Below are 144179 nucleotides of genomic sequence, written 5' to 3' on the forward strand. Positions count from 1 at the left end.
TATGCACAGTTTTGCCTTATTGTGTCTGGTTCTGTTCGAGGTTTCTGCCTGTTGAAAGAGTGTTGTGCTCATGGTGGACAAAGGTGGGACTCTCAATAGTCTAAAATAGCTATTTTTCATATAACCAATAAGAGTTGCAGTGTGTTCAAATAGGAATATATGGGGATATCTACCAATATGAGATTCTAGATTGAAACCATAGACTGTACACATAGGATCCGTGACATCACCCATCTGTTTCTGAAGTGCTGTTTTGAGGCCAATCTGCAGCAGCAGCCATATTGCTGCTGTCGAGCCAGTGTGACGTAAAGAGGCTGGCTTTAAAAAAAATTCACCCCACCGCATAGTGTGTGCCAATCGAGAAATGAGCTATTCAGATGACACTCGTCTTTTGTACCAGGCTGTAAACATGTTTATTTCTGCTGCTAAGATCTCTTTTGTTGAATGGGTGTGTATGTGGTTTCCGGTGTTTCTGCAGCCAGCCTCAAGTGGATCCTTGATGAACTGCAGTTTTTAGCACTTCCGCATTGGACTCATATTTTTAGACTGGAAGTAACCGCTTGAGTGAAACGCTCCCTTGCGGACTCCTTTCATCAGAGGCTATGGTGGCCTTCAAGGACAAAATGCGCCTGTGATGCATGATGTGTGATCCTCCGTTTATCAAGACTTAACCATCAAAAACATTTATCAATACAAATGATTTTACACAAAACAACAACAACCCTCTCTTTTCTTCTATGTTACTAGTTTGTCCATTCTGTGCTACTGCAGAAACATGGCAGTGCAAGATTGCAGCCTCCATCTAAGGGGACCCTTTCTATGTAGATATAAAAAGGCTCATTAAAGCTGCTGTTGGTAGGAATGGTGTAAAAAAACGTTACTTTTTTTCTGCTGGGTTTGGAGTAAAGGTCATAATACCAATTGGTACTCATCTGTAAGTGAAGTAATTTGAGATTATAGCGAAATCTCTGTGTTTTCCAATGCCTTTATATCAAGCAATGTTATTATTCCCCTCGTTCTCGTTATCACGGACCAATCAGAGTGGCGGCCCCACTACGTTGCCCTGATTGGCTGGGAAGCTATTACTTTCTCAGAGAACACGCACAAAGATATTTTGTGGGCGGGGTTATGACAGCAGAGAGGGGAGGGGTAGTGTTGACATTTGAAATCTCTCTCAGAACTGATGTTTATATCACGACTACCAACAGCAGCTTCAAGAAGTTAAAACATTTTTTTTATTGATTTTTATATTCAGGTGATTAAACCCTAATTTAAACAATCATGAATATTATAATCCACTTCCACCAAGTCTGTTCTGACAAATGCTGCTGACTACTACATATTGCACCTTTAAATGTGCTATATTTACACCCCTGTAATGTCTCACCTTCAGTATGAATGTCAAAGAGGTGTGGAATGGTGGGACCAAGTCGTCCCAACATTGTGTCTCGAAGGAAGTAACATAACAGAGGTGTTACAGAGGCAAGACAGGATCAGTGTGAGCCAGTGGAGCAGACAGTGCTCTGTGTGTGTGTGCTTGCCTGAGTGTGTGTGTATATCAAGCTCCTGCTATTTGCTTAGCTCTTGTGCTTCCATAACACCAAAATGCAACATGAAACTGCACAATGACACCAAAATGACAGTGCTACAGGATCAGTGTGAAAATACAAAGGTGTGATGACGGCAGAGCTTAAGAGTACCTGCTCTTTTTGTAGAATCTTTTAGGTATCTTATAATGAATTGGTGCGGTGTAAATAAAAACTGATTGATCATTTGATTTTGCGTTAAAATCCCCAGCATCCACACCAATGATGACCCAAATGCATGGGACAATTACAGAGTTATCTATGAGGGCTTATTAAATATGATGGATGTAACAGGATGAGACTTTATCACAGAGAGGAGGAGTCCTGTGAGAGTGATGTCTGTGACTGACGAATGAAAGTGAACCAGCAAACAAAATGAACTAAATCAAGGCAGATACAGAGCAGCTAGAAAATCCTAATCTAACCGTTTGACACAACGGAGTAAAGTTAATGTTCATTATTTTCAGTAAACAGCCAATAAAAAGGTCCCACAGGGTGGAGGCTATGTTTTACTGCTACTTCTTCGTGAGTGAAGACAGAGTGTATTTTTGCCACCTATGTGCAACATTAACAAGGATGAGTACTTCACTCACTATGCTTCAGCCTGGAGGACTCAGTATGCCAGGTCAAACCACTGAATATGTCATCTATGTGTTAATACTTTTCCATAATGCCTGACAGAGTAGCAGGTTTGTCTATGTTGCATTATTGTGCCAGACCAGATGACACACTTGAATCTGCAAACTGGCAGCAGAGCGGCAAAGCAGTTAAGACATAGCCAAATATAAAAACAGCTGACACGGTGTGATCAGGAGTGCGCGCACAAGTCGATACACTCTGCAGACAAACATTATGACCGCAATCTGTGTGACTTAAAAACCTGAAAGTGACTAAAACACACAGCCTGGAAGTAAACACCTCACAAAGCAAAACACGTTCTCTCTCTCTTTCTCTCCTTTTGACTTCATTAGTATCCAGAAAGATTGCAGCTCATTAATGAATGTCATTAAGGCGGGCAGTGGAGCGCTGGGCGGCTGCCAACAGGACGACTGCTGGGTGGCATGCAGGGAGGGGGGACGAGTCACGGTCGGTGCGAGCGGAGATGCAGCTGCTCTTCTTCAGGTGATTCTCCGGAGAGATGGAGTGACTTGGAGGAAAGGAGTTTAAGAATGTCGGGTCTGAACTTATAAAATGAGAGTCCACGGTTTTGTTGGAGGACTCGGGTGGGTGTCGCAGGCGTGTGCCAGCTGAATACTGCAGAGGGTGGGGCACGGCAGACACCATTTTAAGGAGCGATGCAGGGAGTCGCCATTTTGAAGGGTTTGGCATTGGGGGAAGTAGGGGTAATTAAAAGTCCAGATATCCTGAGAATAGATAAATAATGAGACCTGACAGGGTAGCTGACATGTCAAGTCCATAGACTGTATAAAATATCGATGTAGTATCCGTGACGTCACGCATCTGTTTCTGAAGAGCTTTTTTGAGGCCAATCGCCGGCAGGAGCCGTACTGCTGCTGTCGAGCGATTGTGACGTAAGGAGGCAGGCTTTGAGCCTCCTAGCCAACAGCTACAGTGCTCCCACCTGTCAATCAAGTCAGCTGTGCCTCTCATTGGAAGACTCGTAATCTCAATATCTTCGAAATTGCTGCATAAGACAAAAAATTCCCCCCCCCCCGTACAGTGTGTGCCGATCGAGAAATGAGCTATCCAGACTACACTCGTCTTTTGTACCAGGCTGTAAACATGTTTATTTCTGCTGTAAAGATTGGCTTTTTTGAATTGGTGTGCATGTGGTTTCCAGTACTACTTCCGAAGCCAGCCTCAAGTGGATCCTTGAGGAACTGCAGTTTTTAGCACTTCCGCATCGGACTCATATTTTTAGACCTGAGATTGCTGCTTGGTCAAGTCACATGACCTCTCAGCTGCAACGTTTCCACAAAGTTTCTGTTATTCGCAGACAAAGAGCATCAAAATTCATCTCTATATTCAGCTTATACAAGAATCATGATGGATCCCAATTTTTATCATGTGTAAAATTCAATTTATCTCCATTTTAAGTCCATATTGACATCCTGAGGACGTCTGTCACCAGAGGAGACCAGAGCCTTCCACAGTGTTGACAGGGCTATAGTCAGTTGCCATCTATTTAGCACCATGGATTTCACTTCTTTGATTTAGTTTCATCAACAGGTCTGTGGTGATGAGACTATTTACATCACACTGAAGGTAAAACCTTTTTTGTGACGTCACCCATATGTTTCTGAAGCACTGTTTTGAAGCCGATTGTCAGCAGGAGCGATATTGGAAATGCTGAAGTCAACCTAAGTGCGGTCGAGCTAGTGTGAGGTAAAGAGGCGGGCTTTGAGCCTTTCTCTAATTGGTGTTTATGTGGTTTCTGGTACTTCCGGAGCCAGCCTCAAGTAGACACTCGAGGAACTGCAGTTTGTATCACTTCTGCATTGTCTTTAACTATCGCAGCCGGAGGTTGCCGCTTTTAAGTGACACATCCAGCTGTAGGACAGTAGGACGAGATTTTTGATCCCCAATAAAAGCAAACCTCACATAGAATAAAAAGTCCTCACTTGAGCTTTAAAACATAAAAAGTCAGCAGCGTTAGTCTTCTTAGTGATCATCAGTGTTAGTACCTCACGAAGTTGACATCTGCACATCCTTTTACAGATCCAGGCCTCGTCTGCAGCTCGTCCTCTCCCATCTTTCTTGCTAAAGAAAGAAAACACTCACTTATGCATTCAAGTAATTAGTGCTAATCAGCCATGCACTGACCTAGCAGGCGGCCATATTGATTTCAGAGACTAATCAAGGAAAAGCTTAACGACATGACAATTAAAGTGCTCCAGTGTGTAAATTACACCTGCTATGAGGATCCAGTGTGGTAGGAAATTATCTTAAGCTTGATTCCTCTGCAGTAAGAGCAGTCTCAGTATGGGAGGTGATGATGTCATGCAGCCTGGTTGTTTTGTAGCTAGGTGCAGACTGGATCTGTGAAATCATTATGAGGGAGAACACAGCGCAAACAGAAATCTGTTGCGGAAAGAAAATTGAAGAAAGTATATTTACAACTTTAATCTTTATTTCTTTAAAATAATATAAAGAAAATCTTGTTATCAATAATACAAGTACAAAAATTTGGCAGAACACAGACGCATATACAGGACAGAGCATGACAGTGACAGTCAAGGAAATGATATATGATTGAAACAGATAAAGATCCTCGGTATATGATGGGAAGTTGAAGGAAAAGAGGGTCAGTTGATAAAAAAGGGAGGAAGATTTTAAAATGTCTAAATGTTGCCTACTTGGCTCTAACAAACCTGCTCTCTTTCCAGTTTCAGCCAACACGCTTGAACATTCTCCAATAAATAAGGCACTGTGACGGGCCAATAGGCAGGAACAACGTGTGCGTGTAAGAGTGAGAGTGTGTGTGTGGATAACGTGAATAAGTGGACCATTACAGATGACAGACGTTCACATTTTAAACGTGCATAAATACTTACTCATCTTTAAATCACTCTTTAGATATTCCTATCAATAAAAAAAAAGACATTTACTACGGAGACTTTAAAAAATCCGTAGTCAACATGAACATGGAGAGCAAAACATGGAGGAAAAATAAGATAACCTAAAACATGTGAAGTGGTATATGATAATCTTTTTTGGCGTCCCTCTGGGGAAAGCTGGAATCCTAAAAACAGACTGCTGAGGCTGTTTGTGTGTCACGTGTTGGCAAAGCGCTGCCCGGCCTCTTTCCGACATGTTTCCAAAGACACACATTTGTAGAGATCAAGTGCAACACTGAATATCATCACTTTCATGTTGATGAAAAGAGGAACATGTGTTGTTATTGCATAGCTTCTCAAAGGCACTGCTAAAAACATCAAGCTTGAAAGAAGTTAAAGTGGACGAGGTTAACTTGTATCTGATTAAGGCTGCTTTGACTCTTGAAGATATAACGTCTCAGTCCGTTGTGTTCGGCAGATGCTTCACGTTTGACACCACTTGATAAAAAAAACCAACACAAAGCTAAGATGTGGAAGGCTGTAAAATGGAGCTGCAGCACGTAGATTCAAACTTCTCTTCGCTCTCTTTGTGAGCGATAATGAGAGGATCTTGTTCGTTTGTGACCCAACAAACGGACATGGGGGGTCCCATGTGGCCGCTGAAAGTCATCAAAAAACATAAAGTCCCTCTGGCAGGCGAAGTTTCTGTTCCCACCTGTGTGATGGAGATGGATGGAGTGGAGGGCTGGAGAGGTGGGAAGACTGTCAGAGTCTCATAGGAAATGATTGACACCTAGGTGAGGTGGACTGCGGGCCAGGCAGGTGGTGTTTACATCTCGTGGGCAGAGAGATGGTGTTCTGGGATACCGTTTGCGTGAGCCACCACTGTGTTGTTCTCATTGAGGCGCCTCACACGATACATTTCATAGTGGATGCTGCTGGTGATGTCCTTAATGTTCTGCATATGGGTCCTGAAGAAGAGAATCATACACATGCATTAAAAACAAACACTCTCTCCATATTCAGCTGCAAGATTGAAACTTTTCTCTGAGATTTACAAATCTTGCAGGTTCTATGAGTTTTAAAGAAGTGTATATTTTCAGGTCTTATATTGTCCCTCTGGTACCGCTGTAGAAGCTTCATGTGTTTTACAGCTCAAGTAACTCTTTATTTATCTCAGGCTGGTGTCTTTAGTAACCCTCATTTTAGCTTCTGTCTAAAGCAATTCACTTTAGCTACCATCTCTTAAAAAAAAAAACCCAGAAGTGCCCGTCTTTTTCTGATTGGCCAGCTCTCAGAAGCCTCCTCCGTTGCTGCCATTCTACAAAGCTGTTGTCATTTATTTAACTAATGTATCTCTATTTAAAATGACAAATTAAGAAATATGGCTACATGTTTTGGATTATTTAGTTTCTGTTTGTTAAGTTTTACTTTGCTCTGTTTAGGAGATTCGCCAATTCGTGACTTCACAAATTGAGAAATGCTAGTATCCCTCAAAAAACATGGAATGTAAGTTGCTGCGATATGCAGGACGTGGTCTGTTTTGGGAACTCCAAGCTGGAAACAGATTTGAACTTAAAGCTGCTGCTGGTAGTCGGGATATAAACATCAGTTCTGAGAGAGATTTCGATTGTCAACACTACCCCTCCCTTCTCTGCTGTTGTAACCCTGCCCACAAAAGATCATTGTGCGTGTCCTATCATAGACATAGAAAGGGTAGACGCCGCATTGGCTGCTGGGGCGCAAGAAATACGGCCGCCATCTTGGTCCAGTCTTCCTACCCATGATCCTACCTGTAAACTTAAACTGAAGCAGCAGAGACTTCAAGATGCCAGAGCACTGTGCAGCAAAATACCTATCATACATCACATATATCACATATCAGAATATTCTATTACTGTTAAGCCCACTATGAATATTAAAATACGCCAAACCATGTGTCCTGTATCATACCTACATGTATGACGTTTGCAGAAAAAAAAACTGCATTAAAACCAGTTTAGTATTCAGCAAGTTATGATTGATTAAATGCGCTGACACTTAATTGCGCCTGCCAAACAGATTACACTGAGTGGAGCGGGTGACCGGACCAAGATAGCGGCCCCACGGCTCGTCAGAGCCAATAGGTAGTAGCTGTCGATGCGTGTTCGATGTGTTCTATGAGGAGGTAGTGGCTTCCCAGCCAGGGCACCGTAGTGGGCCACCACTCGACCAATCAGGGCAGAGGATTGGGGAGTAGCTCTGATTGGTCCAAGACATTGGAAAACAGAGGTTTCGCCATAATCTCAAATTACTTCACTTACAGATGGGTTCTGATGGGTATTATGACCTTTTCTGAAAACCCAGCAGAAAAAAAGTACAGTTTTTTACACCATTCCTACCAACAGCAGCTTCAAGACTAACATTGTGTTCAGCAATGTGCAGCTTTTAGACAGATGTGTAGCTCTTTCTGGTACCATTTGTTATCATCACCCTGCTAGCGACCTGTACAGTAGTAGAGCACAGCCTACAGCAACGTTGATAGTTGTGAATAAGAATAAAGCATATCAGCATAATTAATAAGACAGTTGATTCTTTTAATTTGGATGAGAGAATGCTTGTCATTTTTAGGAGTTTCTAATAAGCAACGTTTGTTTGATTAATTAAATAAGATGCAGAATATTGAATGATAATACAGGTCTGGATAGGATCTTTCAACACAAACCATCACAGCACTGTAAGGCTGCTTAGACAGACAGACTTAAAGATACAGTGACACTGATGATGAGTTCAAACAATCTCACCTGATGAGGAGATCCCGTAAATAGGCAAACTCACAGTGGGCTATGTTCTCAACTAAAGGAGAGAGAGAGAGAGAGAGAGAGAGAGAGAGAGAGAGAGAGAGAGAGAGAGAGAGAGAGAGAGAGAGAGAGAGAGAGAGAGAGAGAGAGAGAGAGTTTAGAAGTTGTCAGCAAAAACACAATGCAGCAGTGGTTGAAACTGTTAAACTAAGTACCAAAAGACAAACAGTACTGAAGCTGGGAGCTGTTGTTCCTCCTTAATCCACTAGATGGAGTCAGTGAGCTCAGTGTGATGTCACTGCAGACACAGATACTGTATGTCCTCTTAACAATGCACAATGTAGATCTCTGTTACTAACAAATCTAAATCAAGTCCTACTGAGGAGATAAGACTATCTGTTCAGATACAATCCTGCAAGGCATACAAGCGTTTGTGTGTGTGTGTGTGTGTGTGTGTGTGTGTGTGTGTGTGTGTGTGTGTGTATCTCTACACAGCACAATGCAGGAAATGAGACTTCCTTAATGAGACACTTGATAGAGAGGTGGGGCCTCCTGTCTGGAATGGATAACATAATTAAATATTGAAAGACGAACGCTGTGCTAAGAATGGATGTTGAAAAATTCAGCACTTTGCTGGTGGTGCACTATGGACATAGATGAATAATTGCTGTATTGATCTTCTTCTTCTTCTTCTTCAGTGTTTATTGGCAGTTTTCCTTTAACAAAAGATTAAGGAAATAAAAAGATGAAAAGGTGCATGTGGTTGATGTATCTCTTCTCTCCTTGACATATTTCTCTCTATGTGACCGTCCACAGTCTATCTTGGAGGATACTAAAAGGATGTGTGTGTTGAGTAAACAAACAAGGCCTCTTCAGACAGACTGGGTCTGCTGCCAGTCTGAACCAGCTGCATGGCACACGACAGTAGTCTGAAAAACTGAATGGAGCTTTGTTTCATTGACTGACTGACTCTGCGAGGCTTTCACTCATCTTCTGTTAGCCTTTTCTTTTTTTTCTCCTCAAAAAAACAAACACAAAATCATTGAGGATTGTTATTGACATTTACTATCAGCCTGCACATGTTTCAAAACCTGTGATTACAGAGCTTTCCAGGCCATAGCTCCTACTATACACAACTATTATATCCTTGCACTCTGCAGTACCTGTGGTTTTACCTAAAAACACACCTGTCTGGACAAGCATGTTGTTAGTTATCTGTGCATATATTTAATGCACTGTGTTTTCAGTGTTCATTGCTCCAAGGAATCATTGTTCTGATACATTACATGCATATATCAGCCCTTTCTAGTCTGTCCTAATGTTGTTGTTTCGTCTTGTTTTTATATTCTGTCTTTGTTGTCAGTGTATTGTTTGTCTGTCGTTTATTTGCACTTGCACTGCTTTGTACATGCCATGTGAGAAACAAAATTTCGTTCAGCTGTATACAAGCTATCCAGATGAATGACAATAAAGTTTTGAGTTGAGCTGAACCGAGAAAATAATTTTTACCTTCAATGGTTCCCCACTTGGTTTTCCTCCCCAGCAGCCTCCTGCCGTTCACCTGGTACTCCTGATCGCTGCCCACCACAGCGAATGGGATCATCTCCTGCTCAGAGGTTAAAGGTCAACAAATAGAGATTAATCAATTTCTAAGTTCATTAAATTGACTTTACATGGATCTGTTAGGGTCAGTGTTTCCAAATAATCCCCTCACCCTGATCTTCTCATTGATCATTCTGTCCTCTGCATCCTCATCAAACTCCTTCTGGGGGTACACGTCGATCCCGTTGGCTCGCAGCTCTTCCCTGATCTGATGAAAGAAGTCAGGGAGAAATTGAAACACAACAAACCACGTCAGTTTTAAAAGGATGCAAACTAAACCCTGTAATTCCTGGAGTAATTAGGCAGACGTGTTTTCTGCTGTCATTAGAGACATCAAACAAGTGAGGCTAAATCTGTGAAGTGGACAGATTAAGGTGGGATTAATACTAGTCTGCCTGTTAATCACTTGACAAATTTGGGCTTAGTCATTAATCGGTGTCTGTGTACAAACAAAACGCAGAAACCTAGCATGATGGATCCTGAAAACACACACATGAGCACGCATTCATAAACCAGAGGGGAGTTTAGCCTCCTCATCGCTAATGAGAGGGGGGAAATCCTGTGATCCTTGAAGACACGGCCAATAAAAAACACACAAATGAACGGCTGCAGCCTTATAAACTGTGAAGAGGAAGTGTAGAAAGTAGAGGGTGACGAGTGGGAATGAAAGAGAGAGATGATCCAGAGCTTTTTCTGGAATGAAGCCACGTTTCGCGACTTTTTCAGAGAGAGAGTGGAGAGAGAGAGAGAGAGAGAGAGAGAGAGAGAGAGAGAGGAAACAACTAACAGAGAAAACCACAGGAACTTCTCCTCTCTCCGGTTACACCACAAACATGAAGAAAATGCAGGCATGGAGAGAGGGTGAGAAAAGAGAAGACGTTTCTGGGTCATACATGTTATTAGAATAGGGAGAGACTGTAAATCTAAGGAAAGAAGTTACCTTCTTTTTGAAGAAGTCCCTCTCCTCCAGGGTGAGAGTGTCCGCTTTGGCAATGACAGGGACGATGTTCACCACTTTACTGAGACGTCTCATGAATTCTACATCAAGAGGCCGCAGACTAAAGGAAGAGAAAGACAGAATGTACAAGAAAAAGGGAGAGAAAAAAGAGGGAATTAGACACAGGAGTATAAGCATAATATGTAATACAAAATAAATCCACAAGAGGGCGTATGTTCCTTACTGTCACAAGAGGAGGAACTCCCACGGCTGCTAACACACAGTATTTACAGTTCCAGCTGTTGCATCCGTGACCTAATCCTGCTTTACAATGTGCATGAACAGCTGCATGACAAGGCTGAAAGGAGCTGTGGTCAGTTTGAGGGGCTCAGGCTACTTCCCGTACTCTGACTAAAGCATGTGCATTTGGTTACAGCAGAGCATTCTGCCTCTGCTAACAACACTTCGACAAGGACTGGCCATTGTCAACAAGCAAGAGCCCTCTCAAGAAGATTGATCGCATGCTCCCTGACATTCATGCAGACTCTCTGTCTCGCTCGTTCTTCCTGCCTCTCTCTCCCGTTAGACTTTTTAAGGCGATCCCTGAGCAGCTGCCGCACAGCCCATGTGACATCTGCAGCGCTGGATCAACATAAAACGTCAGGGCGAAGAGACAGGGGGCCATTTCACACCAGCCCCTTGCCTGAGAAAAGACAGGCCAGGACACAAAGTGCTGCTCTTGAAGGGGCTCTGCTTTAAACTGTGTGTTTTTTTGTGTGTGTGTGTGTGTGTGTGTGTGTGTGTGTGTGTGTGTGTGTGTGTGTGAGATTGAACAAGGCAGACAATCCACAGCTGGTTGACATTTTCCCAAGACTGCCTTCTCTACACTCAAGTCCGGTTACACAAATGCAAAAGCTATAAAACGCACAATGAATCTATCATTTGATGGACACATGAGACTGCATGCACCCTTGCCCTACTTCTCTCCGCTCGTACACCCCGACCCTGTGAACACCAAACTGTGCCGAGCGGAGTGCAGAGAGAGAGAGACGGCAGTTTATGCGGTTCGATCAGAGCCAGATGTGTGATTCTGTACCAGATCCAGAGAAAGAAATTTGGGACATTGTGCTGCTGCAGGGCCTGGCGAGAGCACACCATCTTGTGTGTGTTAGTGTGTTAGTGTGTATGTGTGTGTGTGTGTGTGCGTGTTTGTGTCCTGGGATATGTTGCATTGTGCTGAGCGGAAATGTGAAATGATGTGTGTTAATTCAATATAAGAATCTAAGGGAGCAGGGAGACGTCTCACAAAGCTTGGACTGAAAAGCTTGTATCAATATCTGATCATTCTGAAAACACTTACTGCTGTTAACAAAGGCAGATGTTGAAGCTCCTGTTGTACTTTTGTCTTATTTTCAGCTTGGGGAAGTCAAGTGCATTAACTACACATTTTAAAATACAGAAATGCAATAAAATATCAGTATTCCTATTACTGTAGGCCATCAGGAGCAGGTTCTTATCGGTAAGGACTCAAAAAAATGATATTATGCATCCCCAATATTTAGAAATATGCAAAAATCCACACAGGGTTAATTAAGGTTTGTTAGCTGGCTGCTGCTGGAAGCTTTATCTTGACTGTACAAACATGGGAGCGGCTTCTCATCTTCCTACTTGCAAGAATGCAAATCAATGTAGTGCAGCATGTGTGTGACTGGAACAAGATGGCGGCCATATTTCTTGCGCCCCAGCAGCCAATGCAGCGTCTCCTCTTTATATGTCTATGTGTCCACCTGTCAGTCAAGTCAGTCATGTCCTTAAATAGGCAAAACTTCACGTAGTGTGTGCTGATAGAGAAATTAGTTACTTGATCTAAACCGTTTTTGAACCAGGGTGTAAACAAAAAAAACCCACAGTGGCAGTAGACACTTCACCTTATGCGGCAAAGATCGTCTTTTTTGAATTGGTGTGTATGAGGTTTCCTGTGTTTTTGCAGCCAGCCTCAAGCGGACGTTTGATGAATTGCAGTTTATAACACTTCCGCATGGGCTTCATATTTTGAGACTGGAGGTTGCTGCTTGTGCGGGCCCAATAAACAGAGGTTTTAGTCCTTGTCACAGCAGTCGCAAGTTCAACTCCTAGCTTTGACATTTGCTGCATGTCTTCCCCTGCTCTCTACTCCCCACATTTCCTGTCTCTCTTCAGCTGTCCTGTCCATTAAAAGGCAAAAATGCCCAAAAATCTAACTCCAAAAAGAAACAAAGATGAATAATTAGCCTCTCTCAGCTCTTGTTGTGTGTGTTTAGTCGTCTGTCTCCCTCACCAGTGTCCGGTGGGGGGGATGAAGTAAATGCAGCAGTGGACTCTGGAGTCTGGAATCCTTTTCTTCCTGTTGATGTTGATCTCCTCCTGCAGGTACGCCTCATACTGGTCATTGATGAACTTCATGATCGGCTGCCAGCTGGACAGATGGAGGGAAGTAATGAGGGAAGAGAGGTCAGGAGAAGTAAAGGCAAGCCAAGGGATGGACAGATGTAAGAGGGAAGGAGGGGGTTGGTGAGGTGAAAGCAGGACATGGGAGTTGTCACAGAGATAAGAGGGAGATACAAAGAAAGAGAACAGGAAAGAGAGGAGAGAGGGAGGGGCATGTGGTTAGAGACAATGCTAATGTTGCTCCTTTAAAGTCAAACAAGTTAAAGGTACAATTATAACATACCAGTTCTCATTGTTGATCTGGTCTCCAAATCCTGGTGTGTCAATGACTGTGAGCTTCATTCTCACTCCCTTCTCCTCGATGTCTGCACACAAAGAAACACAAACAGCTTCACTACAGTGGGAAATTATGCATATTATATAAAGACTATTGCATTGTGGGTGAAAACTGAGCTGGATTCTGAAATTCTTCATGGCTATTTTTCACCTGAAACGTATTCACAAACATGTGTGGGGATAATCAGGGATAAATTGTGGAAACAGCTGCAAAAATGGAAACTTGGCTTGTTTCGTGAGGCCTATAATAAATACAGACACTGCTTCAGCTGTGATTACAGTGAATTAAAGGGGGATTAAAACCTTTAAAAAGGGATTTAAGAGCAGAGAAATAAAGTGCTGTAAATGTTAAAAGTGACTTGACAAGCAGCATGTAGGCTTGTGTGAAAGTGGAAATGAAGAGGAGAAAAGTTGCAGTATGAGTATGAGGTGGTTGTGTTTTGGCAAAAAACAGAAGTGGCAGAGAGAAGAGGTGGAAGAGGGCCGTACCGTGACTGATGGACTTTATTTCAATTGTTTTGGGGATCTTCTCCTGGGCCATGGCCAGCACTGACTTACGGCTGACTTTAGACTTGAACAGGGTGTTCATCAGAGTGGACTTTCCCAGGCCGCTCTGCCCTGTGAGCAAAAAGCAAGAGAGGCAGTGAGAGAGCAGAACACACACACACCTTACAGACATTTTTTTTCACTGCAGTTTAAAAACTCAGGACGGCTGCAGGCTATCACAGAGACGAGCTGCAGGTGTCTGAATGCAAAAACACAGCCTGGAGATCCATCAGTGTGTGACAACAACCTAAACACCACATCAGTAAGACAGATTACATCCTGAAGTGTCCTGTTTCTTAACCTTAAACAGTCAAAAGGTATGGATACACCATATGAAGAGGATTCCATATATCTTTATCTTAACATCATAATTCATCAAAACTTAAGAATCCTGTTTGTACTGAGACCTTCTAATCCTTTGCTGCGCCAGAAATGGGATCCCAGCAGTCGACAGAACAGTGTAAAACCTTTATGGTTCTATCATGTGTACACACTTTGAAAATGCATGATTACATACAAACAGTTGATGTTTTCTTGTAAGAACAACTAGTAAACACAGGGTTTCTCACACATAACTCATACCTGAGCAGGCTGCCCAAGTATATTGCCAACCATTTAGAGCTAAACGATATTGAAAATGATGTTATCATGATAAAATATTTCATATCAGTTGATATCGATAATTATCACGATAAATATCAAATCATTATTTCATTTAAATTCAAAGGCAGATTTTTGGTACTGAGTGAAAGTTGAAGAAACCAGTCAGCTTGTATCTGGATTTAGTTTTCTGATAAGCTTCTTGAATCCATTATTTCTGACGCTGCTAAGTAAGTAAGATGTGTTAGTTTTCTTTTGTCGCTGTCGCTTCTTTCAGCTGATTACATTCTGTTCCAAACGTCTTTAAGCCCCGCCTACCTCTCAACTTGCGACATGATTGGCTGTTCAAAGCAGTCTTCTGTCTAATGTTGGGTGTCAGGTAGCTTTTAAGGCTCATTAACGCCCTTCCCTTTCCAGTGGTTGGGGGTGTAATTACAGGTTTAAATATATCAAATTTTTATTGAACATTTGTTATATTCATATTGAGAAAAATTATATTACGATTATTATCGTTATCAAATTATCTCCCAGCCCTAACACCATTGATTCACTATTTTAAATCTGTATGTCTTTACCGCCTGACACATGCTCTTCAGGTGATCAGTGAAAAGAGAGAGAGGGTTCTTTAGTACATCCCTCCTGTTGATGTAGCAACATCCCAAGTTAAGTATGAACCTTCTCATATCGCTGATTTCAAAGTTACGTGCAGCTGATTGCCGAGGTCATCCTGCACCAACATAGTGCATTGGTGCAAAACGCTACATCATTGTTCGGATGCCGTGCAACTGTTGATTCTATTAAATAACACAAGAGTTCATTTCAAAGTTGCCCCTGGCAGGATGATGAAGCTCAGCGTAAGTTCCAGCTGGAAGACTTCCATATTTAGTCATCACTCTTTCATATCACTCTGTATCTCTCCAACCAGGCTTTGCCACACCCCCGATCAATGAACCATCCTGCTGCTGCCGCCAAACTTTAATTCTGTTCTCCTCTCTGCTCCTTCAGTTATCTGTTTCAGCATGGATTGTTGCAACCCCCCTCCTTCCCGCCACCTCTGCCTCTCAGTGTCTTGGTTTAGTTATTCAGATGTCTACCCTTCATCACATCCTGCATCCTGCCCCACATCCACGACCACTACCAGTGTCTAGGCTGCATCTGGGGGGTTATTCTATCTTGCAGTCTGCCTCATCACCCCTTTAAAGATATGATGACTACTCGATGTGGTCAAATCATCACTATCATCGCTCTCTCCCTCTCTTATTCTTCTCTATCCCGCTTTCCGAAACTCAACTCGGTCCAGGAAGATGGCTGTCTAACATGAGTCTGGTTCTGCTTGAGGTTTCTGCCTGTTAAAAGGAAGTTCTTCCTCGCCGCTGTCACTTGCTAAATACTACGAGGTGACCCAACGTCAAGGTGTCTTGGTGTTGGGTTCCTGTTAATAATGTAATACATTTGTTGTGATTTGGCACTGTACAAATAAAGATTGATTGATTGATTGAAATCACTAAGACATTAAGCGTTTAACATTCTGTCCTTAATCTTGTGAAATAAATGATTGTTCACTTTTAATTAAGAAGTCTGTTGGTTCAAGAAGATGCAGCAACATTATTTTAAACCGTCTGTGACCCCCCTGAACCCTGTAATAAAGGAGAGTTTGGAGGGCTCTACTGTACTTCACTGACTGATAGGCAGACAAGACAAACGGCTCAACTTCAGGTTAAGACAACATGAAGACCTCTCCTAAGTGAAGATGAAGACAGAAAGAGAAGACCCATGCACTTCAGTCACTGTCAGTCACTAGCACAAGTTGCATGCAAAAATAGATCGATTCCATAAAAAATTGAAGCTGTATCTGCACTCAGTCATCTACATCAAACCTCATCAGCTACCAGCAACCCAATCATTAAAATTTAAGAGCCTCATCCCTTCAGGCACTGATCTTTTCATTTTAAAAGGTATGAAATATAATTTTACCTGAATGTAAAATTACCCACAGGGAACAGGTTTGTTTCGTTTTGTTTGCTACAGCTTTGACGACTTTCTGTTGCTCAGCATGAACCCTGAGGCTGCGTCTCCACGCTTCTTTATTTGAGGATGAAACGCAGACCGACTGGAGACATGCAGCACAGAGGAGGTGTGGGTTTTTATAGTAGACTGTCTACTGTGGAGCTGTGTGTTTATGTGTGTGTTGTAATTAGCTCCTGTTTTAAAGGTGTCTGATCACAGTGATGAGGACTCGCTGAGAGAGAGCGTTTTCTGTGGCTGCTAATTTAAACTTCAGAAGCCTCTATTTAGACTTCAACCTTTGATTAGAGATCAAGTCTGAATGATGGGACACATGTCAGAGCAGCTGACTGGAGATGATTTTAGATTAACATATTGAAGTGTAATCATAATGGGCTGACACTTTAAGTTAAACTGACCTGAGAGTCTGTACTTGATTACAAGGCGGAGAAAGGGAAACACTTGCTTTGTAATTAAAGATATACATCATAAGTATGCAGGATGGTGCTGGGGATGCAACTATGTGAGAGCAGTTTTTGAATAAACAAACATGTTCATACGCCTCGCTGTTCATACATTTGCAGGAATTTCCTGCAGTTTAGATTCATTAGTCCTCATGCTGACCCTTCTGTTAATCATGAGCTCTTGCTGTTTTTGTACTAATGGACTCAAACCCTGCTGTGATGCACCTGTGCAGCATGACACCTTCACTGAATGAAACCTAATCTGGACAATAGAAATTAAACTCAAAGCTCTTGTGAGGATTGTTGTTTTGTGTTGATTTTGGTGACCCCTGTGGACAGAGTATGTATACATCAGTCACTCCTAATCGCTTATGGCCAAATACAACAGGTCCATATCTGGTCCGTCTCCAACTGTCACGGCACCAGATCTGGTTTCTGTTCTAGTCAATGTTTTAACTTCCACTGGATCCACTCAGTTGCGTTCTGGCTCCGTCTCTCAGATCAGATCAGATCAGATAATCAAGACTTCTATTTTTGCTGAGCAGATCGGGCGTAACAGGAAGTCAGGCACCATAACAAAATGAAAACATCCGGTTCAGTTTCAGAATAATACCTTGGTATTATCGCCAGATCGTTTTTTCACAGGTTTTCAGAGGACGATAAAGACACTATGGATGAGGAAAGGAGTCTGATTCAGTAATTACCGCAGGAAAACCTTAATCACATGACTCCAGCTGTCTGGCAGTCCTGCTCCGTGCTACGTACTGAAAACGCAACTGGTGAGTGTTGACGGATGAGAGAGCATGGAGCTGGACCGCAGCGGATCAGAGACAGACTGAACAGAAATCTGGTGAAAGTCTGATGTTAGTCTGACTACTACCCAGCTGACATGTCTTCCTCACTCACCATTATACTTAATTTCTATATAAGTTATTTGGACCATTTTATGTACGCAATGGCTGCATCGCTATATCTTAATGCATAAAATCCTTCAGGGCAAAATTCCAGACTACATTCCTCTCTTTAAATCTCGAAGGATTGAATTCATCACCTTTGTTCGCTGGTCATTGTACAAACTGTCGCTCCCAGACAGTCTAGACCAAGTTGGGAAAGAAAGCTTACAGATACTCTGAACTAATAACCTACTGACTGAGTTTAAATCGCAAAATGTAATTAGAGTGAATGTTTTTAATCCTTGGGAAGGAGTGATGAGGTCAGAGTCTAGAAGTTGAACACAATCAATGTTCTGCTGCTGCATCAAACATTTGTCTGCTAAAACTGATAGAGTGCATGAAACAGAGGATTCAAACAAAGCCTAGAAAGGAGTCAGTAGAAGAAAGAATGTGTTTAAATGCTTGTGATTAAAACCTCCACAGGCTTTGTGTTTGTCTTTTTTGGAGTAATTAGTCAACACTTGGATAAAGCTATTAAACCTCACGAAGGGTTTTTCAGTTTCAGATTGCCCCTTACAAAATCAGAGAAAATCTCTAAATACCAGCTTATTCCACTGCAAATATATTGCCCTGGAAACAAGGTGAATATCTCAAAAGGAGACAGATTCTCTGAAGAACCGCTGCTTCAACTATCCTGTATCTGATCCGTGCTACCTACCCACAACCATGATGTTGAGCTCAAATCCCTGCTTCATGGCCTTCCTCCTCATCTGCTCCAGAATGGCGTCAATGCCCACGTAACTGAAGTCCACCACTGGACCCCCGGCCTTCTCCCCGTAGAGAGCAACCACTGGAGGGGACACCATCGCTTCTGGCACCACCGCCTCAGACATGGCTCTGCTGTTGTAGCTGGGAATCACCTCTGGCCCTGATCGGAGGGAGGGAGAAGGAAAAAGGAAGGTTAGAGGAGAATGAAAGGGATTAAGAGTATGAACATGGGATGAGGAGGTGATGGTTAATAGCTTCTGAAGAGTGGTCTACTGTAGTGACTACTAACTAAGAAAGGGGCGAAAACCTCAGTGTAGACATTGAAAGTGGGAGGCTTTTGGAGTGGGGGCTGTTCCCTTGCTGCCTCTCAAACAATGATTTTGTGTTGTGCTTTATTAATTTAGCTCTCAGATTTTTCCTTAGTTTTACAATCTGAATCATGGATGCTCATTTGTTTCATCCCTTCAAAAACCAAAGTATGAAAAAGGCTACTTCCAAAATGTAACATGTTCATATTAATGTAATATTTGAGTGATAATTGCTGATGCTTGCATGCTGATTCCGTTTGCTAAAAACAAGGTGTTTCTCCATGTTTCTGGTCTGTATACCAAGGTCTCTATGTTAAGCTAAGGTTGCCTGCTAACAATAGACTGTATAAAATATTGATGTAGTATCCGTGAAGTCACCCATCTGTTCTTGAGCGCTGTTTTGAAGCCAATCGTCTGCAGAAGCCATATTGGTTATTTGGAACTCAACCAAGCTTTGGTGTGACGTAAAGAGGCGGGCTTTGAGCCTCCTAGCCAACAGCTATGTCTTCCCGCTTGTCAGTCAAATCAGTCATGTCCTTATTTGGGCATAACTCGTTACGATCTTCTGAACTGGTGCGTTAGAAAAAAATTCAGCCCCTGTACAGTGTGTGCCGATAGAGAAATTAGCTACTTGGAATAAAGCCATTTTTTGCACCAGGCTGTAAACATGTTTATTTCAGCTGTTAAATTGTCTCTTTGAATTGGTGTGTATGTGGTTTCCGGTCATAGATTGTATAAATAATGGACGTAGTATCAGTGACGTCAGCCATCTGTTCCTGAGTCCTGTTTCGAAGCCAATTGACTATGGCAGCCATATTGGAAATGCGGAACTCAACCTCAAGTGTGACGTAAAGAGGTGGAGTTTGAGCCTCCTAGCCAACAGCTATGTCATCCTGTCCGGGAGTCAAGTCAGTCATGTACTTAAAAACTTGTAATCTTAATATCTTCTGAACTACTCGCGTTAGAAAAAAAATCAACCCCCGTACAGTGTGTGTAGATAGAGAAATCAGCTACGTAGACCTAAGCAGTTTGTTGCTGTTTCAGTTTATAACACTTCCGCATGGGCTTCATATTATTGGACCGGAGGTTGCCGCTTGCTGCTAACCTTATAATCAACAGACGCAATGCAAAGAATTTTTCTGTTTCACACTCGGCCCCAAAGCAAAAAAAAAAAAAAAGGCGGCCTCTCAGCAGCTTCTTCACCCATGAAAGTCACAACAAACAGCTGCATGCTCATCAGCACTTTGCATGAACCTGCTGGAGGGTAGAAACCAAAGCTCCAGTTCATGGATCATAAACCTGTTAAGCTGTTACAACCTGCTTTCAATCACACACACACCGAATAAAAAAACTCCTGTTTTTCAACACGGCTGGTCTCCCCCTAATACAGATTTTTGACTCATTATAAAACGATCATCTCTGTTGTGTTAAAGCAGTTTGAACTTGGCAGAGGGTTACCCCTGCAGTTTGTTTTGATAATGATTAGCTTAATGTCTTTCCTCGGAATGCCTGCAAATGTGTGTCTAATCACAAGATAAATATTCAGCATTTATACCCTCTTTAAGGACACTGACGCGCCTGCAGAAAGAGGCCTCCGCTCTGTTTAACAATGTGTAAAGTCAGAGTAGGTGGAGAATTTACGGTGTGTGTGTTTGTGTCTGAATGTACAGTGAATCATGTAGCTTTTGCCCCCTCACAGGGCCTCTCTTTCCTCCTCGCTGTACACGGTGCAGAGTTACTGTCCTGTTAATGTGAGAGTGGAAAAGACGGAGAGGATGGAGGCTGAAACCTGATACAGTCACCCACATACCCCGGGTCAAACACACACAAACATACAGAGCTGGAGAGCATGCTCGAGTTTTTTAAACACTGAGTTGATTTGAAGGCTTACATACGATTGACTGTATGTGATGGTGGACAATGTGTCTCTGTCACCTCCAGCTGCAAAAATGAAGCTAGAACACGACTGACTTTCAGAGCCTTGGAGCTGATGTCTCACCCATTCAGTTTACCACACTTACATTACTGACAAATAAGCTTTTGTTGTGCATCTCGTGCAAACATTTATGGAAAGCTAAAGGTGCATTTCGACCAAGAGTTCCAGGGTCTTTTAGCCCCCAGAACTAACTTACCCTGAACTAAAAGGTTCCTGTGCCCCCATTGTTGTCAGCGTTTCGACCGCGGGCTGAAGTCCCCAGTAGATTGTGCAAATCAGGCCAGTGACGCATGGAGAAAAAAATAATAATTAAATAATATTTTGAAATCTTAATAAATAACTAAATTAGTCTCCAGAGTGAATCTGGTAATTGTTTTTCGACCGTCCGCGGTGGTCTCTTCAAACTCCTCGTTCAGCTTAAATGTTATCACGCCAGAATCTTCCACGCTGATCACCAGGTTCGGCTTTGCCATGTTGCCTATTTGTCGAGTAGCCAAGCCCACACCAATTGCCTTCATGTATTCATCAAAGTTCTCGCTGAAGGCCAGAGTCCAGTTTCCTACAAACTGTTCAATCATGATGAAGAAGAAGAAACTACCCTCTGTGTTTCAACAACAACTTTGTAAACTCCACAAACACTGTTACGTTCAGCCGAAAGTCCCAGGACCTTTGAAAAGTACTACCCCCAAGCAGGGGCTTTTCAGGGGGGAGATTATCTACCCCTGAACTAAATTTAGACCCTGGGTCCACCGGTCGAAACTCATGTAGTTCAGGGGTAAAGTCGAAAAACGTCTTAAGTGACTGGCTGTTTTCGAACTTGCCTACTATACTAGCAGTATGTTCTGACAATGCACTGCACTAACGTTAAGCTTTTTCTGTTTCTTGTTTTTTGACGGAGGGGCACTCAGATTTTACGTGTTGTAAAAATTATTAACATCCATATAAACCACCTTTTAACTTCTAAAATCATAAGTGAATGCTAAAGCAGCAGTTTCTCTCTCAGCTTGGCCGTTGTTTACTTCCGCTTTCCGAAACCGGAAATCCAGCGGTGCCTGGCCCAGCATACTGCAGAACAGAACCGTCATATTACATACTGCCTTAAAACGCAGTATGTAGTATGCTGTGCAGATTGCATACTACATTTCTAGATAGTATGTAGCAGGCCGTTTCAAAAACAGCCACTGTGACTTGTTTCTTTTTGCTGTTCCTCCTCCGCCAATCGGGTGCACAAAGCCCCACAGGAGCCTAATGTGTCAACGGAGCTGTCATCATAAGATTATACCCACTTTTATATAATCAAATAACGTATTAAAATGGAACTAAACAGAGAAATAAATGCTAATACGCACAATAAGAGCTAAGGGTAACAAGAGAAACCATGGTCATCAAAAATGTGTTGTGTGTTTCTATAATGTAGTTTGACCCATGTCCTCTATGTTATAATGGATTTTATGACTTATTCTGCAGCCAGCCTGTAGGAGTAGCATTTTGGCTTCACTTCAGGGGTGCTGTCATGTCATCCATCATTTTGCACAGCCTGTGGCACAAAAAACATGAAAACACATGGACCATAAGTCCAACGTTGCTGCCAAGAATTAAACAACTTTTCCTTTACAGCTCAAAAAAACTCGGCCTGCCAGGAGGAGAAGCAGTCCAGACAACAAACTGGCTCGCTCTGGGAATTAAATGGACAGGGAGTGAGAGTGCTGCTGGCAGAAAAGTCCTTACGCTTCACCTGGCACGGCAATGATTAATCAAAGAAATACAGGGGGGAATAACGCTGCAGTGGGAACTTCACACGTTCATATTCAACCTGGGTTTGTCTTTAGTGTGCCCTTTGTGTGTGTATGTGTCACTGAGACCCACCTATGGAAGCAGCTACTCCTGGCCTCCTTCACCACTTCCTCATCCTGTTCCAGCAGTCAGTCAGCAACTTACTCTCTGCCCTCCACCTCTCCTCTGCTCCGTCCACATTCCTCTACCTCTACTCGTCTCCCAACCTCCCCCTCTCCTCTCTCCACAGCCTCTATTTATCTTATCTCCTCTGTCATCGGCTTCCCTCTCCTCTCCATCTCTTTCTGTTCTATTGTCTCTCCTCTGAGACTCCCCCGTCTTTATTTGGATCTTTTGTTCTTTTTCTAAACTCTCCTCAATTCTTTGATTTCCTTGATCTCCACCCTGACAGCTTTTGTGTCGTTTTATCTCCCCCTGACCACTCCTCGTGTCAGTCCTCCTCCCTCTCTCTCTCTCTCTCTCTCTGCTCCACCCGTGCCTCTGTGTCAGAGTGTGCTGTAAACAGAGATGCTGGCCTGAGGCTAGCACACCTTTGCAGGAGAGGCTGTGACAAGGAAACCTCACCTGAGGCAGGATACCAGGACACATCAAAGGGAAGGGACATTAAAACAGTAACAGGGACACTTAAGGTTTCAGCTTCTGCATTTTCTATGATCCTATTGCAGGTACCACTGCAAAAATCACCTCTTTTTTTATAGAGGTAAAACAATGACTCAGCAGAAAATCTAATGCAAATGGTTGAAAACTAATATGCAAATGTTTAAAAATCAACTTTATTTTATGAAACAAAATTTTAGTGATTAGGGTTTTGTCTCAGTTAAATGGCAAATTTCATAATTTACCAACGTTTATGTCAGAATGTCACGCTGTAAACCAAATTATAACATGATAATAATCCAATTATCATGTATGCATCCCTTTATGTTCCTTGTTGTGTTTGAGACTTTCATGATCACTATTAAAATAAGGTTATAGCCTGGTTCTAGTTCCAGGCTGGAGCTCGCGCTCGTTTAGAGCTTGTTCGACTTGCCAACCAACTTGGCACTGGTTTATTTCATTCGCTCAAGCCCTTGGAAGAGCCACGTCATGACGTCACTTCTACGTGACCACTTTAACCAGAACCTCTAGCGCTAACTTTCCCTCACAATAAAAACGATGGTGGACAACGTAGCCTGCTTGCTGGTGTTGCTCCTGGCTTTTGGTAATCACATGAGGTCCCGGAGAGAACTTATCCAGCTTCGTCTTTGTTCTTTTTTCACTGCAAGGAAAATGGTGGCCCCTGACGTAAGGTTCCCGGTTCTAGACCAGCAGACCAGCAAAGTGTTGGTCGTGCTCTGGAACCTGTTTTCCTGCCCAGGGGCTGGTTCTCTCGCAGTCGAAACACACAAAAATTGGTTCTCAATTGAGAACCGGCTCTGAACCGGCCCTGAAACTGCCTCGGTGGAAAGGGGTATAACTGTATCTGATATGAGATCTCATCCTCAAGTTTCCATGCTTGGTTACTCAAAGTACACATAAACTCTAGTGAGGCGGGAAAATACTACAGCCACCAACAAACAGTGAACCACAGAGACACAAAAGAGAGGGAGTATTGATGTTTGCACCCTGCGTCTTAACCAACTGGCTTCCCAGCAAGACTCTTCACAGTATCCTTTAACTGTCCTTCATGAATACACAACGCCCCTTTTGCCCACGTTCAAGAGGAGTCAAACACTGTAAATGACTTGGCAAACATGCAACACACGGAGGGAACACAAGGTCCTGGAGCATGACTGTGGGAACCCCAGCTCTACACCAAACAATGGAAATAAATCTGTCACTCCAAGTGGTAAACTGTTTCAATTCAGTGCCATGAATTACAGTAAAACTACAAATCCCACAATGCAGTGACGTTGATATAAGAATGTCAAACTGTAGGGGAGCCAATAAAACCAGACTGGTGAAGGACTCGGGAGTAGCCGCTCGTAAAACATCTGGATGAAGTGACCGTTAATCAGACGGAGGTATTCAGACTTTCAGCCCCTCCATGATGTCCTGCCAGAGTGCTGCAGACGTTCAACTGTTCTCAGCCAGTAAACACAGGTGTCGGGAGTCAGCCTGGTGGATCACGACCCCATAAATGTTAGCAGACATTTGACCTCCACAGGTTCAATGTTTGGCCTTGGTGGATTACTAGCTGATCCCTGCCTCCTTCTACCAGACTCAGAATATACAGGTTGGTTTCAGGTCACATTAGGAGAGAAACTGGAATAATCTTGTTTGTGAATATGTTTGATGGGGTTCTAATATGGAGGATGTTATTTTACTGTAAACAGAGATGGTTTAATTGGTGTTTAATAAATCAAATGATCTTGCTCCACCTTTTCAAAACAGTTATGTTGAGCAGTTTAAATTAAAATTAGCTGTGCTAATATTCCTGCAGTGTTTGAGATGTCTGTCATGTGACTCCGTTTGAGTGGTGACATTTATGAGTATCTGATAACTTTGACATATTTGTGAACAAACATACAAACTAGGGATGGGACATGATTTTTGAATGTTCGAATATTCGTTCACTTAGTAAAAATTAAAGAGTTAATGCAAATATTTTCTTATTTTAAAAGTACAACTTTTCTTCATTTTTACCAGTATCTGGTTGTAATACGGTGTTCCCGCCTGAGGGTGGCAATAGAGCGTCTTAAAGCTGTTTGCTAGCCACATTAAGTAACAGGAAACGAAGAATGCTAACTGCATTAAATTGCAAAAGAAGAAGAAAACATTAGCGACTACGGATGCCAATTTCAAGTATTTTCCGGGATTGATCTTAGGAAATGTTAATAATCAATCATCGATGAATCATTTTCCATGTCAAAAACAATGCAAAATGCGTTTTTTCCCCCGAAGCAAATTTTCCTTCACGACACAATGTATATAACTGACAGTATTGAATAACTACGGATCGTATTGGTTGTACAAAATGTTAAACACGCTGAAAATATGCATGTGAACGTGGTCAGGTGTCAGCAGAGAGCGGGACCGGGTCATAATCAGTCCGCCGGCGGAGAAAAAAAGTGCTCGTGGAGACCTGCACCGGCCCCAGCTAATCGTCTCCGTTGTGCGCGACACCTTTAGTCAGCTGATTCACATTAAACATGCTTTAAACTTAAAACACCTCCCTGATAACTGAATGAACTATGAGGCCACATGTTTGTTCCACGTGATAGAAAATCGAAACAAAAAAATGTGTTTGAGTATATTCTTAATAATCAAATAATCGATACTCAATTAATTGTTAACAGTGACAGTCGCTGAAATTTAAATCTCACGCCACTACAGATGTATTCCCAGGGACTGAGCATGGCTGTAAAATGTAAACATACACGCCACGCTGCGTGGGGAACAGCGGCGTGGGGATCGAGACTGACACTGTCAGAGCCACCTACTAGCAGTACCTCGTCCTGCTGCTGGTTAACGCAACTGCCACACAAAAGGACCATTACCCGACAGGTCTGGGTGTCTGTGTGTAAGCGGGGGGGAATTATTCGAATGATCGACGATTAGATGCCAGTGATTATCGAATAGTATTTTGGCCTGTAATGCCCATCCCAAACCATGCGAACCAGAGCTCTGAAACCTCCTTACAATGTCTTGTGCATCATCAAAGTCCACCATACTCGACTGATTTAGGAGTTAATGTGCCCTCAGCTCTACTTTCTGAAGATCTTCCTCTGAATCAAGGCGAGCTGAGGGATGGCGTGGATAATGCATTTCCTCTGGGTCTCTGAGAGAGCAAAATTAATTTTAGAATTTGGAAAGCAGAGAATGACTCATGAGCTTGCTGTGATCCTGTTTTCAATTACAGGCACCAAAGAATTTTCTTTTCTTGCTTGCAGCAGCATCAGGTTACTTTGCTTTCAGTAAATATGGCCAGAAGTCTCTGATACCGCAGAGCGTTTTACAGAAGAGACAAGGAGAGCAACAATGGCAAGGAAGACAAAAGAAGTAAAGTCTATACAGCAGGAAAAGGTTTTTATCAAGAAGAGGTGGAAAGCAGCAGAAGAGTTGTGAAAAGGAAAAAGGGAGACAGCTATCGAGTAGAGGGACTTGAAAAGATAAAGTCAGGAAAAGACGAGGGAAAGAGGGATTGGAGGAGGGGAGGAAATAGTAAAAAAAATGCCTCTGGAGAAGAAAAAAAAATCTTGATTTATTCCTAACAAACTCCACTTAAGCCTCCAAACAGAGATGTAGATCCAGCAGAAACCAGATTAAACCATCCCTCTTTTTTCGTCTCACAATAAAACTAAGAGTGACTCTGAAGAGCTCTGTGACTGTGTTGTCTATGTTTAGTGAGATGTGGTTTCAAACCGCCGAGCCATGCCTCAGCTGTCCGGGGTGTTGATCTTGACAGCGTGGCGAGCAGGTCAGAGGTCACGTTCCCAGTTTAGGTTTGTAAAGAGGAGTGCTGGGGTTTGTCTTGGTGATTTGATCTTTGGTTGAAGGATTGGAAACTTGGACCAAGAGAGAACTCTGATTCTGGGAGAGTGATGAACTCTCTGTTTACTTCAAACTCTTACAGACACGTGATGAGTCTTCAAGATCAAACTATTGTACATGAGACCTTTAAGGGAATACTCTTCATTTCACTTCTGTTCTTAAGTTCTTTTATTAATATTAGACATCAGGAGAAACAAGGGTGTGGTTGATTTTTTGTTGAAATATCACCATTTAACATCCATGTAAGCTTTGAAGAGAGAGAATAGATAAGACTTGTAGTAAAAGGGAACCTCAGTGTAGTTTTTTAACTTAAAGTTTTACATATTTAGTTAGAACATGTTATATATTCATGTTTAAGGGGGTTATAATTGTTTTATTAAACTTATAAATGTACTGTATGGAGGATGCAAATGATTGGAGTAAATTTGGGTACTTAGGAGTGTGAATTTCTAGGTGACTCACAATATGATACAAGACTCTTGGCTCATGAGAGCGATAATATTCGATGAACGCAATATAGCAACTATCAATATAGTGTAAGACAGGGGTTCCCAAACTTTTCAGCCCCGCGAACCCCAAAATATAGATGCCAAAGACTTGGAACCCCCACTTTCCCTCAAATTGATTTATTGTGGCTTCATTTAGCTGATCTAGAGAAAATTAGCCTATCTATATGAGCATGTGGTTGTGTTTCCTGTGATGTAATATGAATTAACATACTGCTACTGATGCTTTTGATAATTAACTGCTCACTAACCCTAAACTTAGGAGTCATCTGGCAACAAAGATAGGCAGAAAACTCATTCCTTTATCTATTTTCAAGGTTTTATTTCAAGGTTAGCTACTATTTTTGTAGATATTTTTCACTATAATGGATTAAAATGTACTATTTTAGATAATTAAAAACATTCAGGGGTCGCAAAACACTTTGAGAACCCCTGGTGTAAGACAATCATTCAATGATTATCACTATATCTGATAAACAGAAGAAAACAAAATGAAAGTTAAAGTGCAGAATGAACATAAGCTACAGTTAGTCATATTCACGCAGCCAGGTTTTTTGTTCAGCTTCCATTCCTCCCGACCCTCCAGTGAAACTTCTGACTTCAGAGCACTGCTGTAAGTCTTGTGTGATTCACTAGTTTGTAGCACATAGGAACGTATTTCCCACTTTCTATCAAAAAAGAAGAAGTGATTGTGATGTAGGACCCATCAGATTGTGAAGTCCAACAACCACAGGTGATGGGTGGAGCAGTCGGAGCAGGAACAGCTTTTTCCTTTCCTTCTTTTAGTCACAGAGTGGTGGCATGGTGAGTGGGGAAATATTGAGGGGGAAATATTGATGTAAATATATTTAAAGTAATTTTGTCCCATCTCTAGTCCCTAGTCACATACTGTAGTAACTGTTAGCTCTGCAGTCTAACCACAATACAAACATACTCATCGTGCAGAATATCCCATCCTACAGCAGGACTTAATCTCATTCACAGCACAGTCTCTTTAAAGGGATGTTTCTGTGGCTTCATGTAATCCAGTCCACTGCTCTGCACGACGTGGCATGCATTTTATAACATCCCTCTCTGTCTGGTGCTCCATGTCAAACACACATTAGAGTACTAATCCACTAAATGGGTCGTTTGCATATTTGCTCTGGTCTAAAATCTTTTTATGGGCCTCTTTAAAAACATCTGCTCCTCTTCTCCTTATTTACATTCCCAGACGGGACAAGGAGGTTTGTCGTCCTGTCTCATCTTCAAATGGCTACTTCTGCTCTTCTCGTGGTGACCCAGATGCTTCTACAGAAGTGTGTGGGCAGCTGCAAATGTTTTCAATGTGACAGAACCAAACAGGTTTCTGTGTATCCGTTCAGTGATTCTCCAGGTTGTTGTTTTTTTTTCACAGTTAAAATTTCTCCCAGATGAGGAGATCATGTATGAGCACAGCTAAATTACATGAGAAGAAATGCTAAAAAGTCTACGAGGACTTTTTGATTGCACTGACTGAATCGGGTTTCCAAGCAGCCCTCCAGCACAGAATCAATTAGATATCCCAGACCACATGGGTCTGGGATGGACCCAAGGGAGGGACATAAACACGCATGTACACACCCAAACACTACTTTCCCACCCTCTGACAGTGAATCCTTTAATAAAAAAAGAGGAAATTAGAGTGGTGGCAGAGCAAACATGGTCTGTTGTGTTATTAAAGAGTGTGTGTGCAATGTGAGGCTAAGTTCCCAGGATCCTCATCGTTCAGCTGTCTGCAGTAACGTGGCCTTTTGACCCTGCAGGGTGCAAGTCGCTCATCCTATCAACTAGAATCTGTGTCTGTGCTCATCTGCCTGTATGTCAGATAAGTGTATGCTACTCTATTCTATTCATGACATTTGATGTTTGTCTCGGGGAAAGGAAAAGTATTTTGGATGCATGTTTGTAAAAGGCATGTGTGATTTTACCAAGGTGGTGTATTGACAGCACAGTCGTACTCTGTGAATAGCTGAAGACAGATTATAATTCAGCCAGAGAGTAGAGTAGAGTGGAGTAGATTGGAGTAAAGTACAGTAGAGTAGAGTGGAGTAGATTTGACTATAGTAGAGTATAGTGGAATACAGTAGAGTGGATTAGAGTAGAGGGGAGTAGAGTCGAGTAGAGTACAGTGGAGTACAGTAGAGTGGAGTAGAGTAGAATAGAGCAGAGGAGAGTAGAGCAGAGGAGAGTACAGTAGAATGGAGTAAAGTAGAGTGGAGTACAGTAGAGTAGAGGGGAGTAGAGTGGAGTAGAGTACAGTGGAATACAATACAGTAGAGTAGAATGGAGTAGAGGGGAGTTAAGTAGAGTACAGTAGAGTAGATTGGAGTACAGTAAAGTAGAGTTGAGTAACCAAGGTGTTAAGTAGAGTACAGTGGAGTACATTAGAGTAGATTGGAGTACAGTAAAGTAGAGTACAGTGGAGTAAAGTACAGTAGAGTGGAGTACAGTGGAGTGGAGTACAGTAGAGTCGAGTTGAGTAGAGTAGAGTACAGTGGAGTACAGTAGAGTAGAGTACAGTGAAGTAGAGTAGAGTGGAGTAGAGTAGAACAGAGGAGAGTAGAGCAGAGGAGAGTACAGTGGAGTAGAGTACAGTGGATTACAATACAGTAGAGTAGAATGGAGTAGAGGGGAGTTAAGTAGAGTACAGTAAAGTAGAGTTGAGTACAGTAGAGTATAGTGGAATACAGTGGAGTATAGTGGAAAACAGTAGAGTAGATTAGAGTAGAGGGGAGTAGAGTCGAGTAGAGCACAGTGGAGTGGAGTAGAATAGACCAGAGGAGAGTAGAGCAGAATTGAGTACAGTATAGTGGAGTAAAGTAGAGTGGAGTACAGTAGAATAGATTACAGTAGAGGAGAGTAGAGTTGAGAAGAGTACAGTGGAGTACAGTAGAGTAGATTGGAGTACAGTAAAGTAGAGTACAGTGGAGTAAAGTACAGAAGAGTGGAGTACAGTAGAGTCGAGTAGAGTACAGTGGAGTACAGTAGAGTAGAGTAGACTGAAGTGGAGTAGAGTACAGTGGAGTAGAGTAGAACAGAGGAGAGCAGAGGAGAGTACAGTAGAGTGGAGTAGAACAGAGGAGAGCAGAGGAGAGTACAGTAGAGTGGAGTAAAGTAGAGTGGAGTACAGTAGAATATATTACAGTAGAGGGGAGTAGAGTGGAGTAGAGTACAGTGGAGTACAGTATAGTAGAGTGGAGTAGAGTGGAGTACAGTAGAGTAAAGTAAAGTAGATTGGAGTACAGTAAAGTAGAGTACAGTGGAGTAGATTAGAGTAGAGTGGAGTACAGTGGAGTGGAGTACAGTAGAGTGGAGTAGAGTAGAGTAGATTTGAATACAGAAGAAGTAGATTAGAGTAGAGTCGAGGAGATTAGAGTGGAGTACAGTACAGTGGAGTAGAGTAGAGTAGAGTGGAGAAGCCTTGCTTACATTCTAAATACAGTCCTGGTACTTTGAGTCTTGAGCCTGGTGTTGTGTCCATGTCAGTGCGAGCAGCTTCTGCATCTCGAGTTACTTTGCAGACATTTGAGAAATGTTTCTAAATTGCAGTAAATGACAGTAGAAGCCCACAGGTTTGTCTAGACTGCCAGAGGAATGTGTTCAGTCTCCACATGCAGTGGTGCACAACAGATCTGTTGTCTTTCGAGGCTCTTCAGCTGCCGGTCATCAACCAACACAAGAAAAGAACCTTCAACAGCAACAGAGCGTTTATAAAGTTTATCCATATTTCATGTAGAGAACACACACTTAACCTCACTGGCCTGCTCATCAATCTAAGGCTCAATTATTTACTTTCTTATTGAACACATTCATTCCAGAGAAGCAGTTCTTCTCTACTACATTCCTCGTTACAACAGAATTAATTTTTAAGCCTTAAAATAATATTCAAGCCCAAAGCCCCTAAACATTAACCCCAAAGTGTGTTTACACAAAAGCCAAATGAATCAAGAAGCTGCCAATTTTCTGAGGCGATGTTCTCCTCAGAGAGGCTGAGATATTTGTTATCCCGCTATTATGTGATGGTTACTCACTGACAGGAGTTGTTAAAAGTCATTAGCCAGGCTGTGCTAGCTAGCCAGTATGGATGTGCATCTCTCTATCTCATCTCATCTGGAGGTTAAAGTGTATCAGGGAAAAGGTCAGCTGACGGTAAGTGTGGGTCTAGAGCGACCATCGTCTCAGGAATCTGACCTTTGTTCGCAAACATACCTCACATTAGTCGGAAAAGACAAGCTTGTATAAAATAAGAATTACACATATCATATCTGTATGCAGCAGTGCATGAAATAAACTTCTGGGGCATCTTTTTCAAGAATCACTGAAACACCCTTCCTTCATACCTAATACTCAAAGATTAGTTTCGAGGAACACTTATTGGGCATGTTTGAATAAAAGAAAGCTTTTAAGACAAATATTTGTGTTTTAAAAAGGTCTGCTATTGCAAAGTGGGATCATAGACTGTGTAAAACATGGACAAAGTGATGTCACCCACTTGTTTCTGAAGAGGTGCCATGAAGCCCAAAGATGGCAGTCGCCACATAGGAAATGCTGACTCACTGAATCTAGAAATTGGCGGAGGTGGTGCTGAGGCGAGCCTCTAGCCTCCTGGAAATCCACTACATTACGCTCACCTGTCAGTCAATTTACCACAGGGATAGTTATGCTGATGTACTCTAACCCAATGTAGTCAAAACACTAGCTTGATATTTTTTTTTACAGTTGTTGTGAATACAGAAATTAAGTACACCGACCAGATCTGTTTTTTCTACCAGGCTGTGAACGTGTTCAGTTCTGCTGTAAAAATTGGCTTTTTACTATGGGACCTAATGGTGTTTCTTTGGCTTTTGGACACAGCCTCAAGGGGACACTTGAGGTACTGCAGTTTTAGCACTTCCAGACAGCATTTGTGGTTCTATGTTCTTTTACAGAAAAATGGTACTTTCTAAAATTGAAGTCACCCAGTGGAAGTCCTTATGTCACTTGTGTCAGTAGATTAAAGCTAGGGTTGGTAGTCACGAAAAACTAGCATGAATTTGAATGTAGCGACGCCTCAGCTCACAAGCACGAATGCCAGTGCTTTGGACAATATGATCATGACTGATTCAAAACCGGTCCTCTTCACATCATTTGTGTTTTGTACTACGTCAACTCATGTCTCACTCAGCTGTAAGAAAACACCAAAACATTATCATAGTGAAAGTTAAAAACACAAACAAACATGTAATGTACGCGCAGGAGGCGGGCAGGACGGGATTTGATTGGTTTCATAATTTGGCCCCTGATGGCAGGGATTGGTTGGTGTTTTCCCAGGTTTACTCCGGCTGTAGATGGTGGCTTTTTTTCCCACTCTTTTTTAAGCACACATTATGCATTGATTGCCATTGGGACATAAAGATCATTTTAAACAGTATAACAAAAAGTGTATCTAAATCTGACTACCAACCCCAGCTTTAATTGAGTAATGGCTATCACAGGTCAAAATTACAAGTTGAGGATGCAATGTCCTGCTTTCTACCATGTGTACGGTTTTGGCTTTGAGCCATGTGAAAAATTTAAAGGTGAGTAGAGAACAAGACAAGCCACTTTGCAAATATTAAGAGACTGATGAGCTATTGATATTATTATGATGCAGTATGGCTGCACAGCTGTGAAAGCTTATAACAGCCTGAGCCAAGCAAGGCAGTGAATGTTGACAAGCAGATTTGTAACCCTGTCGCCCAAATAAGTACAAGGGCCAGAGATTAGGAGGCACATTTAGGTTTTTACAGCAAAAAAAATAAGGAGGTTCAGTTTTTGGTCACCTCATTACTGAATTCCAAACAAAGGAGCACAGAGTGAGCCTTGTTGTATTTAGAGATTAGGGCTAGGGTCAATGCGGGTATTTAAATTTGTAATATGAATCCTTTATTTTCTGTTTTAGTCAGAATTTGTTTTAAAAAAAATAATGTTTGCCATTTAACAACTGCAATGAAAAACCAGCATCATGAGCTGTATTGAATTGTGAGCTTAGTGTATTGTTACATCTTCATGTTTCCAAAATCAGAGTGATTATTCTATCAGGTTTGCTTTTACACAAACTGCATAAGAAAAAAGAGTTGTAGTATTCCAACACTTTCACTAAAAAGGTCCCATCAGTTTATTTAAGAGCATCCACATATCTCTAAGATCACGTATTGCTCTTTGTGTGACTGCATGCAGCTGTCCATCAGTCTATCACAATCATCAGGAGTCCGTTGGCTCTCTCCAAATCTTAGTGCGTGCGTGCGTGCATGTGTGTGTGTGTGTGTGTGTGTGTGTGTGTGTGTGTGTGTGTGTGTGTGTGTGTGTGTGTGTGTGTGTGTGTGTGTGTGTGTGTGTGTGTGTGTGTGTGTGTGATACAAGGCCTGTCACTCTGGCCCTCTCCAGGCTTTAGGAGCAGTATTTATGGACTGTGACTGACCCACATACAAAGCTCAAGAGTACAATACACCCAGGAGACCAAACTTCTGGCTGGGATTATTCCCTAAGTCCCTGAATGCAGCAGGGTTTCTGGCATTGCATTGAGTTGTTGTTTTGTGACATTTAAAGGACGAAATCGAGGGATAAATATGAGTCGATGATTTTAATACCTTAGTATTCATTTCAGTGCAAAGAAAGACATCTTTAGGGATGTAACAATACACTCAACTCACAGATTTTAAACTGTCTCATGAGGTATCCTAACATTCCTATCTTTTATGTTTACATGTCACACCTTCGCTTTTGATACTTTGGGAACACTGTCTTCTTCAGAAAATATTTCAGTCCTTGTGCTCTTAAAGAAGACATGGTCTTATTTTCCCTCATTTTGACTACTACTACTTTTGCCTTACCCTCTTTACTTTCACTCCAAGTTTCAGTTCTGGTATTGTTGAAAGCAGGTCCATGCACAAGATGAGAAACTGTAAGGTTTGGATTTTTCACTTCCACCCAATAGAGAACTCTGAGCTGCCACTGACAAAGCACAGCATGTCAGGCTACAGAGATGAAACTCTATTAATTTGACATTACAGAGCTCCGGTTACATTCATGGAATATTCTGCATTTCAAAGCCATGATGCAGAATTCCACGATAGATGCATAATCTCACTACACAGAACTTGAGGTGGAAAGACGAGATGCAGAAGGTAACGGTGACCTTTTCAGTGACCCGTCAGACACTGGTGAAAGGCCACTGTCTGTTCTCGCCTGGCAATGCAGCGAGGCACAACAGAGCTCCTTTCAACAGCTCTGTGTGTATCAAAGTGTGTGTGTGTGTGTTTGTGAGGCGAAGCAGAGGAGGCTGACTCAACAAAAAGGTGAAGGATGGTTACTTGTTTCCTTCAGTTGAATGCTGTCAGAGGGCAACACTTTGTCACCCTCATGAACAGAACAGCTTGGATGATACAATACTGAGGCTCTTATTTGCTCCAATTGGTGCACTTTTCTTGTTTAAAAACAGACATTAAGATTAGGGATGTCCCGATCAGCTTTTTTGGCCCAGATCCAATTTTTTCATATTGAATATTTACCGATACCGAGTCCGGATCCGATACTTGCGTTCACCTAGTTAACAGTTGCACAAGAGATAAGAGAGTTTTTCCTCTAACAAAAATAAGTAATCAAAAAAAAAAACTAAAATATGTTTTATGTTTATTCTATTTAACTTAACCAGCTAGCATTGTTGTGAAACTCCTAATCTGTTTTACAAGCTCTGCTGTATGAGACCAAGAAACTAGTGTGCATGCATTAGAGCTCGTTTAAACCCGAGGCTGCTCTGAACGCAACCCTCAAAAGACGATGCATGATTCACAATGGTAGAATCTGGCTGCAAGATTGAGACCTAAATAAATATAGGGAGTGACGGCAAGATCGAAACACGGTTGTATGCCACTAGCTATGGAGTGGCTTGCCGGTATAGAGAACGGCAACTGCTTCTAGTTTAGGAGCGACCATAGTCTGTATAAAATGAAGTATCCGTGTAGTCACCCATCGGTTTCTGAAGCGTTGTTTTGAGGCCAATCGTCGGCGGGAGCCATAGTGCTACTGTCGTAAAGAGGCGGGCTTTGAGCCTCCTACCCAACAGCTACAGTGTTCCCAATCAAGTCGGCGTACAGTGTGTGCTAATCGAGACATGAGCAATCCCAACTACACTTGTCTTTTGTACCAGGCTGTAAACATGTTTATTTCTGCTGTAAAGATCATCTTTTTTGAATCAGTGTGTATGTGGTTTCCGGTACTTCTAGAGCCAGCCTCAAACGGATCCTTGATGAACTGCAGTTTTTAACACTTCCACATTGGACTCATATTTTTAGACCGGAGGTTGCCGCTTGGGAGCAACATGCTGGTATAAAGGTTGCTAATGCTAATGTAACAGACTGTCCTGTGTTTGGTTTATGTATTCGCCTTTTTGAGCCTTATGTCCCTGGAGAGTTACCGTAGGGTGCGTAGCGCATGTTTTTTCTGTAATGTGTCTGGCGGTGCACATGTGAGTTCAACAATAAAATTTAAATCATGGCTTGAGTTCTACATCAATGTCCCATTTATTATTTTCTCACACCGTTAGCGAACCTAGAACGCTCAATTACACTTGCACCTTCAGCTGCAAAGTGTGTTCAGAGACAGCGGACTTAAATGATCGGATGGGATGTCCGGCTCAAATGCAGATCAACAATTAATTAAAAAACGTCCAGATCCTATAGCTGAGATCCGGGTCGGGAGAACCCTAATTAAGACTAATTTTGTTCAACAATTGTCATGTAGTCTCAACCACTGGAAGGAAAAGGGTCCATTTTCAACGGATTACAATTTGCTGCTGAGGACTCTTTCACTGGACTTTCCAAAGCAGAAACTTCCCTTCATGATTCACTTCAGCCTACTGACCACATGTGTGGAACTAACCTTTAACTTTTCTGCACACCAACACACACACACACATGCACGCACACACACAATCCACCAAAGTGTTTGTATGGGTTCATTGTCAGAAAGAGCAGAGCACATCCAGTGTGGACAATGTCACTAACAAAAAAAACATGGAAATACAGAGTCGTGTCTCTAAACAGAAGCTGGGACGTGATAGAACATCTTTCTGTTAACACAAATATGTGTTTGTGTTCTGTGGCAGGCTTTGTAATCAACACACACACACACACAGACACACACACACAGACACACACACACACACACACACACATATGCACACACTCAACAAACACAAATTAGTGGATGAAAGGAAGAGGGAATGAAAACCATGAACAATAGCAATTAGACTCACGAGCTCACACAATGGAAAGCATGCTTAACTTGAGAGCAAAAACTGAAAAAGCAAGAGTCAAAAAGCTTTTTTTGTTGTTGTTGCAAAAAGCCACACAGCACGTAAAACAACTGGACTCTTCAGTCAAATATCGGAAGGTATGCAGAGATATCTATCAACTGAAGTATGAAAAACAACAGATGATTAAATCTCTGTGGAGGACAAACATACAAAATGCAAAACAAAACAATACAATAAAAGACGACGCGTCACTGCTCCCTCTTCTTCCAACGGCTTTCTCACAAACACACGCGCGACACACATTCTCTCCTGCTATTTAAAACACTCACCGTGTGAAGTGTGTGAATGAGTGTGCGAGTCGTCTCCTCTGCCAAAGTGCAGTGCTCCAGTTAGAGGCCAAACTCTGCTGTGGCTCTGGAAGCTCCCTGCCTGCCTGCCTGCCTGCCCCTCCCACCCATCCATGTCACATGACTCAGCAGAGAAGGGGAACAGGACACGCCCACTTCCTTTCCAACAACCCACTCTCTCCGACAAAGCAGAAAATAATTCAAAAAAATTGGACCCGCACGCTTCCGACTTTAGGACAGATCACATTGGATTGTGAAGGGTCAGTGTGTGAGCGTTGTGAGGGGACTTTTAGAGACACAAGGCAGAAGCTGCGTGTGCATGTTTCTACACTGAAGTTGCCTCCAGCCTTTAAGCCAACTGACCGTCCTTCTTTTTACCCTCAGGGATAATTTACAACCCTAATTACCTGGCCTGACCCTCTCATCTGCTCCTTGGACTCTGCATTCATCACATCCCTCTCATTCCTCTCACGGAGACCTGAAACAACTCATCCCTAAAAAAAGACAAGGATTTCCTTTGACTTCACAACTGTTGGGTCTTTTTTTTGAGTATTCAAAATACTTACAAGGTGTGGGTTGTTTTTGGTGAAGGTGGTCACATGTTCTGCAAAATAATCAGAGGATATAAAGACATTTATTCTGTCTCTAAAAGGAGATAATAATGACCGTGAGGGGTTGAGGTGTTGTGGGATCCCACTGATATGTTTTTGCTGAGGCTTCAAATGATCAAAACTCTCATTGTTTGGGGCGCAATTGGCCTAGCAGTCACCCCATGCACCCCATGTACAGACGCCATAGCCCTCACCGCAGAGGTCGCAGGTTCAATTCCAGCCTTCCTGCCTGTCCTTCCCCACTCTCTGCTCCCCCCACATTATATGTCTCTCTTCAGATGTCCTATCCATTAAATGGTATAAATGTGTAAAAATATAACTTAAAAAAAAAAAAACCTCTCTGGTTCAGATTTGATCACGGATTGGAAAGGAAGCAATACAAATACAGCAGCATCACTTCAAAAGCAGCAACGATAATCCAAAACTAAGTGCATCAATATCACAAACACATTCCGGATAAATCATGACTACCTTGATGTGCAAAAAAACCTTTCTCATCTCCTTTTTTTTTTTTTTTTTTTTTCTTAAAGTTATATTTTTTTGGCATTTTTGCCTTTAATGAACAGGCAAGCTGAAGAGAGACAGGAAATGTGGGGAAAGACATGCAGTACATGGTCCAGGCTGGAATCGAACCTGAGGCCTCTGTGACGAGGGCTATAGCCTCTGTATACAGGGCATGCACTTAGACTGCTAGGCCAATGGCACCCCAATTTTATCATCTTCTTGAAATGCATGACAAGAATTGGGTAGACTGGCAGACAGTAGCTTTTTGGGGGGGTGTTTTCTCCTTATAATGTTACCGAAGACTTATGACAAGACCTAATGACACATTAGGACTTGTCAATGTTCTTCTACGCTTCCGGTCTAGGAGCAAGGCACTCCTGCTAATTTACTTTTAATTACTTTTTAATTGCAAATCATTTTTAATAATTACTTTTTAATATGCTCTTTGTTGTTTGCACTATCTACTGCTGCTGTAATGCTGTACATTTCCCCATTGTGGGGCGAATAAAGGAATATCTCATCTTATCTTATCATTGGTGTTTTTCTTGTGACTTTTTGGTGAAGTTTCAAACATTGTTTTTGAAATCTTTAAGTCTAGCAACATCCAGTGATGAATCTGTTTTGTTGTCAGTGTCTTTTTAAATTGTATTTAATTTACTGTTTGTTATTCAAACTCTGTTTTAATGTTGAAAGGTGACCTTGAATGTCAAAAAAAGGTGCCTAGAAACAAAATACATTATTATTATTATTATTAATAGTGTTGACGTCAGACGGCGAACTGAAAGAAATGTGTGGGATCACCGTTTGCAAACATTGGACTTGTATGGCTTATTAAAAGATATAACTTTAGGAAATAACTTTTTTACAAGGATGTTTTATTTTTGTTGTTCTGTTTTTTTTTTATTTGACTTCAGCTCAGTGTAATGAGCCTGAAACGCCACATATTTAGTATCAAAACAAAGAAACATTTAAAAAAAAGAAAACTACTGATGATAGCCAATTTCTTCATGCTTTTAAAATAGAAGTGTTCCTTCATGCTGAGTTATTCAAGTGAGATTTCTCAGTTATACTGAGGTCCTCAATGTTCACTCATTTTAAAAACCCGAGAGCAAACAGATGACTTGGTCTGATGACTGTTCTCATGGGGTTGGTATATTTATGTGATTAAAGAGGAGAGGAACAGCTGTCTCCAGCCTCACACTAAGTGTAATTACACACCAGTGCAGAGGCTCCAGAACAACCTTACAGCCACATGAGCAGAAACACACACAATGCAGCACCTGCAATCCTCCCTAGAGGATGATGAGGAGTCATTTTTCTGAAACAAAACAATAAATACAGGCAGGATATTTATGGAGGAAAGATGGATTGGATTTAACTCATTACACCAACTAACTGTCAAGTTAAACTTTTCACACATCAGTGTTGAATCTCTGCTACACCCAGTGCAGAGAAGAAACCACGACCATCTGACCAAACTGACTCATCATTATGGGCCTGACACGTTTCCACTACACCAACATACACTGCGCGCACACACACACACACACACACACACACACACGCACACACGCACACACGCACACACGCACACACACACACACACACACACACACACACACACACACACGGTAAAACACACACACTCTCAGAGATGTCCTTGTAAGTGTGATTAAAACCAGGTTTTACCAAATAAGGAGTTCAAATGAAGCCTTGTTATATTAAGTTTTACAATCTGGGTAATGGTACATTTTCCCGAACTGAGGGCCCCTCGTCTTTAAAGCCATACAGTCTCTCTTTTCATCTCACTCTCTCTGAAACTCCTCTTTATCGCCCCATAAAAAACCTGACTGACAGGAGTTTCCAGGGGTTTAAAAGATACGGCAGATTTTTCTATTTCAATAAGCACTCTTCAAGCTTAGTGTCATCATGATACCAGAATTTAAACTTCTAAATCAAACTAGTGAAAAGAAATGATATCTTTAACTGTTTATTCTCACAGCAGCAAAAACTAAACTCCCGGGCACCGTACATTGGGTTCTTTTCTTTTTTATTATCCCATAGCAAACACTCCTGGTACAGAAGAAGTCACTGAACACAGACGGATATTAAACATACTGCTAATAGCTAAAGGCATGTTAAAAAAGAATAGGATGATTCCCTCTGAGGTGTCTCTCACATTTTCTAGTTTTCCTTTTTGGACATGGATCAAGCTGAGGATTTCAGTGTGCAGTAGTAAATTTTTTGTTTTCTCATGTTATATTCTAGCTATACCACCCAACATGAGACAGAAGAAGACAGCATTGAACAGCCAATCATGTCGCAGGTTGAGATGTAGGCGGGGCTTAAAGACATTTGGAGCGGAAAGTAAACAGCTTTAATGAGCGACAGCGGCATGGAAAAAAAACTCAAAACCTACCAGCTCAAAGTAGAGTCGTTAGTCTAACACTGTGTGGACTCAGCGTTAACTATTACCTTAATACACTTAGTTAAATATACTTTCAGGATGTGGATAAAGCAGAAGCATGGAGACAACTTCTGCTGTGCATTTCTAACACATTAAATATCCATAGGGACCATATTATAACATTGAAAACACAACATTGAACACTGAATAACCGTGATGCATTCACTGCACTTCGAGAAACGTCACTTCATCCGTAATCATTAGTAATCTTAAAGGGGAGTGCACTACTAAAACACTACTCTACTAAACTGATACACAGAATACAATTTGATATATCTTTGTCGTAAATCAAAATCAAATTATGCACATAACCTCACCCTGAGAAAAATAAGAATCTACAAACTAAAACTTCACAAAAATCTCATCTTACATTAAATACCTGCTTCCTGTCCAAATCTGCCTCTTAATTTAAAAGAAATACTGATTTGATATTTATCATGATAATTATCGATATAGACTGATAAGAAAACATTTTTCGTGATAACTTCTTTTTCAATATAGCCTAGCTCTAATTTGAAATATTGCTTTTTTTTATAAAAGGCATATTGCAGAGAGCTTTCCTGCAAATAATGGATAGATTAATGCAAAAAGTTCCCCTCAAACAGCAGCTATGTCCTGCTAGAAGTGCAGAGAATCCACCCTCTGATTTTGTTTTCTGTTTTTCTCACCATTCTGTTGTTTTTGGGACACTTTTTTTAATGTGGATCAATAAGTAGGTCTGGAGCTCCCGTCCAACAGTCTGCCAGTCAGAATCAAAAGAAGACATTACACCCAGGTGACATCACTATCTGCCCCTCTGCATTTTCAATATCACCCCGCTACTCTGAAGAAACCAGTAGGTGAGCCCTTCAGTGTTTGGTGAGCAGCCAGAACAACCTTTCCCTACATTTTCCACAGCAGAATTTCACAGTGAGTGCGTTAACTGCTGAAACAAGGTAAGAAGAGATTTTCTTGAGATAACACTGCACATGCATGTTCAGGACAGGATCAGCAGAATCAACAGAAAGACGAATATACTCCTTCCTACACACTAACGGCCAAATTTAACACAAAATGAAAGTTCCTGGCAGTCTCCTTCCACTCAGACCTTGAACAAAGATGTCTATTCTTGCTACTTTCCCTACTTTCTTTTCTCTTCAAACTGTTTTTCACAACCATCTTCAAAGTGCACCGAACACTCAGGCTTGCCCCTCTCTCTTAAGATCGACTTGTGAGTAAACACCACTGCAGAGACGTTATTTTCAACAATGTTGTCACCACTGACATCAACTAACCAGGAATCACAGTAGATCAACCTGCAACTCAGCCTGTGTTTACTTCACAGGTGTTATAAATGGGTTAAAAATGCCTTTTTAAGATTAAAAATGTCTTCTTTTTGACTCCTAAGTGAACCCTGCACATAAGCACATTGAGCCAAACCATTTGTTTGATTCAACATCAGTTGGCATGTTCCTCTTTTATAGAGTTGCTGCCCTTTTCACATTAAAAAAAGTACTGGAATTTTGAAGAGACGGGCTGGATCAACAGAGAGTCCATGGCAGAGGCTGATGTTTCTGGGCCGCGCTGAGCCAAGATGGTGTCATGTATTGGCAGGCGGAGTACAGGGCTGCCTGGCTGACCCTGACAGAGTTCCACACAGCTGTCCAAGGTCTTTCATAACACAGAAACATGAGGAATAGAAGCAGCATGACTCACTGGGATCACTACATTGAATGCTTCACTCGCTGGAGAGAGAGCAGAGTTTTAACATTACTAATTGTAAAATAATTGATGCAAAGGGAGTCACAGGGAGTCACCAACATCTGTTAGGTTGCCTTTAATTCTGTAATGCAACATGAAATGAATGAGCAATCTTGAAAAAGTATGAGTTTGGATTCCACTCAAATATTCGTATCTTCAGTTGCAGAGAGCATGGTGACGTTTCTCATGAATACCAAAAATGAGGGGGGAAAAACAGAGAAGCATGGTTTGAGTGTTGGTCTTGTGCTTCCCATGAGAAAGATGTGGGTGGAGACCACAGAGAAACTAAATGTTTTCTTTGTGTGTGTTTTGACAAAGAGAATAGCTAAAGCTTCATACAGGATATCAACAGATCATACGGTGAGTGGACCCGTTTGTGTGTTTGTGTGTGTCGGTGGGTGATTCTACTCCCATGAGAAAAGCAAAAGTATTTTCCTGGTTAAGATGAACAATAAACAAGCACTGAAAGCGTTTTCTACTATCAACTGTGCCATGCACTGAGTATGTATGTATAAAAACACAGCAGGTAACATCTGTTCTGCTGTTAACCGTCATCCTCAATGTAAACTGTAGAATTTAAAAGCAGGTGATTGAAATCAGCTACCTGTGTGACAGCATCTCCTGCTGGTTGCTGGTAGAGTTGCAGCAGAGCAGGCTGCTGAACAGGATTAAAAAAAGCAGTTACACCATTTTAACTCCCCCTTAGTCTATGTTCACACTGCAGGCAAAAGTGACCCAAATCAGATTTTTTTGGGGCCAAGTGACCAGGTCAGATTTTTTAGAGGCAATGTGAACACTGAAAGCTGGCCCAAATCTGTTTTGTTTTTTTCAAATCTGCTTAGACCAATTCCATATGTGGTCCTGAATCAGATACAGATCTGATTTTTTTCAATGTGACCTCAGTGTAAACGGCCAAGGTGGATCTGAAACTTTCACGTCACTTGAGACTGACGCACGTCAAAATTCTGCAGGGCGGTAGCCTTGCAAAAATGGAGCATAGCAATGATGGAGTAAGTCAACGGAGGGACAGTGAGGTCTTGGACTTTATAAATAAATGGGATGACACTTCCATACAAGCAAAGCTTTAGGGTTCATACTGTAACCGGTGTGTGTCTTGGGGAGAGCCGCTGACAGATGTAATTGAAAGTTGCCCTCGACATCCGGAAGTTTTGAACTCTGTTTCTGTGAAACTAGTAACGTCGCAGACCCACCACTCCTGACTTCTTGACCCTCCTTGAAAGACAAAACTGGAGCTGATCCAGTGGAAGTTACCACGTTGACTAGAATAGAAACCTATCAGATCTAGAGCCGTGAAGGATCAGAGACAGACCAGACATGGATCTGGTGGAATTTGGCCGTTAGGAATATATTTTAGCAGAGCAAGAGGTTTGTTGCTGTCTTTTATCCCTCTTATTGCACACACATGTATTGATTAAGAATGTAGACATGAATAACCCTTGCTGAAACCTTTGAATGTTTTTACAGGATGGTGAAGATGACAGGAAGAGTCTCATGGTGCTGTGTAGCTCTGCTGTTCGCCCTGACTTCTGTGTCTGCTGGGAAAAGGCTGGATTCAATTGATGATCTGAAGGAAGTCAACTTTGGCCAGTCTGTGCCTGCACATAGGCTGTTTCCGAAATCGCCTACTATACTAGCAGTACGTACTGATATGTCCAAAATTCAGTATGTAGTATGTAGTATGTGAACAAGAGCAAAATCTGCAGTAAGCCAAAACTCCCCGGATGTCTACTGATTCGGGAAAATATCTCAGTGTGCATCGGACCAGTCTGCCTCGCGTACTGTTTCCCATAATGCACAGCGCTCGTTCTGCTTTTTCTTTTTCCTCATTTTTTGACGGGAGGAAATCTGTTGTTGGGTGCTGTGAAAGTTATCAAATTACATATAAACCACTTCCTAACTTTTTAAATCATAAATGGATGCTAAATAAGCATTTTATTTATCGGCTTCGCCGTTGTTTACTTCCGCTTTCCGAAACCGGAAATCCAGCGAAGTCTGGCTCAGCATGCTGCATGACAGATCGGACAGAACAGTCATACTACATACTAAATTCAAACGCAGTATGTAGTAGGCAATACCTACTGCCTACTACATTAGTAAGTAGTATGTAGCAGGCCGTTTCGGAAACAGCCACAGTCTGGTGCTGCTCTACTGGTTCGCCCGCACAGTTGAGATTGACAATAGGAATGTCATAAGGTTGACCTTTGACCCTGACAATGATTATGGCTCACATTATTACAGCAACTTTGAGGGACCATTGGACCCACCACCTCGAGGACATCGGTACTACACTGTTGGAAATCTCAATCAAGAATCGTTTGTTCCACTTCCGACTTATGTTGTCAATACCACGTCCCCGTACACGGGGGAAACATGGACAGGATCATAATTAGAGTCAGGAACTTTTAAGACAGATCAGAGAGTTTTCAGAGTGAGGGAATGATCAGACTCTGGTGTATCTCAGGAACTGCTTTGGAAACGACGCTAATATTTCTGACATCAGAAACACGTGGGGAGACCTCGCCTGCCTTAGACTGTTTGCGTTAATTGTCATGAAGGAAAAGCAGATTTCAAACAGACACAATCTTGCTTTTATCTTGGTCATTGCTCTTGTATTTGTTATGTTTTTTCATGCTTTGAGTCATTTACAACAAAAGTAAACTAGATGAGAGACCTTTTCTTCTCAGGGATAAAGAACTGAGAAAGCACAACACATACATTTTTTGTCTGGATTTTTAAAAGTTTTAACACAAGATTGAAGACTTATAAGTCCGGTTAAGAATAGGCTGTATAAAATATGGACGTAGTATCCGTGACTAGGGGTGCAACGGATCAAAAAACTCACAGTTCGGATCGGATCACGGTTTTGAGTTACAGATCGGATCATTTTTCGGATCAGCAAAAAAAAAGAAAAAAAAAAGAAAAGAAGACAAGACAAATATATCTTTGTCCACCATTTTTTTTTAAAAACACTTTTAAACTTTTGCCTATTAAATAAAAACAAGATTCAACTCAAAATTTACTGCATGTGCAAAGCACCCCATCTGTGGGCCCAGTCCTGCCTCATTCACTGCATTTCATGGCATGGCAAGTGAAAGAGCAGAGGAACTTCAGAAGTTTCACTCCATTCTTCTTTCAATCGCTGATTTTCACTGTCCACTTTCTTTGAGCTGCAAACTTGGAACACACCGTTTTTGTGCATTCTAGGGTCCTACAGCTGGCAAAGTGCCAATATGCGATCTGCTCCATAAACTAAAGTGAAAGTTAAAAATTGCACTCGCAGCATTGGACTCTAAGTGACCCAGTAACAGCCTGTCTGCGTATCGTTGACATGGAGACAAATCCGGGTAAACAAAAGGTGACCCGACCAAAACACAGAGTGAAGGAATAACAGTTCGGGGACCACAAAGAGGCGGCCGGATGCGGCCCGCAGCCCGCGTATTGGCCCCTGGTCTAGTGGGTGCGCAACGTAATTTCATAACGTGGCTCAAGCACATTCAGCATTCACTGTATTTCACAGGGAAACCAAAATGCTCCCATACATGTGACATAAGAGATGCAGGAGGTTTTTCAAGTTCCTCTGCTCCTTCACCTGCCATGAATACCGCTGCACTTCACGAGTGAGTGTGGATTGAACATGCAGTCATCACATGAACACGCGCAACTTTTTTTATCAACCGATCCGCAGACCACGTCCGTGCCGAACCGTGGAGAGGCATCCGTACGGATCACGGATCAACGATGATCCGTTGCACCACTATCCATGACATCACCCATCTGTTTCTGAAGCGCAAAATATGAGCATACAGTTTGATTCAGGGATGTTTTATTGAGAAGAGTGAAAAGTGAATTGCAGTAATCTAACCGGGAGGAAATAAATGCATGCATGATCATTTCCATCTGAGCTGTGGATACAATGGGCCCAAGCTTAACAATGTTTCTCAGCTGGTGAATTGGAAGTGAACTAGATTTCTCACCTTAGTCTTGGCATTAACACTGACCACTTGAAACCCCTAGGTTGTCAAGTGTTAGTTTAACAGAAGCAGAAAAACACACAATATACATAATAAACATCACAGTTAAGTTTGTACAACTCCTACACTAATCTATATGTGAACATCATGAATGTAGAGTGATTTGTAGTTGATCAATGATAGTAATACTAGCTAATCTCAGGCAAGCAACATCAGTATCTTCTTTAAAATCACAGCTGAAAACATTTTTATCGAAAGGCCATCTTGTAATATTGTTTTAGCACTTTTTAATGTCTTTGATAAGTGCTATATTAATAAACTTTGTTATTATAATATAACCGGCACAACTTTGATACTAGTTTGCCACCCTGCAGTCCAAAGCACACACCCTGTGTCAAACCCTCAGGCTATTGTCTGTTACTAACATGCAAATAAAAGAACCTTATGACTCACAGAGTCACTTCACTTTATATAATCATTCTAATGACAACAACAAATACAAATCAGCTCTAAGCACTTTTACAAGCACATATCTGGATAATTTCAACACACACTTAAAAGGAGAACTACTTTTCTTTAACAGGACAAAGGTAATCAAACTTTCCGGTACAACCGGTAACTCTTGTTTGTTTTTATTTTTTCATTTCCACAGTAACAATAACGAAAAGAGTTTTGTCTGATCACACAAACACAGAGACCAGAAGTCTCTCAGCAGCAGACCAGTGCAGGTGAGCTCTCACATTTTGATACCGGCGACTATTCAGCATGATTGTTGTTCATTCTTTGACTAAAACTACTTTATGAGTGTTCTTCAATCTTTTTGGTTGCAGCCTCTTTCTCTGTCTGTGTAAAACACAAAGCGTAAATGTTGTTCCTAAATAGATTGTTACTTTTGAGGATACTGTTTAAAATGACTTGCTCAGAATGCTACAGCTTTATATGAACATCAGATAAACTTCATAACACTCTGTGTTCATTGTGTTCCATTTCTTAGAGGTAAACTATATGAACCTGTAACTCATAAACGTAATACTTCATTTTTTCTTCTCTAGTGGATAAAGTATTTTCTTTTTATTTATAGGTAAGTCATAGATGTATTAACCAGTCAATGAACATTACATTCAGTATTTTAACAATAACAAGTTAACAGCTATAATAGAGATTAAAAATAGCTGAAATAACTTTTAAATGTTTTACAGGATGATGAAAATGACCAGAAGAGTTGCATGGTGCTGTGTAGCTCTGCTCTTTGCCCTATCCTCTGTGTCAGCTGTGAAAAAGCTTGATTCAATTGATGACTTGAAGAAAATCGACTTTGGCCGGTCTGTGCCTGCACACAGTCTGGTGCTGCTCTACTGGTTCGCCCAAACAGTCAACATTGATCATAACCAGATATTATGGCTGACGTTTAATCCAGGTAATGGAGATTATGGCTCACATTATTACGGCAACTATGATGGACTGCTTGCCCCATCTCCTAATGGACAACAGTACTACATTGTTGGAAATCTTAATCAAGAATCGTCAGTTCCACTTCCGACTTATGTTCTCAATACTAGGTCCCCGTACACAGGGGAAAACATGGACAGGATCATAATTAGAGCCAGGGGGCATAGGATAGACCAAGTCTATATCACACATCACCAGGGGAGACTATACGATCCAGATCATACCTACCAGATCACTACAAACCTCTTACGACAGATCAGAGAGTTTACTGAGGGAGGGAATGATCAGACTCTGCAGTATCTCAGGAACCGCTTCCTGAGTAACGCTAATATGTCCACAATCAGAAACACGTGGGGACACCTCGCCTGCATTGGACTGTTCTTGTTTATTGCGAAGGAGAAAAGGCACCACTATCCCTTTCAGGAACAAAGCGGACAGCTACAAAGTGGGCGGCTACAAAGCGGGCATCTACAAAGTGGACAGCTACAAAGTGGGCAGCTACAAAGCGGGCATCTACAAAGTGGACAGCTACAAAGTGGACGGCTACAAAGCGGGAGGCTACAAAGCGGGCAGAATCACGAGTGGAATTGGAACACAGGATCGGCTGCATACTACACCCCAGCACCCCAAGATGACAATCTGTGCATGAAAATTCTGTTGGTTTTCATTGTTGCTGTTGTTTTCCTATTATTCAGTGCAGCCAAATGATCTCATGTTTTAGTAATGTTCAGTTCAGATTCTGAAATAATCTTGATATATATGCCTGCTCTGGAGGGCTGAGAATCTTCAAAGTTAAAGTACCTTTGATTCATTCATTAAACGTTATTGAGAATTGATTCAGTGATCAGCACACCTCATTACCATGTGAGGAGGTGACCAGTTATTTTATTAAGTTTCATGTTTGCTTGGTATAAAATCAGCAGTCTTTGATCTCAAGGCACTTATTCAGACTTCTGCTGTAAATATCTAATTCAAGTATCTTCATAGACTTAACCTGCCAAGGCGGCAATGTAGTACATTGTAATGCTTCTGATCAGCTAATTATTTACTCACATTTCTACACTGCAGGCTATGACTTCAATAACACATTTGGGGTTAGTTTCTTGCAAAAGGAACAAGGGTACTTTTACATGTAGAAGTATCAAAGTTTAGCTTTTTATTACATTAGAAAAGGAGGTCTCAGGGTTTTCGTTTCTCCTTAGAAAAAAACTACAGCTATAGCTCCTTTATACTCCATTGTCTCCACAAAGGGCTTAGGGTGTCATTTAGGGTGTTTTTCCACAGCAGGAACTTTCCCCGAAACTAGGGACTTTATACCTGAACTATATGGTCTTCGACTGGAGGAACCAAGGTCTAAATTTAATTCTGGGGTAGAAAATCTCCCCTTTAAGAGCCCCTGCTTGGGGGGTAGTACTTTTAAAAGGTCCAAGGACTTTAGGGGGGTGGGCCAGCATTGCTGAACGTCCACATTAACATCACACACACCTTTGTTTTAACTTTTTTGTGTACATGTACTTTTAAGTTGTTATATTTACAAAACCAGTTTTATGTACTCATCTGTTTATAAACCCATCTTTATAGTCAGAAATCAACAGATATATTGTCAAAAAAAGAGGATTTATTTTTTTGTTTTTTGTTTGAATGCACTGCTCTGCAATCATCAATGCTCCAGTATGTCTAAATAACAGTAATAACTGAATGCTGAGATGAAGACAGTCTTACCTGATAAGTTAATTTTCTTATGGTTGTGTTTTTTCTGTGATGTGATAATTGTGATTATTAAATGTTTTGGTTTGTCAGCCAGACCTCTTTCAGTTTTTTTAAGACAACTTTAGCAGCAGAAGTCAGATGTGCCAAAACCATGAAAAAGGTACGTCCATTTCTGCAGCCACTACGAGAGACATGGATGTATCAGGAAGATTCTGAATCACTGAAAACTAGCTAAGCGCCTCTTAAAACGATTTAGTTTTTGTTTTTAAAGAAAAAGGCTACATGGTGATCAAAGTGAACATGACGCAGCTGCAAGTGAACCACAGCAATGGGCATCTAAAACCTGCTGATACGAGCCATAGACGTAAAGTGTGGCTTCACCACAGCAAATATGATTGGCTCACGATAATGGTGTGATCTGCCAGCATGTGTTCTCAGATAATTTAGAAAAAAAGACTGTTTAGAAAAAAGGAATTGAATGAAATGAATGAGAAGATAATTTTTGTTTAAAATCATTAAAAAGTTGTAATGTTTGATATATGTCATTGGAATATACATTGACTTAAAACCTGCAAGCGGCTATGAACGGGCCGTCACACAACCGCCGGATTTGCACCACCGCCTGATATGCAGCAGGTGTTGTTGTGCTGCACTTTATGAGGCCTGAGCTGAAACTGTGAGCATACTCATGCAGTTATCAGCATAGTGTACATTGCAGTAGTGCCTGTCACCAGTACGTGGTGCTGTGAATTTAATTATGTTCTAAAGGATTGTTCATCACAGATCATTATAGAAAGAGTTGTGATCACAAGCATGTTAAAAAAAGGTTCTGAGAGTAAATACCGATTGTGTCCATTAGGTGGCGTTATTCATATGGGCATAATGTTTATGCAGCTGAGGTAAGGCTAGGACCATGATGACATTTGCAAAAATTTGGAAGAGATTGGGTATTGTATGTAAATGTCAGTACCGTGTATTTCCTGTGGGTGGTGCTATGACTGTTGGAGAGAAATGAGCCCATAGATGTGTTGAGGGATGGACCCTGATCATGTGTATGCAATTTGAAACAGATTGATCACTGTATAAAGGAGCTATATATTTCCTGTTTCATGGCAAGAGATCAATGTTAGAGGCGTCGCCAAAGACACACCCTTCAACGACAGATCACAGTCTGACCTGTGATGCTTCATGAAGGTGTGAAGGCCGTTTCTATGGACATTTGAAATATACACACTCAAAAGAGGAGGAGCTATACACCACAAAGTAAGATGTGATTTCCTGTGGCCAGTAGGGGGCAGGGCTATAACATATAGGTGAATATTTGCATATAGAGACGTTCAGGCTGGGGCGCTTATCATGCATGACTGCCCTGGTCCTGATCCAACATTGTATGTGCGAGATATTAAGGTTTCAATATCCTAAAACATTTGGCACAGTGCCAAAAACAGTGAAAACCCTTATACCTCAAATTTCTGCTCTTCTTGTTGGGATTTCACCGAAACGCTAGGAACTTTTTTGTAGGTCTTGGGATGGTAGATATGCAAAAAAAATGTCATGCATATAGGTGAAAGTAGCATGAGGGGCTGGCCTTTTAAGTCATTACAGGGCGCTATGGAGCAGATATGGGCACGAAAGCAATGAATTCATACATTTTACGCCATGACTGAATTGCGGACAAAGTTTGGTGAGTTTTGGGCCACGTTGAGGCATGCCAATTTGGCTTTTACGCAGCAGAAAAATCATAGCGATCCTTAGGGATACAATAGGGCCTCGCCGCCACTGCGTGTCAGTGCTCAGGCCCTAATTAAATACACTTGCCAAGAAGGGGGTCCGAGTCACAGGCTAATGCTATATGGGGGTTCTTGGCATGTCAAGGTTAGAAAGCCCTGACCTAGAGACCAAAACCAACACCACAGGTTAAGATCCAGCTGTAATCTTTAACTGCTGGTAATCATTTCTTGCACAGCAGAGATTTTTGAGATTGATGTTAAAAAATTGAGAACAAAACATAGATAGACCTCATCATATTTCCCTCCACTTCCATGCTTCTACAAAGAGTTTTGGCACAGATATATGTTGCAGTAAAAATAAAATTGAAGTAGGTAACTAATATGTTGTACTATGAAGGACAGCAGATTTGGTGTACATTGTAAACATCACAGTTAAGTTTGAACAGATATCTTCAAATAAATTTAAAAACATTCAATTAGGACCCCAAAATTACAAAAACATACTTAAACTGAGCTATATGTGAACATCATGAATGTAGAGTGATTTGTAGTTGATCTTTGATAGTAATTCTGGCTAATGATATACCAGGCACAACTTTGGTAGTAGTTTACCAACATGCAGTCCAAAGCACACACCCAGTGTTAAACCCACAGGCTGCTTTCCATCACTAACATGATAGTAAAAAAACCTTAAGACTCTGAGTCACTCCACTTTTTATAATCATTCAAAGGATAACTACAAATGAAAAAGAACCGACGTGAAGCACTTCTACAAGCACAAATCTGGATCATTTAACACACACTTTAAAAGGAGGACTACTTTTTTCTAAGAAGACAGAAGATTATGACACTTTCCTGTAACAACAGAAACTCTTGTTTATTTTCAGTTTCATTTCCACAGAAAAGGTAACTGAAGGAGTTTTGTCTGATCTCACACAAACACATATGCCAGAAGTCTCTCAGCAGCAGACCAGTGCAGGTGAGCTCTCACATTCTTTTACAGGCCACTATTCAGCATGATTGTTGTTCATTCTTTGATTAAAACAACTTTATGAGTGTTTTTTAATCTTTTTGGTTGCAGCCTCTTTCTCTGTCGGTGTAAACACAAAGCGTAAATGTTGTTCCAAAATAGATTGTTACTTTTGAGGATACTGTTTAAAATGACTTGCTCAGAATGCTACAGCTTTATATGAACATCAGATAAACTTCATAACACTCTGTGTTCATTGTGTTCCATTTCTTAGAGGTGAACTATATGAACCTGTAACTCAAAAATGTAACTCTTCATTTTTTCTTCTCTTGTGGATAATGAATTTTCTTTTTACTCATTAGGTAAGAAATAGATGTATTAACGAGTAAAAATAATTGCAATAACCTTTTTAATGTTTTACAGGATGATGAAAATGACCAGAAGAGTTGCATGGTGCTGTGTAGCTCTGCTCTTTGCCCTATCCTCTGTGTCAGCTGTGAAAAAGCTTGATTCAATTGATGACTTGAAGAAAATCGACTTTGGCCGGTCTGTGCCTGCACACAGTCTGGTGCTGCTCTACTGGTTCGCCCACACAGTGGACATTGATCATAACCAGATTTTATGTCTGACCTTTAATCCAGGAAATAGAGATTATGGCTCACATTACTACGGCAACTTCGAGGAACTGCTTGACACGCCTCCTAATGGACAAAACTACTACACTGTTGGAAATCTTAATCAGGAAACGTCAGTTCCACTTCCATCTTATGTTGTCAATACCAGGTCCCCGTACATGGGGGAAAACATGGACAGGATCATAATTAGAGCCAGGGGGCATAGGATAGACCAAGTCTATATCACACAGCACCAGGGGAGAACCTATAATCCAGATCATACCTACCAGATCACTACAAACCTCTTACGACAGATCAGAGAGTTTACTGAGGGAGGGAATGATCAGACTCTGCAGTATCTCAGGAACCGCCTCGGGAGTAACGCTAATATGTCCACAATCAGAAACACGTGGGGACACCTTGCCTGCCTTGGACTGTTCTTGTGTATTGTGATGGAGAAAAGGCACCACTATCACTTTCAGGAACAAAGTGGACGGCCACACGAGTGGAATTGGAGCGCGGGATCGGCTGCTAACTACACCCCAGCACCCCAAAATGACGATATGTGCATGAAAATTCTGTTGGTTTTCATCGTTGCTGTTGTTTTGATATTATTGAGTGCAGCCAATTATCACAAGGATAAGTAATGTTCAGTACAGATTCTGAAATAATCTTGATATATTTGCTTGCTCTGGAGGGCTACATCAGAAGAGGAGGTCTCAGGGTTTCAGTTTCTCCATAGAAAAAAACACAAATATAAAACACAAATACAGCCCCTTTATTCTCCACTGTCTCCACAAAGGGCTCTATGTGTCATTTAGGGTGTTTTTCCACAGCAGGAACTTTACCCTTTGCTTTTCGACCGGAGGAGGAACCAAGGTCTAAATTTATTTCTGCGTTAGAAAATCTCCCCCTTAAAAGCCCCTGCTTTGGGGTGATACTTTTCAAAGGTACCAGGACTTTGGGGGGCGGGGCCAGCATTGTTGAACATCTCTGATTGGTAGATTACCTGCAGTGTTTTTATTCCACCTACTGTCCACTTCAACATCACACACACCTTTGTTTAATCTTTTTTCTGTGTACTTTTAAGTTGTTATATTTACTAAATAATTTCTATGTACTCATCTGTTTATAACCTTATAGTTAAAAATCAACAGATATGTTGTCAAAAAAAGGATTTTGTTTGTTTGTTTGTTTTAATGCACTGCTCTGCCATCATCAATGCTCCAGTATGTCTAAATAACAGTAATGACTCAATGCTGATTCCTTCTGCAACTGATAGAGATGAAGACAGTCTTACCTGATAAGTTAAAGTTTTAAAGTGTGTCCTTTCTCTGATAATATCCAGATTTTATAAACAGGGTTGTAATTTTCTTATGGTTGTTTTTTTTATGTGATGTGAGAATTGTGATAATAAATATTTTGTTTTGTCAGCCAGACCTCTTTCAGTTTTTTTAAGTCAACTTTAGCAGCAGAAGTCAGATGTGCCTATCTGTGCCTCATGCAAAACACAGCCCAACAAATATATTCAAGACTTATCTGTATGACTGTTTCCATCCCTTGTGACTTTCACAAGTCCTTTGTTGGAGCCTAGTCATAGGCAAATCAAATCAAACATGCAAATCAGTATCAGAAATACTTGATTTATCCTGGGGGGGGGAATTCAGTTGTTACAGAATGCTCTTTTACTTAGTATGAAAAAAGTCAAAATATTAATAGAAAGAAGGAATAACATAGGATATTAATATGAATAAAATATTAATTTGGATTAATAATAACTATATACAGAAACACAGAATAGTTAGAGTTAGCTATGTACAAAATCACTAGGAATTAATTATTTACAGGATGTTGAAGTGGCAGGGATATTGCGCAATGTATTGCACAGGGTATAAGATAAAGTTCATTCAGAGGGAGGAGTTGAATAAAAAACCTTCTGACCCACAGAGTCACTTCACTTTATATAATCATTTGGCTTTAATCACATTTAAAAGCACATATCTGGATCATTTTAATGCACACTTTAAAAGAGGACTACTTTTCTTTTAGAGGACAGAAGATTATGAAACTTTTTGGTAACAACAGTAACTCATTTCTTTTTAGTTTCATTTCCACAGAAACGGGAACTGAATGAGTTTAGCATGTTCTAACACAAACACAGAGACCAGAAGTCTCTCAGCAGCAGACCAGTGCAGGTGAGCTCTCACATTCTTTTACAGGCGACTATTTAGCATGATTGTTGTTCATTCTTTGACTAAAACTACTGAGTGTTCTTTAATCTTTTTGTGCAGCCCCTTTCTCTGTCTGTGTAAACACAAAGCGTAAATGTTGTTCCAAAATATATTGTTACTTGTGAAGTGACTTGCTCACAATGCTACAGCTTTATAGGACCATCAGATAAACTTCATAACACTCTGTGTTCATTGTGTTCCATTTCTTAGAGGTAAACTATATGAACCTGTAACTCATAAATTTAATACTTCATTTTTTCTTCTCTAGTGGATAATGTATTTTCTATGGAAGAGGATACATATCATTCAGTATTTTAACAATAACAAGTAAACAGCTGCTACAATATAGAGATTTGAAATAGCTGAAATACCTTTTAAATGTTTTACAGGATGATGAAAATGACCAGAAGAGTTGCATGGTGCTGTGTAGCTCTGCTCTTTGCCCTATCCTCTGTGTCTGCTGTGAAAAAGCTGAAATCCATCAACGATCTGAAGAAAATTAACTTTGGCCAGTCTGTGCCCACACACAGTCTGGTGCTGCTTCACTGGTTTGCCAACCAAGTTATCATTAATGACAACAATGGAATACGACTGACCTTTGACCCCAGCACTGGAGATTATTGCTCACATCATTACGGCAACTTTGAGGGACTGTTGGACCCACCACCCCGAGGACATCAGTACTACACTGTTGGAAATCTCAATCAAGACACGTCAGTTCCGCTTCCACCCCATGTTGTCAATCCCCCAACTTTGTTTAATGAAGGAAACAGGGACAGGATCATAATCAGAGTCAGGGACCAGTGGATAGACCAAGTGTATATCACACAGCATTATGACAACTCAGACAACCTAGGGACACCTTATGATCCACATCATACCTATCGGATCACTTTGAGCCTCTTAAGAGAGATCGCAAAGTTTTCTCTGAGTGCAAACCACCAGACTCGGACGTATCTTAGAAATCAAATTCGAGGTAATGTCAATGTTTCCGACATCCAAAATGTTTGGGGGCACCTTGCCATCCTTGGACTGTTCTTGTGTGTTGTGATGAACAGCACAGTCCACTATAAGGAACCAAGCAGGCCAGAAAGCAGGCACAATCAGGAACCGAGCAGGCCAGAAAGCAGGCACAATCAGGAACCACGCAGGCCAGAAAGCAGGCACAATCAGGAACCACGCAGGCCAGAAAGCAGGCACAATCAGAAACCGAGCAGGCCAGAAAGCAGGCAAAATCAGAAACCACGTAGCTCAGAAAGCAGGCACAATCAGAAACCACGCAGGCCAGAAAGCAGGCACAATCAGGAACCACGCAGGTCAGAAAGCAGGAACTATCAGGAACCACACTGGCCAGAAAGCTGGCATATTAATGAGTTGAATCGAAACAGAGAGTCAGTCAGCAACCACAACTTAAGATCCTGGATTTGCCCATGCCTGGGCTTTGTCTTTGTATTTATCGTCATTATCATCATTATTGTTATGTTTTTGTTAGTCAGATTTACTTAAGTATAAGTGTTGTTTCGATAAAATTGAGAGATGGGCTGCTCTTCTCTGTATGCTGCAGAGGGCTGAGAGTCTGCAGGCTTTCATCACATCTTACTATCATTGTTAGGGGATGATTGACAAATCAACTGAGTTTCAATTTTTCATTCTACAACTCTTCCTCTCACCTGCGGTGTCCCTCAAGGGTCTGTACTTGGTCCAATGCTCTTCACCACGTACATGCTCCCCCTTGGTCATCGGCATGTATGCAATTTAAATCCACTGTTACGCCGATGACACCCAGCTGTACATCAAAACTGATTCAACTGCTCCGTCACCACTCTCAACACTCACCACCTGCCTGGGGGAGATAAAGGCATGGATGAGTCAGAACTACCTTCAACTCAACTGCTCTAAATCCGAAGCCATACTTAATGGCACCCCCCACCAGGTCCAATCATCCTCTATAACCACCATCACCTTTTCTGGACAATCCATCCCCATTTCATCCACTGTCACCAACCTCGGTGTGAGACTGGACCCTCACCGAACTTTTGACAACCACATTAAACATCTGTGCAAATCCTGCTTCTTCCACTTAGAGAACATTGCCAGACTCCGCCCCTCCCACACTGTATCTGATGCTGAAAAGCTTGTCCACGCCTTCATCTCCTCCAGACTCGACTACTGCAATGCCCTCCTCATTGGGACCCCCAGCAAAAGTCTCCTACAAAGTCACTCTCATCACCCATCAGTGCATCTATGGAAACGCCCCACTATACCACAAAGAACTCCTCACCCAGCAAACCCCAACCCGGAATTCATGCTCTGCACATCAAAACCTCCTCCACCCTCCCAGTACCAAGCTCCGGACCATGATAGACCGGGCACTTCTGTGCTGCTGCACCACGTCTGTGGAACTCTCTGCCCAGCCACCTCAGGACCCCACAGACCGTGGATGCTTTTAAAAAACACTTAAAGACCTTCCTCTTTAAAGAGGCTTTTAACTCCTTTCAGTTCACTGTGTGCCTGTAGCACTTTGAGATTTCTTGAAATGAAAAGCGCGTTATAAATAAAAATGTGTTACTATTATTATCATCATAATACTTTGACAGACTTTGCCTGGATGGAAAAAATATTTGCTATAAATCACTTTCCCTTATATTTTTTCTTCTTTGAAAATGATAAAAGATAGACTGCATTTATGTGGAGCTTTACCGGTCATCTGGCTCTTAAGGGGCTTTTATGATACATGCCACATGCACCCTTTTACACATCTTCACATGATTGTATAGTGTCATGCAATGCTACTAATCAGCTAATCATTTGTGAATATTTCTAGACTGCAGGCAGTTTGTTAATATCATAGAAAGTTTTTGTTTATTGCAAAATTATTTGATCTGAGGATTGTTTGTTTGTTTTAATGCACTGCTCTGCCATCATCAATGCTCCAGTATGTCTAAATAACAGTAATGACTCAATGCTGATTCCTCCTGCAACTGATAGAGGTGGAGACAGTCTTACCTGATAAGTTAAAGTTTTATAGTGTGTCCTTTCTCTGATAATATCTAGATTTTATAAACAGGATTGTAATCTTGTTATGGTTGTTTTTTTCTGTGATGTGAAAATTGTGATTATTAAATGTTTTGGTTTGTCAGCCAGACCTCTCTCAGTTCCTTTAAGTCAACTTTAGCAGCAGAAGTCAGATATGCCAAAACCATGAAAAAGGTGAATCCATTTCTAACACTATCTCTGCCTCATGCAAAACACAGCACAACAAACAGATTCAAGACGTATCTGTATGAGTGTTTCCATCCCTTGTGACTTTCACAAGTCCTTGTTTAGAGCCAAATCCCATGCAGTCCTATCAGAAGCCTTTATACTCGTGTGAAAGAGATCTGTTTAATGCAAGGAACATTTTGATTGACAATAAGTCCTTATACATGTCATTCTAAATTGCATATTGAAATCTGAGATGTTTCTTTTTCAGTCCTCATCTTTTAGTTAAAAAAAATATAATAATCACACACCACTCCAGCCAATCAAATTTGAGGAGCTACTACGAGAGACATGGATGTATCAGGAAGTTCCTGCATCACTGAAAGCTAGCTAAGCGCCTCTTAAAAGGGAAATTTTTTTGTTGGTTTTTAAAGAGAAAGGCTACTAGGTGACCAAAGTGAACATGACTCAGCTGCAAGTGAACCACAGCAATGGGCATCTAAAACCTGCTGGTATAAGTCATAGACGTAAAGTATGGTTTCACTACAGCAACTATGAACTCTCTGTAAATATACATGTAGATACACAATGCAACAATTCTTTAAGCAGAATTCCATATTTCTATTTTTTGTACTATTTAACTACTATTTTATAATGTAAAACTACCTCTGCATCTCTCCACTGCACTTTATCATATTATTTTAGCCTGTACATATTAGTCAAGCCTATTTTTTGTTTCTTGTATTTATAGCTAAGGTTATTGTTATAATATTTTTATTTTATTTTTTATTGTAGTTCTTATTCTTATTTCTATTCTTATGCCTTGTACAAAGAGAGCACAGTTTACTAAAGTCAAATTCCTTGTGTGTTCAAGCACACTTGGCGAATAAAGCTGATTCTGATTCTGATTCTGAATGACGCACGATAATGATGTGATCTGCCCGAATGTGTTCTCAGAAAATTTAGAAAAAAAGACTGTTTAGAAAAAAGGAATTGATTGAAATGGATAACAAGATAATTTCCAAAAATTAAGAAAGGAAATCATTAAAGAGTTGTAATGTTTCATATATGTTATTGGAATATACAATGAATGAAATACATTCATCCCTGAGTGTGCGCAGGCAAACACATTGGCTTCATATAATTTACAAATGTCTACTTGGCTTGATCCCAATGTATTTATGTGTTTATCTTCAGAGATCAGGAAGTCACTATGCCTTGCGCTCCTGCGACACCTTGCGGATGTGTGTTCCCCGTGTTCGGACAGAGTTCGGTAAGAGAGCGTTCAGTTTTGCTGCTCCTACTGCTTGGAATAAACTCCAGAAGGACTTGAATCTGTCGGATCTCATCTCTCTGGACACCTTTAAGTCTATCTTAAATGAAAGAAAGACCCCAGAACAGTGCCTGTGTTTTTAAAATGCTGTTTTATATTCACAAACTGCACTTTACTTGAAAATAAGTTGCACTTTTTAAATTATTATTGTTTGCTTCTACATACTGTCTGCATATATGTTCCATGTTGTTGAGTTGTGCCATTTATTCTGACGTGTGCTGCTGACCTCTTGGCCAGGTCACCCTTGAAAATGAGGTCTTGATCTCAATGGGACTTATCTGGTTAAATAAAGGTTAAAAATTCACAAGAAGGGGGTCCCACTTAGAGGCTAATGCTATATGGGGGTTCTTGGCATGTCAAGGTTAGAAAGCCCTGACCTAGAGACCAGAACCAACACCACGGGTCAAGATCCAGCTGTAATCTGTAACTGCTGATAATCATTTCTGGCAGAGCAGAGATTTTTTAAATGGATGTTAAAAAATTGAGAACAAAACATAGATAGACCTCATCATATTTCACTCCACTTCAAGGCTTCTATGAAGAGTTTTGGCTCTTTTGTTAAGTAGGTAAATAATATACTTTACAATGTACACCAAATCTGCTGTCCTACATGGTAAACATCACAGTTAAGTTTGAAATCTTCAAAAGAAAATTAAAACATTCATTGGGACCCAAAAAATTACAAAAACATACTTTAACTGAGCTATTTGTGAACATCATGAATGTAGAGTGATTTGTAGTTTGATCTATGATAGTAATTCTGACTAATGATGTACCAGGCACAACTTTGGTAGTAGTTTACCACCATGCAGTCCAAAGCACACACCCAGTGTTAAACCCCCAGGCTACTTTCCATCACTAACATGATAATAAAACAACTTTAAGACTTAGAGTAACTTTACTTTATATAATCATTCCAACGATAACTACAAATGAAAAAGAATCAGCTTTAAGCAATTTTACATGCATATATCTGGTTCATTTTAACACACACTTTAAAGGAGAACTAATTTTCTTTAAGAGGACAAAAGATAATCAAACTTTCTGGTACAACCAGTAACTCTTGTTTTCTTTGTTTCATTTACACAGAAACGGTAACTGAAGGAGTTTTGTCTGTTATCACACAAACACAGAGACCAGAAGACTCTCAGCAGCAGACCAGTGCAGGTGAGCTCTGATTGTTTTTCATTCTTTGACTAAAACTACTTTATGAGTGTTCTTTAATCTTCTTTTGTTGCAGGGCCTTTCTCTGTCTGTGTAAACACAAAGCGTTAATGTTGTTCAAAAATAGATTGTTACTTTTGAAGATACTGTTTAAAGTGACTTTGAATGCTACAGCTTATATGACCATCAGATAAACTTCACAACACTCTTTGTTAATTGTGTTTCATTTCTTAGAGGAAAACTATATGAACCTGAGAGAAGAAAGAAAACTCAAATTTTTTTTGAGTAATCAAATTCGAAATTTTCGAGTTTATAAAGTCCTACATTTTTGAGAAAAAACTCGAAATTTCCGAGATTATTAAGACAAGAGTTTCGGGAAAAAAATAAATAAATTGAGTTTTTAATCAGATACTGCTGATTTTAGCCTAGAATCATCACATTATTATAAGCATCCCGACTTTGAAATGACTGCTGTATATTGGGGCTGTTCATAAGAAAGCAGCACACTGATCTGGAGGAGGTGATTGGACTTATCCAAAAAGAAATCCACCTCAGTGGGCAGATGCAAGGATATAGATTCTATATTCTTGTTTCCATGTTTATGTTGTTCATGTGATGTTTACATGTTTATGTTGTTCACATGATGTTACAAGGTGCAAGGATATAGAATAATGTGATGATTCTGTGCTAAAATCAGTAGTATATTTTTATTGCTGAGTCCAAGTAGGAAGTACAATTTGATATAAGGCAGAGAAGTGGGTCCATGATGCAGTGAAATGGGCAAAGGGCAGTTTGTTAAAAATCTACAAATTCAAAGTTTTCTTGTAAATGTATGACTTTATAAACTCAAAAATTTCGAGTTTGATTTCTCGCAGATTTGCGTCTTTAAAAACTCGAACTTTTTATGTTTTTTCTCGAAAATCTACAACTTTATAATATCGGAAATTTTTAGTTTTGTGTCAAAAATGTACAACTTTTTGAACTCAAAAATTTTGAGTTTGATTTGTTATAGATTTACGACTTTATAAAATCGCAAAGTTTTCTTTCTCAAAAGTTTCGAGTTTTCTTTCTCGAAATTTTAATTTTTTTATTTCTTTAAGTGGCCCTAATCCTCTTCCGTAATTTTCTTTTTACTTACAGGTAAAAAATAGATGTATTTACCAGTCGATGAACATTACATTCAGTATTTTAACAATAACAAGTAAACAGCTGCTACACTATAGAGATTTAAAATAGCTGAAACAATTTTTAAATGTTTTACAGGATGATGAAAATGACCAGAAGAGTTGCATGGTGCTGTGTAGCTCTACTCTTTGCCCTATCCTCTGTCTCTGCTGTGAAAAAGCTTGATTCAATTAATGACTTGAAGAAAATCGACTTTGGCCAGTCTGTCCCCGCACACAGTCTGGTGCTGCTTCACTGGTTTGCCAACCGAGTTATCATTACTGACAACAATGGAATACAACTGACCTTTGACCCAAGAAATGGAGATTATTGCTCCCATCATTACGGCAACTATGAGGAACTGTTGGACCCACCACCCCGAGGACATCAGTACTACACTGTTGGAAATCTCAATCAAGGCACGTCAGTTCCGCTTCCACCCCATGTTGTCAATCCCCCAACTTTGTCTAATGAAGGAAACAGGGACAGGATCATAATCAGAGTCAGGGACCAGTGTATAGACCAAGTGTATATCACACAGCATTATGACAACTCAGACAACCTGGGGACATCTTATGATCCACATCATACCTATCAGATCACTTTGAGTCTCTTAAGAGAGATCGCAAAGTTTTCTCTGAGTGCAAACCACCAGACTCTTAGAAACCAAATTCGAGGTAATGTCGATGTTTCCGACATCCAAAATGTTTGGGGGCACCTTGCCATCCTTGGACTGTTCTTGTGTATTGTGATGGACAGCAAAGTCCACTATAAGGAACCAAGTAGGCCAGAAAACAGGCACAATCAGAAACCACGCAGGCCAGAAAGCAGATACAATCAGGAACCATTCAGGCCAGAAAGCAGGCAAAACAATGAGTTGAATTGGAACAGAGAGTCAGCCAGAAACTGCAACTCAAGATCCTGGATTTGCCCATGCCTGTGCTGCTTCTTTATATTTATCGTCATTATTGTTTTTTGTTTTTTTGTCATATTGCCAAAAATATAAGTGTTGCTTCGATAAAATTGAGAGATGGGCTGTTATCTCTGTATGCTGCAGAGGGCTGAGAGTCTGCAGGCTGTCATCACATCTTACTATCATTGTTAGGGGATGAATGACAAATCAACTGAGTTTCAATTTTTCATTCTACAACTCTTCCTCTCACCTGCGGTGTCCCTCAAGGGTCTGTACTTGGTCCAATGCTCTTCACCATGTACATGCTCCCCCTTGGTCATCGGCCTGTATGCAATTTAAATCCACTGTTACGCCGATGACACCCAGCTGTACATCAAAACTGATTCAACTGCTCAGTCACCACTCTCAACACTCGCCACCTGCCTGGGGGAGATAAAGGCGTGGATGAGTCAGAACTACCTTCAATTCAACTTCTCCAAATCCGAAGCCATACTTATTGGCACTCCCCACCAGATCCAATCATCCTCCATAACCACCATCACCTTTTCTGGACAATCCATCCCCATTTCATCCACTGTCACCAACCTCGGTGTGAGACTGGACCCTCACCGAACTTTTGACAACCACATTAAACATCTGTGCAAATCCTGCTTCTCCCACTTAGAGAACACTGCCAGACTCTGCCCCTCCCTCACTGTATCTGATGCTGAAAAGCTTGTCCACGCCTTCATCTCCTCCAGACTCGACTACTGCAATGCCCTCCTCATTGGGACCCCCAGCAAAAGTCTCCTACAAAGTCACTCTCATCACCCATCAGTGCATCTATGGAAACGCCCCACTATACCACAAAGAACTCCTCACCCAGCAAACCCCAACCCGGAATTCACGCTCTGCACATCAAAACCTCCTCCACCCTCCCAGTACCAAGCTCCGGACCATGATAGACTGGGCACTTCTGTGCTGCTACACCATGTCTGTGGAACTCTCTGCCCAGCCACCTCAGGACCCCACAGACCGTGGATGCTTTTAAAAAACACTTAAAGACCTTCCTCTTTAAAGAGGCTTTTAACTCCTTTCAGTTCACTGTGTGCCTGTAGCACTTTGAGATTTCTTGAAATGAAAAGTGCGTTATAAATAAAAATGTGTTACTATTATTATCATCATAATACTTTGACAGACTTAGCCTGGATGGAAAAAACATTTGCTATAAATCACTTTCCCTTATTTTTTTTTCTTCTTTGAAAATGATAAAAGATAGACTGCATTTATGTAGAGCTTTACCGGTCATCTGGTTTTTAAGGGGCTTTTATGATACATGCCACATTCACACTTCCTCAATGGCTTCAATTCTTCAATTCTCTGCTGTGCCTCCTCAGCCACAGCTCTAATGGCTCTTATTGCAAAACTGCAGTTTGTTAATATCAGAGAAATTCTTCTTTATTGCAAAAGTATTTGATCTGAGGATTTTTTTTCTTTAATGCACTGCTCTGCCATCATCAATGCTCCAGTATGTCTAAATAACAGTAATGACTCAATACTGAGATGAAGACAGTCTTACCTGATAAGTTAAAGTTTTATAGTGTGTCATTTCTCTGATAATATCCAGACTTTATGAACAGGATTGTAATCTTCTTATGGTTGTTTTTTTTCTGTGATGTGAAAATTGTGATTATTAAATGTTTTGGTTTGTCAGCCAGACCTCTTTCAGTTTTTTTAAGTCAACTTTAGCAGCAGAAGTCAGATGTGCCAAAACCATTAAAAAAAAAGGTGCGTCAATCTCTAACACTATCTGTGCCTCATGCAAAACAGCCCAACAAACAGATTCAAGACTTATCTGTATGAGTGTTTTCATCCCTTGTGACTTTCACAAGTCCTTGTCTGGAGCCAAGTCCCAGGCAGTCCTATCAGAAGCCTTTATACTCGTGTGAAAGAGATCTGTTTAATGCAAGGAACATTTTGATTGACGATAAGTCATACAGCGTTACATGTGTGATCATGTGCTTTTTGTTTTCGCCTAACTGAATATACTTGGTAGGAAAATAATTGACGGAATATAAACGTATGACTTCTCCGGCCACGGCTTCAGCTTTAGTACACACCGAGCCAGATTTCAGCAAAAACAACTGTTTTACGGCAGCTACGGCAACTCTCTAAGAACATATTATTACACCAAAAGCAAAAGCACAACAAATACAGAACCGAAAGAAAATCATACTTAAACTGAGCTATATGTTAACATCATGGATGTAGAGGGATTTGTAGTTGATCTATGATAGTAATTCTGGCTAAGGATATACCAGGCACAACTTTGGTAGTAGTTTACCAACATGCAGTCCAAAGCACACACCCAGTGTTAAACCCCCAGGCTGCTTTCCATTCACTCCACTCACAGAGTCATTTCACTTTATATAATCATTCAAATGATAACTACAAATGAAAATAATCAGCTTGAAGATCTTTTACAAGCACATATCTGGATCATTTTAACACACACTTTAAAGGAGGACTACTTTTCTCTAAGAAAACAGTTTCAGTTTCATTTCCACAGAAACGGTAACTGAAGGAGTTTTGTCTGATCTCACACAAACACAGAGACCATAAGTCTCTCAGCAGCAGACCAGTGCAGGTGAGCGCTCACATTTTCTTACAGGTGACTATTCAGCATGATTGTTGTTCATTCTTTGACTAAAACTACTTCATGAGTGTTCTTTTATTTTTTTGATGCAGCCCCTTTCTCTGTCTGTGTAAATACAAAGCATAAATGTTGTTCCAAAATAGATTGTTACTTGTGAAGATACTGTTTAAAATGACTTGCTCAGAATGCACACTGTGTTCATTGTGTTCCATTTCTTACAGGTAAACTATATGAACCTGTAACTCATACATGCAATACTTCATTTTTTTTTCTTCAGTGAATAATATATGTTCTTTTTATTTATAGGTAAGAAATAGATGTATTTACCGGTCGATGAACATATCATTCAGTATTTTAACAATAACAAGTTAACAGCTGCTACAATATAGAGATTTAAAATAGCTGAAATACCTTTTAAATGTTTTACAGGATGATGAAAATGACCAGAAGAGTTGCATGGTGCTGTGTAGCTCTACTCTTTGCCCTATCCTCTGTGTCAGCTGTGAAAAAGCTGAAATCCATCAACCATCTGAAGAAAATTAACTTTGGCCAGTCTGTGCCTGCACACAGTCTGGTGCTGCTTCACTGGTTTGCCAACCAAGTTATCATTAATCATAACAATGGAATACGACTGACCTTTGACCCCAGCACTGGAGATTATTGCTCCCATCATTACGGCAACTTTGAGGGACTGTTGGACCCACTACCCCGAGGACATCAGTACTACACTGTTGGAAATCTCAATCAAGACACGTCAGTTCTGCTTCCACCCCATGTTGTCAATCCCCCAACTATGTTTAATGAAGGAAACAGGGACAGGATCATAATCAGAGTCAGGGACCAGTGGATAGACCAAGTGTATATCACACAGCATTATGACAACTCAGACCACCAGGGGACACCTTATGATCCACATCATACCTATCGGATCACTTTGAGCCTCTTAAGAGAGATCGCAAAGTTTTCTCTGAGTGCAAACCATCAGACTCTGGCATATCTTAGGAACCAGTTTGGAGGTAATGTTGATGTTTCCACCATCCAAAATGTTTGGGGGCACCTTGCTAGCCTTGGACTGTTCTTGTGTATTGTGATGAACAGCACAGTCCACTATAAGGAACCAAGCAGGCCAGAAAGCAGGCATAGCAATGAGTTGAATCGGAACAGAGAGTCAGCCAGCAACAACTTAGGATCCTGTATTGACTCAAGCCTGCAATGTTTAATTGTAGTTACCGTCATTATTGTTGTTTTTTTTCTTTTGAGTCATATCACCTGAAGTGTAAGTTTTGTTTCGATAAAATTGAGAGATGGGCTGTTACCTCCGTATGCTACAGAGGGCTGAGAGTCTGCAGGCTTTCATCACATCTCACTATCATTGTTGGTGGATGAGTTTTTACTTTACAATTTTACTTTGACCGAAAACCTCCGGCCTTTGACCTGGAAGCACTGTTTCAGACATCTGCTGTAAATATCATAATACTTTGTTTGACTTTGCCTGCATGGAAAAAACATTTGCTATAAATCACTTTCCCTTATTTTCTTTCTTCCTTGAAAATGATAAAAGAGAGACTGCATTTATGTAGAGCTTTACACGTCATCTACACTGCGTTCCAAATTAATATACAAGTTGTATTTTTGTGAATATTTTAAAAACTATGTTCACAGTCGTTTTCAAATTTGTCAAGAAGTCAGATGGTGAATATATTTTTTCAATGTGTGGTTAAAATGATGCTTTTGAGCTGTATTTTCAAATAAATGCAGAATCTGCAGAAATTAGTGTTCCAAATTATTATGCAAGTTGGTGATAAGAGCGTATAACTTGTGAAAATCAAAAACAAGGCACAATTGTTCATGTTCTATTGATTAAAAATAATATTTACTACAACTGTATTCAAATTTCAACAAAAACAACAGTTTTCTTTAGAGTGCTGCTCTTAAGGGGCTTTTATGATACATGCACCCTTTCACACACATTCACATGATTGTATAGGGTCATGCAATGCTACGAATCAGCTAATCATTTGTGAATATTTCTAGACTGCAGGCAGTTTGTTAATATCATAAAAAGTCTTCTTTCTTGCAAAATTATTTGATCTGAGGATTGTTTGTTTGTTTGTTTGTTTTAATGCACTGCTCCGTCATCATCAATGCTCCAGTATGTCTAAATAACAGTAATGACTCAATGCTGATTCCTCCTGCAACTGATAGAGATGGAGACAGTCTTACCTGATAAGTTAAAGTTTTATAGTGTGTCCTTCCTCTGATATTTTTTTTTATGATAAGCTTTTATAAACAGGATTGTAATTTTCTCACGGTTGTTCTTTTCTGTGATGTGAAAATTGTGATAATAAATGTTTTGGTTTGTCAGCCAAAACCACGGAAAAAGGTGCGTCCATTTTTAAAACTATCTGTGCCTCATGCAAAACAGCCCAACAAACAGATTCAAGACTTATCTGTATGAGTGTTTCCATCCCTTGTGACTTTCACAAGTCCTTGTTTGGAGCCAAGTCCCAGGCCATCCTATCAAAAGGCCTTTATACTCGTGTGAAAGAGATGAATTCTGTTTTAATGCAGGGAAACAAGGTTAGCACTCAGTAGGCGCGCACAAGACCCACCAGATCATAAGATAATGAGTCACCATTCAAAACTGTTGCCGACTCAGCTTCGAGGAAAATGCTAATCAAAGCTTCCTCTCAAGACAGGTCGAGCCAGCTCTTACTGACAAACAGGCACTGCAGTATGTCTGGGCTGTTAAAAAACAAGACTAAAAGCTGACACATTCAATTATTCTTTTAAACCATTTCCCCAACAGCTGGAGTTTAAGGAAGAAGAGTTGTGCAAAAAATAACGTTGCTTTGTCCCTTAAAATCTGAAATCACTAAAGTGAAACTCCTCACTTATTCTTTGTTATCTAATGTACTCCATTTGTTATTACGGGGTTATTAATTAAACTTAATTCAGATTAGGTGACAGGGTTAATCTCTGTAAAGACCATTTCTGATTTGATCATTTATTGTTTAAATGTGTAAAAAAACAAAATGATCACCATCACAAGTTTGTAAAAAGTGACTTTTTTAAACTTGTTGAGTCTCACTCACATACAGCAAACCTCATTATGCGTATCATAAGTCATTAATATGCCACAACTTCCCAGAGCCCAAAATGAAATCTTCAAAGCAGTTTTTTTTGTCAAATTGACATTTAAAAAATTGATTCTTATTTTTCTATCATGATTGACAAAGATCGAAAAAGCAAAAAATGTTTTTTAAAACATTTTTACTGAAAAACACTGAAACAAAACATGACTTGGGAATAAACTTTCTTTCACTAGACTAAGGTAATGGGTCCACTGACGGCATTTTTTTTTTACATTCTGAGAGCCCACTATCTCAATTTCAGAGCGCTTCTCACCAGCATTTACTGTTGCGTGGTAACAAAAACTCTCCGGCACTTCTGCTTCCCTACGTAGTGGTCGTTGGGTCGGTTTTAAAATGCTCTGAATGCTTCATGCTTACTTTCATTCAATCGCATTTTAACAAGAAACTGTAAAATATTGATAGAAATCGTGTCGGAGCATCAGCAGGAGCTCTCACCTCGGAAATTGTACTTCATAAAAACGAGTGTGATAACTTTTCCTCTCCGTACGGACCACCGCCGTTGTGCTGACAAAGTTGATATTAGGAGTCCTGTCCCCTCTTAATTCTGATTGGTCGGTGATCAAGAAGTGAGAATGATGAGCGCGGCGATGTTCGCGCGCTGCAACCAAAATCTGCTGAGGGGGCTGAAAACGCTGAATCACACAGAGTTTGAATAGAAAACAGGCGCTGCCAGCGCAAAAAAAAGGCAGCAGTGGACACGCCAACTAAATGGTTCATCTTTTAACAGATGCGGGCTACACGTAGAAGAGAGCTGCAGATCCCAGGTTCCTCCCTACGTCACCATGTCAGGGCTTTTACTTAAATAAGAATTATTTTCATGAAACATAATGTGGTCAAACATTTAGACATGTCATTCTTCTTTTCCTGTCAGAGTTGCTTAAAGGCATGTCCTCAACTGATGTTCAGCACTAATGGCCGTTTGCAAAGGTACCTACACCTCACTTGTCTTCAGTTCTGCGCTTTGACCAGAGGAGTCATTAAGCTGCTGTTAAATTTATGCATTGGACAAAGAGTATCTTACCTCTTGAATTTGACACTCTACAACATCAAGAGGTAACGTACTACTCTGGCTACTGTGTGCACAAAAAGACAGCAGAAGTGCTTGAGCATCATACAGAGAAAGTAGACAGAGGACAGAGAGAAGCGCTGGGTATAACAAAGCAGTGGATTGTTTTCACAGTAGTAGTATTTTTGAAAAAGAAACACTTCCAAACCTCCACACACACCCTGCAGGAATGTCCCGGATCGTGTTTGTATGCAGCCAAAGCCACGCTTCATCCTGCCTGCGGTGTGGGTCCATTCAGCTCTGCTCTCCATCACCACCCCTGCAGCTCTTACACAGCCACGACGGAGCAGACTGCACTCATTACCAGGTAAACAAATACTGATGTTATGGCACAAATATTCGGCACCTCATAAAGAAGCACGATGCACCCATGAAGTATCTGATACAATTAGACAGAGAGCAGAGGGACAGATAGTGATGTCACCTGGGTGCTATGTCTTATTTGAATTCGGACTTGCAGACTGTTGGAGGGAAACTCCACACCTGCTTATTGATCAACACTGAAAAATGTCCCGAAACAACATAATGGTGAGAAAAATAGAAAACAAAATCAGAGGGTGGATTCTCTGCAGATACAAGCACCACTTATCTACACACTTCTAGCAGGACATAACTGCTTACCTTTTTTTTTTTTGCATGAGTCTATCCATTATTTGCATGAAAACTCTATGCAATATGACTTTTATTAAAAAGCAATATTTCAAATTACACAGTGTTCCAAATTATTATGCAAGATGCATTTTTGTGAATATTTTAAAAACTGTGTCAAGGTCAGATGGGGAATATATTTATTCAACTATGTGGTTAAAAATTATGTTAGTCAGAAATTAGTGTGCCAATTATCATGCAACTTGGTGATAAGAGCATATTACTTTTAAAAACTAGGCACCATTTTAAACGTTCCATTGATTGAAAATAATATTTACTACAACTGTTTTCAAACTTCAACAAAACAACAGTTTTCTTCACATTTGTATACAAAATAAAACTTTTAAAGTCTTTCAAACATTTCAAATCTAAAGTGTTTCTCAAATGTCCAATATAACCTCATTTTCTTTCAGTGAGGGTCAGAGGTCACTGGTAAACTGATTTAGTGAGGTTTCTGATGACTGCTCTGCTGACACTGTGAGCTGTACCTTGTATTGCGTTCCAAAGATGCTCTTTTGGGCTGTATTTCTTGCCATTACTGTAAATTATCTCCTTTATTATTGACCACAAGTTCTCAGTCGGGTTGAGATCAGGTGAGCAGGCAGGCCAGTTCATGAGGCGGTCCTCTTAAGAGCCCCAAGATGCCATCCTGTCTAATGGAAAACACTTGAAATTTACATCCCTAGTTTACATTCCTATCAAAACATCTTTTACCCCCACTACCTCTAACCCTGCGACATGATTGGCTGTTCAATTCTGTCTTCTTCTTCTGTCTAATGTTGGGTGACATAAGTTATGTTTATACTGAGAAAATTATATCGTGATAATTATCGTTATCAAATTATCGCCAAGTCCTATTTCTTGTTTTGTCATTCAACTTTTTATTGCATTTTTTCCAGTATTTCCTTTTCACCACAAGTTTAACATATCGTATTTCATGTCACAATATTACATTTCATAATGACGTTCACCAGACATAGAAGACAAATTAATTGCACAAATCGGATACCATAGTCACCTTCACCAATCATTTCCAGATAAGGACCCCATATTGATCTGAATACTTTGGTGCTATTATTGATTCTGTAGATAAGCTGTTCAAAGGAAGCTATTCTGGCCAATTAATTTCTCCATTCCCTAAAATGGATCTTCTGTTTTGATTTCCAATGTCTCAGCACGATCCTGCATCTTGTTATAAAAGCTGATTTCACCCAAATATACATTCTTGAGGGCAGATTAGTCTCCTCTGGTAAAATACTTAGAACACATAACGCTGGGCTCTTGGGGAACTCCGTTTTTAACATATCATTTATACATTTGACTATAGCTGACCAGAAGTCTTTTACAATTTCACATTCATACAGCATGTGGATCAATGTGCCCCAGCTTTTATTACATCAACAACTGTGGCCCTGTCTAAGCCCCAGCCTTGACATTTTTGAGGGTGTCCAATAACTCCTTTTTATTATTTTGAATATGATTAGGCGGGTCTGCATGTCTCAGGCTATGTAGGCCCAGTCCTATTTCAATGTGTTGGTATGTTGTAAGATCATGTTTTTCAACAGCACTCTGTGAAGGTGGGTAATTAAAAACAGGAAAACTGTCTTATTTTGGGTGCATTCACACCATGGCGTCTTAGAGAGGTATCCAGTTAAATGGGTTTTTCCTGATAGTATTGTATGAAAGTTTAAAATCCCAGTATAGTCAGTCACACCCCTACATCGAGGTCAATGTATGGGACAGGAAACAAAGATGAGAAGTTTACAGAATAGCGTGTGTGTGCGTCTGTAGACATGAGATCACATCCTGTCAAATCATCACAGGGTCGGATACAGCTGCTCGTCATTATCGCCGCTAAATCGACCAAAGCGAAACATGTCATTACAGCACCTTGTGCTTTACAACATCCGCTACAAAAACAACCTGCTTATCAGCTTGTTCATCAACAGTAACTCTTCCTCCAGGCCAGACACTCTAAACCTTGTCATCTGTGTGAGGAAGGATGACTCTGGATGACTCAGCCCAGAGGCAGGTAGATCCAGGACAGTATCAGCAAAGTCAGGAAGTCATTATATAACAGACAGAATAAAACAACAGAAACAAAGTGAAAATACTGCCAGGTTTCCATTCAGAAATCAACTTAAATATTTATCCTGAAATTAAAACATGAAAAAGAGAATGCTTGAATCAGTGCTGTGTTTACTTGTTGAGGAAATGGAAAGTAAACTGTAGTTTCGGGCATGTTGTCAAAGTCGTGAGGTCTGTCGGTTGAGTTTTATTTCCTCCTGCAAACAGACTTTTTAAAGGAAATCACACTCTTTCTTGCAAGCTTTGTGTCTCTCTCAATTTGTCCCTTTCCCCTCCTCCTCCTCTTATCTGCTCTTCTCTTCTTCGCAAACTTCTCTCTAGCAGCGCGTCCCTCCCACCACATGCACAACTGAGCAGGGAGGTTGTAATCTGAGCCGAATGTGGCAGAAGCAGAGACCTAATCCTCTCACTTTTTCTTGCTTTTTCCCCCCTTTACTAACAAAATAAAACATCAGCATGCATCATTTCTGACTGATTTACAAATGTTTTGTCACCTAAAAGACTACAGTGCAAAAATATCTTCAGGAAGATGCAGATATGGTCAAATCAGAGTGTGTGTAGAAGAAGAGAGACAGAGATAGACACTGTGCAGCGTAAAAAGTGGAAATTGGAGGCTTTCTATTTTTATGCAGAATGTTTTATGACCTCCAGATTTGGAATGTATCACCTCCCAGCCGCCTACGCCTCAGTACGTCTCAGCCAGAGAGAAAGAGAGAGAGGACCCGTGAGCGTAGCTGTCTCCAGATAACAGTGCTACACACACACACATATGAACACATGTTCAGACACATAACAGCATAAAGATGAGCCAGTCTAGTAAAAATAACCAGCAAGTAAAGTCAAGTTCAAAACAAGCACAAAAAAACACAAGTACTGTATTTTTCCATCATAACAAGAAACAGCTGAGCTTGAACTCTGTAGAAACTTTCATTCAAGTGTCATAATAAATCATGAAGCATGCCTCTGAAGCTGGAACTAGCCCATATTCCACAACTCACAGCCATTAACATCTACCCACCGTCAGGAAAAGGGATACAGAATTTCTCCAAAAGGTACAGTCCTCACTTATTGATCCTCTGGGACTCATTTTCTGCCCTTGAGGTCCCTTTCTTTATTTTATTAGAAAGGCATGTATGTGTCCTTGCGGTGAAAGCTACAGTTACAGGATGTTTTTGTCTGAATGTTAATGCACAACAGTAGGAGAAAAAAAATGGTAAAGAAATGTCAGCCACATTTTTGGAAAGAGTGTTGTGAAACATAAACATTACTCCTAAAGCCTGGTATATACGCGGACGTCAGCTCTATACTTCTGCGTCGATGAGACGGTGTCGCACAGCAATACTCCTCCGAAACGCTTGAGGGCAGTGTGGTCTCTCTGACAGTCGGTTGCCTGTTTCTGGCCTTGCTACGTTTTCTATTTACTTTTTCACAGCAAATCAGAATGTATTTGGCTAATGTACAGCTGACACATATTGCTGTTGATCATACAGCAATGATTACAGGGAAAAATAGAGAGGAGACATCAGAGGAGATGAAATACACGGCCGATGTCCGGGATCCCGGAAGTGCTGTAAATGCAGGTAATGCAATGCCGAGTGGACCAATCACAGGGCTTGCAGTCTGCAAAAATTTGATGCATTGTAGGGATGGGAATTTACCGTAATCCTTGTAATCGATTACTCAAATTTCCTAATGAACGATTACTCGAGTACTCGCAATTATTGTTTTTTTTAACCATAAACAAAAATAGATAAATAAAAGTCCGTCGGACACGGACCTACCGGACCAGAATTGTAGTAAGTTCTGCTGCCTTTTCTTCAGACATCTTTTCCACTCTCATAGTTGTTGTTCTCCGTGATGAGCTTGTACTCCGGCTCGACTAACGCGATCAGCTCTTTGAAGCCTTCCCCTTCCACAAAACTTAATGGGAGCATATCTCCAGTAACTGTTTTGGTTATTATCAGGCTAATCTTGTGCGCTCTGGTTTCATCACAACGACGTGTGCTAACAGGGCTAGCAAAAGACGTGATGCGAGACTGCCTGTTATCCGTCTCTGCTGTTTTCTCCTTGTGCTTTAAACGTATGTGGTTAAGCATCAAACTAGTATTTCTATGGTATGCAAGTTTAACGCCACATATCTTGCACTGCTCATTAACTTCATAGTTTTTCGAAGCACTTCCAGACATTCGTTTTTATAATTGACATGTCGCAGTTGTCACAGACGGTTCTGTGTTTGCTGTGCTTTCGCTTTCGGTTGAATAACATGTCCCTAGAGAGTTGCCGTAGCTGCCGTAAAACAGTTGTTTTTGCTGAAATCTGGCTCGGTGTGTACTAAAGCTGAAGCCGTGGCCGGAGAAGTCAAACGTTTATATCCCGTTAATTATTTTCCTACCTAGTATATTCAGTTAGGCGAAAACAAAAAGCACATGGTCACACATGTAACGCTGTATGATTATCTTGCCAGGTGCGCGAATAACAAAATGCTATTTGAATAATGGGGCCAACGCAAGTACTCGAGTACTCGTACCCATCCCTAATGCATAGTTACATTTTGGAGGAGGTGCGCGTCTGCTACGTGTGTATGCCTCTGCGTAGATACATAGGCTACTCCGTCGATTCGATGCAGAAGTAAAAATCAGGCATTAGATTCAAGGGTTTCTGTTTCCTCATCAGTTTGGAGCTCTTTTGTTGGAACTTGTTGGATATTTACTCAATGGTTTGTATTTTGTTTTATAGTGTACACCAGCTTCACTTTTGGGAAATTGTACCAATTGTACCGAATATTTTACAATCAATTTTAACAGTCGTTTATAAATTTGTTAGGAGGTCAGATAGTGAATATATTTCTTCAACTGTGTGATTAAAATGATGCTTTTCGGCTGAATTTTTAAATAATTGCAGACTCTGCAGAAATGAGTGTGCCAAATTATTATGCAAGTTGGTGATAAGAGCATATAATTTGTGAAAATTAAAAACTGCGCACCATTTTTAATGTTCTATTAATTGAAAATAATATTTACTACATCTGTATTCCAACTTCAACAAAAACAACAATTTTCTTTACATTTGTATACAAAATAAAAGTGTCAAAGTCTTTAAAACATTTCAAATCTAAAGTGTTTCTCAAATGTCCAATATAACCTCCTTTTCTTTCAGTGAGGGTCAGAGGTCACTGGTAAACAGATTTAGTGAGGTTTCCGATGACTTCTCTGCTGACACTGTGAGCTGTACCCAAGGGAGAGGTTCCGGTGGCTGGTGGTGAGGTTTTCAGCAGTGTGACTGCCCCCTGGTGGCTGGCTGCAGTATAGGTTAAAAAAATCCGTCTCCCCCATTCATTTGAATGGGGGAGCAGTCAAACTTTAAAAAATAAATACACGTCGTACGAATGTTTCTCACATCCGTATGCTGTGGTGATATGTAGTTAGTATTTGAGTGTTTTGCGTTCAAGGCCTCTTTTTCCTGAAAAGGAGCGGGATTTTTTGGCTTCAGAACCGTACAATGGGAAGAGGCGGAGCAACGCTGTCCATTTTTATTTACAGTCTATGGCTGTACCTTGTATGGCATTTCAAAGATGCTCTTTTGGGCTGCAGACTGCTGTGTCAATCCGTGTTGTAGCAATTTTAACAGTGGCTGATTCAAGTTCAAGTGAGTGGGGCCATCCAGCTGCTCGCCTGTGTGAGTTATTTTTTTAACTGCTGTCCTGGGATCAGCCCTGGGATTCTCATCACCACCCTCACTGACCTACATTCACAGTTTTTTTGTCTGGTTGGACAAACTCTCACGGACTCATGCTTAGATCTTTGAGGTTGTCATTTTTACCTCTCAACTTCCTCCTAATTCAAATCAACAGAAAATCCTAGAGTAATTCCTGAAAACAAATTAAATAAGTCAATGATGAAATTTGTGTCAATCAGAATCAGACAACTCATAATGAATCTGAGTGCATTCACTTTTAGACTGTAATTTTAGAGAAGAGGCATAAACTGTTTCTGAATCAGGGTAGAAATATATTTACATGAGATTTAGGAATCTGAGTGTAGGGCTGGGCAATAATTTGATTACGATAATTATCACGATGTAATTTTTCTCAATATAAACACAACAAACTTTCGATAGAAATTCAATATATCTAAACCTTTGATTACACCTCTCAACCACTGGAAAGTGGGGCACTAATGTGCCTTAAACGCTGGTTGTCACTAGGGCTGAACGATTTTGAAAATAATCTAATTACTATTATTTTCCTTAATATTGCGATTGCAACTTAATATGCGATTACTTTTTCAAGGTCCTCTTCATGTATTTTTCAACAAACATAAGCACTAAATCAATCTGTATTATAATAAACGATATCAGATTTATTATAATACAAATTGTTCTTTCTCATAGGCTAGCTTATATTAAGATAAAGGCAAATGAAGCATGAATTAATATAAAAGACGGTTTATTTATCTAATTAAATTACAGTTGTAAACTTACTAAATACTTTGACTTGCAGTCTTTTTCGTGTTCACCACAACTACTAAACAAAATTCTGCCACAGAAGTGTTTTAAGTTTAAAGCATGTTTCGATGTGAATCAGCTGACTGAAGGTGTTGCGCACAGTGGAGACGCTCAGCTGGGGGCTGCTGCTGAGTGACAGGTCTCTTTTTTTTCTCCTTTGCCGGACTGATTGTGACCCGGTTGCGCTCCCGGCTGACACCTGACCACTTAAACATTCAAATTTTTCTCAATAAGAACCAGTAGACAGAAAACTGGACACTGTGAGTCTGAAATATGATTCTGTTCAGTTGTCCTGTTGCAGTAAATCCACATGTTGTCTGGGTCTTCACTGACTCTGCCTCTGCGGAGATTATTTATAAGCCTGCTCCACATGTTGATATTCAGTGTGTTGATTATTTTCTACGCCTCAATATGATCAGTTCTTCTGCTGAGGCAATTTTTAACAAAACAACAAATCAAAACTTGAAGTTGTTTTCTTCATCCCCACCTCGCACGTGTCTCGTTCTTCGGAGATTTTTGGCCGATGGCAAACCAGCTGAAAGGTGCATTACGGCTATCATGTAAGGTTGAGTTTGTGTAAATGAAACTTTTTTTTTTTTTTTTTTTTAAATCGCAGCCTTTGCTATTTGAAAATTGCATTCTATTACATTGCGATGTCGGTTTGAATTCAATTAATCGTTCAGCCCTAGTTGTCACCCAACATTAGACAGAAGAAGAAGACGGCATTCTGCTCAAAAAGTCTTTAGGCCCCGCCAACCTCTCACCATGCGACATGTTTGCATCAAGCGGCAACCTCCAGTCTAAAAATGTGAGTCCAATGCAGAAGTGCTAAAAACTGCAGTTCATCAAGGATTTGCTTTAGGCTGGCTCCGGAAGTACCGGAAACCACGTACACACAAATAAAGAAAAACAATCTCTACAGCAGAAATAAACATGTTACTTACAGCCTGGTACAAAAGACGAGTGTAGTCTGGATAGCTCATTTTTCAAATCGGCACACACAGCAGGGGGGATGAATTTTTTTCTAACGCGGCAATTTCAAAGATATTGAGATTACGAGTCTTCCAATTAGAGGCACAACTGACTTGATTGGCAGGCAGGAACACTGTAGCTGTTGGCTAGGAGGCTCAAAGCCCAGCTCTTTACGTCACAATCACTCGACAGCAGTAATATGATTCCCGTCGACGATTGGTCTCAAAACAGCTCTTCAGAGACAGATGGGTGACGTCACAGATACTACGTCCATATTTTATACAGTCTATGGTTGATAGGGACATGAGATGGAAATGAAACATGTCATAAACATAAATGAGAAACAGACTGGTAGAATTAAAATGCACGATTGTTTAGCTGCTGTCAAAATGCTGTAAGTTGGTTTAAAAAGGTGGTGAATCCAGTAAAAACCAATAAGGTGGACAATGAAGTGGAACTTCAAGTGAAGACAAAGGTGTAGCGTGTAAAAGAAACAGTAATCTTACAGAAAAACTCACGTTGAAGAAAATAGGAACTTTCCGCACTTTGAAGAAAATAGAGGCTTTTTTGTAACTATGCTTTCCTGCTACATAACTGATCATCAGTTACACTTAAAGGCCGGGAGACTCAAGTCAAGGCTGTAATTGGTCCTGGGTAAAGTGTACTTTAAGATGTTAACCTTTGTATGATACTGTTCAATGTTAACTTTAGTTGAAGCAGTTATGTTTGTAGGGGTAATTACACACAAGTGTAATTTACAGATCGTCTTTACGGAGCTTTGCACATGCTCATAAAGTCAGTATCAGTTTTAAACTTCTGTGATTGACAGTTAAACAACCCCACTCCTATTTTAGTGGCTTTGGACTTCATATTAAAGACCTCCACACAAACCTGAAAACAGAGTTGGAAATGAGTAGGGAGCTGTCACTGCCACTTTACTCCACAATTAACTCAAAGTGACCCACAGTGAGGTTTTTTTTTTTTTTTTTTTTTTTACACACAAGCATCAGTTGGTTAGTTAGTCCCTTAGTTCCTTAGTTCCTTAGTTAGGGGTTAGTTGAAGGTAGAAAGTACTCACTGTCTGTTGGTCTGGCTGTGGGGGCCTCTGATACAGGAGACTGCACCCTCTCCTCCCGAGGCTCCACCAGGGAAGGTAGGGGAGCACTGGGAACAGGAGGTGGATGGCTGTTGTTCTCCACTGCACCACCTTGCACCAAACCATCTGGTTGTCTGAAGACAGGCATCTCAGGCCTCCTAAGGGCCCCCCTCGACTGGGCTGATGGCCGGGGATGGGGGCTCCGCTCTTCTCTGAGGGAGCTCCGGGATTCGTGAGACTGGGGCCGAGCTGAGTTGGGCGTCCATCCTCTTGGGAGGAGCTGGTGGCTCGCTTGGACGCGTCACGCTGAGCTCTGCCCTCCTGTTTGATGAAAAAGAGTTGGAGGAGGTGTCCAGAGGAGTACTCCGACTGCTAAGGCTGACCTCAGGCCGTTTGAGGCCGAAACGGGCGATCCCGGCACTCGGTGAGTTGTCAACCTGCTTAGATGAGACTTCAATTGAGATTTCTGTGCGGCGGGCAGAGGCTGCGTCAGGGTTGCGACCCCCTGATAGCTCAATTCGCCTCATGCCTGTCTTGGGGGAACGAAGATTGGAGGACTCAGAGGGAGAAGATCTGGAAGAGGAGTAGTCAGAGCCGCGGGAGCTCAAATCATAGCTCCGCTGGCTGGAGGCAGAGGAGGTGGACGAGCGGAGGGGATTGGTGTTCCGACGAGTCAGGGGTGAAGGGTGTGTGGATGAGTCGGTCTCCTCAACCTCAAACGATCGTTTCAGCGCTGGAAAACAGAACGGCTGAGATTAGACAAGAAGAGGCAGATATTTCAGCAACAGAATGTTATGATGTGTTGAGGGAGCAATGGCTAAGTGGAAGTCCATAGTCTCTCAATGTAAAGGTTGGTGGTTTGATGCAAGCTCCAGCAGTCACATGCCTTGGAAAGACACTGAACCCCCAAATGCTCCCAGAGGCAGTGTGAATGCTTGTGAATGGATAAGTCAGTACTGATAGGCACTTCAGATAGCACCCTCTGCCACCAGTGGGTGATTGTAGTGCAAATGGATGGATGAGATGTGTACAATCAGAAGACCAGAAAAGTGCTACATGAATACAGTTAATTTTCATTTACACATGTTACAATAAAGCCATCTGATTACTTTACAAAACAGCAGAAAAAGATCAGTGAATCAGATTATGTCTGGGCCAAAGCAGGGATAATTAGAACTTAGAAAGTTGTGGACGCAGCCGCTTTTCATTTAGATGTGGCATTATTGAAAGTCCAAGTCTTTAAAGAAATAAAAAATTAAAACAGATACAAGCTGATTCCATAAAAACACTGTTGCTGCAACAGATTGCTTTCTGATTTATCAAGGTTGTAAAGGTGTAATCATTTGATCAAAAGAGGATGAAAAGGTTCACAATCTTGATTTAACAAACCAAATAAACATCATTTGTTGACGTGTAGGTACAAATGCATTCTACTGCATTCAGGGGCGTCGTAGTGGGGGGAAAAGTGGGACTGATTACCTAGGGCCCAAGCGGGGAGGGGGCCATTCGTGGGCCTGAAATGAAATGTGTTTTCTACTACGCTTTTCTTTTGTTTTGTTATAACTGTAGATAACTAAAATTTTCAGAATAAATAAACATTCAGAATCCCTTTCTGGAAAAAAGGGATGTATCTTCCTGTCGACTAGATTTATCGGCTCCGTGAGATGCGCGTCTCATGGCGACTTTTAAATCCATTCTTAAAGCATATTTTCGCTCCTTGGCTTTTAACCCAGTGTGAGAGTTGTGTGATCTCTGTCTCTATCTCTGTCTGTTTCTTTATTAGATTTTTATTTGCTCTCACAGTGTTTTTATTCTATTTATTTTTTATTTTTTAAGTGTTTTATCATGATTCTTTTACTTTATTCCATTTTATTTTCTGACAGCGTTTTATGTTCTTTGTGTTTTAACTTATTTTACCTAACTGTGCAGCACCTTGCTAAACTTGATTGTTTTTTTTAAATGTGCTAAAGTGGATTGGATTGGATGCCTAAAGTGGGGAATTGTCATATTTTCATAGCATCAAGTGTGGCTGAATCTGATTGAAAGTAAACTGTAGGTTTTCAGAGTTTTATTTTACTTCATGAGGTTAGATTATATCAAATAATGCCTCCTTATTGTTAATCAACAAGTCACTTGGCTTCAAATAATCTTGTTTACAGAGGTGGACAGTCTGAAGGTCAATATTGTGCAGTTACATTTAGAGAAACTGTAAAAAAAAAAAAAAAAAAAAAAAAAAGATATGTAGCTTAGATTTGATTCAGTTAACCAGGATAGCTTTAAGCATATATTTTAGTTTAATGCAAAAGCACCAGTATTATAGCAGCAATGTTATATTTTGTAGGGTTGGATGTGGTGATGGGGCCCACTGAGATATCTTTTCAGCCCTTGCCTGCATTGAGTCAGATCCACATCCTATGGCAACAGACTATGAACAAATTAGACGTTTCCATGAATAAGTAACGTCGTTCCTGTGAATTACTGCACAGGAAAGTCTCGGGTTAACACAGTGAGCATCACTCATTATCATGCATCTTTTTACACGCTCCTGTATCATACAAATATCATTAAACTGAGGCACTGAACAAGCTTACCTGATTTCACACGCTTCACGTAAGTCGATAGCATGGCGTTTGTACAGTTATTTCAAAACTTGATGTCACGAAGTAATTCCTACTAACGTTCTACAAACAATGAAACAAACAAACGGCATCTACTTAATCCTCCAGATATTTTTTTTAGGATAATTTCCTCCGTTTCTTTGTTTCTTCCTAATATGCTACTGCAGCAAGTGCGCACCTGTTCAGCTCTGTTGACATGACAAATTAAGGTCCGACCAAGTCTCGCGAGAGGCCTTCAATGGACACGTGACCACAAACCAAAACAGGTGAACGTAAGAATTTGACGCACTGACTCCGCTTCTGAAACAAATCCTATGCATATACACTACCAGTCAAAAGTTTGACAACACCTTCTCATGCAATGTTTTTTATTTATTTTAGTTATTTTCCACATTGAAGATTAATACTGAAGACAGCAAAACTATGAAAAAATATGGTTTTGCCATAATATGGATTACAACAGTTAGTCAAATTGAGCTATCCATTGTGGAGGCCCTGAAGTGCAAATAACAACGGCAAATTAGAAAACACAACGGCAAATCAGAAAATACAACGGCAAATCAGAAAACACTACGGTAAATCAGAAAACACAGTGGAAAACTATGAAATAATATGGTTTTGCCATAATATGGATTACAAAAGTAGTCAAATTGAGCTATCCATTGTGTACTGACTACGGTGGCCCTGAAGTGAGAATAACAATGGCAAATTAGAAAACACGACGGCAAATCAGAAAACACCACGGCAAATCAGAAAACACAACAGCAAATCAGAAAACACTATGGCAAACCAGAAAACACAACAGCAAATCAGAAAACACTATGGCAAATCAGAAAACACTATAGCAAATCAGAAAACACTATGGCAAATCAGAAAACACTATGCCAAATTAGAAGACACTACGGCACATTAGAAAACACTGTGGCAAATCAGAAAACACTAGAGCAAATCAGAAAACACTACGTCAAATCAGAAAACACTGTGGCAAATCAGAAAACACTAGAGCAAATCAGAAAACACTACATCAAATCAGAAAACACAACAGCAAATCAGAAAACTCTACGGGAAATCAGAAAACAACACGACAAGTCAGAAAAAACGATGTAGAACAATGTCCTTCCGGGTCAAAGGATAGACCAGTCCAATCAGCGACGAGTCATGTCCCCAGGGTACCCACTTCTTCTGGTATGGTTAATGTCGTAGTGTTTTCTGAATTGCCGTAATGTTTTCTGATTTGCTGTTGTGATTTGCACTTCAGGGCCACCTTAACTAACCCTACCTCTGAACAACACAACTGATTGTCTCAAACACATTAAGAAGGCAAGTCATTCTACAAATGAACTCTTGACAAAACTCATGTTAATTAGAAACCATTCCTGGAGACCACTTCATGAAGCAGACTGAGAGAATACCAAGAGTGTGCAAAGCTGTCATGAAGGAAAAAGGGGGCTACTTTACAGAATCTAAAATATAAAACATATTCTGGTTTGTGTAACACTTTTTTGTTAATTCAATAATTCCATATATGTTCTTTCATAGTTTTGATGTCTTTGGTATGAATCTACAGTGTTTCAAATAATTCAAGTAAATACAAACCCTTGAATGAGAAGGTTTTTCCAAAGTTTTGACTGGTAGTGTATATATTTTTTGTTTAGCTTTTTATTTCTTTATTTCACTCTCCTTTGTCATGTTAAAATAAAAATAATAAAGGTAAATAGGTTTCTTAACAAGGTCAAAGGTATTCCTTTTTGGCCTACAATCATAAAAGCATAACTGTGCTGCTCACATGGTAACAAATTTTTATTTGAGAAAACTTGGCTTTCAATATCCTGGAAGAAAAGTTGTTCTTCTTTCAGTGCTGAAATGAGCACACTAGTCAGCCATTATTTCAATTAATTGGATACAGTGATAAAGGCTTGAAACAAAACAAGGAATAAAATCTAGAAGTGCGCCTCCAGTGCTGTAGCTAATTTACTGTAGCTGTACATAATGAACATTACTTGCTGAGCTCATTAATGTTTGAGGCAGTTTGGGCCAGAACAGAAAGCAGTGAAAGCTCATGCAAAGTGTCACAGACCACTTAAAAAGTGTTTGACTGTGATCTTGATATAATGAGGTGTTAGCCTGGGATTGTACAAACGGTTCAGTTTGTGTCTGGTGACAGAAAAGCCCAACACAGCAAAGACTTCACAGACACAGTGGAGACAGAATCCCTATCAGCTCTCTCTCTCTCTCTCTCTCTCTCTCTCTCTCTCTCTCTCTCTCTCTCTCTCTCTCTCTCTCTCTCTCTCTCTCTCTCTCTCTCCTCTCTCTCTCTCTCTCTCTCTCTCTCTGTCGCTCTCACTTCACTGACTGTGCATCTGTGTGTGTTTAAACACAGCTGTAGTGTAAAGCAAACACACCCTGGAGTACCCTGGATGGAGCCAAACTATTACCCTGTGTTGACGTCATCCCCCGTTGCATCCTGGGAATTTTATGTGCATTTGTATGTACAGTATGAAGATGGATGAAGAGGCCACACATCCACAATGTTATAACTGTAGAACTATCTCCATAAGCACTTTAGGAGGTCTTAAGCTGTGATGCTAACAGAATCATCCAAGACTTTTAGTCCAAGATGGGACTGTAGTTTCGAGGAAATACGGGTTTCCTCCATACCCGTGTTGTAGGTGTTAGATATGTTAAGTTCAGACAAAACAGTCTATTGACATGTTAAGGAGTCTTTTTATTTTTGAGTATGAATTTGATATGTGTAGCACTGCAAGACCTACCTAAAAGTTACAGTACTCTCAAAAAGTACCCACAGTACTGTACACATACAGTAGCAAGAACCTTTTGATGTCCCCCCCCAGGGGCCTTTAACCCTGCTGAGTGGGTGGTACCTTTTGTACCTTTTTGTCAGTTGACTAACTTGCTTAATATTCTCAGATTCAATAAATGAAACTTTACTTTTATGTACCTTGGGTAAAGAAGGCCCGCTCTGTGGTTGGCCTAGAACTGGACAGTCTGGAGTCAGTGGCTGAGAGGAGGTTGATGAACAAACTGCGAGCCATCCTGGACAACCCTTCTCACCCTCTCCATGATGAGCTGTGGCTGATGGGGAGCTCGTTCATTCAACACATCATCCCAACACGGTGCAAGACTAAACGCTTCAGGCACTCCTTTGTGCCCACTGCCATCAGACTGTTATCAGTAATGGAGGCCACAGACTGCACCACGCTGACCACTTTATATTTAATAAAATAAAACATGTTATCTTATCTTATCTTATCTTATCTTATCTTATCTTATCTTATCTTATCTTATCTTATCTTATCTTATCTCCCAATGTCCCTAGCACCTGGGTAAAGTTCCCAGAGTGTATTTACCATCATCAAGTTTTCAGGGTCTAAGTAAATCACAGGGTCTTTATACATTGTACTTTTAGAAAGTACTTACCCCCTTTCAAAAATGTTTTGGGGGTAAAAAAAAATAGTCCCTGGAATTGTATTTGGGTCTCAGGAACTTTTCCAAGGGATGAGGCATTCAAGAAGGTATTCAGTGTGTTTCCATGACAGGTTCTGGAAAAAAAAAAATTCTAATGGATTCCTCCTGAAGGGTTGTACTTTGTAATAATACAGGGACATTTTAGATTGGAGTTGCACAACACAACATTTCTAAAAAGAATTTACTCCACCTCTAAGATGCACTCACATGTCATCTTACCAGTTTTCTTATCTTTACGGGTCTTTAGACCACTGTAGAAATGCAGACAACAATTGACCGGAGGAACCTTTTAAACCCTTGGAAAGTATAGTTCTTAGGAATAAAAGTCTGGGATAATTTTGGTGGAAACACAGCTTTTATCTCTCTTTCTCCACGTATCTATAGGATCAGATGTATGCTTTTACGTGCATTTGTAATATTACAGAACTGAATGTGTGCTCATTCCACCTAGAATTTAAAAAAAAGCTTTGAAAATGTCTGAACCTTGTTAATGTTCAAGACTGGTCTGAGTGATATCATGTAAACATGCCTGCAGACCAAACGTCCAAATAAGGATGACCTTTCAGCCAAGCATGATGTTTTTCATCCAACACAAGAAGATATAAAACTTCCAGAAAATCACATGATGATGATGGTGTTGTGTTCTCCAGTGTAGCATGTGCTGGATGAGCACCACATGGACATTCTCTACGCCTCTCTGAGCGTGACAGGAGAGGAGTTAACTGGATAACAAGATAAAGTTTTGCCCTTTGTCTTTATTTATTGAAGAAAACTGCTAATGAGGATTATTGTCAAGCTGTAGATAATCAAGTGGTCTTCAACAACAACAACGGTCTCAGCTGTATGTAATATCTGTGATAAAGAAGAGTTACAACCATCAAACTTTTCTTGGAATCACACCCTTAATACTCTTGCCTCGTGACATTTCTTAGCAACAATCATTCAATGTATTTATAATTTATAATAACAGAATGGAGAACTTTTTACTGCCAGTGATGTCGTCTAACTCTCAGAGAGGCTAAGGCTGCCTTCACACACGACAGGGATTTCCATGAATGAGTGGCTGTTTGTAATTTCTATTTCATCACAATCAGTCTTACCCTTTTTCTCACTGGCTCACACTGAAATTAAGTCATTGCCAATTCAAACACAATACTTGCTGCAGCTGCTTCTTCACTTTGGTAGTGTTCAGCTGGTCCAAATGAGGCTTACAAACAGTAGACAGCACATTTGTCAAAGAGGTTAGCCGTGGATGTGATCTGGGCAGAATATGAGTTCCCCCAATAAGAGCTGAACCATTCTAAAAATGTGTTTAATCAATTCATCAATCTATTATTAAATTATGTTTCTTGAGGCTGTAGGTGTTGTGCAATAGAGTCACGATGTACAAATCATTTTGCATTGCATTGTTTTGTGTCGTGTCACGTCATGTTGTATCGTATCCCATTGCATCATATTGTATAGCTGGTTTGAAAAGCACCTCTCCCTGTTCCTACTTTAGTGAAGCCTTATATTCCTACCATAGACTCTTTAGTAAATGGACGCAATATCTGTGACAGTGTGATAGTTGTGAGTACTAACAATAGCCATGTTTGTTTGTGTTTTTAACTTTCACTATGATAATGTTTTGGTGAGGACCTGTTTTGAATCAGTCACCATCATATGGTCATGAATCAGCGGAGCTCGTGCATGTGAGTGGGGGCGTCGTTTTGGAGGAGCTCCGAGGGGAGGGGGCCGGGGAGGGGGCCGGGGAGGGGTTAGACGGAGTCCTGAAGACATGCTACATTCAAATTCATGCTAGTTTTTCCGAGACTACCAACCCTAGCTTTAATATCTTCGAAACTGCCACGTTATGAAAAATTCGCCGCCTGTACAGTGTGTGCCAATCAAGAAATAAGCTATTCAGACTAAACTAATTTTTGTACCAGGCTGTAAAGATGTTTATTTCTGCTGTAAAGATCGGCTTTTTTGAAGTGGTGTGTATGTGGTTTCCGTTACTTCCGGAGCCAGCCTCAAGAGGACACTCGAGGAACTGCAGTTTTGAACACTTCCGCATTGGCCTCAATTCTCGCGGCCGGAGGTTGCCGCTTGGTTCCTCTGTCTTATTTGCACGAGGAAATGCCATTCAGTGAAAGTACCATTAAGGAAAATGAATGGCACTTATCTGGTATAGTTCCCTTTCTGTATGTTAGGAACAGATATTAAACCATGCTTGCTTTACCAATGCAATCCAGGGTGTCAACAAACCAACCACAATCAGAACTTGAGGGCAGTATTACACTATAGCCAGTTTGACATCTTAAGCACTCACAGCTGAAGATACTGACATTCACTCTCAGAAAAAAAAAGAAGTGTTCTGCAGTTTATCACAGTAGCATAAAAGGGATCTGGATGCCAGAATGTGCTCTGCACCACAAGAATAAAAGCATATGGTCCTTAAATACAGTCTCAAAAGCCAACTCTCTTCCCTGAAGGCGTCTCTACAGTCGTCAAGAACACTTTCCATTCCCTGCAGACCAAAAACAACTTTCTCCTCAATGCACAAAAGAAAATCTATCATCACATGCTAGTTGTTTTTAGCCCTAGCATGCTGACTTTTGATCACTCTGGGCTCTTTCCTGTGGTTCTGTATCAGTGCAGGCCTCGCTCCACGTGTCCAACAGGGTGAAAAACACAACTTTGGAGCCCAACAAAGACTTGCTGTGTTTGCTCCACCTCAGAGTGACCCAGAGTTCTTCCCTGGGGCTCCGATGTTGTCGGCGCCATGAGCAGGAAACCTTTTCCAACTGGTGACTGAAGAGCTTATTGATAATCCTGATGGGGAAGGAGATTCCTGGGGAGGGAGATAATCAGAGGACTTCCTCCTTCTGAGGCTCTATCAGTGAGCTTCCTTGATGTTTTATCACAAGACAAGAGCTCAAATGGTCACATACATGGCACATTAACCCTTTTCTTGTGCTATTTAGAGAAATATTTACATGAATGTATCTTAAGAGCACAGTTTCAGTGCGTTTAGGGTCACAGAGCACAAACTTGACAGAGTTCCTGAAAAAATCCCAAACCACAGCTAAGTGGTAGTTGCCTTATAATAACAGTTTTCCTTTCGGAAGGCTTGTGAGATCTCACCATGATCTCTCATCAAACTTCTCACGTCAACATGAAGGCGTTTTGTCCTACAAAACAGGACCGGTCCCCCAATTTAGAAGAGATGTCAAACAAATTTGCTGCGTTAGAATAAAGAGCAGTAAGAGCAGCAGAGACCCAGATCTCCAAATCAATATGTGGAATATGTTGATTTGAAGCAAGAGGAGCTCTGAACTACTATAAAGAACGTGTCCCACTTTTCCTGTATCTATAATCTTAAAAAGTCTCTTTTTATTTATCCATAAACACCTCACATTGATTGAATCTGTAACTTTATCCTTCACTGTGAAATGTTGTGCTGATGGTTAAAGAGAGAAACCGGCTGTGCTCAGATCCACTCCTCCAAGCTTACCCCGACATTTTCACCCACCACAGAAATCTACTCCTGTGGAATTTTCTCTCACTAGGCCTGTGAATATCCTCAACATGCAGCTTAGAGATACAGGGAGAAGCAGGGGGAAAGAGATTCAGCTTTTATGTACTATTAATAGAAATAGAAAATAGTACAAGCCAGACATCTTGGTCATGGAAAAAAAGACGAAATTTGTCTCTACTGTGAGAAAAGTCTGTTTCAGATAGAAGCACAGGAGACCACTTCCCAAGAGCTGTAAAAATGACACTGTATGACTGTGTGTGAGTGAGTGAGTGTGTGTGTGTGTGTGTGTGTGTGTGTGTGTGTGTGTGTGTGTGTGTGTGTGTGTGTGTGTGTGTGTGTGTGTGTGTGTGTGTGTATGTGTGTGTTTTCACTGTGCTGAGCGGGAAGCTGAGTGTCCCGGTCAATGATCTGTGTCGGTTTGTGAGGATGAAGTCACAGCTGAGGTCATCAACCTCATGGGCGTCATCAGCCAGCACCAAGACTGAATCACACTCAACAATGATAAAGGAAAAACGTACACTCTGAATATACTCCAATGGCTTTGGCTTTCATAAGTCAGTGTCGTAAATTAGGGACAAAATGATAAAAATATTTCCATAATTAAAGCACAATAATACAGCCATAGAAATAATGATAATCCATTGTTATGCTGATACACTTTGTGGACGTGTCGTCTTCTTTTACTTACACAGAAAAGACTGCAAATCTAACCTGTCTTCATTAATAGCCTTCAAGAATCAAAGTGAAACAAGCTGAAACAGCTTTGACCTAGTGATAAAGTAGATTAAATTTTATGCTGATGACTATTTATGACCTGCAAGGTCATTATGGCCAAAATGGGGGGTCGTGAGGTCTTCCAGAATGTTTTTTTTTTTAATTATCTTAAAAAAAAAGTACATTTTACCCATTATAGTTAAAAATATCAACACAAATAGTAACTAAACTTGAAATAAAACCTTGAAAATAGAAAATATGATGAGTTTTCTGCCTTTCTTTTTGTCAGATGACTCCTAAGTTTAGGGTTAGTGAAGAGCTAATTATTAAAAAACATCAGTAGCAGTAGGTTAATTCACAAAGGCACAGGAAAAACACAGCCACATGCTCCTATAGGTAGGCTAATTTTCTAGGGGTCGAGAGTCTTTGGCACCAATATTTTGGGGGTCCCGGGGTGAAAATTTTGGGAACCCCTGACAAAAATGCAGGTACAGGAGCAGCAAACTGATTATATGAGCCACTTTGTCCACAGGGGGCGCCAAAATCTTTATAAAATAAGAGTTCCTTACAGTGACTTTAACTTATCATAATTTTACATAACAAACAGTGAAGTAACAACACTTATATCAGTCAAATGTGTGCCAACATTTTTCACCTAAATATACCCCTTACCACGTAAGGCTAAAGCAGCAAAACCACCAATAAATTCCTTTATTTTATTGCTCTTTGTTTCAATTTTATAGGTAAGATTGTTAGTTGTTGAAATGATTTTATGGAGGACACCGATTTTATTATGATCTGAACAAAGTGAACAATGCCGGGATGGCATGATTACAGTGACTTATAAAATAGTAATTTTCTCTCTGGTTGGCCTTTTACAAGAAGAAGAAAGATTTAAAAACTAATTTAAATGATCATTACTTCAAATTGCAGCACATCCTGTGATTTTCATCTCTTCAAAGTTCGTTAGTTCAAAGTAAATGCATTTGTGGTGAGAATGTGCCAAAAATATTTAACTTTCCAGCCCTCATGTGTATTCACTTGTTGTCTCATGGGACTTTTTCACATGTTAAGCTTGTGAATACTTGTGTATCGGTAGTTTTATTGAGCTGTCTGTTCCTATAAGCATAATAAGTTCTTTAGCTTTATTTTCATGCAAGCTATTTAGAGTTTTATGCCATACCCACTCGTCTTTTGTACTTCTGTGAAGAGTAAATGGACTATACTGACCTTTGACTCCCTCCCTAGCTGCATCAGTGCCATGCTGTACTCCCTGAGCCTCACAGGGTCATACATCATTTTATAAGGTGGTGACACCAAGGTATTACCACACACCCAGCCCAACCAAGAGCAACACACATCGCTGACAACAACAGTAGCTCTTTTTGTTGGTGTTACACATGAGCGAGGGACAGCTAAAAGCATGACTCCTATCCTCATGGTTTAAGCACACTTTTTCTACACTCCTTTTTCCTGAATGCCACTTATCTTTCTGCTCGGCTGCACTGTGTAAGCCTTCAACGTAAAGACCAACAGTCAGGGAGAGAGGCAGATAGTCCCTGTACATACCACAAGCAAACTGGTGTTGACAGAGGGGCAGCCCTGGACAAGTGCGGATGCGTTCCTAATGGCTGTGTGTTTGTGAGAGACAGGAGACAGATAGTCAGATAGACAGCAACTTGGGGGAGAGGTGTCGGCCTGTCAACCCCCCCTCGTCCCCCAACCCACCGTCGTCTTCCCTCTCTGAGTCCTCCAGCAGCAACCAGGCAAAGGAGAGAGAGAGGGGCCGTGGATGGACGAGCTGCTGAGAGGAAGAGGGGGAAGCAGAGCCGGAGGATGGAGGAGGAGGAGGAGTGGGAGGAGAGGGATGACAGGGAGAATCTGTGGGCCAGGGGCAGAGAATGAAAAGGAGGAGGAAAGGAGGGGGAGGCATGCCAGGTGTTCCCCCCACAGCCGTGTGGTCAGTTGTCCTCTGACTCGACATACAGTAAATAGAAACACTTGTTCTCATGCAGTTTGTTCAAAAAGAGACAAAATTGGTTGCGTTCTTTCTTTTAAGTGCACAATTTCTTTCCTGCAATAAATTGGAGTAAAACATTTTTTTAAAGATACGGCGTAGTATCATTCCATTGTGCATGGCAATATTTTCTGTCAAATTTCCATGCATCATTCTTTTATGACACAAATTTTGACAGATACATAAATATAGCTTGTTAAAATTGCTTTTTTACACAGGAAACATTACTTTCTCTATTACTTTTTTATAAATGAGCAATTTTTAAATAGGCTGTTATTGTACTGACATGCTCATACAGTTTCTTTAAGTTGAATAAGAAAATAGACCCTTCAGTTTGTGAGGTGAATACATCATCAAAGACAGTTTTTTGTAACATTGGTCGTTAAAACTTGCCTTGATGATTCCATTTTGCCAAAAAATGTCGCATTGTACATTTGCTATTGAAATAATCAGCATCTGCCATAATGTATCATAACTCAAGTATTTTGTCCACTTAAAGTAGATGTCAACATTATTATACTCTATAATTTGCATTATTTGATTGTTACTGAATTGTGTTTCGCTGTTCATCTCTTATTATACAAATTATTATTGTCATATTGCAGAAATTAAAGCTCCTGTGAGTAACTCTCTCCTTGTTTCAAAGTACACTGAAATGAATATTAACTCCTCTTCATGGCCCTCAAATTCAAACAAGACTATCTACATAAAGACTGATTACAGTAACATCTGGGATATAAGTCGCACCATTATATAAGTTGCAGTTTGTTACGAGCTTAAAGAAAAAGTTTTCAGCTGTGAGGCTCTTTCTAGAAGTCTTAAATTGAGTCAAAAACAAAACTAACACTATGTTAATTTTCTTTTAAGAAATACTACTGTTTTCTTTAAATGCATGATTCAGACCTAATGAAGGAGAACTGTTCAAAAGTGGTGCTGCCATTCTAGTCTGCGTCACTATGTATCCCAGGGTTTTGAAGCCCAACAATGGCCGCATTATATTTGAAATGCTGACTCAACCTAGCTTTCGGTCAACCTATTTAGACACAAAGAGGCTGAGTTTAGGCAGGCTTTTAGCCTTCTGGATAAAATATGCTATGTGCCTGCCTGTCTGTCCCCTAATAATGCAAAAGTCATTGACTTAATACATCCAAAAATACGCAGAAACAAGAGGCACTGCTTTCTCCACAGGGGGCGCCAAAGTCAACACAAACCAACCTCCTCACAGGAGCTTTAATGTAGTTTCATACAAATAAAAACAGTAGAGTTATTCTGTTTTAAACTGGGACTGCATCACTTATTTTGTGCAAGAGCTTGTACAGTAGAGTAGATGTGTTTGTAGTCAACTGAGTAGGAAGATGTAGATGGTTAAACAGTATCAGTTTGTCAGGTGCATGCAGGTTTTTAAGGCAGTATTGCTCAATAAGAACAGACTTAATGATCCCATTTCAGCAGCAAAAAAGACAAATATCCTATTCGTCATTAAAATACTCTGCATCATGCAAAATTTTAAATAAATGCAGATATTATATCGAGTTGTAGCATCTTGATAATATCCGACGGGCCCAGTCTAGTGTGTCCCTCTGAATAACAAAACACACACACTAATGGATGTCAACAAAAGTTTAAGAGAACTTTAAAAAGCATCACTTCTATCACTATCCCACTTTCAAAACACCACAGCTCAGCTCAGCTCAGTTCAGACGTCATCGATCCCTTCACACTCTCTGTTTTTCCAGATCTGCCCAGTTCCAATCAAACATGTGGAAACCATCTATAGTGTCCTCATGGCAGGGTTACAAAGTGACAAGAGGAAGAACAGCAGAGGAGCAGCAGAGCTTAAAACCAGAGAGACAGAGAGAGAAAACTAACCTTCAAAGTCTGATATGATCCCCTCCAAGTGAGCGTTGACAGTGGAATCAGACATTTTGGGGAGCGTGTGTGTGTGTGTGTGTGAGGGTGTGTATAATCTCAGAGAGAGGGAGCTGGGTTCCCTTTCCCCAGCTAGGAAAAAGTCTTCCTGGGGCGAAGTCCCGCTTTCAAACAAATCCCAAATTAGGAGCCCGTGCAGGAGAGAGGAGGGGAGCGAGAAAAAAAAAACACACAAGCTCACTGATCCAAACCCCTCGCTCTGTCTCCCCTCTCTTCCTTAAAGCAGCAACTTATTTTTCTCCTCTCCTCCTTCTCAACTTCCACAGAAATGGGCGAGCGATGTCAACCCCCCACCCTCCCTCTTTCTCTCTCTCTCTCTCTCTCTCTCTCTGTCGCTCACTGTCTTCCCTCCCCCCCTTTCTCCTTCCCTTCTTTCCTCCCTCCCCTTCTCCAGCCTTCCTCTCTGACTCTGTGAAAGCTCTCATTTTTGACTGGGCTGGTCCAATTATACGCATGCTAACATTCAACACACTTCCTGTAGGCCCGATCACATGACTGACACACAGTCAGGGAAGAAAAAAAACTTTACTGAGAATTTGAAAGTTTCACTGTGTTGAATCTGCTCAGATCAGCACAAAAATAAAAGTATCACATAAAGTCATGTAGAATATGACTTATCTCACAGTGGATGGAGTGAAAAGTTGGATAAATAAATCCAGAGTAGAGACAGGATCAAACTATGCACTAATATGGTCAGGACAGGCTCCCACAGGCGGTCAGTAGATCGTCTGACATGCTCAGTGACTCTGGAGGCAGACATCAATAAATAAGTAGCCTAATGACTTAATGACCATGTGAATGAGCCTCTGTGTGTGAGCATGAGTGTATGAGTGTGTGTGTGAGGGGGGCAGAGGGGGGAGGAAGGACAGGGGCGTGGGTCAGTGTGCTCGTAAGAAGGCGGATGTAGCAGTAGGGGGAGGCCTGCATTTACAGTACATACATGTGTATGTCCAATGTTTGTGTGTCAATAATGCACCATTCACATAATTTCTGCCGGAAATAAATAATATTTTTATTTGCGTTTCCTGCTTCGGAATGATAAAAAGCTAACACTGTAAAAAGTGACATTTAAGACAGAGAATTTATCTTTAAAAACCTTGTGAGGAGTTTTCAACTGGTCATGAAACTGTCTGATATCAACAGTGATTCCTCTTAAGGCCTACAAAAGCAAACAAGACTATCAGCAACAAGATGAACAATTTCTATATCACCACTGTGAGGAGGTAGATGTAGGAGGAAATAGCTTTTACTTTGTCTTTTAAACGACAAATATTCACAAGGAGTGGCACATTTTACTGGTAAGCAAAAGCAGGAAGAGATTTTTATCAAAAGACAAGATTAGCAAAGGATAAGATGAACAGAGAATAATGGTCTGTTGATATATGGTGTAAATCAGAACTACAAACTTATTGTCTCGTAAAGAATAGCTACTGTGTAGAGTCCTGTGATAAGTGTAATCGAACCAGACAAAGATCCCTCTGTGCACAGTTACACTCAGGGACTTTAGCTTTAGGGCTTGACAGGTTGAAGCCGACTCAGAGTTGGACAGAGATTGTTTGTCATATGGAATTGAGAATGAGATTCATTTTCTGTTTTACAGTCCCATCATTGATGACTTAATGGAAGTACTTTTTCGTAAAATGCCCATTAACGCTAATTTCTCATGAAAACCTGAGCTGTGCTGTAGAAGTGGAATCTTTACTGTCGCAGATTTGATCTGCAAAGCCAGGAAGAAAAAATACTATGTTCCAAACAGAGCTGTTAAAGCAACATGCAATTTTTGAAATGCCTGTAACAAATCATTGGACTCATGCAACTGTATTTTTTGTGTCTTGTAAACCTTTGAGAGTTAGGCATTGTTTATATTAGGGATTCCCAAAGTGTGGGTCGGGACCCCCTGTGGGGTCACGAGACACAAATGGGGGGTCGTGAGATGTGTTCCAGAATGTTTTTGTTTTTTAAGTTATCTAAAAATATTTAGAATTTTTTTATTATTAATTTTAGTTTATTTTCCTTGTTTCCTTATGTTTATCTTCCTTTTTGTTTGTACTGTTAATTATTCTTTTTTGTTTATTATTATTATTATTTTTGTGTTTTTTTGTATTTTTTTGTATTTTTTCTTCTCTTTGTTGGTTTTGTATTACTTATATCTAATTTGTTAACTTGTGGTGAACAAATAAATACTGAAAAAATGAACACAAAAAGTTGGATGACAAAAGTTATCTAAAAATAGTACATTGTGTCCATTTATAGTATAAAAATAGTAGCTACACTTGAAATAAAACCTTGAAAATAGAAAATGTAATAAGTTTTCTGCCTTTCTTTGTTGCCACATGACTCCTAAGTTTAGGGTTAGTGACCAGTTAATTATCAACAGCATCAGTAGCAGCAGGTTAATTCATGACACAGGAAACACGTCCACATGCTCATATAGGTAGGCTAATTTTCTGCAGACCAGCTAAATTAAGCCATATTAAATCACTTTGAGGGACAGTGGGGGTCGCAAGTCTTTGGCATCTATATTTTGGGGGTCACGGGCTGAAAAGGTTGGGAACCCCTGGTGTATATGACAAGTAAATTAAACACAATCATGTAGATCTTTACCCACAGGGGGCGCCAAAATCAACAAAATAGGGAATTTCCTTACAGCAGCTTTAACTAGAGAGTATCTGCTTTTCTTGTCAAATGAGCTACTTTGTTTTACAGGCATGTTCGAAAACTTATTTTTCTTTCTTTTGTCCTAAATTGTGTTTACACCTGTGACGTATATTTTATAACTGGATCCAAGTATCTCAACACTTCAAACAAGAATCACCAGAGCTAGAGTATAAAGATGTTTTATTAAGATGGATGTTTACATATCTGCGTTATCCCAAATAACTGTTAGAGCTCCCTCTGGTGGCTGACTGCAGTAAAGGTCTTAAAGCCTGTCTTTTCCATTATAACAGATAGGACATGGGTTAAACTAGAGGCCCAGAATTAAGATCAAATACATATTATATATATTTTGTCATAATACTTAGCTCTTATCATGCTAATTTATGTGCAAGTGTTCATTTTCTGAGAGGTTTATTTTTTATTTAATGATAAGAAGATGGTTGATTGACAGCTCTATTGACAAATGAGGCCCAAGCAGCATTTTATACCAGATTATCACAGTAGAGGAAGAACAGAAACACCATCACAAGCATCATTGAACTTTCCATAACCATGAGTGTCTGCTTCAAAACGACACAAGACTCTGTTCTGTTGTGGACTGTAACATCGGGTTGACATTTTAAGTGTGTTTTAGTTAGAGGACGGGGTGTGACGTCAGTCCAGCTGCTCTGCCAGCCAGATCCCTTCTGTACATGCCTTTGCTCCACCAGCGCAATATTTCAGCGCCCACTGAGGCAGTACTATGGATTCACATCTCACACCAGGAGGAGATGGAGGCGCGCTGTCAATGATACAGAACAACTACAGTTCAGTTTTGCATACCTCAGGGACTCACTTTGAGTTTTTTTTAAATCACAGACTGATGTTCGGAATACTGATTATAAAATTCAAAGTTGTATAACCCTATTTCAAGACACCTGCGGAAGTATTTGATTCCACATTTAGGCACATCTTCCTAAAGTATTTTCCTTAAATCAGGGAAATGTACAATCTGGTGGTACTAGATTTAAGATATCTGTGTTCTTTGAAAAATATCTTAAACATTACACTTTAAATCTGCTTTTGCATAAAACCTTGCTTATTTAAAGTTACCTTTCCACATTTTATTTGCTGTTATTGTTTTGGAAAGCTGAATTTTAGCACTCTGAAAGACAATGAGAAGTAGCTCTAAGGTAAACATAACATATTTAGCCTTTAGCCATTTTAAGGTAAAGCAGTAAACCAGTGCTGATTGCATTTGCACCAAGATTAACCCTATAAGGACTCGAAAGTTTAAATCAAATTCCTAGTACAACCTGCCTCTGAAATTTTCAAATGTTGCCTATTCACAAATGCACCTTACCTACCACATGAAGTTTTCCCTGTCAGACAGCATGTCATGTTTAAAAGATATCCACGATGAGGGATAGAGCAAAAGTGTCTGACACTGCCAGCTTTTGCCTTTATATCAATGCTAAATGTTATTGCATGTACTCACAATATCAAAGAATAAGTTGGAATAAAACCCTGAGCAAAGAAGAGTGAAAAGCAGCTTCATTGCATGCACCAAGATCGCACCAGTCAAGCACAAGGATGATATTAATGTCATCCCCCCCTGGCCACTTGGTGACTCAGTGATTTTTCCCAAATTATACCTGATGCAGGCACTTTCCGACTCACCCTGACTTCTTGCGGAAATTGTACTGAGGGGCTGGCAGGACAAGGTCCAAATAAAGTCGGGGAGAAATATTTGGATGTTTGCATTCGCAGACACAGTTCATACCAGTTCATTTTTCAGGAGTTTAGTACATGTGTGAATGGGGATATAATCTCTGCTTTCAAAAGCTGATTTCTGTTTTCAAAATAAAAGAGGCCCAGACGGACACAGCACCTGAGGTGAAACTGAGAAGTATATGAACTGAGAAATGTGTTTGGTTAGATGACAGCAAGCATGAAAAGCAATATATGGATCCAAGCTGTAATAAATCAATCAGACTTTAAAGGGACAGGAAACTTCCTTGATGGTCGTCGTCCCATATGTGTGTGATTTATCATAAAGGGTTTGGGACTGAAATGCTGCACGCCTGACTGTCAGTGTGTTGTTTACATTGGAGTCTAAGTTTACATTTTGTGTTGATTTAGGCATGTTTACTGTTCTTCAACAGATGTGCACAAGAGCACAAACACGTACAAATGCACTGATTTGAAAACAAATTTGAGGCTTCACTTTCCCAAAAACCGCAATCAGATATTTGACTTGCAGCATATTTTCCTGTCATTGATCCATGCAAAGTATGTAACCCACAATATGGGAAAGAAAAGTCTAAAACTTTTGGATACCAGATGTAAGGAACTGGAAGCTCTTCTCTTGATTTTATGTCACTGAATGTAGAAGGGAGATAATAAAGTTTCCATGTCTTTGCACTCGTCTAAATTCATTCACAACTCTAATGTCAGTGTACCTGAAGTGTGTCTATGAAGTAAGAACCTTGCTTTGTCCAGCAGGGGTCAGCATGACTCCTATAAATAAAACATGTCACTATAGGCAACTGTGTTAGTGTAAGCAGTGTTGTAACACACGGTAATGTGATCTAGAAACAGATAAAGATGGAGACACGGGGAGAATCCTGCTCCAGACACACCCTCAACCCACGGAGTGTGTCCTGCCCAACGCATGTGTGTCAGATTCCTGCACTCTCTGACACACACTGAGCTGCATGCATGTGCACACACACTAACAACAAAAATGTGTGCAGCAGATGCATGCAAAAATATGAAGCATGCACTGGGCCCCCAAATGCACACACAGCACACACACACACATACAGATAAAAGCACACTTCCTTCCACTGCATATCCCTGCAAGCCCCAGCAGGCCCAGACAGTGCTAATCCAATCTGCAGAAGCAACTGTCACACTGGGAGGAGACGTGAATGTTTTTAGCCCTGATCTGTAAAGAACTACATTTAAATATTCACAGTGATGCAGAGTGTGGAAAACACTTTCAACTGCCGTTAACAGAACTATCTTATTGCACTGGAAGCAGCATGTCGTGTTCCTAATGTCTGATAATGAAAGGACATATAAGGTCATGTAAAATCTATGTATATTAGCGCTGAGAAATGTAGCTTGTTATGGTGTGAATTCCACTGAACTGACACATCTTTCAGGTAATTTTTGGCATTGCATCAGCTTCCTTGTGAGGGGAGATTCTTCTGTGTCACCATTGCTGATTGAAACTGAGATGCAAAAGCAGCCTAGCGATGACAAACAAATGAATTAAGCCTGTTGAAATCCAATAAGAAAATAGAAATATTCAAAATGCATATATGATATTAAAGCTATAGTTTAGATTTGTAATAGCTAGCTAACTAGTTGTTAGATGGTTGTTAGCCTTGATGCTAGCAACAAATTCCAGTTGGGGTTGGTCATCACATTCTCTTTGGGGTTGGTTGTCACATGTAACAACCAACCCCTATGTTGGCAAAATCATGCATGGTGAAATTAGTTGGAGTGTGCAGACTCTACATTTGCCATCACTGTAACTCAGACAGTGACTGCATGTAGCCTAGTTGAGTAGGCCATTATTGTTAAGCCTATTTGTTTTGTTCTTTATGTTGTTATATAGGCTGGCCTAAAGATGGGTTTCCTGTTCATGGTCCTTGCTCATTTTATGTTAAAATGCATTAAGTTATGTGGGCCTATCACTCGTCAGTGCAATTAAACTTTCAAATTTAGCTCTGCCTTCTTGCCTTTTTTAAAAGATTTTACCCATTGAAATACCATCCCCATAGTGTGTGACAACCAACCCCATAGTGTGTGACAACCATCCCAATGATGGGGTTGGTTGTCACAATGTGTCAGAGTGTCTTTGATAGTTAATTGCCTCTTTGTTACAATGAGTTGGAAAATGAGAGGGGCACACATTTTAAGCCAACACCTTAAGCTTCGATTTAATGTAGGAATGACTATGGAAAGATGTAAAACCGTAAAAAGTGTGACAACCAACCCCGTTTTTCCCATACATGAAAACATTATTTTTTCAAAAACGACAACATTTCTTGATAATTTGTGGGCGTGGCCATTCACATTTTGATTGACGTCTCACTTCATACACAACATTTTATACCCTCTAGTCAGCGCTTGCAGGTGGATGCTGGGGTGACTATGGGGCTGTAAGTATCAGCACAGTTCTGGTGCTGAGCAGTGTTGGCATTGGCAGGGCAAAGGGAGAGGCCAGAAATCATGCAGTTTAAATAGACTGCCAAATTTGGAGGATAGGTGATTGTGAGAATGATGTAAGTGTATGCTGGAGTTGCCTGCCTGAACTAGCTCGGAGGTCTTGCGTGGTTTGAGTGGTCTGATTCAGAACCCGAGTGTGAAAAATCCCTCCGATCTGGAAATACTCATTCAGCTGCTCCTAAGTGATGAGATATAAATTGCTTTGGCTTTTAGCGTACACATGCAACATTAGCTGGGATGCCCTTATCTGCACTCTGAGCTATGAATGTGATGCCAGTTTAATAGCTTGTGCTATATTGTAACGGAACTAAACTCCCTCTTGGTGTACTGAACATCAGGCATTAAAAATAGATCATCAACGGCCTGATTTAAACTCTCAGAGATTGAAATAGTCAACCATAGTTGACAGTCAACACCTGTGGCTGTCCTCATCCTAGGGGTAAAGAACAAAGTAACAACTAGAACTGATCAAGTCTCAATTCAAACCAAGCATCAAAAGCTTATCGAAGATTACATTTTGAAAGGAGTTATAACTATCCCCTGTTAAATCCTATTTGGGCATAGTTTATTATGAAGTATCTGAATAGGCAGCTGCAGGTTTTATAGTGCAGTAAGGTATACACATAAAGAGACACAGAGACAGCTTACTGTTAAAAGAAATCCAGACCACCACCACTGTGAAGAGCCCCTCATGAGAGCTGAAAAACAAGAGGAGCAGAGCAGGAGGAGCAGAGGAGAACATCCATAAACAGAGGCCAGGCTGCAGTGGCAGTTGCTAGAGCAATGCCAGGGCAACAGCAGGCTTCACACACACATAGACAGCAACAAGTCCACATGTCTCTGCTCCAGTCGTTCTGTTTCACTGTGGTTGTTTAATGTCTGCTGCACTGATAACAGTTGTCTGAAGAAAGGAATCATAACTCTGCCTCAGTTTTTTAACTTTGTTCAGCATGACTCTCCATCTTCATCCCCTTGAACCACCCGCAGCGGGTCTCCGTCACTTGCTTTACAAATAAGTGGCTCTGTTCACTGCTGTGAATGAATATTGTCATTAAATTACTTAACCCCAAACATGAAATCATCCCTTTTTTTCACATGTATTTTGATGAAAATAACTCTCTTATATTTGGGTCCATGCAGTAGTAGGAAGTTCCATTTGGAGCATGAGCATCTTAAAAAGTATTCACCTCAAAAACTGAAATCTTAGGTCAGGTGTATTTGTCTAATATCTGGTTGAGATATCTCATTACACTTATTATAAGTCACACTGACCAGATTAAAACCATATTTCATGATTTCACAAGCCAAACATGGAGTGACGCCTGCAAGTTCAGGCAGGCAGGCAACTCCAGCTGCATTACTTTCACAATTGCCTTGCGTCATTCTCTTAATTGCCTTACAAACTTCCCTCCCAATTAGTCAGTCTATTAAAGCTGCCTGATTTCAGGCCTCCGCCTCTGCTTTGCCACTGAAACAAGTGCCCCACACCAGAGCAAACTTTCAGCCTCAACACTTCTCCAGCATCCACCTGCTGGATCAGAGTATAGGTGGTTTAAGATATCATCACACCAATTTTAAAGTCTCTGCATTGGCTTCCAGTATCTTTAGAATAGATTTAGATTATTTTATTGGTTTTTAAATCTCTTAATGGTCTTGGCCCTTCTTATTTATCAGATTTGCTTTCATTTATGCCCCAGTGGGAGAGCTAATATTTTAGTGTTTTATTATCTTAGAAATGTATTTTATTTTGTGATTTTCATTTCCTGTGTTGAGTTTTAACATCTTATTTTACCTCCAGTGTTTCCTCTTTAAGATATCATGAGAGCGTTTCCTCAGTTCGTTCAGCAACTTTTTTTAATTTGTATTTATTTATTTTATTTCTATTGTTTGTATTACTATTGTTGAATATATTGTGTTCTTAACCTTAGGACTGTGGGGTGGGTTTGGGGTTGGATCTGGGGGTGGGATCTTTTTCTTAATTTATTCTATTTTACGTTGTTTTTATGTATAGCACTTTGTGTTACAATGTCATTGTATGAAAAGTGCTTTATAAATAAAGTCTGATTGATTGATTGATCATCTCATCACTGCTTAATTTCTTTATGTGAAGGAATTTGGATGTAGCATTTGCATGTAAATCTGTAAGGAGCAATGAGGTTCAAAGCATAGATGCAAAATACAAATAACTGCTGCAATTCAATTTGATCAATAATGTGATTTGACTGTCTGAAATATGGACTTAGTTGACTGTAATGAGTAAAATTGGCTGCCAATGCAGGAAGCAAAAATGCTGTGATATATTTCTTGAGACAAAATGTAATACTTATTTCCAGCAACGTCTAAACCCAGATTATTTCTATCCAGATAAAACCATTTGAACAACTGAGCTTTACATGAGTTTTCCATGTTTAACATGCCAGGATCTATCTAATTGTCTGGAAGAACTTACACCACAATGTATTAAGTGAAAAATTTGATTTGAAATTGAAGCACTTAGAAGATTAAATGTTCAGAAAGTGGATGATTGTGATTGAGGTGATTTTGAAGAGCAGTTTACTTTCGATACATCTGCTCAGTCAGACAAGCATAGCCCAGTTTAAGATGTTAATAATGATCAGATTATGTCAGGTTTAAACAGTCTTTGTTTTGTTAAACATTATGAGTATCAGCTACAGAGGAAAGCCCAACATCCTGCTGAGTTCATCCTACAACAACAAAGGCTTGTCGGCTTCGATGCAGACAATCACCCATGAGTCAGTCTGTATCTCATAAGCCATCTGGAAGAGGTCAAATGTGTGCGTGCTGTGTGTTGGCCAGTGTGTGCATTGATTGCATGTGTTCTTTGTTCATGTGTGTGTGTTTTGGATGTCACTGTCTGGTTACCGCAGCTCTGTTTACATGGCAACCTCCATAATAAGCAGCTTTACCTGGCCCAGGACTTCAGAGAGGAGAGGAGGAGAGAGAAAATGGACAAGACATGAAGGAGCAAGGAGGAAAGGTGTGCCAGAGAGAAAAAAATAAAAATGTGAAGTTACACTAACCCCCCCTTTACGGCTTTAATAGAAACAAGGAAGCAGGAAGATTTCCTCTTACTCTGTGTTAGAAGCCGACCAGAGAGTCAGGGAAAGAGAGCAGGGTTAGCATGACTAATGGAATCAGCAGCTCTGTACAGTAAACACAACCAGAAATGAGCCTGGCTTTCGGTACAAGCTTTTTGCTTTCAGCTGAGTATGGGAATGAATGGTGAGAAAAGTAGTGATGTGGGGATTAGAAACAGCCCAAAATGTTAAAAAATGTTGCAGAAAAAAGACTCAAAACACTTGCACATCTCGAGATGACTAGTGAACACCAAGCTGCAACCTCTGGAGCTGAGAAAGCAGACGTAAAGGTCTTAAAAACTGCAGTTCCTCAAGTGGCCACTTGAGGCTGGCCCCAATAGTAAGTCAGTTCCCATTGAGCCCCATGTCAAAATGCCCAACTTTAGAGCTAAATTAAACATGTTCACAGCCTGGTACAGAAGAAAGATTTCGGTATCTGTAGTGTATTTATCTATTCAAGACAATCTGCAGGAAGAATTATGTAAAATTTGATCATTTTGACTGTAATGAGGCTTACATTTTTCATAATTAGAGGCATGTTACTGTTGAAAGTTAGGTGGGAGCTGCTTGCTCTATGCTAGGTGTCACCTCAGCACTGTCTCAGTGATTCTATCCATTTGTTTGTGAGGAGGCATAAGGATGCCTAAAGATGGCGATAGCTATAACGGGAGTGTTGACTAGGGGTGGGAATTGAAAACCGGATCCGACTTAGAACCCGTTCCATTAATCAATTACATTGGAATTGTACACCTCAAATGTTATCGATTCTTCTTGACGATTCATTTCCCAGCACGTCACGTCACGTCACGTCACGTCACGTCGCGGAACGTTGCATTACGTCACACACTCTGCAACGCAGAACTCCTTCAACCACGAGGAACACGGAGCCACGTCCGGACTCACGCAGCCGAAAATGAGGCACCAAGAGCGGGTAAAATACCTCCGTGATGACCCCCGGAGGAAAAACGATTTTCCTCTCCAAATTCAAAGTATTTTCCTCCGGGCTCGAGGGGCCAGATCTGGACTCACATGGCCGAGAATGAGGTCAACCTATTGTTCAGTATGTTCAAGTTGAATATCTTCATGTTCAGTCTTGTGCAGACATCATTTTGGAAAAAATTGAATGGTTCCTTTTGGTGCGGAAGACTGAGTAGAACTACTTTTTTTCCCCTCAAAAAAATACTCAGGAATAGTTAGGAGAAGTGATAAGGAATTGGATTGATAAGCAGAATCAACAATGGCATTGACATTGATAAAATCGTATCAATTCCCACCCCTAGTGTTGACTCAATCTAACTTTTGGCTAGGAACTGTCAAAGAGTGGAGTTGACGCAATAGCCTAGCTGCCCGGTGCACAGCTGTTACTTTTACTTGGCCTTTTTATAATCTCTCCCTCTTTTCTAGCTTCGACCCCCTCCTCCAGTTATGTTCATCTATGGCAGCAGAAACGCAACATGGTAATGGCAGAAACTGAAGTCATTAAAAAGGCATTCAAAACAAAAAATATGTGACACCATGGTGGCTGTTTGGAACATTGCTGCAGTCTACAGTGTGAACATATAGCTACTCACATGAACTCTGGTATCAAATTCTATGTCAAATTGGTGAACGATAACACACATGTGAAAGCCCCTCGTGTGGCCTCAAAGACCACATGGTGCATAAGCTCTGTCTAAAGTTATGCACAGCTGTAGTGACAGCAGCTGCTCTTAACCAAATGTTACACAGCAGCACCCAGCAGGCCCTGCTAACTTTAATCAAACACAGCACCTGTTGGAAACATGGCTGGACTGCACACACAAACACACACACATATACACACATGCACACACATTGGCATACCCCTTCAATTACTTGTGCTCTGTGGTTTTCTTTGCAGTGAGCATTGCCTGTATATATGAGTGAGTGTATCGACTGTCTGCACACATGCTGCTGCCTAAATAGAGAGAGAGCAGCTGTCCTGCATCCGACATGATTCACTCTAGGCCTTTCTTTCTCTGTTCTTTTGTGTTTAATGACCAAATTGGCAGAAAATACTCTGAAACAGAATTTGCCAAAGCAACAAAGTACAATGTGTGGAGAAAAAAAAGACAAAATATCTCTCTCTTGTGATCCTTGTTGCTCCTGCCAAACTCTTGTGTTGTTTTACTCAGCATGTTGCCCCAATGACTCACCCAGCAGTGCCAATCATGTCTCAACCACAAAGCAACATGGCCTCAGTTAACCCTCATAAAGAAGTTCTTCTGTAACAGAGAGCAATCCCCTCAGCAGGTAAAAGTGAAAAACAAAAGCAGCCGAACACCAAGACAGGCTGATGTAAAGGAAAGGAATACTAGGAATTCTCAACTCTACATCTCCATCTAGTGATGGAAGTGTATATTACAAATTTAACAGACAGCAAAGAGTCAAAAGAAGTGACATCTTTTACTGATTTTAGGATAACACTGTTTGTCAGAGGGGGCCAAGAAGCAAGAAGTAGCTCTTTAAATGGTCTAAGGGGGTTCCTAGCAGTTTATTTTTTACTATATTCTAAATAAATGAGGAAATGTTTGACTACTTTAATACGTTTTCATACAGAATGTGTATGAAAAAGCAAACTGATAGGGGACCATGTAACATAATTGAGTTAAATGCAGGTTTTGTGTCAGTGTCAGGGTCCTCGAGAGGAAGCATTTCCTGCTTTCTATGACAGTCAGCCGACTTACATTATATATCTCTAGTTAATTTATGACCCTAAAATGTAAATTTGAGCTGCCTGTAGTTAGTTTTGAAACACTTTTCAAAACTGCACTAACTTTTGATTAACCCTTTTTTCCCCTCGTGAAATCATGTGTATATTTTGCTCATTACAGAATCATGTGCTACATGTACAGAGGCTATAGTCCTTGAAGCTTGCGGCCTGAGTTTGATTCCAACACATGGTCCATTGTCAAATGTCCTTCCTTACTCTCTTCCGAGTTTCTAACTGTATTCACTCTCTTGTTCACAGAATAAAGGAGTACAGGCACAAGAAAATTATTCTTAAAAGTACCAAAAGGTTGTTTAAAAAGTGACCTCAGGGGGCTGTTTATATAGAACAGATCACAGATCCTGTCAAACGATGACATCACAGCCTCATTCCCACATGTGTATTTGTCGTCTGGTTTGTTTGTACTCACCGCTCTGGTGACAAACACCTTCATGTGCACAGGTGTTTTAGAGTGGTGATTCATTATAAGCTTTACCGCCAGATACTGGCCTGGGATGCAAACTGTTTTCAAGGGTCAGTGTGCACATGGATCATTTCTATAAGGTTGTCATATAAATGTGGGATTTTTTAAAAGGTGCCTTTCTCTTCAACATCATGCCTAAAAGTGCCAAGAAACTTTAAATAAGTCTCTGTGATTTGTGGAGACACAATCAGGCATCTTTCAATGAATAATACGTTTTTACGGCGGTCAGCTCAGTTATCTGATATTTCTGCTGTTACAGTTCTGACCCTGAGGTCTCAGTCAGAGCTGACTGCGTCTGTGTCAAACAGACTTTCCTCTAACATCAGCTGACCTCACTGTGACTGGAACCAACATGACACGTCAGCACCGTTATTCATAATCTCAGAGTGGGCGATGGACAGTTTCCGTTCATCGCTGTGACTCATGGGAAAAAAAAACACAGGAAACAAAGGAAAGCATGCAAAGTCAGCATCACCACCCAGTGGGAGAACATTAGCGAGCAGAAGTGAATTAATTTGAGAGAGGAGGATGTGAATTGCTCATGATACATGTTCAGATCACAAAGGACACAGCTAATTTAATTATCTATTAACAGTTAGCATGTGAATGAAAATTTACCATTACTAATTGATGGGATTTATGCCTTCAGTTTAATGTGAGGGAGTGATATATTTACCCAGCAGCCTTAACAGTTAATAGGATGATTGTGTGTTTGCCATTAAGACTCCTCCCATTGGATTCCCTTTGTCAGATCTAAACAGCAGCCTGGGGTAAAAAGAGAAAGGCAAGGCAGGAATGCAAAGGCTGCAGTTCCTTGAGTGTCCACTTGAGGCTTGTTCCAAAAGCAAAGGAAACTCCATTAAGTCCTATCTTAAAATTCCCACTTTCACAGAAATTAACCTGATTAACATTGTGTGTCTCTATGACTCACTTCTGTACTTGTGACAGCTTTTAAATATAATAACGTATCATTTGGGAACGACACATGGGCAGGTTTACCAAGATTAACTCGGAAGTCTTTGTGCCACTGTTTCACCTGCTGCTAGGTCAGGTTGACTTAGCGTTTCAAATATGGCGTCTTTGGGCTTCATGACGCCTCTACAGAAATCAATGGATGACGTCACCGAGACCATATCCATGTTTTATACCGTCCACTTGACCTCGCTGTAATGAGGATTAAATATGAGGCTGTGATTTAGATCTGCTGGTGTAAATCTTTAAGACGGGAACCTTGCAGAGTCTGCGAGTAGCTTATAATGATGCCACAGAATACAGCTCAAGAGACATTGATGGTGCAGTGTAGGATCAATTTTTGTTCATGGTCTCCAAACTGTATCACAAAATATTAAGCATAACTTAATTTGCAGACTTCACGCCTCTGCAATCGAAATAGGACTCCATCCTTGCATCACACGTTGACAAACCTAAGAGACACCGCACATTTGCAGCTTATAGGGCTTTATTTAGTATTATTTTTATTTTGCATTTTGAACTGAGAAGTCTTTATGAGCTACTTATTCTACATACTGTCTTGTCTTTTTCTCTGAACCTTGAGTCTGTAAAGTCCTCTTCCTCTCTTCCTCTTCTACTTTTCTTCTGTTACGTTCACTTTGTTTAACTCTGTTTTGTAAGTTGGGATATAATTACTCTTGGACAAACCTCTTATTTGTGTGTCCGCAGACACAGGTCACAACACCATGCTCACCCTTAAGTGCGCAGATAAACCAGGGTCCTCACCTGGGTAATGAAAGGCTCAACACCTGAAGTTCTCATCAGAGCACTGTGGATATTTTTTTCAGTGCAACATCAAGATGTGTGTCAGATTACAGTAGGTGTTGAAAAGCTCATTTGCAAAGAGAAATAAAGGTTGGGAGGTTTCCAGCAACTGTTGGGTCAAAACATGGATCGACAGATTTGAAACTGAAGCTGCACTGACAGAAAACAGCAGGTCTGAGATCAGTGTTCTTAACTCTGATTGTGCATTGTGGGATATTTAACATAACAACCCTGAGACAAGGCCGCAAACCTCTGCTGAAATAAGTCTTAGTGGCCTGACGACTTTCCCTAACATGTTTGCTGGGGAAATCCTGCAGCTATACAAACACACAAGAGAGTATGAGTGCATACATACACAAGTTAACAATCATTCATATAGAAAACACACACACTGAATGTCCTGCTGTGGCTGTTACAACTCCCTGGAGGAAGCACCTGGAAACATGGGCCACAATGAGAGAGAGAGAAAGAGAGAGAGAGAGAGAGAGAGAGAGAGAGAGAGAGAGAGAGAGAGAGAGATGTCTCGAATGCACACTGGTTAATAGTCCCACCTACATCCAGATCTCACACAGCCTGTAGGTGCTAAAAGCTATGCAAGGGAACCACAACACACATAGACACACTGCTGCAGCAATCAAGTGTGATTGTTTTGACAACGCTCAAGCAAACAGTCAACAGATACCATTAAGAAGCGGACAGCATCGCCTCACTGATGACCTTAGCACAGTGTGAACATAGAAACACACCCACAGCAAACTGTCATCAGTATAAACTGATTATTGTTTATAGTTTATATATGAACAACAAAGACATAAATGCCAAGCAGCTTTTTTGTTTGCAAATTGTGGACTGAAGCGGTCTTTTCTCTGTCCTGTTAGCTAAAGGAGGAACTGACTGATGGCCGAAGAGGGATCAGAGCCACGAGGGACAAGAGTAGTACTGTTCAAACAGAGCTCTTTCCTGTTTTCACACCACAGAAGAATAGAAGAGCGCAGATGGAGAACAGAGAGCGAGAGAATATCTAAGAACATTTTCTGTGTCACTTCACAGAATCAGTCCTGTGGGGAGTTTTCCTCCTGTACTTTTGTTGCAGTGAGTATAAAATAAAAGGCATTATTTTAAGAGAGGGTGGAAAACAGATAGATTGTGTGTGAGCAACAGCCTCTATAAAGACAGAGTATTTCACTGGAAACAATGGGACAGAAGGGCTCACACAGAGACAAAGAAGCCTGCAAACAGATCAACAGACAGAGACAGATAAACTAAAAACAGGTCCACTAAGCTGCTACACAAACCCTGCAGAGCTCCAGCTCCAAACCCCAAAGAAAACATGCAGTCAGCAAACAGGACTGAATGAGAGAGTGGAAAATACCATAGAGGGGAAACAGAGGCAGGCTCTCACAGAAAAAAGAAACTCGATCACAGAGAAAAAGGTGACGGACAAACTTTGAATACACAGAAAACACTCCTCCAGGCTGAACTTGTCTTACCTGAGAATTTGTCCCCCTCCATAACCAGATCACTCCCTCCACAACCACATGTAGTCTCTGCTCTCTGACTCCCCTCTCTCTCTCTTTCTCTCTCACTCTGTCTTTTTTTGGACTTCCCTTCCTCCCTCCCTCTTGTTCCTCTTCCTCCTCTTCTTACTCTCTCTTTCCTCTCTTCCCTCTCCCTCCCTCCCTCCCTCCCTTTCCCACTTTTGATTCCTTCAGTGTGTCTTGCTAATGAATCCAGAATTACGACATCCCCATGTGCTGATCATATGTTGCAGCTCTCTTTCTCCTTCTTCTTTTTTTTTTCTCCCTCTGGTGACACCAAGAAACTGAAGCAGCATTGTGTCTTGAAAATAGAAACCATTAGCTCTGCCATGTGACATGAACCGGCTCCTTACAGACTAAAATAACCAGCTGGACCTGCAAACTCTTCCGGCTGCTAACTCAAAATGTTCCTTGTGTGAGCGCTCATTTGATACCGGCTGCAACCTCGGTCAAGCGGTGGTGAAAAGACATTCCCTGATCTCTGTCTAGACTTCCTCGAGATGGATCGTGACAGCTCTTGCCTTTGTAAACGTGCGGAGGGATGATAGCCTGTTAAAAAAACACTAACATGCAAAAACAATACAGGAGGGAAGTGAGGGTGGAACTATCAAAACACACTTCCCATAAGTTGTTTGGATACAGCATAGCACTTGTGTCTGTTATTTTTGAGCACTAATGACAGCAGGAGAGAATATTCCAGTAACACACACACACACACACACACACACAGAGAGAGAGAGAGAGACACCTTTGGAGTGTGTGTCAGGGGAAGTGTGTGTAACCTGTCTCTGCGTTCAGGAAACTCATGTGACCTCTGACCTTCGGCATGCCGCTCACACCGCACCAGAGGGAGGTCAGAGGTCACATGGCAAGCGTCTGAGCGCTGATAGAGAGATCAAACACACTCAGACATGTCAGGCTGACAGCTTGAGCAACACACACTGCTTCAGTGAGCGTGTGTATTGCATGTTGACCTGGATGTGTATTGTGTTTGTGCATCCAGGTAGGCCACAAGTGTGAAAAAGTGTTTGTGTTTTTGTATTGAATAGATGTATGCCTGATTAACTTTGATTTATTTAGTGTTGAAATAATCTGCACAGTGGGGCCACCTCATGGTCAAACTACAGAGCTCCGAGGCCTTACAAGCTGTCTGAGGTAAAGACGACATGGTCAACTAATCAGCAGTTGGTTTACAGAGACATCAAGGATCAATAAGGTGCCCCGTTTTCTGAATTGAACGCTGCATTTGTCTGAGATTGTTTATATCAGATAATAAAGAGCAACTGTTCTGGATGTGAGGCTTCCTTCTCTGATGCTTGGGGGAAAAAAATCTGTCAGAGGTGTAACAAGTAAACATTGCTTAATGAAAAATAAAGATACTTACAGTAAGACAAGGCAAGGCAAGTTTATTTATAAAGCACCATTCATACAAAGAGCAATTCAAAGTGCTTTACAGAGTTAAAAACAAAAACCAGAACGGTAACAATCAACAAAAAACATACAGCAAACACTTCAAACATTTTTAATTTATATGCGACCAGTTATGTTTGATCTCTCTCTCTCTCTCTCTCTCTCTCTCTCTCTCTCTCTCTCTCTCTCTCTCTCTCTCTCTCTCTCTCTCTCTCTCTCTCTCTCTCTGTGTACTTATGTAACTTAACTTACACAGTAAAAAGTGTTGGGTCTTATTATTTATTGAAATTAGGAGGGTTTATTCTAAATAATCAGCCCCCTTTGCTGCTCTGAAGTCCGTAACTTGCAGAGCCTTACTGTCCCGCCTGACACAGAATCACAACTGATCTTGTCTTAACCAAAATGGACCCTTAATCATTCGATTCATCTCAGAACTTCTTCCCAAGGATTAAGACTCACACATTGAATCTTTTCTGTGTCGTGTTGCAGCCCGAAGCTGGCTCAGACCTCTTGACACCTCCGCAGGGTGCCCGTATGCCCAACATTGTATTCTGTATGTCAAAGAAATACTTATGTTCAAGAAAGGTACTGATTGAATACTTTTTATGACAAAAAAGTAAAAAAGTAGACGCTGAAAAGCACTCATTGGAAGAGGAACAAGAATAAGAAGCAGCCTCGCTATGTGCTCAAAGATAGCACCAGTCACGCACCAATCACATGACTCACTAGCCTCAAATATTCCTGACTTTTAGTTGCTGCATTGACAACACAGCTCACCCCGACTTCCTGTGTCCGTTTGCATTCACACATGTAGCTCCCCCTGAAGTTCCCAAGAGTTCAGAGCATGTGTGAATACAGCTTTTGAAAGTCAGTGAACTTGATTGCTGCCGAGCTTTCCCATTTAACTTTACGTCTGTTGTTAATTTATTTAATACTGTAAGGCTGGATATTCCTCTTCTTCTTTTCAACTAGAGCCAGGTGAAATTAAGTGAGAGTTAATGTTAGCAAAGGGCTCATTTACTCCTTATTAAATGAGACAATAGTGCTGACGTTAACAGCTCATTTGTTCCTCTATAATATAAAGTCTGTGTGTCAAAACAAAGGACCTGATCACTGCCAAGTGAGGTTGAACTGATTTATAGGGATGTCTTGTGTTTGTGTGTGAGAGTGTGCGTGTGTGTGTGTGTGTGTGTGTGTGTGTGTGTGTGTGTGTGTGTGTGTGTGTGTGTGTGTGTGTGTGTGTGAGAGTGTGTGTGTGTGTGTGTGTGTGTGTGTGTGTGTGTGTGTGTGTGTGTGTGTGTGTGTGTGTGTTCATGAACTGAGATTACAGTAAAGCATCCTCCCAAACTCCTGCCCACCAGCTCGTAAATCGGCCCAATTGGCTGAGATTTTGTGTGGGGCATCTGTCTCCAAATGCCAATGAGCGCCCATCTTAACCACACACACACACGCACACACACACACACACACACATACACACACACAAACACAAAACTATGCCCCATGGCGACAGCACCAACATCAGGGAGGTCTGCTGACATGCAGGGCCTCATCCACAGCCTAAAGCACTTCCCAACACAACCTCTGTGTGAGTGTATCTGCTTATTCAAATCTGTGTAATGTGTGTGTGTGAGTGTCTGTTTGTTCTCAAGCTTTGTGTGCATCTGTTTGTACACCACAGACCGTGAAACGCAGCAGCTAGAGGGGTACTGCTCACTCTTTAACATGGCAGGTTCTAAAATTTGGTGTCTGGGTCAAATTAATTTTTCAGGTGTTTCTCTGAACTAGACTGACTGAGAGAAGTTTCTTGATGACGCTGATACTGCAGCCCTCACTGCCCCCCAAACTTCTTCTTGATGTTCTGCATTCTTCTTTGTGTTAACTGACCCATAACATAACCACAAAAACAACAAAACACTCTCCAGACTTTAACCTGGACATTTTGCAGAAACACACTAACCACCGTATACGACTGTCTGCTGTCTCATCTCCTGCCAGCTGTCTTTAGATGAATGAATACACACCCAGAGGCCTGTGTGTGAGTGTGTGAGAGTCTTGCACTCACTCTGCATACTTATACAATCAGTTTACTATGACAATAACTGACACAAAAGGAAATGATCTCATGTTGCAAGTCACAGCTTGAATTTTACACTGATAAAGCGGGCCATTACAAAACACATGTTGCATCCTGTGGTGAGCTTGTGTCTCTTCACTTATAGTTTACTGTGTGTGACTCTTTGTGTGTGCGTGTGTGATGGAAACACAAACATATTTTTCTTTTGGTCATTTTGGGTGAAGATGCAGATTCATGCGCCCATAGACTAAACACATGCACACACACACACACACACACACACACACACACACACACACACACACACACACACACACACACACACACACACACACACACACACACATACACACACACACGCACACACGCACAGATAAAGATACAGTCCCTCAGACATCAGCACGTGCACAAACACAAATATTATTTTTTGGACGCTCTGTCTCTCAAACTGTCTTCATCACAGTGTCTGACCTCCTGTTTACCTGCTATCAGCTGAACCTGATGTGCCCTCAGTGTTACTACCTCCCTCTGCAACAGGTTCATGACAGTGACTTACATAATACTTCACTGGAGTAATTAATCGTTACATGGTAGCTTGGGAAAGCAGTGTAGACTTTGACAGTCACTGGATTGGGGTGCTTAAACACACACGAGCAGCTTCTGGAAAACAGTTCCAGATTAAATAAAGTTCCCCCCAGCAGGGGCGAGGGCAAGACAAAAAAATCATTAAACAATGATGAACTATCTGGCCTTTGTTTGTACTTTCCTTTTTACTTGTGATATTGAACACCAATCTGTTTGAGTCCTTGCAGATTTTAGCTAGAAATATTTGTTATGTTGTCTTTTTTTGCCAATTTTATATAGTTCTAAATATATACAGAAATATAACATCTGTGTGATACTTAAATGTACATAGTCAGAACGCTTCAGGCTACGTTCACACTGGAAGGCTTAATGCTCAATTCTAATTTTTTGCTCAGATCCAATTTTTTGTTTGCCTGTTCACATTACCATCTATAATGTGACCTGTAGCCGATTCCAGTGTGAACTGTTTGCGGCTCCGAACTGCCCCGCATGTGCAAAAGAACAGTAACAATGACGTCACATGCAGCAGTTTCACAAACGTAAACATGGAGGAAGTCCGGATTTTCGCCTTTGTTACAAAGTTTTTGTGCAGTGAGACCGGAGAATGAATGACCAGGTGTAGAGGAGGTTAAGCATAAAGAAAAAGAGAGCCAAATCGCTTGTTTAGGCTTTTTGCGGAGCTGTGGCAGCAAATACGATTGAAAGGTCTATGTGGACGCAGACACAGAGTCAGGAGTGGTGGGTCTGTGACGTTTATAGTTTCACAGAGATAGTTTATTAAAAACTTCCGGATGTTGAGGGCAACTTTCAATTACATCTGTCAGTGGCTCTCCCCAAGACTCCTTCAGCAGGACACTCAATTGAGGCACTCCATTGTTGCTATCCTTCATTTTTGCAAGGCTACCGCTGCCCAGAATTCTGACGTGTGTCGCTATATAGTGACGTGAAAGTATCAAATGCACATCAAATCCGCCTTGGCCATTCACACTGAGGTCGCATTGAAAAAAATCAGATTAGTATCTGATTCAGGACCACATAGGGAAGTGGTCTAAATCTGATTTGAAAAAATCCGATTTGGGCCAGATTTGAGTGTTCACACTGCCTCTATAAAATCTGACCTGGTCACTTGACCAAAAAAAACGGATTTGGGCCACTTTTACCTGCAGTGTGAACATAGCCTTTGACAACATCCATGTTTTCCACAGCTAATGGTTTCTACCACTTCAGCATGCACTGAATGTATGAATAGCCAGAAAGATGCAGAAACGAACATCACAGGGGTTCAGTCTACTTACTGGGGCTGGTGATGCCTGACGCCTCTCTTTCTGTTCTCCTCGCCCGGGCGCTGGCTGATCTCACTGTGGGAGAAGTAGAAGTAGATCAATAGATGTGTGATTGAAAATTCATAAACGAGAAGGTCAGCCTGAGGGAAATCCTTGGCACTTGCTATGATTTCTTATTTCTGATAAACACGCCACTTCCCACAGTGTGGGACATTCATTTTATAAATCTGAAGATTCACAGAGGGTCTGCAGGGGAGACAGATTACATTTTTTACTGTCCTTTTATTGAAATTTTCAAGACAACAGACTGGGGAATTAAAAAGAGTTTAAAATAATGCAAAAAGTGTAAAATAGTTACTTCACATTACCCTTACGGTCATATTTATCCCCTTTTATGTTGCAAACATAACTCTAATGCTGATCTTTCCATTCATTATCTATACCGCCCATCCCATTTGGGGTCACAGGGAGGCCTGAGCCAATCCCAGCTGTTGCCCTAGTACACCCTGGACATGTCGCCAGTCTATCACAGGGCTAACATGTAGAGGCAAACAACCATTCACGCACACACTCACACCTACAGGCTACTTAGAGTCACCAGAGGATCTAACAAGCATGTTTTCAGACCCAGAGAGAGCCCAGGCATGCACGGAGAGATCTCCATGAAGGGCATCATCCATCAAATTGGGCATCTGAAGACTCATTGCATCACAGCAGGGGCTCAAGGCTGTCCCGTTTTGATGAAAAATGCATCCTATAAGACTGTCTCATTCCGCCAGACCTGAGCTGTCTGCAGGCTCTTTAGTCATCTAGGTCCTTCAAAGGATGCTACCCCTGGATTGGGACAGGTATTATTTCCTTCCCTCCCCTACATGAGCCCAGTCAGAGCTGCACGGATGAGGTTAGCTCATCCGGCGGCGGCTGGTGAGTCAGTTGTGTCATCCTGTTTTGAAGTTCTTAGAAAAACTTCCTACCACAGATCAGGGTACAGCGTGACGTTCATTTACTCCTAAATAATACCTGCAAACACTGTGGTTTCCCTCCTGTGTTGTTGAATTCACCACAAAGACAGCTGGTTCAGGAGGGAGGGAGTGAATGTGGATGACTGGAGGACTTGAATACAGCTGGTGTAATGTGTGTGTGTGTGTGTGTGTGTGTGTGTGTGTGTGTTACAGGGAAAGCTACAGACAGAAGAGACTTGACAGTGAGACACCAGTCCAGTAGAGTTGAAAGTCTCTCTCTCTCTCTCTCTCTCTCTCTCTCTCTCTCTCTCTCTCTCTCTCTCTCTCTCTCTTACATCTTCTTTGGGTAGAAACAGCTGGTCATTTTTAAATAACTGTATTTTTCTTTTTTGCTGTGAACAACACTGTACAAATCTTCCATAAGTGACAACACACCGCAGGATTGAGGCCTTTTCAAGCATAACCCAACCTGAAGAAGCATGAATTCCTCGTGGCATAACAACTGATGTCAAATCAACAACTGTCATCCTAAATGTACACAAATGATGAAAATGATAGGTAACACATATTTATTTGAACTTCCTTCCTGTAGCTCTGATACCTGTTCCCTGCAGTATGAGCATTCACAATAAGCACACTGTGAAGTTCTGAATTCATTGCTACAAATGATACCAATCATTTTGCATTAACAGCAATGCTAACGCACTCAGCATGTGTATTTATACTGACAGTAGGATGCTTTCACACCATGCTGGTGCAGTCAGATGAAGCTCAAGCTCGCCTCCAGCTACCCTCGATTAATTTGTGCCAATTCATTGGTGAAACATGAACTGATTTCTTTTGGATTCTGCAGGGATGACATGTTGCAAGCTCATGTAAAACTTGAAGAACAGCAGACAGACATAGGAGCAGTGACTTAAAGCTGATATGCACTTTATTATGTATTTCTGCTCTGTCATATTGATGTCCCAATACAGAAAAATAGTAATGCATTGCTTATCTGTCTTGCATCAAACGGGCCTCATACAGATACTGGAATTTAACACATAAATTGTGCAGAATATATTGAATAAAAGGGTGCAGCAATATCCCTTAAAAGCTCCTGTGAGGGATTATCCATACGTGCAGTTTTGGTGTCCTCTGTGGACAAAGTGAGACCCCTCATTCCTTTGCTAATCTCATCCTGTACATGATTAAAACTCCTCACAGGAGCTCTAAGCCAAACATCTCTGTATTAGGTCATTTCTACTTCTCTGAATGATTTGCAGGGAAAATTGGCACAAAAAGCTGGAGGCTTTGATAGCAGTGGATTTTTTTTTCATCATTAAGATAAGAATATTCCAGTTAAAATAACTGGCAGAACTGTGTGTATCCAGGTCAGAATAACCTATCCCTCCCTTCTTTCAACAGCTGCAACCTCAGCACTTCAAGCACCTTTTGAAAAAAGTTACAGAACTACTTGAAACTGACGTCCTGCTGTGCAAAATGAGGAGAACTTCTGAACTTCTGCAAAAAGGGCCAACATCAATTTGAAAATGATTATCCATGTTTCAGAAATATTACAAACAATCAACCAGAAATTTATGTAAATGTCTGCTTCAATTGTTTCTGGCCCTCATGCTGGATTCAGGGCGGAAGAACTGACTCATTCTTTAAACTTCTAAATCACTGTTTAGGCTGCAAAAGTTAAAAAGGTAACCCCTTTCTTCCTTTGAGTGCAAACCATTAATCTCCCATGAGCCCTCTTATGAAACCATCAGTCTATTATGTGCATGTGTGCATTTCTACCTGAGTTTTAGAGCTTTAAGTGCATGGAAAAATGACAGAACAAATAAAAGACAGCCAAGTCATTCAAGCCTCGCAGCCAAAAAACATGTCTGTACCTATTTACTCCGCTGGCCCGGGATAGAGCAAGAGAGAGGTGAGGGAGCGCGCGCACACACACACACACACACACACACACACACACACACACACACACACAATGACAACACAAAGAGCTTCACACAGAACAAGAAAAGTTTACTGTTGCTACAAAATAATGTGCCACAGTGTCAAAGCCTCAAAGCTGAGTTGATAAGATGTGTTTGGCAGTGGAGAGAAATGATTCAAAGTTTCCGGTAGCTGTGCGGTTTAAAAAGAGGGCAGAGCACTGACAGACACAAAGACAACACACATTAACCAATCACAGCCTGCTTCAATACAAACTAAAAGAATGACATCTGCAAAGTTAAACAGTTTGTTGGCACAGAGATGTGAATATATGTGTGTGTGTGTGTGTGTGTGTGTGTGTGTGTGTGTGTGTGTGTGTGTGTGTGTGTGTGTGTGTGTGTGTGTGTTTGTGTCTACGTGCAGTCTGTGACTGTACTCACCTGCTCAGTCTTGTCTAAAGGCCACACAAACACACACACACACACACAAACACACCACTTTTCACAGCTCGAACAGGTTTCATTAAAATCTCCCGTCAGTATGATCCATGTCTCTTTCCCTTGAAGGGGGTTTGTAATCTTCTGAGGTCATGTTTTCCTTCATGACAGCTACAACGGAGGTCATTACACACACATGATGCATGAAACAGAGTCTAACCAGTGTTTATGCACATGTGTAAAAATCTGCTCAGAAGAAGTCAGATTCTGCACCAGAGAAAAGCCTGACAGCTTGTGTGTTTACCAAAGACTATTTAATGACGGTGTAGACATTAAGCCTTTAACCTCTGGTTTGTTTTGGCGGTTAAAATAGGAAGGATTATCGGAGGTGTACAGATACGATTTATTTATGTGTGTGCATAAATACGTCATAAGAAAGAGTATTGGCGTGCACACTCAAAAATACTTGCTACTGACCCAAAGTGCACAATATAAGGGAAAATGTCAGCACTTACAGCAAAGTTCAAAACTTTTTTTGGGGGGGGGGCTTTTTGCCTTTATTTTTTTATAGGACAGCTGAAGAGAGACAGGAAACGTGGGGAGCAGAGAGCGAGGGAAGACATGTAGGAGATGGTCACGGCTGGGAATCTGACCCCTGCGACGAGGACTGCAGCCTCCTCACTTAGGGCGCCCAGACCGCTAGGCCACCAGCGCCCCAAGTTCAAAACTTTTAATGTCAGAAGTTAACAGCAGCTTAACGCGTTTCAGCCATAGAATGTATAAAATAGGATCCGTGACGTCACGCCTGTTTCTGAAGCGCTGCTTTGAGGCCAATCAGCAGCAGCAGCCATAGTAATGCTGTCGAGAGATTGTGACGTAAAGAGCCGGGCATTGAGCCTCCTAGCTAACAGCTACAGTGTTCCCCCCTGCCAACCAAGTCAGCTGTGCCTCTCATTGGAAGACTTGTAATCTAAATATCTTCAAAATTGCCACGTTAGAAAAAAATTCACCCCCCTCACAGTGACAGCACATCGAGAAATGAGCTACCCAGACTACACTCGTCTTTTGAACCAGGCTGTAAACATGTTTATTTCTGCTGAAAATATCTGCTTTTTTGAATTGGTGTGTATGTGGTTTCTGGTGCTTCCGGAGCCAGCCTCAGGCAGATCCTCGATGAGCTGCAGTTTTTAGCACTTCTGCATTGGACTCATATTTTTAGACTGGAGATTGCCGCTTGGTTTCAGCCCTAGGCCTTCATCTGCGTTTTGTTTTCAACTTTATTGCGAGTGCTGACATTTTTTACTTATATCATATATATGTCATGCCATCCGTGCATCAGAGTTGAAACTGTTCAGATCAACTCCTGAAGCCAAAACTGGTCTGTGTACCAAACTTGTTTCTAGATGCAAAGTTGAATATTTTAATATATGGCCTATGGAGAATGACTCACTTTTGGAGCCAGCCTTGAGTGGTCATTTAAGGTACTGCAGTTTTGGCACTTCTACGCCAACCTCATTTTTTTGGGCTCTGGAGGTTGCTGTTTTCACTAGAGGCCTCCACTGAATGTGGGTCTGTGTGAATAACATGACCAGTCAAGTGCATGGCTTTGTCTGGACAAACATGTTGACTGATTAGTTATCGGTCACAGGTGAGTAAAAAGGGTAAACACAGAGCACAGGGTGCAGCACTTTAACATACTTAAAGCACAAGAGCAATCACACACAGACACCCCCCTCTCCACCACACACACACACACACACACACACACACAAACACACACACACACACACACACACACACACACACACACACACACACACACACACACACACACACACACACACACGAATGGATGCTTGCAAACAGTTACACTTACAGAGGTGGAGTGATTTGTAAAACATACACTATGATGCATGCTCTGTCTCTCTCACACACACAACTTCCTGAGATTTGTGTGTTTGCAGAAGGGGCCACAGAAGTGTCTTAGGTGAGCAAGAGGGCAGAAATGATGAAAATTCACCTCCCTTCTTTGTTTTTCTTCTCTTTTTACATCCAACTTTTCCTCCAGCATGCATTCTTCTGCCAAAATCTATTATCGATCCGAATGTCTTGATTTCATTTTGGTTGCTGTCTGGTAGTTCTCATAAATTTGTTAGAAAGTGGCCCTAACTGGTGATCGAGATTCCATTATAATAGTTTTTAAATCCTGCAAATTGTTAAACAATATTGGATGATGGCAATATAGTTATTGGGGTCTTTATCTATCTACATTTATTTTGTTTGCTGCTTTGAAAAACTAACGGAACTCCATTTAAACCTTTTAATTTTAATCACTCCATCTTATCGATATCTCTTTGTTAGTCAGTTTTGCCAGAGTACATGAAACAATAGTAGCTTAATACTTGAAAGCTATAGAAGAATTATCATGAATCACGATTTTCCTTAAAGTTAAAAACATAAAATGTTATCCTCTAATCCCTAGCTCACCTCTCCACCTCTGCGTCTCTGCACGCCCATCTGTTCCTTTGTGTGTTTATGGCCCTCATTACACATGTTGAGGGTATGCTGCAAACACGGCGTTACACAACTCTGCCTGTGAAAGAGCTTGGAGCGGATGGACGAGTGGAGAGATAGAAAGCAGGAGGAAAAAAAAAAGAAAGAAAACAAGACAGACTGAATGGCTCGATGACTATTTGTCAAGATTTGTTTTTACAGCCCAGATAAGACCTTCTACCTGGGTGCATTTTTAATGCGAAAGAACTGCAGCAAACACGCCCGCACAAACACCCAAAGACTCGTACACACATGTGCTCACACATTATAGCCGAGGAAAGACATTGGCCTTGACCCTGAAATGCACTCCTCCCAAATGAATAGCCGTTGTTCTGGAGCCAAAGGTATGAACCCGACAACACCTTTTCCTACCTCTGCACTTTCGACACTCACGATTCCTCACTCAGCGCGCTCACTGAAAAACCAACACAGCTTCGCCAAACACACAGTCCCCTCTCTGTGCTCTTCGCTATGCAAACAGGAGCTCATACCATGATATAAAAAGTGTTTCAAGCCAGGGTAAGACAGGATATCATGGCAGACTATAAAACAATGCTGGTGTGGCAGATAAAGATCGACCTTCCTTCTTGTGAGGCTGTTAAAAGCCACTGAGTCATTTGAATAGTCCATAGAGCTTTATGGGCTGAAACTCCCCCAGGAAACATAAAGTTACAGGATGTCACAGGTGAACAACAGGAGAGTGAACGGTTGTGTTTATGTGCATGTTCAGAATGATTGTGGAAGAAACAATTGCGAATGTTTATTCAATTAAGTTTTTTATCATCATGTATGTTAACATGAATTTCTAAGTTTTCATAGAGAATCAGAATCAGAAAGAACTTTAATCACAATTTACAGAGCTCTGTAACGCCGTCCGGAGGCGGAGGAGTTTGAAAAGTGAGTGTCCAGGGTGTGAGGGGTCTGCAGAGATGTTACTGGCCCGCTTCCTGGTCCTGGACCGGTACAAGTCCTGGATGGAGGGCAGGCTGACTCCAATGATCTTCTCTGCAGACCTGACTGTGCAATGCAGTCTGTGCCTGTCACGTTTGGAGGCAGAGGGAAACCAAACAGTGATGGAGAGACACAGGACAGACTGGATGATGGAGGTGTAAAAGATGATGAGCAGTTCTCAACTTCCTGAGCTGTCTGAGGAAGTACAGCCTCTGCTGTGCCTTCTTCCTGATGGAGTCTATGTGGGAGGTCCACTTCAGGTCCTGGGAGATAGTAGATCATAGGAACCGGAAGTTATCCACACTAGACACAGTGTTGTTGAGGATGGTGAAGGGGGGTAGTGACAGGGAGTTTCGTCTAAAGTCCACTGTCATCTCCAGAGTCATATCCTGTTGTATCCATAGACTGTATGAAATATGGACGTAGTATGCGTGATGTCATCCATCTGTTTCTGAAGAGCTTTTTTTGAGACCAATCGTCAGCGGCTGCCATATTGCTTCTGTCGAGCCAGTGTGAAGTAAAGAGGCGAAGTTTGAGCCTCCTCACCAACAGCTACAGTGTTCCTGCATTCAGCTGTGCCTATCATTGGAAGACTCGTAATCTCAATATCTTCAAAATTGCCGCATTAGAAAAATATTCACCTCCCTCACAGTGAGAGCACATCAAGAAATGAGCTATCCAGACTACACTCGTCTTTTGTACCAGGCTGTAAACATGTTTATTTCTGCTGTAAAGATCGGCTTTTTCCCATTCATGTGTATGTGACTTCCTGTAATTCCGGAGCCAGCCTCAAGCGGATCCTCGATGAACTGCAGCTTTTAACACTTCCGCATTGGACTCATATTTTTAGACCGGAGGTTGCTGCTTGGTTGTATCATACAGTTTTGTATTGTGTTAGCCCAGTCCTGGGCATTTTACGGCCCCCGGGTCACATCCGGCCCTTTGACTGTCCCTGACTGGCCCCGTGAGGTTAATGATTGATCAGATTCAGAAATAAAATGTACAGTAAATAAGCATACACCATGCATCCAATGCCAGTCAAATGCTTTTATTTTGAAGGCCACTTTTTGTTGTTGTGATTTACGTGTAGCCGCATGCCCGTCCCGTACGTGTGTGGCAATTGGCTGCGTGTGAACGTATATGCCGCAAAGCATACAGTCTGTGATTGGCTAAGTAGGCTAACTGCTAGCCCTCAAGGATGTCCGCTCCCGTTAAAAAATGAAAGATTGACACTTAATGTACAGTTTTTAACAAGACATGTACAGCTAAGTATTTATTTCATGAACTCAAAGTTAAAGCTGCGTGCTTAGTTTGTGGAGAACAGATCTCTTTTTTTAAGGATTACAATTTAAACCGCCACTACAAGACAAAACATGCCGAGTTGATGTTACGATTGAAATAGTACAAAGATGTGCACATTTTCAAATCTGTAAATACTTATGGAAGAGTGTTACAATATTGGTATTTACACAATGCTTGTTTTCATGATACCTCAAATGTTTTGAGTTTCTAGTAAAAACCAAAAAAATGTGCTGCTTTTAAAAAAAAAAAGCTATAATTTATGTTGAGCAGAGTTGAGTTCAGTTTTTTTGTTCAGCCCTCCTTAACAGTCCCTGACTCTCATGTGGGACTGTTTGGGAAAATTAATTGCCCACCTCTGTGTTAGCCTGTTCTGCGCTGAGTAGATTATTTTTGCAACCAAAAAAATCCTTGTATATTAAGATCAATCAACTTACCACAACAAGGGAGCATATGGAGAGCCGTGTGAGCAATGCGTTTACGTGAAATATGCACGTGTTTTTATATGAGTATGCAGGAGGACTCTGCCCCAGCAGATCAAACTGAAACTGAAGTTGAAGTACAAGTTCAGCCAACAGAGATATAAATGCTTGGCTGTTTTAAAGTATCATGCAATAAAAAAATCAACACTTCATCAAGGTCCCCATTCAGCTTCCAGCAAGCATTAGGTTGCTACTTTAGAAGAGCTGCATTCAACTCTTTAAACAGATATGAATCACTAACACTTCTACTGTTTGCCGGTTGCGGTAAATTATTTATTCATGCCTCAACAGGACAAAGTTTCTCCTGCCAAACAGGAGTTGTTATTTCTTGCAGGGTTTATGTCTACTCTTGTTGACTTTTTCCTTCCTGCTTCAAGTTTTGTGGTTTGGACTTTCTAGTTAAGTTATTATTAGGCTGCATCCTCAGGAGCTGAGAAACAAAGCTGCGTGCCAAAAGCTGCAGTTCCACGAGTGGCCACTTGAGAATGGCTGCAAAAGCGATCCAGTCCCATAGATTGTATAAATAATGGACGTGGTATTCGTGACGTCACCCATCTGTTTCTGAGTGCTGTTTTGAAGCCAATCGTCAGCAGGAGCCATATTGGTAATGCTGAACTCAACCAAACTTAGTGTGAGGTAAAGAAGGGAGGGAGGGGGCCTCCTAGGCAACAGCTATGTGTTACCGTCTGTCAGTCAAGTCAGTCATGTCCTTATGTGGGCAAAACTTGTAATCTTAATATCTTCTGAACTGGCGTGTTAGAAAAAAATTCACTCCCCGTACAGTGTGTGCCGATAGAGAAATTAGCAACGGAGACCCAAGCCATTTCATGGACTTCGTAACAGCTGGACTTCTCATGTTCACAGGCTGCCTTACAGGGATGCACATGATTTTGAACCGACTAATCACACACATCCCCTGTCACTAATAAGTTGAAAGTACTTCTGTCCGCACCGCTATTTTTAACGATATGCTTGAGCATGCACTTTATCACTATAATACCCACATCTAGATGTCAGTGCACATGTTCCACCACACATCAGAACCACTGTGAGCCTGCAATTATCTTTTTACAGGCTCCCTCCTGGCCTCAGGCCTACAGTACAGACAGTCTGTTGTATCACTTACACCCCCAGCAGCAACAGCAGCAGAGGCAGCATCGCAGAGCTGCATTCTTGGTTGCTGATAATAAACAACAGAGCAGGGTGGACACTTCAGAGCAGACTCCACACAGCTAAGAGAGGGGGACTGCATACACCATACTGGAGGTCCTCTGCAAACAGGAAGCTCTATAGACCTGTATGTATCAATGACACTAAGTGGAAAACACGACAGAGATTAAAATCAAGCCAAATTTGATTCTTGAGCATGTACCCAACCAGGTTTGAGTGTTATAGCCAAGCGGCAACCTCCGGTCTCAAGCGATGAAGCCCAGGCAGGAGTGTTAAAAACTGTAATTCATCGAGAATCCATTTGTGGCTGGCTGCAGAGAGACCAGAAACCACATAGACCCCATTTTAAAAAATACGATCTATGCAGCATTAATAAACATGTTTACAGCCTGGTTCAAAAAACGTCTTGGCTACAGTAGCTGATTTCTCTATCGGCACACACTGTAGGGGGGGGTGAATTTTTTTCTAACGCAACGGATTAGAAGATATTAAGATTACGAGTTTTTGAATAAGGACATGACTGACTTGACTCCCGGACGGGAACACATAGCTGTTGGCTAAGAGGCTCAAACTCCATCCCTTCACGTCACACTCTGCCTGGTTAAGTTCCGCATTTCCAATATGGCTGCCGCCGTTGATTGGCTTCAAAACAGCGCTCAGGAACAGATGGGTGACGTCATGAATACTAAGTCTATTATTTATACAGTCTATGGTTATAGCTAATCGAATCCCTCAAGGAATCATTTTTAGACTACCAAACAATTCAGTAAACCACATGCTCTTGGTCACAGGTACTTAACCTATCAATGCATGCATTCTGGTTATAACGCTTCTGAAACGTCACATTAGAAAAAAATGTACCACCCCATACAGTGTGTGCCGATAGAGAAGTTAGCTACATAGAGCCAAGCCGTTTTTTTGAACAAGGCTGTAAACATTTTTATTAATGCTGCACAGATCGTCTTTTTTGAATTGGTGTGTATGTGGTTTCTGGTGTTTCTGCAGCCAGCCTCAATTGCAGTGTGTAACACTTCCGCATGGGCTTCATATTTTGAGACCAGAGGTTGCCGCTTGATCAATACATGCACTCTGGTTATGAAACAAGCAGATTAACCACACAAGTCTTGGATATTAAGTAGATTAGCAGGGACCTGGATTAGCTCAGTGAGTACAGAGGCAACAGTCCTTGATGCATCAGCCTCCCATCATCGATTCCTTGATGTATGTTCACGCAACAAATGATCTTGGCTCATACTTTTTGATGTTGTGACCTGCAGCTCTGCACAATGCATTACATCTCACCAACCAGAGTGCTTTACCTGCACGTCCACGTGTCCTAATACCTTATTAGTCCATTATTCACAGGCCTCTAGGAAGCCAAATTGAAGGTTAGACCATCCTCGGCATGCTCTGCTAGATGACAGGGCAAATATGTCTCAACACAGTTTATAGCTCGACTTTCAAGTTACCATCTAACAATAGCTCCAGGCTCAGAATCAAAGCGTTGCTGCCTCTCCAGAATAAACAGGCTAAAAGCTGTAATGCAGTGCAGGATGAGGCAACTGTCACAAATGTACAAGTTAGGGGATAAGGTGTGTGTGTATGTGTTTTGAGAAGGACATAAAAGTACATACCAGCACGAGTGTGTGTGGAAAATAATGATTGTGTGTGTGTGTGTGTGTGTGTGTGTGTGTGTGTGTGTGTGTGTGTGTGTGTGTGTGTGTGTGTGTGTGTGTGTGTGTGTGTGTGTGTGTGTTTGAGGAGGCTGTTATTCATGCAGGTTACTCATTGATCCAATGCGTCGAGGGAGTGGTGTGCAAGGCAGGGATTGGCTCCAAGTGCAGGGTTCAGCTGTGAGGGGTTGCATGAGTGAACACAGACACACACACAGACTGACACACACATGCCTTCATATATACAACCCCAGCCTCACCTAAACATATACACACTCATTTGTCTACAGCTGTAACATTAGATGTGCCAGGTACACAAAAAAAAATTCTGCTTGTGTATGATTGATAGTGTGTAAGCAGGAAGCATTTGCATACAAAACACACACGCACACACCGACCTTCTTCTCCCAAAGTCACCCCACCTCATCTCTGATGCTTGTCTAAACACCCCTACACCTTAGAGAGGAGGGACTTTCACAACACACACACACACACACACACACACACACACACACACACACACATCAGACTACACACACTTTGTTATTAGACTATTCCCTGAGTGAGGCTCTGACAAAGAATGTGACAGCTCCACTCACGTCGCACAGCAGAGGAGGAACCACACACACAAACACACACACACACACACACACACACACACACAAACAAGGAGAAGGAGGCGAGGCTACATGACCCAACATGCGCTTGGCTCTGATGGAAAACCGTTGGACGCTCCATCACACAAAGACTCGGGGAAGAGGAGCCGGGCAGGCCGGCATTCCGCAGGTTTGGGTAGTGTACACGAGACTGAGCTGAAGGGAGGAGGTTCAAAGGATGTAGATGGAGGTGATAGAAAGCAGCACAGGAAAGGCAGGAGGAGGGAGATATGAGAGAACGAGGTGAAGAGAAGCAAAGGAAGGAGGGTAGAGGGAAATAAAAGGAAGTCACAGGTATCAGTGGACAGCACTGTCGAGGATTTGTGGATGACAAGCAAGCAGCAACCCCTGATGTGAACGATAAAGCCATTATGGATCTGCTACAATTGCAGTTCCTCGAGTGTCCACTTGAGACTGGTTTAGGCATAATCAGTCACAAATTGTGGCATGTCCAACATGACAGGTGGGGACACTCTTACTGTTTGTTAGGAGATGAAAGGCCTGATTCAACTCCGCCTCATAGGTCGACTGTTAGGTTGAGCCAGCAATTCCAATATGGCAACCGCCATTGTTGGGCTTTTTAACTGTGTTTCAGAAACCAATTTGTGATGCCACTGAGACTGGGCGGCTGTGGCTCTTGGTAGAGTGGGTCGTTTCCCAATCAGAGAGGTTGGCAGTTCGATCCAAGTTCGTACCGTCACATTCAGAAATGTCCCTGGGCGTGACCAAGCAACCTGCGCTCTCAAAATATGAGTCCAATGCGTAAGTGTTAAAAACTGCAGTTCTTCGAGGATCCGCTTGAGGCTGGCTCCGGAAGTACCAGAAACCACATACACACCAATTCAAAAAAGACGATCTTTACAGCAGAAATAAACATGTTTACAGCCTGGTACAAAAGACGAGTGTAGTCTGGATAGCCCATTTCTTGATCGGCACACATTGTACGGGGAGTTAATTTTTTTCAATTTCAAAGATATTAAGATTACGAGTCTTCCAATGAGAGGCACAGCTGACTGCGGGAACACTGTAGCTGTTGGCTAGAAGGCTCAAAGCCCGCCTCTTTACGTCACAATCGCTCGACAAAAGCAATATGGCTGCCGTTGATTGGCCTCAAAACAGCTCTTCAGAAACAGATGGGTGACGTCACGGATCCTACATCCATATTGTATACAGTCTATGGGCAAAACACTGAACACCAAATTGCTCCTGGTGACATAGTCAGCAATGTTTGAGAAAGTATTTGATATGTAGTCCCATTCAGAGCACTGGTAATCTAGATTTAGTCACAATTACAATTCTGAACCTGGATCTGGTTGAGACAAAAGTAATTTGGATTACCTAATCCCGGTGAAAAAAAAAAATGGATTCCCAAATTCGGGTCATTCTAATCTAGATTAAACCTTTCCAACAGCCCTGTTAATGAGTTCTAAAATCCTGATTCAAAAGTACAGTTGCCACAGAGACACAACTCCTCAGATATTCTTCTCTGTAATCTCAAACATGCACACGCTGCAAGATTTGAAAATAACAGTGTAACACTCAGGAGAAGATATTTCCAAAATTATTATGTGTAGCAGAGGAAGCGATGAACAACCTCTTGTGGGTGTGTGTGAAGTCACAGTGATGGAGTTGTAAACAAAGTGGAGGCTGACAACAACCTGTTATAGCAATAACAGAGGGCTGAAAACAAAAACAAAACAAACACACATAAAAACAGAAGGGGAAACAAGTCTGAAATGAGAAAATGTTCTGAGACAAGATTGGGGCTAAAATGTGTACATGCGCTAATCTGTGCAAAGTAAGAGCTCACATCAGATTCCTGACTTTATTTTCTGGAGGGGTAAATCAAGGATAAGTCAACCCAAAACTCCTGTAGTCCTTTGTGGTTTGGAGGACAACCCATAACAGATTAAAGACTCAAGGTGGGAAACATTTCTTAGGTGAGGTGTCTTAAAGGTGTCTTAAAGGCGTCTTAAAGCAAGGCTGAAACATTACACTTAACCTGCACTATCAGTACAATCACATTATAGTCTGGCAAAGACCTTCAATAAGCTGCTTACTGTTAAATACAAAGTTTAGATAACCTCTGTGCCTTGTAAGATTTCGCAATCAGATCCATGTAGTCCCCCCAGAATAAACCAACCCTATTGTCTTGCAATCAGATGCATAAATCAAGTCATTCTTCAGGGTATTAGAGGGGAGGAATGAAGACACTGCTCAATGAAAACGTCAATCAGAACAGATTTACAAGCTAACTGTCCTGTGATTGGAGAAAACTGCAAATGAATCCTGCAGAATCAGTGTACGCACCATGCTTTAGCTGTTTGAGCTTCGAGTTTCAAGGAAGCCCATTAAACTTCCTCATTTCATGTGTTTTTCAGTGCAATTAAAAACTCAAACTCTGCCAAAAGACTTGGAGAGGAATGAACATATCTTTCTGTGCCATCTTTCTGTCATGATGTCACTTGCAGTCATCTCAAGAAATGTTACAACCACACCCACGGATCCATGTGTGGGGGATTTTTTTTCTTCCAAAGGGGAACTAAGAAGAATTCCCTGATTTAGGCTATATCTTTTTCTGATTTCTTATTAATGCTAATAAACATTCACCTGAAATTACGTCCATCCTTCCTTCTTCAATAATAGTTTTACAAGTTGGAGCCCTTTCCTTCAAAGAGGCTGCTCCTGCAGTCTGATTAAATCTCTGGAGTGAATACAGGTTCAACAGTTGACATGTGAAAAGTCATGACGCCTTACCTGGATATGAAGATTTCCTCATGATTCTGGATGTTTCCTCTTTCAGTCGTAAAGCTTTAACACTGTTTGAAATCTGAACAGTTGATGAGTAGCTCCGGTTTCTCACTGTGCCAAAAGGACATCCGTAACTTTTCCCAGGTTGTTTCTGTCTGTGCGCTCCTCTTCCCTCTTCCTCTCTCTGTCTTCTGTCACTCCTGGGCGGTCAGATTTCGTAAAGCACCTGAACGCAGGTAATCTCGCCTCTGCTTAAACTTCCTGATCTTATTCCCGTCTTTAATTTGCACCGCGGACCACTCAGAGGGGCGGTGTACTGGGTATGGATACGATCTCACCTGCGCTCCTGACGCACGCCCCAACGCAGTTCAGGAGCGGGAGGGGTTTATGTTCAGTTTAAGTGAGGGATTTCACAGATTGAGACTTAGAGGAGGAAAAATAAACGCACGTTTGAAGAGAAACCGCTGAAGATGATAAATCAGTTTAACATCTTATTTTCCAAACAAGTTAAAGAAGAAGTGGGCCTATAGTTATTCAGAGGTAATCAAATCAAACTTACAGGAGTGGAAAAATCTTATCTTAAACAGGGTTCCCACTCTTTTCCAGAGATCATTTTCCAGGACATTTCCAGGACATTTTCAATGATGATCAAGCTGGTATGACAGTCTAAATTTAGTTCCTAATTTAGTTTCTAAATAGTCTAATATGTTCCTCTCAGTGGAAGTCTACATTGAAAGACATGTAGTCTGGGAGTCTAGGAGTTTCTGTGCAGCTGTGTCGCTCTTTTTGTTCCGTTTGTTTTCACTATCGGGAGTTTGCACTCCTACTAGCTAGAGCAGGGGTTCTCAAACTTTTTGGAGCCAGGGACCCCTTACAGGTGAGAAAATTATCCAAGGCCCCCTCATAATTGTAACACAGATTAAGCACATTAGTGATGTGTCATGATCAAAAGCTGCGGCTCTGAGAGCCGATGCTTTATAGTGAATCAGAAGACCCGGCTCGCATAGAGAGAGAGCCGGCTCCCAGTTTTTTCCTTTCGTTTTTTTTTCACAGTGCTCAGCCCCAGCTCTGCTCACAGCAGAACTTGATTGGTCAGCTTGGCAGCCATGCAGCCAAATCACATGTGAGGATATAGGATACAGGTGATGGAGGGGATGCTCTGTATCGTGGCTTCATCTGTTCCTTCAGAGAGAGTCTTCTTGAAGACAGGGCAAATACTCACTGAGAGGAGAAATCAGATCAGCCCATCCAAGCTGAGGCATCAGATTTTTCTCAATGCCAATCTGAGGACATTAATAATGTTTGCTTGAGTTTGGTTCTGGTTCTGTTTGCTTGAGTTCGGTTCTGGTTCTGTTTGCTTGAGTACGGTTCTGGTTCTGGTTCTGGTTCGATTCTGGTTCAGTTCTGGTTCGGTTCTGGTTCGGTTCTGGTCAAGTTCTGGTTCGGTTCTGGTTCGGTTCTAGTTCGGTTCTGGCACGGTTCTGGTTCGGTTCGGTTCTGGTTCAGTTCTGGTTAAGTTCTGGTTCAGTTCTGGTTCGATTCTGGTTCGGTTCTGGTTCGGTTCTTGTGCGGTTCTGGCACAGTTCTGGTTCGGTTCGGTTCTGGTTCGGTTCTGTTTTAGTTCTGGAATGTTCTGGTTCGGTTCTGGTTTGGTTCTGGCACGGTTCTGGTTCGGTTCACTTCGGTTCTGGTTCAGTTCTGGTACGTTCTGGCTCGGGTCTGGTTCGGTTCTGGTTGTGTTTGCTTGAGTTTGGTTCTGGTTCTGTTTGCTTGAGTTCGGTTCTGGTTCTGGTTCGGTTCTGGTTCGGTTCTTGTACGGTTCTAGCACGGTTCTGGTTCGGTTCTTGTTCGGTTCCGTTCTGGTTCGGTTCTGGCACGGTTCTGGTTCGGTGCGGTTCTGGTTCGGTTCTGGTTCTGGTTCAGTTCTGGTTAAGTTCTGGTTCAGTTCTGGTTCAATTCTGGTTCGGTTCTGGTTCGGTTCTTGTGCGGTTCTGGCACAGTTCTGGTTCGGTTCGGTTCTGGTTCGGTTCTGTTTTAGTTCTGGAATGTTCTGGTTCGGTTCTGGCTGAGTTTGGTTCGGTTCTGGTTTGGTTCTGGCACGGTTCTGGTTGGGTTCGCTTCGGTTCTGGTTCAGTTCTGGTTCGTTCTGGCTCGGGTCTGGTTCGGTTCTGGTCGTGTTTGCTTGGGTTTGGTTCTGGTTCTGTTTGCATGAGTTTGGTTCTGGTTCTGTTTACTTAAGTTTAGTTCTGGTTCTAACCCTAACCCTAATCCGAACCCTAACCCGAACCCTAACCCTAATCCTAACCCTAATCCTAACCCTAACCCTAATTCTAATCCTAACCCTAATCCTAACCCTAACCCTAATCTGAACCCTAACCCTAACCCTAATCTGAACCCTAACGCTAACCCTAATCCTAACCCTAATCCGAACCCTAACCCTAATCCTAACCCTAACCCTAATCTGAACCTTAACCCTAATCTGAACCCTAACCCTAACCCTAATACTAACCCTAATCTGAACCCTAACCCTAACCCTAATCTGAACCCTAACCCTAACCCTAATAACAACCCTAACCCTAATCACAACCCTAACCCTATCCCTTATCACAACCCTAACCCTAATCGTAACCTTAAGCCTATCCCTAACCCTAACCCTAATCCTAACCCTAACCCTAATCTGAACCTTAACCCTAATCTGAACCCTAACCCTAACCCTAATAACAACCCTAACCCTAATCACAACCCTAACCCTATCCCTTATCACAACCCTAACCCTAATCGTAACCTTAAGCCTATCCCTAACCCTAACCCTAATCCTAACCCTTACCCTAATCTGAACCCTAACCCTAACCCTAATCTGAACCCTAACCCTAACCCTAATAACAACCCTAACCCTAATCACAACCCTAACCCTATCCCTAACCCTATCCCTAACCCTAATCATAACCCTAACCCTAATCTGAACCCTAACCCTAAACCTAATACTAACCCTAATCTGAACCCTAATCCTAACCCTAATCCTAACCCTAACCCTAATCATAACCCTAACCCTAATCTGAACCCTAACCCTAATCCCAACCCTAACCCTAATCCTAACCCTAACCCTATTCTGAACCCTAACCCTAACCCTAATCCTAACCCTAACCCTAATCATAACCCTAACCCTAATCACAACCCTAACCCGAATCATAACCCTAATCTGAACCCTAACCCTAATCTGAACCCTAACCCTAATCTGAACCCTAACCCTAATCCCAACCCTAACCCTAATCTGAACCCTAACCCTAATCCTAACCCTAACCCTATTCTGAACCCTAACCCTAACCCTAATCTGAACCCTAACCCTAATCCTAACCCTAACCCTAATCTGAACCCTTACCCTAACCCTAACCCTAATCACAACCCTAACCCTAATCCTAACCCTAACCCTAATCTGAACCCTAACCCTAATCACAACCCTAACCCTAATCACAACCCTAACCCGAATCATAACAATAATCACAACCCTAACCCTAATCCCAACCCTAATCTGAACCCTAACCCTAACCCTAATACTTACCCTAATCTGAACCCTAACCCTAATCCTAACCCTAATCACAACCCTAACCCTAATCCTAACCCTAACCCTAATCATAACCCTAACCCTAATCACAACCCTAACCCTAATCACAACCCTAACCCGAATCATAACCCTAATCACAACCCTAACCCTAACCCTAATCTGAACCCTAACCCTAACCCTAATCATAACCCTAACCCTAATCTGAACCCTTACCCTAACCCTAACCCTAATACTAACCCTAATCTGAACCCTAATCCTAACCCTAACCCTAATCCTAACCCTAACCCTAATCATAACCCTTACCCTAATCACAACCCTAACCCGAATCATAACCCTAATCCTAACCCTAATCTGAACCCTAACCCTAATTTGAACCCTAACCCTAATCTGAACCCTAACCCTAATCCCAACCCTAACCCTAATCTGAACCCTAACCCTAATCCTAACCCTAACCCTATTCTGAACCCTAACCCTAATCTGAACCCTAACCCTAATCCTAACCCTAACCCTAACCCTAATCTGAACCCTTACCCTAACCCTAACCCTAATCACAACCCTAACCCTAATCCTAACCCTAACCCTAATCTGAACCCTAACCCTAATCACAACCCTAACCCTAATCACAACCCTAACCCGAATCATAACAATAATCACAACCCTAACCCTAATCCTAACCCTAATCTGAACCCTAACCCTAACCCTAATACTTACCCTAATCACAACCCTAACCCGAATCATAACCCTAATCACAACCCTAACCCTAATCCTAACCCTAATCTGAACCCTAACCCTAACCCTAATCTGAACCCTAACCCTAATCTGAGCCCTAACCCTAATCCTAACCCTAACCCTAACCCTAATCTGAACCCTAACCCTAACCCTAACCCTAATCCTAACCCTAACCCTTATCTGAACCCTAACCCTAACCCTAACCCTAATCCTAACCCTAACCCTAATCTGAACCCTAACCCTAATCCTAACCCTAACCCTAATCTGAACCCTAACCCTAACCCTAACCCTAATCACAACCCTAACCCTATCCCTAATCACAACCCTAACCCTAATCCTAACCCTTATCACAACCCTAACCCTAATCGTAACCTTAAGCCTATCCCTATCCCTAACCCAAATCATAACCCTAACCCTAATCACAACCATAACCCTAACCCTAATCACAACCCTAACCCTAATCACAACCCTAACCCTAACCCTAATCACAACCCTAACCCTAACCCTAATCACAACCCTAACCCTAATCACAACCCTAACCCTAACCCTAATCACAACCCTAACCCTAACCCTAATCACAACCCTAACCCTAACCCTAATTACAACCCTAACCCTAGGATCAGGGTGAGAATGGTTTTGTAACAGAAATGCACAAAATTGGGCAATTATAAGGCTGCTCATAAAAACACGGTACGTTAAAGGGTTTTCAACACAAACCATTAGTTTTTGCAAAGTTAAGGTAAAATATACGGCAACAAAAGATCCTATATTAAGCGCCGTTCGGGAGTCGAAAGAGCCGGCTCTTCTGTGGGAGCTGAGTTAAAAGAGACTGCTCTCTGAAAAGAGCCGAAGTTCCCATCACTAAAGCACATGCTTACTACCATTTGCACTCTTAGTTGCCCTTGGAACTATTTGTATTGTAAAACGTATCAATGTAAATACTTCAGACCTGTCCCATAGTGATAAACAGATAACTCTCTCATAAGAAGACTAATACCTGCAGATTATGAGACAACAACAACAATAACATACAAAGTGTGAAGGGTACCTCTCTCTTTGTGTGTTTGTATGAAGGAGTATAATTAATGTGCTAGCCCGTGTCTTCCCGCAGAGCTCACCACATGTGTGTCATGTGGGCTTCCTTGTGTGTGTGTTTGTCTGTGTGTTTGTGTGTGTGTGTTTTGTATGGGATACAATGGGAACAATCTGTTTGTAGTATAAACTTTGAGGCTGGGTGGATCCACGTGCTGACTTAGCCCACATCTCTTCAAATATTCTGCTGTGCTCACGACCTCTGACCTTTTTAAATCCTGTGTGTCATCCTGCTTCATGTTCATCAGAGTCGAAGTCACATCCTGCTTCGGAGGGAGCTGTAGATCAGAGCTGCAGAGACCTCTTGTGGCTGAAGCCTAGGAATCTTGTCCTTCTGTTAATGAGCATCTGATCCCTATTCTATGCTCCAAAACCTTACAACAATTTTGACACTGAAAATGTATCCGGCATTTCTTGCTTATCGCTGAATTCTTAATCCAAACTGAGAGACTGCTGCTTAAATTGGCAAGTAGAAGTATGTTTTGAAGATTAGTTATCTGCCAAAGAGGATTAGACCAAAGTTTTCTGTTCCTCTAAGTATCTTTTATTTTTCTGGGTCTGCCATTTTCTTTTTTTCAAATTCTGACTTTATTTCCTCAGGATTCTTAAGTTTAAAGAGTTTAAAATAATAATTCTGGGAGAAAGCTAGACTTATGCATCCTGTTGCTCCAGCTCAGTATAAGCTGTGTCTTAAGTTTGGGTGCACAAAGGTCACACTAAACTATAGGCTGAATATACTTAACCTAAAGAAGCTGTGACTTCAGTTGTGTCCTTGTTTGGTTGCATCATGCGGACATAAGGATCATCTTCACTATGAGCAGGTACTTTTGGGAAACCAATGAAATCATACATTTTTGTGGGGCTCTGAATTTGTGGCAAAATGTGGTGACTTTTTTGTTTACGTTCAGGCCTCCAAAACAGGGAAAGAAGGGTTCCAACAGGGTCTCGCTGCCACTGCGTGTCAGGGCTCAGGCCCTAATTAGAAACTTGAACCTACTTGAAGTACACACTTGAACAAGTCCACACTTAAAGTACATATATGATTGAGCTGTGCTTTTGTACAACTGCAGCCAAGGGATGAAATGAAAAGACAGAAAAAAGCAATCCTTGCCAGGCAACTTGGTAGCATGATCGATAGGAAGCTGCATCAGAGTCTGAAGGTGCAGGATTCAAGTCCAGTGTAGGGAATGTTGAAGATTGAGGCAGGGTCAGCACAAGGTTGAGGCAGGAACCAAACATGGTTGAGGAAGGGTTCGTACAAGGTTGAGGCAGGAACTGTGGTAGTGGAGGAAGGGAGTAGCAGGACAAAAGTCATGTAGTCCAGAATAATCACCCCAAAAAGGTGAAAAAGCAAATGGGAATAGTGCAGGAGGAAAATTGGACCAAGGTGGTGTAAGGTGACGTAAGTTGGCTTAAGGTGGCGTAAGGTGGCATTTATCCCACCTTTCTTAGGGCCCACAAGATTGTGTGGGCGTGGGAGGTATACCTCGAAAAATGTTGAATCTTCAATGTGTCTACTCTCTACTGAGCATCGTAAAACATGAATTGGAATAACATTGTAGGCTGGGTTCTCTTTAAGGAGTTGTTGTTTTTATCGTAAAATGTGCAGAATTTAGCATAATTAAACAAGACATGGTCGAAATGGAATATAATATCCCTAAATATGTTTGTATTCATATTATATCATGTCAATATAATAATCGTTTTATTTTTGTCAACTTCAAATGAGCCTTTTTTATCTACATAAACGCGTCCCCTTCCAAGGAGGCTACCATTTTCCACTTCCATGTTTGTACTGTAGCAAAGAACGGACAAACTCGTAACACATGCATTTATTTATTTAGTAAGTGGCTGCTGAAAATGCACCAAACTGGAAGAAAAAGAAGAAGACAAGAGTGGTTGTTGTTCGCTAAAGAATCTGTATGGAGAGATGATTTTGATGGTAAATAACATCAGTGACAGCCGTTGGTGAACAACTACAACTACAGCATACATGGATGTAGAAGTACTCCATTGTTGTGCATATGAAATCATCTCCACTTGTGGAAAATGACAGAAGGAATATGCAAAAATATGATTGGGTTATCACATCTGGCTCAACTTTACAGGTGTCTCCCCTGCAACATCTTCGAGCCAGTAGCATCGCTCTCATTATTCCCCCCCACAAGGCACCCCTCTTGACTGAGGCCAAGCATCGAGTTGATTGGCTTCTGCAGATAATCAAATGGACACCCCCCCTTCTTCAATGTTTCGGCGAATTAAGCCCATGACATCTCCAAGGGGCTTGACGGTAGAGCCATCATCTTGGAACTACCCCCACTGACCACATCTCAACTCCATGCTGTTTTTTTTTTTTTGGCCTGTTGCAAGGTTTGTTCTTTTTGCTTTGCAACCCATAAAACGGAGTGAATATTCTATCCTAGATTAGAAAATATGCCCAAACTAGGCTGCAATATTTGAACAACAATCCTGTGCTGCCCATTTCTCTGACTTTTGAGAATAAAGTCAGACCCAGGAAAAAACGACCAGTGGGCCCAAACCTCTTGCATAACCACCTAAGGTGATAAGTTGTTTCACACAGTGTTTGTGCTTCATTTTTCTAAACACATCCTTAATGACAGCTGTCAGATCACCAGCAAGCCCAGACACCCAGAACTAGTAAGTATACAAGCCTAAATCAGATTACAGAAATGACACACAGCTAAATGACTGCCTTGTCGTCAAAACTATAAGGAGTCGGTAAAGCACGTAAAAAAGATTACATGGCAAGATTGTAAATGCAGTGTAGCTGCGAACAGGAAGAACAAAGACAGTTACACTGAGCAAATAGATTCTTACTGTACAGAAGAATGTCAGCTGAACAGAGAAGTCTACCCAGAGTTTGATAATGTTAACTGCAGATCATACTAGATCCACTTGGGCTGGACTATTTTGATATGCTTGGCGGGGTTAAATTGCTGAGTTCTCTTTTGTATGAGGAAGAGTGTGTTGCTTCTCTGCTCTTTAGTGTAGGTGTGCAGGGGAAGCAACTAAAAAAAAAAACCAAAACAAGTGAGTCATCTCTTTTCTAAGAAACCAGTCTAATGTGCATGTTCAGCATATACCAAAAATGGTTTAAGTGTTTGTGTCTCACCCAAAAGATGTCTGAGGCTCTGTTTTGCTGAGTATAGAGGTTATGCAAGGTTATCCCACATGTTAAGTTACTGTACGGTTTGACAAGTAGAGAGATAAATATTGTTGTTAACCCCAGAAGAGAAACTGTCAGTTCTCCTGGGGGAAGGGTCAGCAGCTCCTCTGGCTGCTAAATATGTGTCAGCCTGTCACAGCCTGAGGGACACACCATCCCATAATATTTGATTTTAGGTGAAGGTTTTATGAGCATACCGCATCAAGTAAGGACATTGAGATATGCTGTATGGGTGACACCATTGTTTTAATGCGTATAAAATATGTAATATATATAATATGTAATGTATATATATATATATATATATATGTAATGAATATAATATTTAATTAATATTTATGTAATGTATGTGTATAATTCTTATGTCAATTGGCAACAATATGTCTTTGTTCATGCAAATAAAGCAAATTGAAGTGAAATAAAAATGAAGATTGTGTTGAGTAAATAAGGCATAATGTATAGTGAATGGGTGGTAGTTCTGCACATTATGATCCTGGCAGGGTGAGCAGGTTCTTGTCTTACCCTGAAGGGATTTTAATTTGCAAAAGCACCCACTCACTGTACATTTTCTAAAAGGGTATAAAAGCGTTTCCTCTGTGTGGGATGCTGCAGATGTCAACATCAGGAGTCACGACTGTCTGCTCACCAGCAGTAGCCAGAAACCTCATCAATCCTTTCTGCGGGAAGATGATAATAATCGTATAACTGCTGATTCAGAGCCTCTGCAATTTCTGTGTTCCAGATTTAGCAGACAGTAGTGGCTGTAAATAGCGGGCAATAACACTGTAAGACTCCAGGGGTCCAAGATCCCCTCTCACAAGGGGGATTACATCTGAATCATGCAAAAAATATGAGCTGTTCATGCTCTTTCTCCATGCATACATCAAGCTATTTGGGTTATTTTGCCTTGCGAGGCAGGCCCACAGCTAATACTGCCTCTGTCTAATGTTTAATTCTCTCTATATAGTAAAGCATTTGAATGTAAGTCAAATATCAGTGAGTTCAAAGTTGCCCGTGGTAAGACATGTTGTCAGATCTCTGCAGCAGAAGTCCAACATTTTTTTTGCATTCATGCTAAGGAGAACTAAGTCCAATACATAATGGAGACTGTGTGTCCCAGTTTCATTTAAGATTTGCAGAAGGCAATGTGTGCTGCATCAACAAAATCAAACAGCAGAAAACCTCAGTGTTCAAACCACTGTACAAGGAAAGCTGTTGGAAAAAAAACCACTTTGTGATTGTTAAGCAGTTCCTAACACTGGCACTATTTCCCTTCCTTAAAAGAAGGTATTGAAAGGTGCTGACTACAACCTTCATGTTTGGTATATTCACAAAGACAGAGGAACTAAAAGCAGACTTGAGACAGGAAACAGGATATTTGAAAAAAAAAAAAAAAAGAATGAAAACTCAACAACTGGCTGGATGCATCACACAATTTACAAGATTATCATGTTTAGCAACAGCAAGTTTGGAGTTCAGATGAACATTTTTGGTTAGGTTTGAGGCTGCAGAAATATTTTTTAGCACATAGAGTTGCAATTGGAAAAAATATCTTATATCATGTTACATTTATTTACAGCTAAATACAATCTTGAAATTGTGTACATGTCTATGAAAACACTGACATACTGCACAATCAGATAAGCTAAAACATAAAGATCAGCAGGTTACATTAATTTGAAAAACTTACGTGTGAATTTGACCTTTGCTGCTAAGTACAGCCATGATTACGTCCTGTTACCAGCAGCCCATCTAGGTTAGTCTGGTCACAGGCTTTAACCACAAGACATCAGAAGGTGCTCCAAACATGCAGAACTTTTAAACCTGGGGCGCTGTTAGCATGGCAGTTTAAGTGTGCACTCTATATACAGAGGCAGTAGTCCTCGATGCAGAGGTCCCTGGTACGACTCACGGCCTTGACCATTTTCTGTATATCTTCCCCCCACTCTCTACTTACCACAGTTCCTTTCTCTCTTCCAATAAAGGCAAAAATGCACCAAAATATAACATACACAATAAATGTATATACAGTAGCTGGTGTTAAAACTACGGAAGCCCTATGAGGCAATTGAGAAAAAATGTGATGATCCATTTTTTAAAATCAGATTAAGGTTGGTAACTTTTGGTTTATCCCATGGACTGTACGAAAAGATGGATGGCACAATAGCCCCACAAAAGTGAAGCTGAAAGATGTAGAGCTCTTCCTACTGACTGGCTGCAGTATAGACTATATAGCCAGCCTCCTCCATTAACAGATGGGACATGGATCAGACTATAAAACGAAAATACACGCCCAATAATTATTCTCATACATGGTCTCAGTCATTTAAGTTAGTTCTTATCATGCTGATTTATGTCCAAGTGTTAATTTTTTAAAGAAGGCTTTTTTTTGTTATTGTTATTTGATGTTAAAAAGAAGTGATGTCATGTCATTATTAGCAGCTCCGTGAAACAAATGCAAGGAAAGGTTTGATCTGCTGTGGACAGTACCCACCTGAGGGATCTTTGATGTTTTGTTGGTCGGATGAAATGTGTTTGTTTTAGTTAATAGAGGAGATGTGATGTTCATACTGTAGCTCCACCAGCTGATCACTACAGGCAGACTCTATATGTGGGCCTGTCACAAGGGTGCATATTGGCTTCACTTTTGTACAACGCTTTAAAATCAGCTGAAAAAACCAACTGGTCCATCTCTATTTTCAAACTCTGATACAGTTAATAAAAAAGTAATCCTGGATTTTATTTAAAAATCATCCCCCTTCAAATGAAAGTGTTAAGAAATGAAGAAATACTATTCTGCAAAAATGTATCTAACCTGTTCTGAGTCATTAACTCAGTAGATAAAAAAAGCATCAACAGGTTTCTTATTTCCTTCCTCTTGGCTTCCTCAGAAACCTTTATCTAGTCTAGCTTTGAATTTGACGCCTTGGATCAAATCCAAACATCTGCTTATCTCTAAAAGTTTGCACTAAACGTCACACTTTCCACTCTTGCTACTGTTTGAGGTAAAAAAAAATAACCACCAACTTCAGTTATTGACAGCCACCTTTCAATAACTGCTGTACTTTGTGTTACTTAGCCTAGATAAACAACACCTGTATGCTTGTGGATCACCATATCGGATACTGTGACCTCTTAACAGACTGTCTTTACATGAGGTGTCAAAGGAAAAATGGAAATATCTCTTTGTTTGTTTTATTTATTTTTAACATTTTGGTCAGATTCTTATCTCATACAAAGTTTAAAGTATCTCCATACCTTATCATTTTGTGTTTCCTGTTACAAGTAAATGATAGGCACTGGCACTGCTGCAGTTGCACAGTCAGGAGTGTTCCAAACATGTGCAAAACTTTGAATGAAAACAAGTGTCCACTTGAGGCTGACTGCAAGGTAAAGGAATCTCCATTAGGTTGCATGTTAACATGCCAATTTTTACAGCAGAAACAAACATGTTTACAACCTCAGTCAAAAAACATGTTTTGTCTCTACTCAACTGAACTTTATTTGTATAGCACATTTCATACATAAAAACATGCACCCCAAAGTGCTTCACACAATAACAGAGAGACAGAAAACGACAGCAATGGTAAAATTATAAAAAGGCATGATTTAAATAAAATACTTTAAAATAAAAGAAAATCAACACAGTAAAATTAATAAATTAAAGTCCCTGTGAGGAGTTTTTAACTGGCTGAGAAACAGACTGAAAATGATACCAACGCCTCTTTATGACCTTCAATAGCAAACAAGACCATCAGCAGCAACACTGATACTTTCTCTGTTGTCATTTTTAATGCCTGAAACTGCTCTGAGGGGGTAGGTGTCAGAACAGATGATGGACATCTCGCTTCAGAAACAGTCTATTTGACTGTTTTCATGGAAAATAATCACAGTGCCTGATAAAGTTGACTGTCAAAAGACAACAGGATGAAGTTTTTGTTGAAAACACTACTTTTGCATGTTTAGGACAAGAGATAAGAGGCATCACTTTGTCCACAAGGGGGTGCCAGAATCAATACAAAACAAAAGTTCCTCACAGCAGCTTTAAGTAAGAGTGGAAAGTAAAGTTAAAAATAAGGCAGCATTAACAAGATCAGATGAACACAATAAATAAATAGATAAATAAATACTTAATTTTTATAAATAAGATAAAGAAATGTTAAAACAATGATTTGAATAATAATGATTAAAATAATAATAAAATAATAAAAAAAATAATGATAATGCAGTCCAGGGCTAAAATAAACTACTCCAAATTGAAGGCTAGATTAAAAAGGTAAGTCTTAAGTTTACTTTTAAAACCTCTCTAAAGCTTAGTTTTTTATTTTTCAAAGCTAAACGTAGGTTGATTTTTTCACAACACAAACATTTTGATTGTATAAAAGCTACAACTTTTGAATAAATTTGCATAAGAGACAGATGAGCGTGGATTTATAAAACATCAGTATGAGTCAGCTTTTCCAATATGGCAACCACCATCTTTCGGCTTCATAAAGCATCTTCAGAAACCATTGGGTGATGACACTGAGACGACTTTCATGTTTTATACAGTCTATGGTAGCTATACAGCCAAAATGATTCATTCTTACTTAAACCCTGCTAGTTTAGATTTAGGGAAGAGGTTGGGCAATCAGAATTATGTCAGGCCCATGCCACCCCTCTAGATTCGCCCCTGAACGTAAGGTGTAATGATATACAAAGATCCCCACATAAGATAATGCAGTTGTTGTTTTTTTTCATATTACCTTTTTAACCTTTTTTAAAACCATGATAGGTGTGCATGTCTGGCTGAAGGCGAATGACAGTTGTTGAAAAGCATAGCAAATTCTAATGTGCATTTCTATTCTTCTTCTCCTCTGCTCTGAGGCAATGCAGGGCTGCTGTCTTGGCTGTAACTGTGTTGATCTTGTTTTTCTTCTAAGTAGGGTCTCTGTTTCCGTTCACATCTCACACTCATCTCAAAGCACAGTTTCCTCTGCTCACTGGACCCCTTTCCTCTCAAGTCATTTACGCTGGCCCCCCACACACGCACACACTCATGCTGCAACTACGGACATGCAGCCCTGTTGGTACCCCACATACAAGTTGTATACTCGCATTTAACACTTGGCCGTGTGGTGAAGGGAAAAAACTCTTAGCTTGTGACCACACTGACATTTCACTCAAGTAAAAAATGCTGCCGTCTTGCAGACTCCATTGACTTTGGTTTGTCTGACTGACATTTCAACAATGAACACTGTCTTTCTCCATTAGCCCTGAATTGGCATAAAACTTGTATCGACTTATATTGTGTGACCGGTTTCTTAATTACTGTGTTTTAAAATCCAGTGTTTGCATTACTGGACTCACACTCTGGGCTCTACTTGGCACCAGTAATAAATAAATGCACTGTGCACTGTGAAAATAAATAAATGCACAAAGGTGAATTCCATTGAACTGTCACTTTAAGGAAATTACTTGAATTCTCTTGTTTGTTTGTTTTTTTTGACCAGATTATCAGTACATTTGGATTTGAAAAAACACAT

The 144179-nt window shown here is 41.0% G+C and overlaps 2 protein-coding genes and 1 long non-coding RNA gene across 3 annotated transcripts; 2 read left to right on the forward strand and 1 right to left on the reverse strand.

Moving 5' to 3' along the window:
* Positions 1-4655: 4655 nt before the first annotated feature.
* On the reverse strand, positions 4656-93555 carry LOC117831876 (neuronal-specific septin-3-like). Its single transcript, XM_034710767.1, is given in 12 exon segments — positions 4656-6075; positions 7888-7939; positions 9394-9490; positions 9599-9694; positions 10427-10544; positions 12741-12878; positions 13134-13215; positions 13676-13804; positions 18412-18621; positions 79059-79245; positions 79247-79809; positions 93301-93555. Coding segments are annotated over 12 exon segments (1869 nt in total). The 5' UTR covers positions 93356-93555; the 3' UTR covers positions 4656-5933.
* Positions 51595-54340, forward strand: LOC117831878. Its single transcript, XR_004635101.1, has 3 exons — positions 51595-51691; positions 52211-52302; positions 52717-54340. It is a non-coding gene; the product is annotated as an uncharacterized LOC117831878 (long non-coding RNA).
* Positions 54901-58283, forward strand: LOC117831877. The gene is made up of 2 exons (XM_034710768.1): positions 54901-55102; positions 55528-58283. The coding sequence occupies exons 1-2, from the start codon at positions 55038-55040 to the stop codon at positions 56642-56644; spliced, it is 1182 nt and encodes a 393-aa protein (XP_034566659.1). The 5' UTR covers positions 54901-55037; the 3' UTR covers positions 56645-58283.
* Positions 93556-144179: the final 50624 nt, after the last annotated feature.

Source organism: Notolabrus celidotus, chromosome 20, assembly GCF_009762535.1.
Source record: "Notolabrus celidotus isolate fNotCel1 chromosome 20, fNotCel1.pri, whole genome shotgun sequence".
Classification (NCBI taxonomy): Eukaryota; Metazoa; Chordata; class Actinopteri; order Labriformes; family Labridae; genus Notolabrus; species Notolabrus celidotus.

Excerpts from the sequence above, each read along its gene's own strand:
- LOC117831877 (XM_034710768.1), top strand. The coding sequence starts at position 55,038 with ATGAGTTTAGCATGTTCTAACACAAACACAGAGACCAGAAGTCTCTCA. Across the intron at positions 55,103-55,527 it reads TCAGCAGCAGACCAGTGCAG|GATGATGAAAATGACCAGAA; the intron begins GTGAGCTCTCAC and ends AATGTTTTACAG.